We start from the raw sequence: 127,417 nt of genomic DNA on the forward strand, positions 1-127,417 counted from the left end.
ATGGTCTTAACAAACTATGAACCCACTGAACGTTTAAATTGGCCTATTTTAAAGAGTGTATAAAGTCAACCACAGCTTTAGGAGGATTACCACCACATAAGCTGACACAGAGAGTAGTTTATATTTTATGTTGATCAGAAACGAAACTAGGGCAGCCTTTACACTAATTCAGTTGTGCCTTTACAAAAGGAGTAGAGCTATAATATTAGAAATAATAACTGGGCCAGGGTACTAATATGAGTACATGTAGTATTGTAGCACTGTATCGATTCTGACACATAGATAATTTTATTCTGAGTTTGTTTAAATATTACAATAGTTTGTTTTACATTTGAGCTTTTTAGGGACTTATGTCCCTACAAGCCACTAGTTGATCAATATAAAGCCCAAAGTACACATGCACTTTTGTGAAAACTACAAGTCATACCCCCATAAACCATATACTTAAAATGTTCGTCATGACGAGAAAACTAGCGCAAAACTATCCATTATTTCATAAACTGTCCTTAAAGGTCGTAATTGGTTTCCAAGGAAACATAGGAAAGTTATAGAACGTCACCAAGTAGCAGAAATCGAGATTTTTTAAAAATATTATCGTTATCATCCTATATAAAAGAAGAACACCTACAATATGAAGATTCCCACAAACAATGAACAAGGATGTTATCGGAAGTGCTACTTTTTTGTAGGAAACACGGACTTAACTTTATGATGATTTGCAAAGGAAACCCCTCTAAGGCCGAATTAAACCGGTACGGCAAGGACATTATATATGTTTTCATAAAAGTCAAGTGATATTAAAATAACATGACTAAATCCAAGAAACCTTAACAAAACTTGCATTGAAGGATTCGCATTATTCACATTCAAGGGAAACAAAAACCCATCTGAACAACATTAGGGCCTTACAATTCTGCATATTTTCAGGTAAATATAACTTACGTTATAACAGTAACTAGCCAAATTAATGCCAATTGAGGCAAATAAAATTGTGACAGAGAGGCTATGCAGAAAATCAGGCAGTTCTTAAGTACCTATTGTAAACAAAATTGTATCTCTATAAAAAAATTACTGAAATTTGTAAACGTACTGGTGACAATGGGTAGTACCATGCTGACTACGTTATCATTGACGAAGATCAACATGGACTACCTAATGTGGCTATAAGTGGGAAATATTTGTAGAATACACTAAAAACCAGATCAGCTTTTGAAAAATGGTAAAATATTTACAAGAAATGTTTAGGCTATTATATGGAAATGTTAGGTACGTTCCATCTATGAGTTTAGTCTTTTAAAGTCATCGGAAATTATTACTTTTATTCGTTTTTAAATAAGTTAATAATTGTTTTTAAATAACTACTTTACTTCTTTGCAATAATTGCTCGATTTAGAGCAACATGTACACTAGTCGTTAATTATACTAGCACATTTTTGACGTGAGATAATAGCACGTTTGAAAAACAATGCTAATGACATCAATACACACAGTAGGAATTTATTCGATAAGAAAACTCCTTAAACGATCTATTTTTAGCCTTTAAATACCACCCTGTGTACGCCACTATCTGCCCTGTATTTTGCTCATTTTCTTTACGCTGCCTCTACCCTAATCACTAATTCAACTGAACAAAGTAAAAATATGTGTGTTATAACATTTTGGATCTATGGTATTGCGTTTTAAACCATAATAAAAGCTAAAATACAATTTAAGAGTGTTACTGAGAGAAAGTCACGCGACCCTGTAATTTTTCTACCTTTTTTCTATCCCACCAACACATCTTACGCTAGTTCTAGCCCGTAACAGTTGAACACAATATTTCAGGCAAGTCCTAGATCGTACTAAGAAATAATGTACAGACAAAACTCTAATTTTATTTATATAGAAGATGTCTCGTGTTCACATAATCTCTCAGTGAACTGATAATTTGTCACTTAGTAATGCTATCATACTTCATTTAAATATTGATATCAGTAAACCAAACTATGAACATCGGTTTTTATATGTAATTGTTTTGGCAGAGCTTTGCTACTAATAAAAAAAGAAGTTTCCCTACTTCTATTTATTTCAAACTAATTAATAAAACAAATAATAAATAAACATGCCTTTATTTATCAAGCCGTTCTCTCAAATTAGTTGAGACAAAGTTTGACATTAAACATTTCGAATCCTCCATGTTAAACTTGGTGTGTAATAATATCAAATGTTAATAAAAATATCTTATGGTACTCCTTATATAATACGTGAAGGTGATTTCTACGAAACACTACTCCTCCGTTAATAATGGATGGATTTTTAAAAACGATGTGTCAAAATGAATCGACATCATTCAGTTAGTCTATATAATTTTAAGTACTCGGACTCCTTTTACCATCAGCACAGAAAACATACTACTATCTGATTGGACCGTTAATACCCTCTAACATTGAACCAAAGTATGCCCAACTTTATGTATACGACGTAAACACAGCTGTTACTTACAGAATGGGCCACAATCCGTGAAATGCGAACAACTGCAGATGCCTGATCTAAGTGAATATATATTAATAGGCAAGCAGAAATCTATATATAAAGCCAAAAGTACCCATGAACTTTTGAGAAAACTACAAGTCACACCCCCATAAACCATAAACTTAAAATGTTCGTCATGACGAGAAAAACCTTGCGCAAAACTATCCATTATTTCATAAATCACCCTTTAAGGTCGTAATTACTTTCCTTATACATAATGTTAAAAAAAACCTCAGCTGTCCTTATTTGTATGTTATTCTTTCAATGTATTTCCTTATTAAAATCAGGTGTAATTATTTGTTTGTATTTCTGTATTCTGTTTTGTTTATTCAAGTTTAACTTAACCAATCAATAATTTTATTAATACTTATGAATTAAAACGGGGTGAAGCCCGTGGGTAACAGCTAGTATACTTTAAAACCTTTTTTCTCAGCTTATGTGCATCGCAGGGAAAATCTACGCATACTGTTAGAAAGATAGTTTCCTGTGGATGTGCAGAATGCCTTTATAAATTAAAATACAAAAATAAGCACAAAATTATAAGTGCTTCGCTCAATAATATAAATGGGGTATTTGCATTTTTGTGACGCTTAACATCACGCACACTGCGCCTCTGCGATGAAATCAAGCAGTAGTGAGTAGACACAGCAAAAAACCGCCAACCGGGCGCTCGAAGGCTTGTACAATAGGAAACAATGCCATTGTTTGCGCTTCCGTTGGTAACGCAACGTTGGTAGAGCTCGATATACTAGGAGCAGCACACTACTATAGCAGGGTTTATTGAAATCGTATTGGTGGATCTTTTGCAGTTAAACACTTTACCTGCTCTGGTTTTAAAAAATGCTAAATTTTTATAATTGTTTAGTAGTGATTTCTATATGTCCGCTATTTTACCAGTGTAAAGCAGATTAATCTATGATTTTATATAAGAAAAAATATCTGTTTGTTGAGAAGGCACGTTCTAACTTCAAAGGGATGTATATCCGTTTTTGATTTTTCCTTCGTCTTGTCGCGTCAGTTCATATCTTACATATGTACTTCTGTGCCAATGAATAACCCTCTATCATAGTTTTGAAAAATTGGTTGTGGGGTTACTGTTAAAGCTAAAATTCATTGACATGGGGGATGTCAGTTAGTTGTCTCAGCCTTATACATAGGCTACATAAAGTTGTCAATTAATCTCTCTACGTAATGTTAGGGGCTTACTCGTTTATATGGTCATGTGGCTTCTTTTGCAACAAATGATGCAAGTAAAATAGCAATGTGGCATTTCCAAAAAGCAAAATAAATACTGTAAATTGTTTGTTACGTAAATATTAATTTGTCTGTATACGTAACTAGCCAAATTAATGCCAATCTATCTATCAAATATGACAATATGTATAATTTTACACTACTTTTTAATGAAACAGTATGTATTTCTTGTAATTTCAAGAAATACATAATGGTAATTTGTAGAAAATTTTATTCTCTTTCAGAATATCACGCTCCACTTTGGTCGATTTCCTCGCCATTTCAAAGTTATTTGCAAAAACGTTAAGCAACCTCCAAATGTATAGTAGTGAGAAAATACTGAATTAAAGATGTTGTTCTTAAGCTTTGTACAATTAAATCTACAGTTCTACTGAACCGATTTTATTAATTAATAGGTCATTGGATAGCCTAATTTGTGAATACACTGTATTTGCAAATAATTATGAAAGTACTGTTGAGGTTGCAAGCAAGATCGTTTGGATATAAATCGATGATAAAGAACTCAATTTTTTGAACAATTTGTGTTGGTCGTGATTTAGCTGTGTGCTTTAATGAAATGGGAGTGGTATTTCAATGAAGGTTCTTAGGTCAAAACAAATAGAATAACGTAGTTAGAATAAATTAAATATATTTAAAACTAAATTCCATATCCAAGATATAATACAATTTATACTTTATGATTGAGCGATACAGTATCTTGAACTTAATTGATTAAAACTACCAATATCTCAAGTGAAAGCTTTTGAAGTATTTTAAGACCAAGACATATAAAATAACTTAAATAAAAATAGAGTTACGTATCATTGATTGCAGATAGGTAATTATCGTTGATTCGTGATTCAGCAGTGTGCTTTAGGTAGTCCGGTCTCAATAAACAATAGCTCAAATAAATCTGCGGTACGTCCTTAGTTGGCCAAAATTATGAAAATCGGTCGGGTAATAAAGATTTCAAAAAATTAAAAACACTTTGCAAAACTACAGATCAGGAAAATTTTTTTTACACTTTAATCATTAAAATTGGTCCAAAAATGAGGGAGGAGTTCTGTTTACAAAAAATCGGCTTAGCGTATTATATATAGACTAGGTGAAACCCGTCGAAATCGACGGTTACTTTCAGGGCTTACGCTAATTCATCTAACTGCGATAAATTGAGTGAAATTATACATATTTTGAGCATTTAGCATTGTTTGTATTTTAGAATATATATTTTAGGGATAAATTAAATGGTTTTTGTTGCTGATTAGCGCTAGTAAACACGAACAACCCCTTTCGTTAGTCTAATAACATTAAAAGGCTCTCTAAAAGTTTAAGTTCAGTTTCACTAAACTGAATGAATACATCAGTAGGTCTAATTGCCCGGTACCATATAGGGCGGAGTGGGACCGGAGGTAATTAGTAATTACAATGAGTAATTACAATGAGTAATTACAATTAGTTTTTTTTTTATGTAATGAGTTTTTTTTTTGTGTAATGCGTTTTTTTTTTCGTGCAATGAGTTTTTTTTTGTTTTTGTAATGAGTATTTACAATTAGTTTTTTTTTAAATGAGTATTTACAATTAGCTTTTTATCAGTAATGAGTAATTACAATTAGTTTTTTTTTTTTTAATAAGTATTTACAATTTGTTCTTTTGTAATGAGTACAGTAATTACAATTAGTTTTTTTTTTGTTATAAGTATTTACAATTTTTTCTTTTGTAATGAGTAATTACAATTAGTTTTTTTTTTATTCGACAATGTGTAATTACTAATTAATACACATGTTGTACGTGGCAGAGGGTACTTCTCCCCCTTCCTTAATTTTTTAAGTGTAATTATTCTTTACATCGTGAGAAATCATTGTGATGATACTTCCCACACACACTAATCCCATGTCTAGACTTCATCAATCTGTTGACACAGGGGGAAGGAACTAACTGGCGGAGGATATTCCTCCCCTTCCCTGTGTATGTGTGTGTGTGTGTGTGTGTGTGTGTGTGTGTGTGTGCGTGTGTGTGTGTGTGTGTGTGTGTGTGTGTGTGTGTGTGTGTGTGTGTGTGTGTGTGTGTGTGGGTGTGTTGGTGTGTGCGTGTGTGTGCTTGCGTGTGTGTTTCATAACACTGCCGCTTGGAGCGCTGGTGTAGGGGAGTAGCTACGGCGCTTCCACACTACAAGCATTCACAGACAACATGTTCTCCGACGAAGAACTCATCGCTGCCGCTGATGAAGCAGTGGCAAGACACCACGCCGAATTGGAGACCGCGGCGACTCAGCAGACGCATGGCGAGCGTAATTTATCCATCACGGATGAAGAGGTTATCGCAGGGGCGGACTGGCCCGCCGGCCCACCGCCCGGTGGGCCGATACGCCTTCCCAACATTCCAATATTTGCGCCCTCGTTAAAGGAAAAATTCATTAAAATTAAAAAAAAATGAGACGAGGCGTATTTCTAGAAAGCAAAGGGAAAAACTTAGAGTAAAAGTTTCAGCAGTGAATAGCAAAACATAAAGTCGGGTGTGAGACCGAATGGACACTGTCGACAAGCGAGAGCAAAGCAGCTCTTCTCTCTCGTACGTGTAGGCCTACTCCGAGTGGATGGCACTTTACTCTGAGGTCTGACCCAGGACTACTAACATACAGTATGTTAGTAGTCCTGGGTCTGAGCGACTTAAAAACAGCTGTCCTCTTCCCGCGTCATTTTACGCCAAACCCGAAAACAACTGCGCTGCATCGGCTGCATCCGACATCGGTCGGTGTCACGGTCACGGTGTCGTCTGTGGTAAACAACTAGTGAAGATCATTTATTATTATTTCATATTTGTTATAATATTTAATTATTGCTCACACTATAACTATTTCACTTTAAGTCACATTTAATTTTTATCAATGTCAACTCAACTCTCTTGTAAAATGGCGTTTGCCGTGTATGTAATAAATGAATAAATAAAGAGTGTGGGCTGCCAATTAATGTGTCTCTCTTTAGTGTCTGGTTTGTGTCTCTGTGTCGAAAACTTCAATTTATTTTTATATTCTTTACCTACACAGGATACATGAACGAAAGTAGTATTGTAGAATCACAACTTTTACAAAATTTAAGTTAGATTTAGTGACAGTGTATTTGTTAACTTAACCATTACACAGTAAAGGTTAAACAGTAAACAGTTACAGTATTTTACCGCCTATTAATTAATGATTTCAATATGCACTATGGCACTAATTTAGTCAACTTTCCTATTTTTACTTACAGATAGCCAGCCCAAAATACCTTCGTAGTTCTCTCTAGGCTATGGCTATAGTTTCCTTTTCGTTTGTAGAAATAGGTTAGGTAGGCCTACTTTAGGGTTACAGTTTTGACTTAATGTAATGCTAAAAAAGTTTAAGTCAATAAATTTGTTTTGTTCAAAGTGAAAGCATATTGTTTGTGTTAAAATAGTTTCATAGAAATCTAAAATATATAACTTCTGTTATTTACAGTGCCAAAAAATACAGCAGTTGCAGGTTCAGGTTGTAAACAGGAAGCACATGATTTATATTGTATGCATGCAGCCAAGTCATGCAAGGGAAAGTAGTGAAAATACACAAATATAAATAATACGAAAGATCCTAAGAAAATATTTTGTATTTTTATTTTTGTTAGGATTACTGTCAGAATAGCACCAAGTCGTGTGGGTAAATAGTCTAAATTTTGTAATCCAAACATTGGCCAAGTGTCAGTTATCAGATTTCAGATTTTCCACTGTTAATGTTTCTAGATTGCCTAAAAATGCGAGTTTACAGGTATAATTTTTAAAAAATTTCCCGGGGGAGGACCCCCGGACCCCCCTCTACTCGGGGGGGTAAACCATACCCCCCAGACCCCCCGGTTAGCGCCTTCAGGTTGGTCAAGGTTTACGCCCTAATAGAGTACCCAGTCCGCCCCTGGGTTATCGCGAGTGCTGACGTCATCGAAGCGAGGATTGAATTGGAGGATAATAACGTCGAGCAGGAGGAGGGGGAAGACCAACAGTACGTCATCAATGTGCTGTCGATGGAGGAGTTGCTCCAAATACATTTGGAGGCAACAACCGAACTAAATGAAGGATGGTTAGCTCAACCTAGGGATAACGAGGAGGAGGCTAGGTTGAGCAACCTACTAACCCTTATCCCCATGGTGGAAGAAATAATCGCATCTATACAGCGGAGAGAAGACACGGAGGAGTAGATTTAAGTAGTAATTAAAGTAGAATTAAGTTTTGTAAACTAATAATAATAAAAAATATATATATATAAAAAAAAAACAACAACAAAAAAACAACCAAAAAAAAACAACAAACAAACTAATAATTAGAACTATTCCATACAGTCTTGGCATAGCTAAGACAGTGATGCAATAGTGGCAGTCACCACAAGGAGAGAAGGGGTGTCCCCATCGTTCCTTCCCACACACACATTAATCACCCTGTCTAGACATCGTTAATCTGTTGAAACAGGTGGTGAGGGAAGGACGATGGGACACCACTTCTCTCCTAGTGAGAGGTTATTTCCGCATCACTGTGGATTCTGGACCAACAGTTTATTTTGTATGTTTGTTTGTTGTTTTTTTTTTGTTTTTTTTTTATTACTATTTATTTAATATTTTTTTTATTACTATTTATTTAATATTTTATTACAAAATCTTAAACTAACTATCTATTCAACCATCTCAGAAACTCTTCATCTGTCATCTTCATTATCATGCGGTTTTCTTCACGCTCCAGCTTTCTTCTGCGCTCTAGCTCAGCACTCATATATCGAAGATTCTGCTTGATGATCTCCAGTTGCTGAGCTTCACCCTCATCTCTAGGTTGACTCGAAGTGTTTGACCATCGTATGGTCCATTCCAACGACTCGTCATCCAAATGTTTATATTCCTCCGTGGTAAATTTTTCTTCTGCGGCCTTACAAGCAGAAACTAACTGTTCGTCAGATATGTCACTAGGGAAGTGAGACATGTTACTAGCCTGATGACGGAATGTCGAATGACCGTGTCTGTAAGAGCACTATGAGCCCCCCACTCTTTCCAACTGAGAAAGTAGTGGGAGTAGTGCTGCAATATCCCCCCCCCCCCTAGTGATATTTTTCACACACACATAATTATGTATGGAAGTGCAAGAGTGGTAATAAATATATCCATGAGTAAATTACAAAAAGCTAAACGAATCAATAATGATCTACGTTGGAATCTTTTTATTAAAAGTGCGATAGTACGTGCAAGAGTCACATTCTACGAGGAAAACTTTAATATCAACCAATGACAAAAATAGCGTACATATGACGAAAAATTATAAGAAAAATGTATTTTTTTCAAGTCCAATAGTTACTATATTTTACTTTGCGGACTATGAAGACAGAAGATGCTACTCACATTTAGATAGTATTCGTTTTAAACTAAGAATAAAACAGACTGAAACATTATTACGTAAACCTATTCTGCTAAGGTCACAACATATAAGAGAGTGTCAAAATTTAAACCACGAGTCATGTTTTGAAAAATTATTAAAATATTCTGTTGGCACACCTGCAGTAGCTTGCTCACCTCACCCCTAACTCATTGCATATCACGTCAGTCACAGTGTAGCAGCCGAACAGTGTGAGTATGAATCCCTCTTGCAGCATTGACGAATACATTCAATCATTTATGCAAGAGATAGACGGTATGACGGACAACGCAGTTCAACAGACTCCAATCACAAACAGTACAAGTAGTACGAAGAAAAGGAAGAGTCCCCCGGCTAAGACCAAGATGGAAAAGTCAGGATGGGTACCCAAGCCGCCAGCGGATTGTCCCATAGTATCATGGATGGATAAAGGTAATATGTACGCAGTGCAAAATCCAGCAAACAAAGGAAGTGTTTTATTGAAAATAGAAGTGTATGAAGGTGTCGACATGAAGTTCATGTGCGGTTTATATTTGGACAAAGACAAAACAGTACAAGAGAGTGTTAATGAAACAATTGAAAAGATCGAAAACATGTGGGTTGATAAAAAAACTGGTGCTCCAAAACTCACGGGATTAACTCAAACTGTTACACCATGCAAAAGTGACGAGCTAGATGTAAAACCGAAGAAACGTGTGGTACGTAAAAAGCAATAGACATGTTTATAGGAATTAATGAACACATGTGCCCATAAACTATCCACATATGACAACCAACTCTTTTTTCTAGACATTTGTTAGCACGTGTGTTAAAACAGCTGCGTTCATTATTATTCACCCCCACTCTCCCACCAACTAAAATGGCCGCTGATCGGAATAAAAAGCCCCAGTCTGTCTGAGACAAATGCCAGTCTGCTCCAGTTCATCAACACCTCACCACTAGCACCAGCACTGTCAGCTTCCACTACACACACACTATGAGCAACATTGCTGAGATGGACAACGTGATGACCACTGAGGCGGCTACACCGATGGACCTGAAGACTGCATTGAACACCTGCAAGAACAACTCGCCTACATACACCAGACTGACCGACTTGATTGATGAGGTTCCATACCTAATAACGATGATGGAGAGAGCGGTTACACCATTCGGCGAGACAATCATCGTCATCCTTGAGGCCCAGACGGGAGATGACTACTACCTGAGAGTCTATCTGCCGAGACGCTTCAATGATGTGGTGAGCAATGCCGACATCGATCGCTACAACAACGGTTTCGGAGATCGCCTTCGCTTGGTGAAACGCTCACCCAGGCCCGGCGCATCATTCACTCCGTTGGAATTTGTGTAAATATTGTAAAGCAAGAAAACATCAAGACGTAAATAAAAAAAAATGTATGTATATATATTCTTAAAATAACCTATGTAGATTTTGATAGTTTTTGTAAGTAATAAATTTTTGATTTATTTACAAACATAAACACATGACTAAAATGATTGACTTATACCCGAAGGTAATACTATAGTTAAAGCAATGAGTGATTGGTATCAGTAGTTAGTATGACTTTGAAGTGGTTACACCCATTCTCCGCCATTGTGGCGGGGCCTTCAGGTAGTGGTAAATCAGTGTTTGTCTCAAGGTTTATTGATAATATTTCAGAAATGTGTGACACATTATTCTCTAGCATATACTGGCATTATGGTAGCGGTGGTGGAGGAGGAGTTGGTAATTCATTAAACTCAAAAATAAAATACATTGAAGGTCTACCAAACATGGAAGACTTTGACGGTAATCAACCGATACTTGTGGTAATAGATGATATGATGCGAGAAACAAACAACATAGTGGTTGATTTATTTACAAAAGGTTGTCACCATAGGAATATTAGTGTGTTTTTTATAACTCAAAATATTTTCCACCAAGGACGTGGCCAGAGAGACATATCACTAAATGCGCATTACTTAGTATGTTTTAAGAATCCTAGAGATAGGGTGCAGATCAAGTGTTTAGCTAGACAAATCCATCCAGAAAACTCAAAGTTTATCGAGGAGGCATATACCGATGCAACAAGTAAACCACATGGCTACCTATTGATAGATCTGAAACAATCAACACCTGACGATATGCGAATACAGAGTAATATATTTCCAGATGATGATAATCATTTTGTGTATATGCCGAAACAAAATAGGAAAACAAAATAATTTAGTTATCATCATGTCGTGCTTGAGGAAGGACAGAGCGCTTCTCAAAGTGTTAATAGAGGCTACTCCAAAAGAGCGCAAAGGGCTATTAAAAGTGTGTAACTTGAGTACTATTCGTACAGTTTGTGAATGTATTTACAATGTGTTACGAGGTAACGTTCCTCTATCAGACAAGATAAAACAAAAATTGCGAAGACACAAGACTACTCTTCGTCGAATTGTAAAACGAGGTGAATGCTGGAATAAAAAACGCAAATATTTAGTACAAAAAGGAGGTGGAACTATTATCCCATTATTATTAAGTACTGTGTTGCAAGCAGTTGTACAATCAGCTTTAAATAACTAAAATTTGTATTAATCAGGTGACTCCTACGTCTACATACATATAAAGATTTGTCATTCTATTCTGAGACACCGTGCGTGAAGTTACACAGAGTTACACGATAATGGAGCATGCACGAAAAATGGTCATTGTTCCACAAGAGTTATTTGATCGTTTAAAATCGCCGGCTAATCAACAGTCACTTTCAACTGAACGTTCATACAAAAGTTTGGATGACGAAATGGAAGAGATAATGAATAATAAAAAACTCAATGATAGTGATAAATGGAAGTTGTACAGTCAAGTGTTACATCGTTTTTTAAACGTAGCGTCAAGTAATCGTGAACCAGTTAGTATCCCCATTGTGAACACCAAACTAGGTGATCAGATTAACGAGGCTGGTGAAAGAGACAGACAGTATGGGCAGCAAGAACATAACAAGCGACGTGTTTACCCTGGACAAATAGAGGAAATTGTTGAAACATTTTCAAAGACTTATAAAGATAGCGCTCGAAACTTATTGCGCTTCATAACACGCGACGACAGTTTGATTAGCTGGAATGATAATTTTGAAGTGATTATACAGGGTAACAAAATACCAGGATCCAATTTAGTCGATGTGACACATGCAATCGTACGAGTTCGAGCGGCACATTCATTACCGCCAGGATGGAACGAAATGTTGAGCGCATTGAAACTGATGAATGTCCCTAAAGAATATATACATAACAAACAAGCGTTGGACTATTTAACGTTTGATGAGGCAACAGATGAATCAGTATATGACTCGGTAGAAGAAACAATGGATGAGCCTGATGATGGGGCAAGAGGGGGGGGCAGCCGCGCTGTCAGTGACAGGGCGAAGGAGATATTTATTACCAGATCGTTTACAGTCTGCATATGTCAGGCGGGTGGGTCACGCTCCGTATCCACAAAGGCAAGTGGCTGATCACCGTGCAGTGAGAAGAGAGGTACTTCAAGATTCGATTGTGCAGTCACTCAACAATTGGGAACCGTACGAACCGTAAACAATGGAACAGTTGTATTATAATCCAAACGATCCTTCCTCGTATGGCGGCGTAGCTCCGTTAGTACGAGGAGCGAGAGAGAAACATATTTCCAAACGTAAAATAGTTGATTGGTTACAAACACAAGACACTTATACTTTGCATAAACCAGTCCGTAAACGATTTAAACGCAATCCTTATATGGTGTTTCGACCATATGAACTATGGCAGGCGGATTTAAACGATATGCGAGGATTGAGCAAATACAATGATGGTTTTAACTACTTGCTGTCAGTGATTGATGTGTTTAGTAAGCGTCTTTATGTTAGACCGTTAAAGAAGAAGGAAGGTGCTGAGGTGTCTACCGCTTTTGAGGATATTTTCAAAGAAGCTAATAAAACACCAACGTGCTTACAAACCGACAAAGGGAGTGAATTCACAGGTAGAAAGACCGTACGATTGTTTAAAAAATATAAAATTAAATATGTAACCACACAAAATCCTGATATCAAAAGCGGGGTGATCGAAAGAGTTAATAAGACCTTGAAGACTCGTATGTGGCGATACTTGACTCATAAAAACACTTATCGTTACATCAATGTGTTGGAAGAATTGGTGAATGCGTACAACAATAGTGTGCACAGGAGTTTGGGCAATAGACTACGCCCTGTAGACGTGGACGGTGGTGACAAACATGTCGTCTACAATGTATTAAAACATATGTTTAAAAGGATACCACGACGAGTGAAACCAAAACTAAAAGTAGGTGATACAGTTCGAATAGCCAGGGAGAAAGGGAGATTTAGCAAAGGCTACGAGACAAACTGGAGTAAAGAAGTGTTTTCGATACATCGAGTGAATGTGTTTACGCCACTACCTTTGTACACACTTACCGATCTCAATGGTGAAGAATTGAATGGACAGTTTTACGAAGAGGAAATACAAAAAGTTACATTACCCGACAATCACTTGTTTAAGATTGATAAAATAATAGAGACTAAAGGTCGAGGACACAGTAAGCGATACCTAGTGAAGTGGGAAGGTTACGGAGACGAGTTTAACTCTTGGGTAGCTGCGCACGATATACAGCATGTCTAGTAGTATCAGTCAATTTTTTATGACATTGCCCAGCAATAGTTCTATGAAATATTTCCCACAAAATACAGTGACCAGTTATACCACACACTTGTCCAAACACATCCAATTAGACGGCAAGTGGGAGTTGGCTTTGGTGGACATTCACTATCCTTGTTCATTTGTGGTGAATGAAAACAATGTTGATGACGAAACAATACGATTTCAGTATGATAGTTTACTAGCGAGATCGACGATCCGTGATACAGAACAGTTCGCTGTTAAAATTACAGGCGGATACTATAGGAATCTTGATGATCTATTGAATACAATAAACAAACATGAAGACATCCACGATTATATGGAATTTTCATACGACACGAGAATCAACAGAGTTAAACTCAGGATCATGAACGAAAACGTATCGAATGTGAGTCTGAGTGAGAAACTATCACAGCAGTTGGGTTTCGATTATGACGAGAAAAATATATTAAAACCCAATATTACCGAATTGATTGGTTCTAAAGCACCAAACCTCGCATTGGGTATTCCAGCGCACATTTATGTGTATTGCGACTTGATAGAGCCACAATTTATCGGCGACACTACAGCGCCATTATTGAATATAGTCAACATCAATATAGATACGTACAAGTACGGTTCGTACAATTCAGTGTCATTCACAAGTCCGCACTATGTACCCGTTATGAAATCCACATTTGAAACAGTGGAAATCGACTTGAGGGATCACACAGGGAAAAAACTGCCATTCATGTTTGGAACGTCGTACGTGAAACTTCATTTTAGGAGAGTGCAGCAGCAACAGCAGCAATAATGATAATCAATCTGAATGATCCCTATTTGGCATACTACCGACGGCAACAATTACAACAGACTGGCGGTGCTATCGATCGAGTATTTCACGGTGCACCATATCAGCGAGGACATGGAATCGGTAGTTTTCTGGGCGGTATGATTCGCACTATCGCGCCACTGATCAAGTCCGGAGCAAAATCGGTGGGACAAGAAGCGTTAAGATCCAGTGTTGGATTCCTAACCGATCTGGCAGGTGGTAAAATTACAGATCCAAAATCAGCCGCCAACTTACGACTTAGAGAGTTTACTGGATCGTTGAAACGTAAAGCTGACGAACAGATAGAACGTATTATGCTTAATGGCGGCGGAGGCGGCGACATTGGCGCGAGGAAACGACGCGTAACGCGTAAGAATAACGCGAAACGCGCAATGCGTGGCCGTGGCAGAAAGCCTGTTACACCACAGTCGTTGGCTAAACTTCTTAGGGTGCGGACGTCTACATCAAGAAGAAGAAGAAGAGTTGGAGGAGTGAAACACAAGAGACTAGTAGGGAGGATACGACGACGAGGAGGAGTAGAGCCAAGGAAGAAGGTGACTTTGCCGAAGAAACGTACTCGTCGCAGTAAAAATTCGAAGTCTATTGATATTTTTAGTTAGTTAAAGAAGGAGGAGAAAAAAATGTCGTTCCTACATCAAAAATCATGTGAGTGTGTCAAAACCGAGCTGGATTTATTCTCCTTACCACCTACGCAGACGAGTATTGAAAGTGGCAAATGGGTCCAGTACAAACCAATATCCACATTGACCGATGATGCGCCAATAGAGTTTGTAGTTCCGGGTAATGGTGATGAATACACTGACCTTTCACAAACAATGATACAATTGACCGCGTCTATTGTTAAATCTAACGGAACTGCGGTCACTACTGACGAAGAGGCGAAAACAGTTGGGCCGGTCAATAACTGGTTACACTCACTATTCAGTCAAGTTGATATGTTTATGAATCAAAAACTTGTTACTCCCCAAAACAACACATACGCATATCGAGCGTATGTTGAAACGTTAATGAACTATGGATACGATGCTAGAAAATCACATCTAACATGCAGTCTTTGGTACACTGACGATGGAATTGACATGAACGATTGTGCGGAAGAAAATGAAGGACTCAAAGCGAGACGGGAACTAACTAATAAAAGCCGTGAGATTGATATGCTCGGACATTTGCATGTGGATATTTGCAATCAGAATAAGTTCATGCTAAATGGCGTAGAGTTGAGATTTAAATTTATTCGATCAAAAGATGCTTTCTCCATTATGGCCAGTGCTGGTGAATTCAAGGTACATATTGTCGATATTAGTCTCTGGATTCGAAGATGCAAAATAAGTCCCACCGCACTGTTGGCGCACAGTAAAACACTCCAGACTGGTACGGCAAAATATCCAATCACACGAGTGGAGCTGAAAACATTCACACTACCCTCTGGAATACGTAACAAGACTTTGGACAATATGTTTCTCGGCCAAGTGCCGAAACGCGTCATAGTGGGAATGGTTACGAACGCCGCATACAATGGAGATTTTAAAAAGAATCCCTACAACTTCGAACATTTTAAAACAAACTTCTTTTGTCTATATGTTGACGGAGAACAAGTTCCATCAAAACCGTTACAGCCCCACTTTGAAAAATCAAAGGATAAATATGTTATGGCATATCATTCGATGTTCTCCGGTTCTGGTGTACATTTTAGCGATGCCGGCACTGTTATCAGTAGGGAAGATTTTGGTCAAGGATACTGCCTGATGGCATTCGACCTAACACCAGATTTATCTGCAAGTGACACTACACATTGGAATCTGGTGCGTAACGGTAGTGTTCGAATGGAACTCGGATTCGACGACGCGCTTACCGAAACTGTCAACTGTTTGGTTTATGCCGAGTTTGACAATGTTATCGAGATTGATCGACAGCGCAATGTAATTGTGGACTTTGGCGGTTAATCGATCAGTCTTCAATAAACATTCGTTTGAGATGGACCGTTTACGCAGAGCATTCAAGAAATTGAATATATCATCACCCATCATTGTGGACATTCAATGTTTCAAGGACAATCAAAATGAATATACACTGAAGGAAGTTTGCGTCTTGGAAGCCGACACCGGCGTACTACTTATGCATCATATTGCTAAACCACCTTACGATCGATCAGAGTTATCAGATGAAAAACTGAGGGAAAGCTACTGGCTCACAAAACACTGCCACGGACTACGATGGGAGTTCGGTGATATTGCGTACTACGAACTTTTTAACAAATTGACTGATTGTATATCAAAAAGACCGACGGTTTATGTCAAGGGATTGGAAAAGAAAGAATATTTAAAGCGTCATCATGTGATGGACTTTGTTACTACCAATGTAATCGATATCGGTGCAATTGGTTGCGAATCAATCACTTCAATCAATAATTTAATGTCAACAAACGTTTTACGATGTCGAAATCACAAGTCTACAAACAGTCGATGTGCGCTCACCAACTGTGTCGCAATACGTGGTTGGTTGCATTTGACAACAAATTTGGACGAATGTCTGGATACCAGCGGAGATGCGAGATCCTACTACTGTTCTTGTTTTAGCACCTCTACCAGTACAACAAAAACAGCATCTACTGCTACTATTGGTTATGATACTGTAGAATGAACACGCTACAGATTGAAAAATATCTAGCCACACTTCCTGTGCGCAATGTTGGAGTCTACGCTGCTGACAGAATCCCACGACGCATCTCACCACACACTGCAATAATTGTAAACACTGATCCACACAATGAAGGTGGGACTCACTGGGTGGCTTTCTATTTGAATCGAGAGGGGATGCTTGAATATTTTGATAGTTACGGCCAACCGCCATACTTACCACTATATCAAACATTCCTGCGACACAACGCTCATCATTACCTGTACAATCCATACCGACTTCAAGGTGATACGTCTTCAGTCTGCGCCCACTACTGTTTGGTTTTCCTGTATTGCAGCACACACTTCAGTATGAAGATGATGGATTTTGTTCAACTCTTTGATGAACACACTACTGATCGTAATGATAGAATCGTCAAAAGACTCTTTACTCAAATGCATCACAAGACAAACTAATCACTGTACTGTTGTAAATTATATATATTTTTAAATATATATATTTTTTATTACCAATAAACTTTTTCCTTTTGTCAAACAATATTTTCAGTTGTTATACTTTATTACCTGTGTTCATCATCATTATTATCATATTTTTAGTTTAAAGCGCATAGACTCTGATTATTTAAATGTGAAAACAAAATGATTTTTTCCCCTTTATTATTAAAATATTTCTGTTCAGAGTCTATGAATGCTGTTCAAAGTCTAATATTATACTATGAATGATAGGAAAATAATTACAATCAGAATTTGTGAAATAAATATATCTGTTTATTAACTAAAATACTATTTACAAATATATGCATACTTTTGAGGAGTCAGTGACTAGAAATATTTACACGTGACTTTGAAGTGGAAAAAATTAAAGAATTTATTTATCAAAACATCTTTGAATTGTATTCAAAATCTAATACTAATGAAGACTGTTCAATAAATAACTCTACCTAATATCACACTCATGCGGACCTTGGTCTACTAATCAATAATAATATATCAGTTATGATGGGGACAGAGGTTGTGGCGCAATTGGAGAGTATCGTATCCACTAAAGGGTCAGTGGCAGTAGTTAAGGTCCCTCAAGTATCTGTGGTACCCTTAATGGTGGTATTGCATAGTGTCCCCAAGGTAGCGTGTTGATACCATCTTCTGGCATTACGTATCGTTTGTCGTCAAACGGTGCCAGTGAGCGCTTCTTCACCACAACAGTGTATAAAATGTGGTGACGGCTTTGAAAACGTTGATTGTCTGTACTTTTAGTAGTTTTATTGTACAGACAATTCAAATAATCTTCTATGGTGAGATCACGCTTCACTACTGCTCTATTTACCCCTTTTGCTCTCTTCACAGGCGGCGGTATACAGTTGGCACCATCTCCGTTGTCTCCTTCAGGCGCACACGTTAAGATGCTATACGTGAAACAATACAGCTTCGACATCAGACCAATGAACATTTTAATGGCCACACCGGCAGCTTCGTCCTTAAACTTCCCCAGAACTCTAGCGTTTCCTCCGTCGTAACAAATGTGGTTCCGGGGATAGTTACTGGTGTCAAAGTCGTCCAAATGTTCTAACATGTCGCGGTATACGTTCTTAGTACGTATTGAATAATGGCAGCCATCGGTGTCCATGTAAATCATCGATATTCTATCGATTCCATACCTATCTACCATGTCATAATGGAAACCATACATCCACCTCTTACTGTGGTCCAGAATGCACATCCCTGCGTAGACGGGTTTGCTCAGTACTACCCGCACTTTTGACATATTCAGTATGGCAAGATTCTCATTTAACCAAATACGATCATTGAAATTAGCTTTTGCTACATACTTTGTATATGTTTTGCGGGATGATGCAATCTTTAAATCTTGATGTTTGCGCACATTCTGAAGACTCATACCGTAGACAGCGTTTACCATAAGTTTAAACATTTCTACCTCAAATTTATTTACAGCACGCTGTCTAAGTTCGGTATTCATAGTCACGTACGGTTTCAACCATGCCGACTGTTTAAAACGAATCACTCTGTGGATTCGAGTTACACGTAATCCATTCTCTATAGCTTGTTGTAGGTAGCGATAGTGAATTACATATTCCCTCTTATCCATCAGTGTGGCCATTAGTTTCTTCGATTTTCCTGCTCCACTATTGATAATTTCCTCCAACGAGTATGGGAGTTGGTTAATCGGCGCTTTGCATATCTCGGGACAGAATGGTAAATCCCTGTGTCGATCGTGCAGTGCTGGATCTCTGGGGTATTCTAGATCTACTTCCAGCACATATCCATATTCACCATCTGTTGGAATTCTTCCAATGTCCAAGTCGTCACATTCCTGACGTGATAACCACTCAAACTCGGAATGAGGGAGCAGTTCCGACATTGCCCACCCATAAAGGTTGTTTGCGTCATAATACATTATAAATGTATCGTCATCTCTTTCATCGCAATATTCACTTGATGCTGCTGCGTTCTGACCGTCTCGGTCATTGCCAATTGTTTCCATTCTGGTAAACTTATTGTTGGCAACAACGTGTCTAGTAACGCATTGGGTCAGTCCACCTCGAATACCCTTCTCAAAAAACAGATACATATCAATATCTTGTAGGGTATCAAGGATAACATCTGTCTTGAACATCATTACGTCCCAAGCATATGATGGTAGTGTCAAATAACGCGCTGGGTCCAATCCGTAATGTGTTAGACACATCTCTCGGAATCCCTCGAACACATCTGCTAATAGCAATACGTCAGTCGCCAAATAGATATCAGCATACTGTCCGAGGGTCGTACAGTCAAATTTCTCCCATACTCGCTGCGCATGCTCGTAATCCGCATCACTCACTCCTTCTCCAAATACACACTTTGGTGGAAGGACATCTTCTTCGAGCACCTCCATCGATGAAATGTACTCATACGGAAATACCCCTTTCCTCCTAAGCAGATCAAACTGTTCTTGATTGGGGTAGCGTGACTTTGTAATTTTTAATTTATCGGCCGGCAGGATTGATGCTAATGTCCCTAATGCTTTTGACATTAACCTATAGGAATCAACAAATTGTAGTTTGAGACCACCTTGCCGACCTGCTCCCGGATATTTAAATCGTTTGGAGAATGTGATATACTTTTCCTCCGTATTTGCGAGTACATTTATATTTCCTTTATCAACGGATAGCTCTCTGATGATAAAGTGAGCATCGTAATTGGATAAATTGTGGAGATAAATGTTGATAGTGTCCTGTTCCTTGTGGCGGATATTACAGGAACGGTGTGATGCTCCTCTGTAAGTATAGGGAGGAGAGTGTTCGTGATCTCTAACACGTGGGTCGAGTATTGTGAATTCTCGCTTGCATATGTAGCATACTGTTTGCTCGCGGAAAGAATCCTCTTCCACCTGTGTTAACCGTGGAGGGTCATTCGGCAGACGTTGCCCATACACTATATCACCAATCTTCTGTACGTCATCCCGTATCGATTTGATAAAGTGTTGGGCGGCATCTTCACCTCTGTACAAACGCAATTTGGAGAACGTCAAAGCTGTGTGATCATTGTCATCAGTATCACCATCACTTACATTTCTATTATCATCTCGAATGTAATAGGCGTATGCATATGGTACATGGACATTTCTGGCATTGTGCATTTCACCAGGTCGGTCTCGACGTGCTCCTCTTGCTAATGCGGGATCCCATACTGGCGGTGGAACAGTTGGCGGAGGATCGATTGTTTGTTCAGGCTCAAGAGGTACGAGTGCGCATTCAAAGTCAGCGTATATGGTGAATCGACTTCGTTGAGTGCGTTCGAAATTTTTAAAATGTATTGTTTTGTCTTCCGCAAGATCAGTTCTTAACGGAGCATTGTTAAAACAATATCGCTGATGCTCCAAAAGACGTTCCTCTCCTCTAAGACCTAACTTCGTTGGCCGATTATCGAAGTGTGCAAAACAGCGCTTACATATGTAAAGGCGATGTTCTCCTAGAGTCAGCTGGGATGAAACCAATCTCGTAAAGCTCTTGATCCAAACGTAGTGGGTAGTGACGTCGTTTGTTATAAGGAGTAGGTCAAAGTGATTGGCCAACTCACGATCTGCGACACGAAGAGGGTAGACAATGTGTTTGTCCGGGTCCATGAAATGATTCTTTTTCTTCTTATCCAGACCATACACATTAACACTAACACCTGGATTATTGCGCTCAAACGTGCGGATTTGGTTAAGACTTACAGGGAATATTAAGTCATTAAAGTTTAAATTTGCCCTTTCTCTAATTTCTGCTGTGAACATGTTAGGTGTTAGTTGACATTGACGATTATCAAAATATTTGGAAAGTATTGAATATTCAAAACAACGTTCATCCGCATCGTTTAGCACATTAACCGTTGCTTTTTTAATGGCGATATCATGCGGCAGTTGAATGAAAGAACTGCCTTTGAGCGGGCTATAGACATTTACACGGATTTGCATGTCCAAAACCCTTATAAAGCTCCAGCCAGATCCTTTCATTTCACATGTTTCCTTTTCTAATAATACATTTTGAATAAACTCTTGCACTAATTCGTCAATGTGAGACGATTGAAAAAAAGGCACATTTTTAGTTTTGAAAGATCGCCTGCATGTATCACCATGAACATTTACAAATTCACATTCTACAAATATATTACACTTAATAGCATGAGTGTGATTTAAAATAGTCCGCATGAGTGTGATTACCTTATCTCGAATGTCATTGAGGAACTCCAGCAGTGAGACGGTGTTTTCGGCAGGCTCGGATAAACAATAGGTTTTAAGTCGACCTTTGAACGCCGTCTCAATCTCCTCGAACCCTTGTGGAGCCAAATTGTCAGGAATTTCGTTCTGGTCATTAACATCATCCTCGTCACTAGTCGACTGAGGTGATGACAGACTGATGGATGGTGGGGCGGGTGAGGGCTCTACGATGTTGCTGGGCTCTGGCTGATTGATTAGTATCTCAAATCCGTTACCCCTGCAGCTGAAGCGAGTGTGTCTCCGTAATTTATCCTTCCTGGAGAATGTTCTCCCGCAACCGTCACATGTGTAGTCTGTATAAAAAGAAAATATATATATATTAATCCTAAAAATTCGGTGTGAGTAGTACTTAAACTTAAGCAAGATCCTTAAAGTTTATCTCAATTTATTAAATTACAGAGTTGTTGTTATTTCAGCGATTGAATTTTTATTGTTTTTAATAAAAATAAGATTCGTAAACTATAAAATAAGTTTCGTAAACTATAAAATATTTGTTTTGATATTGTTTTTACGTTTAAACCTAATTAACAACAACCGAGCATAGCCAGGGGTATAACCAACCCCACTGTACTTTCTAGTAAACAGAAAATAATAGTATACTAACACTTAATGAAAAAAATATTTTTACTTTAAACAAAAGAGTGTAATAATAAGGAATATACTATATACTATATTGTTTTGTTATTGTACAAGGAAAGTGACAAAAGATAAATATATTTTTCATATTTTGACTGTGAAATAGTAAAACGTATTGGTTTTGAAATAAAATGAAATATGATATATTGTTTTGTTATAGTACAAGGAAAGTGACAAAAAGATAAATATATATTTCATATTTTTACTGTGAAATAGTTGGTATTGAAATAAAATTAATGAATAAAGTATGTAATTACTACTAGTATTTTAACAATAGAGTTCAAAGATAATTCAATACTCTATTGCTATCATACTAAAGGTTATGTATCGAATTATATTGAATTAAAACGATTGTACAGTTTATTGGTGATTTTATTATTTAAAACGTACCTATAAGGTGTGGTACAGTGGGTTGGGTTATCATCGGACAGTCTGGGGCAGTCGATGGTCCTGGTCTTGGAATGTAGTCGGGGGCAGTCGATGGTCCTGGTCTTGGAATGTAGTCGGGGGCAGTCGATGGTCCTGGTCTTGGAATGTAGTCGGGGGCAGTCGATGGTCCTGGTCTTGGAATGTAGTCGGGGGCAGTCGATGGTCCTGGTCTTGGATTGAAGTCGGGGGCGCTGGATGGTACAAGCTGATTAGTTGTGACGGTAGTAGTAGTAACCATGTTCTGTCTAAACGCAGGATTCTCCGGTTGTGGTGGTTGTTGGCGATGTACGCTCAGCATATGACGTTTCAAATCGTCACTTCGTCCAAACGATGACCCGCAGACAGAACAGGCTACAGTTGTGCCGTGATGTACGACTCTAGTATGACGCATCAAATTGTCCTTCCGCGTAAATACCTTGTCGCAGAGTGCACAAGTGAGACTACGACGCACGGTGTTAATATTCATCATCATCTGAAACCCAAAACAAATAATTTTAAACTACATACTAAAAACCTTTGATGCAATATTTTAATGTTTTTTTTTTTTTCAAGCGAGAGAAATATTTTTAATATCATACACTTGAGGTAATGAATCTAATTAGTTTTTTTTTTATGTCAATCAATTCATATCAATTCACTACGATCAGAGCACTTCTGTTTAGTCAATTTCTTTTTGTAATATTGTTAATTTATTGGTTTTGAAATAAAATGAAATATGATATATTGTTTTGTTATAGTACAAGGAAAGTGACAAAAAGATAAATATATATTTCATATTTTTACTGTGAAATAGTTGGTATTGAAATAAAATTAATGAATAAAGTATGTAATTACTACTAGTATTTTAACAATAGAGTTCAAAGATAATTCAATACTCTATTGCTATCATACTAAAGGATAAATATATTGAAAGATAAAAATAAGTTTCGTAAACTATAAAATATTTGTTGTATTATGTACAACTATTAAAATTAATAAAATCTAAACTTTTTAATCCAAGTGCGATATTAAGTTATATATTTATCTCTTCTTCTTCCTAGTAAATTTAATTACCTGGAGTAATTCTAGTCACTTCTTTTTTACATTTGTTTAAATATGAAATACATAACAATAAATATAGATATAGTATACATAATGATATGTACTTACATTTTATGATTGAGAGTTTAAACCAAAATCTCGATACTGCTATGCACCTATCGACTGTAGAAGTGGGTTGGTGATTAGTCCGTCCGCACTACACGACTAATGGAAGCAGAATGATGTTTTAATGTAGGGCTGGGATTTGTTATTTGGAAGGAAGGGGATGAGAGGGGGATGATGGGGATGAGGGGGAGGGGATGAGAGCGGAGATCTCTCATCTTGGCGTCATTTCTCGTCCTACACTCCAGCAAACATCACGATGTCCTTTGGAAGTGATATTAATGACGAGCAGTTAATCGAGGCTTCTATCTCGGCGGAGGCTGAAGACAATGTCATCAAAGATATTGGTGAGATGACTCTAATCGAAGCCTGCATCGAGATTGAAGTACGATGGGAACAGTCGCTAATGAAGACAATGAGTATGTCGCAGTTGATGTCTGCAATGACTGATGTGGCCTTTGAATGGGAATTACGGACATATTGCGACACTCACACACAGGACACAGTACGGATGGCGTTGCAGCGATATGTAAACCTGGACGCAGAAATAAGAAGCCGAGGACTCCAATAGATTTAGTATTAGTAGAATTAAGTTAAATATAATATATTAAATGCTTGACTTCCTGGTTCCTCAATAATGTAAATTAATAAAAAAAAAAGAAAAAAAAACAAAAAAAAAAAAACAAACAAACAAACTAATAATTAGAACTATTCCATACTGTCTCAGCTTAGCTAAGACAGTGATGTAATAGTGTCTGCGATGAACCCTCTCTGTTGAGTCCAACGCACCCGCGTGTCTAGACGTCATAAATTATGTTGAAACATGTGGTGAGGGTGACGAAGGGAGAGCTTGTGGAGGTTCCCTTTCAATCTTTGTGAGAAGATCACAACGCTGGAGGGGAGGAGTATCCCCCGCCTGGGATTAGTGTGTGGGAAGCAACATCACGATGATTTCTCAAGATGTAAAGAATAATTACACTTAAAAAATTAAGGAAGGGGAGGAGTACCCTCTGCCACCTACAACATGTGTATTAATTGGTAATTACACATTGTCGAATAAAAAAAAAAACTAATTGCAATTATTTATAAAAAATTGTAATAACTCATTACAAAAAAAAAAACTAAATGAAATTACTCATTACAAAAAAAAAAAGAAAGAAAAAACTAATTGTAAATACTTAAAAAAAAAACTAATTGTAAATACTCATTAAAAAAAAACTAATTGTAAATACTCATTAAAAAAAACGGAAAAAAACTCATTACACAAAAAAAAAACTCATTACACAAAAAAAACTCATTACACACAAAAAAAAACTCATTACACAAAAAAAAAAACTAATTGTAATTACTCATTGTAATTACTAATTACCTCCGGTCCCACTCCGCCCTATATGGTACCGGGCAATTAGACCTACTTACATCGAAGTAACCCCTCTGAAAGTCTGCAGTATATTGCAGTTTTCCAGCTTAAATGACTTTCTAAATCATGCACATATTTCTAAACAAATATTGTAAAATGTTTTATCCAGTTGCTGTAAACCACTATTAATTTAACAAAATATGGACACGGCTCAAAAGGGCACCGCACCCTTCTGCACTTGTATTATTTTGTATTGTTTTACACAATCGAAGATTTTTCCAATAATTAAAAGCATGAAAATAATCTCATGAACCTATGATGACCTGTCTAGAATAATATGATAAAATATAGGGAATAGGTGTGAAAAAAGCAGACACCGACCCGTAAAATAGATATAAGATATTTCAATAAAAAATAATTATAAAAGTTATTGTGATAAAAGGGTTTTCCACTGATTCATAATGGAACTTCATATTGCAACACATGACATGATACAGAAGAAAATCAATAAATTTTAAAATCAGAAAATATCATTGCAAATACTTCTTTTGGACAATTCAATAACTCACAATAAGTGTGTGTTGTTTAAAATACAATTTTAAAATAAACAGCTGTTTTATTAAAAAATACTATCCACATGACCAAAATGTAAACAAATCTGTGGAGGGATCTTTAAAGGCTTCTGGGGCAGAGCCCTAAGGGATTTTGCTTAGTTTTTCTTTTGATAACTCATCTACAGACCAAGACCTTTCTTTGGACACCTCTACCAAGTTTCTATGCTCAGCCTTTCTCTCAAATTAGTGGAGACAAAGTTTCCAATTAAATATTAAGATTCCCCCATGTTAATCTTATGGGAGAAAACCCAACTTTGATGGAAGATCCTGCCCAAACTAATAAAGATATCAAAAACCTGAAGACACTTTGCAAAACAATAGATCAGGGAAATTTTTTTAACACTTTAATCATCAAAATCGGTCCAAAAATGAGGGAGGAGTTCTGTTTACAAAAATCGGCTTAGCGTATTATATATATAGATGATGATGATGATGTTTTGTTCTGCATCATCTGATGTTTTGCAATATAACGATCAATTACGAAATCTTTGGAAAATCTGAATACTACAATAACTCTTAAAATGATTTCTTATCGAATTATCTTATATCTATTGTACGTGTTGGTACAATAGATATAATTGTACTGAGATATAATTACCAGGATTACTATATATTTAGCTAAGTAAATTCCCTCACCTCATCACATCAGTAAGCCTCTCTATGAGTGATTTTGATCTTTTTAAACCATGGATCTTTCATATAACGTAACACACTAAAGAAATTTACACAGTTAGTTCTTGAGGGTGTAAAACTCTCTAGCCTCTACTCCTCTGTAGAGGTAAAAGAAACTTACGAAAACCTTGACCAAACAAAATTTACTTCAAAGGGGGGGAATGTAACTAGGGTAGAGTACTCACTAGGTGGAGGACCTCTAGGATCATAGAATAAGTGAACACCAGTTCCAGTATAATAATTATGATTTAATAAAAATAACTAAATGTGCACACATAAAATAAGTACATAAAATGAAGATAATTGTTATACAGTGATATTATAATAATTCAGAATAGAAAAATTATAAATAAAATTGAAATAATATAAACGAGGTGTTAGCCCGTCCTACGTACGGGAATTCAGTAGTCAGTTAAGTAAAACCGTGTACAATTCAGATCAGCTAGTTTACACAAAGACAAAGTTTCTTGCAGTTTTAATGAGAAAAATCATCTTGTAAACAAAATGTTGTGTGACCAAATATGTGTTTATTCCATCATAGGCCTATTTAAATCGGATAATTTTACAATAAAACAGCAATTCTGCAATTTTTACGATGTTAAAACCGTTGAAGTGAGATTTGCAGCCGTTTCGCACAGACGCACACTGATTATAAGTAGCCTACAGTAGAGAGAGTAATAGTCAAATGAGAAGTGTATAGACCTAGTCAACGATACCACCTTCCATAGCATACCTGCCTCTTCCGTAATTATTATCACCACAATACAACTACTATACACAATTTCCAGTACGTCTGAATAGAAACTACCTAAAATAAAACGATAATATCCAATAAAATTCACAGTACACATAATTTAACTTTGGTGTCCTAACATCAAAACTAATCGTCACACCTATCACTGCATTAATTGCTAAATAAATAAGCGTAAACAAAGAAAAGTAAAAACAATAACAGTTTGTTTTGAAACAGCTGTTTGGTTCAAATAACATCAATTGAAAAAAGAACTGGTCACATGTAGCAGGAATATAAAAAGTAAACACGCTAGTAAAGCTAATGACGAAATTGTCAATGATTACTATCCATACCGTTATCAGTTCTATCCTTGATAGTTACCCACCCTCATTGAATAAATGTACATCGTAATTAATTAATTTAAACTACAATATATTCATCGTTGAAATAAAAGTGATATTTTCACGTTTGGGGGCGCTGATATAGGCGCCCCAAACGTAACCACAACTGAACACGATTTCATAAAAGGATGGTTTGTCTAATTGCAGTATCCTAGGTCAATGTTGACGTTGTGTTCAATCTATGTCATCCATCTATTTATCTTTGTATAAAACCCGGCTGAGGTTGTGGTGGTAATTTAAAATCGTGATTCCTGATTATTCTTGATCTTCTTTTTATGACATCAATATTTCCGCGCCTAATCCAAACAAAGTTAAACCAGACAAACATTAATTGTAAACAAAAAGCGTAGCAAAAGTGCTTGAAAAGTGTAGCAGTAAAATAATTTGCATTTATCCTTTTTTATTAAGACTCGTGTACAGAGCCTCGATTTGTACGGTGGTTTAATTAATTTTTTTTTTAAACTGTGGTCTAATTATCTCTACTAATCTTACTTATTTACTATAATCAATGACAAAATAAGAGTAAATAAAATAACCTCATAATTCCATAGTTGATATTTAACCAGCTGTTAGTGAAAACAAATTATATTGCTCTTAAACAAATCGAAGATTACAAAGATTGCTTTTAAATATATTTTGAACATCCTAGTATCTTACTATGTATATTTAATTAATCTGTCATCCTCTTACAGAAGAATTGAACGTATCAATGATTAGCATTACACATAGTATAAATAAGTCAACCCTAAGTATGTCTTTACATTTTTATCCAAATGCTGAATTTGTGACACAAAAGCTGAATGTTTACAGCTGTTATGTTAAGCAAATTATTTTATGCCAAAAGCTAGTTTAGAATCTTAGCGTCGGCTGCTAGACTTTAAAAAAATTAAAACTTAATTTCTAAAAATCTGGGGCCCTAAACTAAAATTATAGCTTCGACATTCCCTAGTTCTCAAAATTATCTTACTTTCAACACAAAAATCATGAAAATCCGTCGAGTGGTTGATTCAGAATCGTGAAATAAAAAAAACACTGTTTCGTTTTAATATTATAGATTACTATTTACACCCTATTTTGTTTTTATACTCTGTTTCTTATATAAGGATATTTAAAGAAAATTTCCCTTAACACTGAAATTGTATTTAAAATTTCTTTATACAAATGATAAGAAATAACATATTTCCCTTGACACTTAAATGTTATTAGTTATATGAATCGTAAACACTTAAAACATTCTAAGCTAAATTAAACCCAATATTTACATACAAGTTAGTTCATCCCTCTGATAATATATATTAACTAAACATACATTTAAAATACGTGCTTACGTGGTTAACACCCTAATTTTCAATTATTTACTCATATTTGAAATTGTCTCTATTATTATATACACGTCTATATTAATAGTCTAACTAACAGGTTTATTTATTTGGATTCGTTTTGAATCCTGTTTTATTCAAACTTCAAAATTGCTCTTGTTTAGGTTGACCCCTTTTAGTTTAATTGAGGGTTGATGTTTATATGAATTTTAAAGTAACTCTACTTCTTCTGCCCTATTTTTATATATTTACTTTATCTTTCTTATAGTTGATTTATTTCATCCTACTAATCTATATATTAATTTGAAACTGTTTTTCTTTGTGACAGCTATTTTGAGAGAACGGCTGGGCATAGAAACTCGGTAGAGGTGTCTAAAGAAAGGTCTTGGTCTGTGTAGATGAGCCATCAAAAGAGAAACATGGTGAATTCCCTTGGGGCTCTGCCCCCATGGCCTTTAAATTCCCATCCCATGTTATTCTTATGGAGGAAAACGGGGTTTTTGTCAAAGCTAATTTGAGAGAACGGCTGGGCGTAGAAACTTGGTAACTTTGGTCTCTAAAGAAAGGTCTTGGTCTGTAGATGAGCCATCAAAAAAGGAAAGGGGTAAATTCCCTTGGGGCTCTGCCCCAGAAGCCTTTAAAGTTGCCTCTTCAGATTTGTTTACATTACGACCATATGCATAATTTTACACTACTTTTTAATGCAACAGCTGTTAATATTTAAATTCAGATTTTATGGAATTTGTCAAAATAAAGTACAGTATTTGCAATGGATTTTTCTGATTTTAAAATTGATTTTCTTCTGCATCGTTTCATGTTTTGCAATATAATGTTCTCTATTACCAAATCAGTGGAAAATCCTGATATCACAGTAACTTTAAAAATGATTTCTTATGGAGTTAACTTATATCTATTGTATGGGTTGGTTTCTGCCTTTTTTACCACTTCTTGGAGATTGTACGTAGGTGATATTCTTTGGCATATTGCATCTGTAGACGAAACTTGGGTTGGGGTAATTATTACAATGGAAAAGAGCGAGAAATCTTGGACAATTTGATATAGGCTAAAAATAAAACTGAATTAACACTGTGGCTACATTTCTTGAGCAATCATTTAAATAACCGATTTGCAAACAATGGAAACATAGAAAAAGTCATAGAACACAGCCAAGTAAAAGAAATAGAAATAATGTTTTATTTTACACTTAAACACTAAAAAAACAAGATCAACTTTTTGAAAAAAGATAAGATATTTACAAAAGATTTTGATTATATCTAACTGTTGTGTAGATCGTGAGTATTTCCATAATCTTTGAGTCGCCTGTAATGCTTCGCAATTGCTCGAATTCGAGCAACAGGTACACTAGTCATTATTAACTTTCATCCTCAGTAAATCATAATTGTTAGCACTGCATACTAAAGATGTATCATCAGCAAAAGCATATATCTTCGATTTTAAATCCATTGATAACATGTCATTAATATAAATTGTGAATAAAATTGTGCCAAGCACTCCCCCTTGAGGGACGCCAAGCCTTTGAGAACATACATCTGAGTAAACGTTTTTTATTTTAACCATCTGTTTTCTTTCATTAAAAAAAGTCTCAAACCACTTAAAACTATTGCCCTGAATTCCATATAACTTTAGTTTATGTAATAATATGTCTTGATTAACTAAGTCAAATGCCTTAGTAAAGTCAAGATAAACTCCTATTGTTGGTTTACGCTCATCAACATGATTAACTATCTCGCTTATATGTATTTCAACTGCTAGGTCAGTATTTTTACCTTTCATGAACCCAAATTGATTATTTGAAAATAAATTGTTATCTGAAAAATATTTAACTAATTGGCTTTTCACACAAGTTTCTGACAGCTTAGCAAAGGTATTTAAAAGTGAAATAGGTCGGTAATTATTAATTTGCAATGGATCAGCTGCCTTATATACTGGAACAATGAGTGCTGTTTTTAGACTAGAAGGAAAGTAACCCAGCTTTATAGATAAATTAAAAATGTGACGTAATATTGGGACAAAAATCTTAACATTTTCTTTTATAGTATTTATGGAAATACCATCAAAGCCAACAGACTGTTTATTTGGTTTGCTTAAGATTAAACTTTCTAATTCTACCTCAGTAATTTCAGATAAACGTAACCTTGAGCTGCACGCTAGACCGATATCCGGCATGGCGGGGAATCCCGGCCCATACAATTCTCTAATCAGCTTATCCGGCATACCAGTAAAATAGTTATTAAATGAGTCAGCAACAATTTTTTCTTTACCCTCAACCTGTACAATTTTATCATCTATATTAATCGATGTTAGTTCATTTTTTTACTTTCTCATAATCGATTTGCATATATTCCAATAAGACTTTGAGTCACCCTTTACTGCTTCAATTTTAGATGAGTAATAATTAATTTTTTCCCGTCTTTTCAAATTAGAACATTCTCTAGAGAGTTCTTTATATCTATTAAACAAATGTATGTCATAGTGCTTTTTCAATCGAGAGTGAAGTCTGTTTTTTTCATTTATCTTTTTAATTAGTGTGTCCGATATCCATGGAGTTCGATGCCTATTTTTACTGTTAATAGGCCTTAAAAAACTTGATTGCTCAATACATTTATTATAAATATCGTAAAAAACTGTTGGAGATTTATCAACATCCTCACAATCAAACACTGGCATCCAGCTCACTTCAGCCAACCTTCTTTTTAAAATTGAATGATCTACAGCCTTGACAAACTCCTCTTTCAAAGCACTATCACAACTTGTTACGCAATTTACATTAGCTCCAGCATGATCAGTAAAGTCATAGTTTTCTAAATTACTATGAAAAATTAAATTAGTCTTACTTCTGATGAATACATGGTCTAAACACTTTACCCAATTTTCTCTCCCCCAAGTTGGCTCATTTATAAACGACTCAAAACCAAATGAGTTCATTATACTTAAATAATCAGTTACACGTTATTTTGTTCTAAAATGCATAAATTTATATCTCCTAACATAATAGCTGTGTTTTTACAATTACTCAAAATACGTTGCAAATCATTGCGGAATAAAATAAAAATCATATTTATAGTTTCTATACAAAGCTATTAAGTCAATTTCAAAAGGTTTATCATTTATGGTAAAAACTAATGTCAGTTTAATTCATTCAACTTCACGTGACTGAAAGCGTTCACAATTTTCTTAAAAGTTAAATGATTAGAAATATAAATTACCACTCCACCATATGTATATAAGTCCACTATGTGTATAAGTTGAGACACGTTTGTAGAAAACACTAAAAAGGCAATCTTCTAAACAATTTTAAAATATTTACAGCTTTAATTATATACAAATGTTCATAACACAGTAAGTAATTACATTAGTTGCATAAGCTTTTACGTGAGTCTTTTTAATTTATTGAAAATTAAGTCTGTAATAACTCTTAAAATAGCTCCCGTAATACCGGTACTTGATAATTGCTTGATTTCTAGCAACGAGTACACAAGTTAAAAATTCAACAATGCATTAACATAACAAGCTCCCTTTCACGCTGCAAGACTAGTAAACGGCAGAAGTAAGGCAGAACGGCAGAACTGCGGTATTGGTTTACCATACACGCCTGCAACGATGCGCTGCAAACCGCGCGACGAGTAGCTAAATGAACCGTAGAGTAAGTGAGCCTTCTAATATTTGTAGAGGGTTCACTTACTCTACAGATCATTGTGCCAATGAACTGTAGAGTAAGTGAGCCGTCTTCTATTTGTGTAATAGTTATCATGAAATAGGCTCGTATAGTATACGAGCCTACTCCTGAAATTTATTTAAATTCAGTATTTTGGCTCGTATACTATACGAGCTTATTCCTGAATTATTCAAGAATTCATACGCTTGGCTCATAGGCACTATGATCTGTAGAGTAAGTGAACCCTCTTCATTTATTTGATATTTTTGATTGGCTCGTATAGTATACGAGCCTGTAGTGCAAGTGAACCTTCAATATTATTTACGAAGCTCGTATAGACTATGATTTGTAGAGTAAGTGAGCCATGTGTTTTAAGAATTACATATTTGGAGGCTCATTGTGTCAATGATTCGTAGAGTAAGTGAACCCTAACCCTCTGTTACTAGATCGATTGATAATGATAATAATAATAAAAAGACTTGAGGACTTACAAACTGAAAGGACTGGACTGACTGAACTGAAAGGTACCAATTAACCCAAAAATCATAATGTCAGTGTGGGAACTGGGGAGAAACAGACTGCCTAAACATAACCTCTAATACTATTTTTATTTTTAATGATGGTGATAAATACATTAATTATTCAAGTTAAATTGAACGAGAGAGTGATTTTTTCAGTTGATTGTCACCTAGTACCATGAACATTCTACCGAAGAAAAGGTAAAATATATATTAAACATTGTAGAGTAAAAGCTGACTGTAAATCCTTAAGATGTAAGTCCTTAAGGATTTACAGTCAACGGTATAAGTATACTATATATCCTAGGTACATATTATAAAGTCCAGTTAAAGAATACTGTGATAACAAGATAAGAATACTCTCTTATATTTAAAGAGTGTTACACTTCCATATCAGTTGGAACAAACAACGGAATGAAAATATCGATTGATATGTCGATTATTTGATATATCGTTTGGTTAGTTAGGTAAGGTTAACCTAAGCTAACTAACCAAACGATATATCGAAGTAAACAATCGAATGAAGCTCAGAATTGTTGACTAAGGTAACCTAATCCTCGGATCAGCTAATTATTTTCCTGCCTTTGCATTTATAACTGAATTGCCGTACAACAAGCTGCAACGCTAAACAAACCTTGGCATATTTTAGATAGTCTATTTAAATAAACAAACTTAATTGGTTGAATCGATTGTTACAATTGATACTCGTATAAGTCAATTTTGTAGGGAAATCGACAAGATATTAATTTGACAGATAAGTTAACTTACCTTACAAAAATATCCACACAACAAGATAAATAATTGGTACAACTCAGATAAATATTAAGTAGGATGTTGGGTAATCCAAACAAAACCTTTTATAAAAGAAAACATGAGTGTCAGTTTTGTAATTTTAAAATGCCAAAAATAACTAGGTGTACAATGCAGTTGTCTGCTTGCAATATTGAGCGGAGCCAGCATATTAATTCAATGTCAATGATATATTTGGTTCGCATAAATGTAATGCCTATTTACAGATTCTAAAGTCAATGGTACGTCCGGTTCACGTAGACGGATTGTTTACTTGTAGTATCCAAACTCAATGGTGCATGTAAATGAATAATCTACTTGCAGTATCCTAAATCAATTGTCCATTTATTTCGTTCATTTAGATAAAATGCCGAATTGCAGTATCCGAAGTCAATGGTTGGCTTAGGCCTACTTCTGCTTTACTTATATGGGATGTCTATGTGCAGTATTCAAAGTCAAATGATACGTCGGGTTCATGTCAAAGAATTGTCTAATTGCAGTATCGAAACTATGAGCAAAGATTACATATGCATGAGTGTTATATTTGGTTCACCTTAATGGAATTCCTATTTGTAGACTGCAAATAGGAATTGCAGTGCATATTCAAAGTCTACATTAATGGCACGTCTTGCTCACATAAAATACTGAAAAAGTTATTTACAGAATCCAAACGCAATATGGTGCATTCGCCTAATTCTGGCAAACCTTATGGTTATTCATTTTGTAGTAAATTATGCTCAATGCTATTAATCAAAAGCAGGAGTGTATGATAAGAGAAGTTAAAGTCAATGATATAAGAGCTTTGCTACGCTCTGCTCAATAATTTCTATATCCTGCAAATGAATCATGGTAAACCTATGCGATACCTGCATTATTAAAAGGCAATAACGATTATTATTTGAGATCGCAAGTTCGAATCTCCTCGGCGGCCTTAAAATTTTGCTTCTGATTTTGTTATAATATGATTTTCTCTTAACTTCACTGATCAGTTTTTTTTAGACATTTATAACTTAATTTTGTGATAAGAATGCATTTTTTATAAATACATTAACTTTTTGTGGTAATCATTTCCTAACAGCAAATAATTGAGATAGGCTAATCGATTTTTAAAATTATCAATTCGTTTTTAAGTATAGACATATAACTTAGGTCTAGTTTTATTTTAGCAGTTACAAGTAAGAAATATACCGTATTGTAACCACTTTCAAATTTTCCCTTTGGTGCAGTAAAATTTATCAATACGACTATAATGTAGACTAAAAAGAATAAGTGAAAACTTTAGGAATTGGTTTACTGGTACGTTTCATTACTTTTATAATAACATCAAAATAAGCAGTTTGCTTAACTTGAAACCTTATTTTTTCTAGTAGCTGAAACCTATATATTTTTCCAACTTAACTTGTTAAAAAGAACATAACGATTATACAATTAAATATAAACGTCATGATTTTAATCACTCAATATAGAACTGATTGTTAATCAATTCGTATTACATGCAATTAACTAATATACTCTTTAGTATTCATCACATATTTTTCTTTTGTACTGTATTTATAATGTGGTAGATTTGTTGACTAACATATGTCGAGGCTCTTGTTTACTTTTTAGTGTTGACTCGCAAATAATGTCATGGCAACCAATTAACCCATAAGGCCCATGTTAAATTTCTAAAAGTTTGCATTCATGTAGGGAAAATTCCTATGGTCCGATTTGTACCATTTCAGATTTATACCTTCCCATGGTTGGGTACTATGACTGTGTTAAATTTCGTGAAGATCGCTTCAGCCGTTCAGGAGGAGTATTTGTAAAACAAAAGCAGGAGTGTAGTATAAGAGCTTCGCTCGCTCCGCTCAAAAAATAAAATATTCTCTGTATTGGACCAGCAGCATTTTTACCATCAGTGGAGCATTATGAATAACTCAACACTCAATTCTTCTAATAAGAGACTAGTGTAGACAAAAGCTCATGTGGGGCTCTCAGCTTCCAGTCACCTAATCCATATAACTTACTTATATGTAGGCTTTTTATTTATTTAACTTATTAATTACACGGCAATGTCATTAAAAATATGACATAAAGTTATTTATAGAATGTCCTAATATCTTTAAAGTAACTCCCTGTTATCTTAACTCCTCAGAACCGAGACCTGTCTGAATTATGTTTTTTTTTTCTTTTAAACCGACGTCCCCAAAATTATATTACAAATTTTTCTTGCCTTTTATATAAGTTAAGCCAAAAATAATGATTTGGTAATTCATTATGAATGTGGTGGGAAACTAAATACACCCTATGGAGAATCACAACTACAGAAAAGTAAATGCATACAGCAGTGGCCCATACACAGTATTATACTGTACTTAAATGTTAAGAACAAACGTTCACAACAACTGCATAGAGTATGCACTGTGTGAACGTTACTAACGATACTTGTGCTCGCCACGAGAATCACTTGAAAAGTAACCGAAATTTTCTAGCTTACCTAAATTTGGGAGAGCATTGTGTTTAGACATATGATCACTGGTCTTAAACCATTCCTGCAAGAAAAGTTGTTTCAGTACCGTCCACTTCCTGCCGATCCAGTCGGTTAAACTGGTGTTCTGATAACAATTGCCAGGTTAAAGAAATGTCACTTCTGCCAAATGTAGTCCAGTTAAAAGGTGTCTGGATAAGAGGAAGTAAACTGCATAGCACAACATCTAATCAGACTTGTACTTAACAACGATTAATTTATGTGGCTTGCAGTTAAACTATAAGTCACAATGTTATTGGATTTTTCTTCTTTAGATGGCACGTCAGAACCAAAGAGAACATAGCAAGAGTTCGCAGGGACGAGGCAAAGGCTGCTGAGGAAGAAAAGGCTCGTGAGCAACGAGCTAAGCTTGCAGTAAGTCTTTTCATAGCCTTAAATATTGTACTTAAATTAGATAGGCTACTGTATTATAAATATAGATGAATTATACCAGTTCCCAGTAGATTTATAGTATATTCACTTATACCAACCTCACTCTTACATCATAATTTGAGAATTTTACTTATTTTTTTTATCTTGTAATTTTTTCCACGTTGTGTTCGGAAGAGCTGAAGGTGTTTATTATTTTCTTTGCTTTGAGTGAAAGTTAGATTATACATTTAGATTTTGGATTCTCCAGCTTAGAAAAGAAGTGTCTGTTAAATTTCGGTAAAGAATTTAGGCTATTTCTTACATTTTTGGTTGGCTTCTGAGAAATCCAAAATTTTCTTGATCAGATTAGAGTAGATTATAGCATACAACCAAAACACGCCAAGTTGAATACTTTAAGAGAAGGATAAACAGTTGAATGAATGAAATGATGTTACTGACTAAAATATGCTGGTTCTTTAGCCAGAAGCCCCATTAAAATCCCAATGATCAAGGACAGCTGGGTCAAGTAGTTTTGAACCATCAAAAAGATTATGACTTCTCAGGATCGAACTGGCAATTCTCTGATCACTAGACAAGCGTTGAGCTTTTAAAGAATTAATCTTAACTATTTAATTTTTGATTCTCCCTCCAGGTCCAAAATTGCAACTTAGTATTAAAATAATTACGGGTAATGATTTTCTTTAGTTTGTTTTAGATCATTTTTTTTTATTTAGGTAAACTCCCACCACCTACTTTTAATACTTTACTTTACTTTTCAATGAAATTTCGACCATACAAAGTACCGTAGGTATTTTAAACCAAGTATGAATCGAGATGAGTCTAGGATGAGTGGCGCGATCTTGTAGTCTTGTTAGTGACTAAGGCTGACATATTCCTACCCTGATAAAGGTTGTTGACAAGCTAATGGGAGTAAGTATGTGTCAGATTGCTGATACCGTTTATTTAAACTTAATATGATAAGAAAACATTCATAAAATATAACTTTGCTAGTTTTCTTATTTTTCTAGGTATGTTGCATAATTTAATCATAGCAATACAATAGGTAGTGTCAACATGTAAAACACTTATCAAAGAGTTATTCAATTTTAAATAGGTAAAAACGATATAAAAAAGTACCTTGAAAATTTTTGTATGTAATTTTCATTGTAGGAGCAAGAGGCACGAACTAATTTATTGAGAGCAAAGGCTCGTGCAGTTTACGATGGCCGAGACACTAAACCTGAAACCAGTCAGTCAAGTGAAACAAGCAGCAAAGGCGGACATATAAACTTCTTCCAAGAAATTGAAGACGGCCTTATAGCTTTCACTGGAACAAATAAAGAATATGAAAATGAGAAAAAAGAAGAGAAGGAAAAGTATGAAAAACAGATAGGTTACTTGACATATTTAGGCCAAGATACAGTAGAAGCTACAGGAAATATTTCATGGTGGAACAAAACCCCTGACAGACTTTTACCAGAAGCAGAGAAGAAGAAACTGGTAGATAAAGAAATGCATGTAAAATCCAAACAACTCATCGATCCTTTGAATAGTTTCAGAAGGTATCTTGGGATGTCTTCAGGACCAAAAAAAGAAATAGCACAAAAAGAAGTTACCCTAAAAAATAAATACACCTCACCGCTTAAAACTGAAATACAATCATCTAATAAGTTGAAAAGAAAAAGGGAAGATGAGGACAGTGAAAGTAAAAGGAATAAACACAAAAGAAAAAAATCTAAAAAGCATAAACGTTCCAAATCAAAAGAGAAAGCACACCGTAAGAAAAAACATAACAAACATTCATCCGACCATGAAAGTGACAGTAGTAACAATGAAGAATTGCCACAACAACCAAAATCTAACTTGGAAGAGCTAAGAGCTAAACGAATTCAGAGAGAGCAACAAGAAAAACTTAGAGCTGAAAGGGTTTTGGCAAAGTTGAGAGGCGAATCTCTACCTGAAGATAAACCACCTGAACCTGTTATACAACAGAAATACAGTTCTCAGTTCAATCCACATTTGGCTAAACAAAATTTTGAGCAAGAAAGAACTTATAGGAGGTAACAATGATTGTTTGGTTTTGATGTAAAAAAAGTGTATATTCTGTAAATACAATTAAATTAATTTAAAACGTCATGTAGTGTTTTTCTCTTAATTGTTGACTTACATCAAAGGTTTTATAAGGGTTATTCTTAGTTTTATTTTAATTTATTCTAACAACATTAATAGAACAAGGATCCAAATTAAACTCATTGATGGTAATAAAACAGGTTTATTATTATTTTGTAATATCACATTAAAACATTTTGGTCTCTTAGAAGTAAAGGTAAAACACTGCATTAACATAATTAAAGCTGTCACAACAAGCATTTGCTATAAATAAATGCATCCTTAAAGCTACATGGAGTATTTGATACAACCAAAGTTAAGGAACATATATCTAAAGTTATAACACTTTACAAACTATTTCCCTTGTGCATCTAAAAAGCACTCTTTTAACTTGCATTGTTAAAACAATAAAATTATGATAATTTATTGACTTTGGACTCTGTGAATGTTCCTTTGGTTTAGTTGAGGAAGCCGAAATCACACTTAACAGGGAGGCCTTAACTGGAAATAATAATAGCAAGAACATTACAGCTCTTAGGAAGAAAATCTATGATCTTAAACTTAAAGATCTGAAAATAAAATCATAAGGCTTGTCACACACTGCCTCCGGTCTGGTTTATTCTGATCCCGTGTTTTTTGCCGGATCCGGCAAATTTCCACACACTGCATCAGACGTTCCAGTCTAGGCTAGCAGTCCAGGCGAGGACAGCGGATACACTGTCAGTTGAAGAAGTGTTTAATCAAGAACTAGTTAGTTTTAACAAAATTTATTTCTGGCATGCCTGATCCGATTTCACCGGACCGTACACAGTGTGTGACGAGCGTAATGCAGAAATTCATAGAGCAAGCTATGTATCTTGCCTGGCTTCTTCAGCTCGTCCTTAAAGTTAGTTTGAGTTCTTAAATAACCTTTAGTACAATATCACCTAGTCCTAGTACCAAGCCCGCAATTTGCTTAAAATGCGTTGCCCAAAAGATACCTGCGCCCTCTTCTACCCTTACTTGTGAGGGAATTTTTGTCACCCTTGCTTATTTATTAAAGCAACCTTGACTGTCTTAGCATCATTTCGCTTTAAAATCAATTTTAAAAAATCCATTGCGAACCTTAAACTAAAAAGCCAATGAGGCCCTGCTCTACTCCCACATACTATGAAAACAGGACAATCAGAATCATCAAGATGCGATCCTTGATTATGTGATACTTAGTCTAATTTCACAGATGGACCTATTTACTCAGACATAACAGTTTTTAGCTTTGTCTCTGACAAAGTATTTTTTAGCTGGTAATTTTGTATGAACTCAACTCGTATAAATGAAAGAGTTGTTAATTCTTATCAATAATAAATCTTTTCTATTGTCTACATATTTTTGGACCCAAATTAGTTGTTTACTCACAGAGTCGGCAAAGTCAATATTTCTTGATATTGACCAAAGAACAATTCATCTACAATGTATAAAGTTAATAGTTGCTATTCTATTTGAGGATATTTAAAGGTTGCAAAATAAATTAATGAGAAATCATAAAACCAAATGTTTTGCTATGGCTTAGCACAGCAATTCCTATAGTTATATTTAAATTTGTTTTTGTACGATCAATAAAAATAAAGAGTACATTATTGAAAAAATAATTAAATTTAACTAATGGTACATCAAACGACAACTAAACAGGGTTTTACTACATTCAAACTAAATGTATTTGTGCTAATTTAGTCAAAGTTAATACTCAAACAGTTAATAAACTATGATAAATTAATAATGTGCGTAAAATTAAGTTTTACTTAATTTTAACAACGATTAAACTCTGTTAACATAGTATTTTATTTTTATTAATGTAAAAGTATTCACAACTATCAACTAAAGGTTCTAATACACTTTTTTAATCAGTATAAAAGTGTAACACTAAGTATTATTTCTTTTACATAAACACATCTAAATGGACAAAGAATATTACATTTACATGGTTTAGAATAAATAATGACTAATGAGCAGGAACCCTAGCACCTAAAGTGTTATTGGATGGAAATTGCAGGACTGATAGTATCAAAGCAAGGCTATTGATGTTCTGGCGTTGTTTTCTAAAATAGAAAGTTTAATATAGCATATTTAATTTCTTGTATGGAAGAAAGTATGTGCAGTACTCAATTTTCAACATATATATATTTATTTGTCACTACTGCCTCGGAATTTTTCATTACAGAAATTAGTGGTTTACGTACCTCAACATAAAAATCCCTAAGGTAACTTTGGTAAGTAAACCTCTTATTATTTACTTTTTTTGTTGTTAGTCTGTCAAAAAGCAAATTTATCAATGGTTAATTGATTCCTAAAAATGTTTTGAGTATTTAAAAACTTTTTTGTTTTATTAGCGAATTTCCCATATAGGGAATAAGCTATTACCGTAGTACTCACGGTAAGACCTGGACCCGGGACCGATTTTTTTTTTCGTTTTGAGGTCCCTAGAGGTCAAAAACACCATCCGTTTAAATTCATATATATATATATATTTATATATATATATATATATATATTTATATATATATATATATATGTGTCCGTTAGCGCGATAACTCGAGCAAAAATGATCCGATTTTGATGAAATTTGGTACAAACGTGTAAACCTACGTTTATTCGAACGAGTTCGCGAACCAGCATGATCGGACCATGGGAACGGGGGTTTATGGGGGCTGTTATGGGGTAAAAATGGGTTTTTCCCATTTTTGACCCAAAAAACATAAAATTTTGCAATTTCTTTTGAAACTATTTTGTAGAGCTTAAAAAAACAAATAATTTAGTATATTGAAGCGTTATAATGCGCCTAATGGTTACGGAGAAAATTCCAAAAAATTGTAAATTTAAAATTCCCATGTTATTCTTATGGAGAATAAGTAAACTGTTGTAGTTTGCTTGTTTATAAACATATTTTGCCCAAATTTGGAAAATGTTTTTATTTCTTACTAACTATTAACATTTTACATAAAAAACACTTTTACCCTCCCTGTTGCAGCAAACCTAAGTATGTTTTAAACTGATTCTATTTAAATAGGGAATAAATGTGATAATTTTAAGGAGACATTTTAGTGTAAATCCATTCAGGGAAATGGAAATTCGCTTAGTCTGCAGGTTTGCTGCGGCGGGGGTATTTTATATATAATATAACCGATGTTGTTAATTAGAATTATGATACTATAAATTTTATTATTGTTTTCTCTTCATCTCATAAATGTACTCATAATAAACCTGAGTGACATAAACTATACATATATACAATTTGAAATTTCTGGAAATAAACCATTGTTTCCTTAAAACTGTACGAAGATCCGTTATGCATGCAAGATTACTTTATTTAATTACCACATCAAATATGAATTAATTAAAATGTATAAGCATGTAAAATTCAAATTAAGGTTCAATGTAAGAACACAGTATAACGTGTTTGTATAAGTTTTCCCAACACGTCTTATCTATCGTTCAAAAAGGTAAAAAACGTAGAAAAATAATACAAACATTTGTCCACTTGGTATAGCTTGGATACTAAATGCAAAAGCCAAGAGGTATTTCTGTTTCTTGTCTGGTTGGTAGAATTTTTTAGGGTAACAAATAGTCTTTAAATTGCAAATTAAATTAAACTGTCTCGAGTTGTGTAATTTAAGTTGGTCTGCCTTCATGTGATCCAACTGTTAAGGCAACTAGTTTACCTCAAGAAGACTTCTTCGATCTTGTAGGTTACGAGTTTTGACAAGTCGTCTTCAGGCCAGTAGTACAGTATAATTTTCTCCACTAAAGTCAAAATTCAATTCTCGGCACATCCACAAAACTTTAATGGGTCTGAACCGCTTTTCCTTGAAAGCGTTTTAACTAATTTAGACTTCAATATTAAAATTGCCACTTGGGTAGACACGAGAAAAAAAAAGTTGCCTTTAGCAGCAATTGGATTCCATAAAATCGTGTTTTAAACCAATTTATTAGTATTTCAATTTATTTTGACAAGGTCTCTGAAAGGGAGTCAATTTAAAATGGACATTAATACATAGTGTGTAGTAAATATTAATAAATGGTGTGTTGCCAAAACTATTGTTTTATTTATACCAGACTGCAACAACGCCTTCAGATTGAAAGGTAGCTAGATTGGGAGCCTACTGTAGTTTCAATCTTTACACATTAAAAGCTAATCTGAAATGACAAATTACTGTAGTTCATAGCAATTTTTATGTCAAATAAATGTTTAAAATATGGAAAACTTAAAGAGAAAATACCATTTTTACTATAGCAAACTCTGTGAGGTCCTTATTGAACTATCTTATAAGTAAAAATTGGCTTCAGTTAATCCATGTAGATGGGATGTCTAATTTAATTTCCGAAATCGATGGTTGAAGTTAAAGGACCTTTCTGCGGGTTTTTTCACCAACCAGACAAGAAATTACAAGAACTGGATAATAAAAACTGTATAAAAATTTGTACAAGTTGGTTGAACAGTTTAGATGGAGGCAGGTAGTTTTACCTCCCGGGGTGTTTGTTGGTTTTCTACGACCCAGACAGACCCACTTGTGCCCTTTTGTAGGATGTGAATGAGTGCCTTGGCAACAGCTTCTACCCTGAAAACAAAAGACAACTTTAGAAGTCGATGATTTTGAACTGCTGAAAACACTGACAACCTGGTAGGTCAAAAAGATTAACAATCCAAGCTAACTTTTAAAAAACATTGTTGATCTTAGTTTTTTTAGTTGTGTTTTGTAATTACCATACATGATCTTGTTATAACAGTACTGATAATAGATAGTCCAATGAAAAAACAAACTGGGTCTAGAATCGATGCAATTCTAACAATCATTTTATCATATAAACTTAATTTCCAAGCAACGCACAACGCAACTACTTACGGTTGATGAACCCTGTTGTCGTAGTCTCGATGATAAGCGGCTTCGTAGTCGGGGAAGAGGAGACCTTTCTTAATTTCATCTGCATTGGATTCTGTCCGAGTGGCTCCAGGACATAGAGCCATCATCCTTACACCCGACAGACTCATGTGGAAAGGGTCCTGTGGAAATTATACCCATGCAATGTTCTCATATAACTTTACACAAAATAAACAATGAGTAAATTTATTTTATAAGTAAAATTAGTTACTTAAGGAATGGAATAATGGAACATACCTACCTAAAAGAGAATGGAGCTAGATACAAAATGGCGTTATATTTAGAGGTTTATTTACAGTAAATGAAAGTGTAATAATATTTTGTTAGGGATGAAGAGGAGTAGTTAAAGACAACAAGAGGGGGAGTATATTATTAACGTAGAAGAAGAAGGCGGAATTAAGATAGTAAACAAATTCACTAAGAATGCTAGAAGAGAGAATGTCAAAGAAAAAAGATGTGTGAGAAGGATATCTAGAAGAGGACAAATAGATGAGGGAATAGCAATGTGAAGAAGAGAGGGAAAAGCAATGTGGAGAATAGATGATAAAAGAGCGACATGAAGAAGAAAGGCAAGTGCAATGTGGAGAATAGAGGAGGGAAGATTGCAGATGGTAGAAGAGGGGCATTGAATTAGGAAATAGCTGGTCCAACATAGCTACAAAAATCATCTTCCTCCATTATGCCCTCACCCTACCATTCATGTTCAGTCTAAAACTTGCACTTAGGTGTTTTTACCTCTCTACTAACTAATGAATAATGTGGTTAAAACTTTATCATCAAGCATATTATCAGTGCTTCAAACCTGACTACCATTTTAACTGATTTATTGATTGGAAACATTTCGTTAACAAATTACAATAGAACTCAAAATAACACAGGTGACTTACACCAAGAGAGCGAGTGAAGCCTATGATGGCGTGTTTGGTGGCCGTGTAGATTGGCACACAAGCGCAAGGTTGGAGGCCAAGTGTGGACGCTGTGGTGATAACAGTCCCTCCTCGACCTCCGCGGTCCTTGCCAAGGAACCGCAACGCCAGCAATGTCCCTCGTATCACACCATTCTGTACGGTCAAAATAAATAAGTGTGCATTGTAATAAAATCCAAATTGATAAAGTCAATGGTTGAAATTTGTAAACTTGCTTTGAGACCCTTAAATCATCATACCAGTCACCATAGACAAAAACTGGTCATCATCAGAGCTCTCTAACTGTGTCGGATGATTAACGATGTTATAAATCTATCACCATAACATCGTTCATATCATAAATAAGGTTACTGACTTGTTTTGAGGTTTCAACCCCATTTTCAAATACTTTTCTTCTTGTCAAACATAAATTACTCAGCACTTGCCTTTGTCAAATTTTAATAGCTATTTACCTTACAAGTGTAGTAAGAGCGTTTTTACATCACGCAGGTGAATGTTGTGAAACGAGCGGAAGCGAGTTGCATAATTTACTGAAGTGATGTAAACACGCTCTTGCGTAACGTGTAACGTACAAGATTTTACCTGACCCGACAATATACAGGAGGTTACGAACAATATTTTTCATCATCCGTTTCACTCATCTTCTAACAGTAACGTTCATTTACAAACAAAAGCTAGGTTAGGAAAATTCTTCAAAACATAACAATAAAATTCAAGCGCACAGCTGATTTCTAGCGTTGAACGTTGTTGGCTCCATAGAGGTATATTTTTTAAGTTAAGCACTCAATGTTATTTAAATGGGTTTCATTACATCACCGAGTGAGTTTTTTTCAACTTTACATCACTCGAGAAGTAACGAAGTTATATACATCACGCTTGGGATAGGGAAGTTTAACATGGCGGGTTAGGTAAAATACTTTACAAATAGTACACACAGGAAGAAACATTTACTTTACAACATTTACAACACACGAGGCCGGCCATGTACAAAACCAGATTCATTATCTACATTTTGTAAAATTTTGGCAATCAGTACTTTTTGGTGTTTACCGAGGGGCGAGGACAAACGCACAGACAAAAGTCAAAAACCATCTCTTATTCATAATATTCTTCATAACCACAACCCTAAATGGTACAGTTTCTAATTGAAGAATATCTGATTTTGTTATCCATTGACCATCTGCCAAGTTAAAAGAAAACTTATAAATACTTATCAAAACTACAAAATAAACTTCTGTGCATCAAAACTCACTAAATTAACATCCACTTCTAGTTCCCAGAATCTGTCGTTGAAAATGCCAGCGTTGTTTATAACGATATCAAGGCCTCCGAAAGCTGATATGGTCTTCTGGAAGGATTCTAAGAAAATGCACAAAAGTATCAGTGAAATTCCTCAAAAAACGCTGATAACTCATCAATTTGATATCATTAAATTTTCTTAATATAATAAATGTAAGCCTGTTAAAAATACAATTTTACTAAGCGTATTTTCAGTTGTTTGCAAGGGTTTTATTCTAATAGTTCCAGCAAGAGGTTTCAGGTTTGTTGGGGGCATAAGGAAGAGGAAAAAAAGGATGGAGGGAGAGGGAGAAAATATCTCTCGGACCCATAGCATGTCACATGCAAACCACTGCTCTGGTTCTATTATGAAAAGAAATTTACATTTAGATACATACGAAGTAAAAAGAACAATTTTAATACATTAAAATATTTTAGTTTTAAATATTTTCTTTAGTTTTTTATCAGTGGGAAGCCCAGTGTCACTTTATTATTAACGTCATGTGGTTTAAGCTAATAATGCAGGTATAGTTCGGCCGCTTAGAAAACGACCTGCGCGCTAATGCTAAACCAATGCTGGAGGAGGTCGCTTTCTAAGCGGCCGAACTATAGTACATGATTCTGTAATGTTAAATTTGCTATTACACCTAAAATTAAGAGGGAAGATTCCTACCTTCGAATTGAGGATAGTCTGTGACATCACATTGACAAAAGAGTGCTTTTCCATGTCCATACTTTGTACACAATTGATCTGCCAACTTCTCCCCAACCTCAGCATTCAGATCACATATTGAAACCTGGAAATTGATGAAGAAATGAATAGGTACAGTAATTAATTTTTTATTTAGCTATTTATAAAAGTGATTAGGCTACATAGGAGTTTTATATGAAAATATAAAGTCATTGATGTACAGTTACTGTACCAGTACCCATATATGGTTTATAATTGTCATTATTGTATTTTTAACCTCTTAAATATGACATTCTATAATTATTTTAGTTTCCAGTTTTGATATGATAAAACCTAACAGCTATTTTATTTAAATGATATCTATACATATATGAAATTAGCTTTTTGTCTGTATATATTTTTGTTATTTTTACATTTTATACATTAAGGGAGCCGAAAAAAGTCTTATCTCAATTTCTGTTTGTCTGTCTGTCACGGCCCAGAAGGCATTTTACACGGCCTTCTCCTGAAAAACGACAACAAAACAGGTCGGTTTCATATTAATAACATTTGGAACTTCAGAGGCCAGTGGGGTGGAGCCCAATGGAGCCCTCGTTAAAAATTTGTACTAGTCCATATCTGTTATATTGGTTCAATTCCTACAACATTTCAGCTCAATTAATTATTCTTGTAGTTTTCCCGTGATAGACTAACTGATGGAATATAAAATATCAATACTTTCTAATTTTATAATATCGTACATAACATCATGAGATGGGGATACAATACTAACTAGAAAATTTATGTAATTTTTCTGTAATAAAATAAGCATTCAAAGTGTTTACTGTTTACGAATATATTTTGTAGTAAAACACAAGATATGCACCTAACAAACAAACCCCTGACTCACTCCACAGGCCTATTGATTTTAACCCGGTAACCTAAAAGCCCGCAATACAAACCAAAACGTTACTTCAAATAAACACAAAATCCGTAGATACCGAATGCTCATGCTCAAAGGTCTACTAGGCCCTATTTAGCTGTAAATATTATAGGTTAAATTCAGTCATGGAAAGCTTGATCGATTGGGGTAAATGAACGCGCCTACCTTGTTGTAGGCCTCCATACGAAGTTATAAAAACCCCTAGTACAGTCTCGTATATAAGTTTACCTTAGCTCCATGCCTGAGAAGTTCCTCGCAGTAAGCTCTTCCTATTCCGGCCGCAGCTCCTGTTATCAAAGCAACTTTCCCTTTCAAATCCATCCTTCAAGAAGAGCAACAAATGCTTTCTTCATCAACCCCGTCGCCACTCCCCGACTGATCGATGCGCAGGCGTCCAGGGTTGGCTACGTAAGGGAGGTTTTCCCTGCTTTGGGAAAATGTGGTCCCCTACAATGACAAATGTCAGCTTTCTCTCATTTGCGTCATGTAGTATTTTTTAGTAATTATGGCTAGGGAATCAATTGTGGCCAAGCCTAGTAATGTGTAATTTTTTGTTTAATTTTATTCAAGAAAAATAGTAAACAAATTTAGCACTAAAATATTTTTTATTTGGGAAACTCATTAAAACATCGTAGTCTCAATAATACAAGTAACTTAAACGTGAACTAAAAAAAAACACCAATCTAATGAACGTTCGCAAATAATATCATGATCCTAATGGGTTTAACAAAAAGGAATTCTGTTTTTGTATCTCATTTACGAATCCACTTATACTAAGAAACAATACTTTTTACAATTACTTATAGTACCTATATCATTTGCACTTTGAACTCCGATATTTTAGACTCTACATTTATTTGATAAGAGCCGATTTTGTAGGTCTAATAAAATAGGGTCTATAGTAGTAAGCTACTAACATTTAGCTTTATGACTTAGTAATTTTGTCTTGTAGATGTAAACCATTTTATTGTCAACGTAATCGGCAGTCATCGTTTTTATTCGTCACTTCATTTCATGAGTTGTTCCAAACAAACTGGTGTGCGCCAAAGTAAGGCTTTCTGTACTAAAATCTGTGCGTACAAGGAAGCCCACTTTGACGGAAGGTTTTCTGTACTATAATGGCTGTGCGTGCCAGGAGGCCAGGAAGCCCACTTTGACGGGTGTCCGTTAAAAAAAACATTTGTTGTAAACAGCCCCAATCAGCTGACACAGACGATCAATGGTTAAAAACATGTGTTTCTTGAGTTCCATTGTTGCATTGCTGTTAGTCTTGTTTCGTTATTTTCAACTTCCAACCTCACCATTATATTCCAACGTCACCATTCACAATGATTGCAAAATTCCATTTGTTACTGAAGAAGTTACGAGCTGCAGTAAAAAATACATCTCAAAGCTTGAGTATCACCCGAACCATTTGGCATTTGGCCCTCAACCTCCTAGACAACAGTCAACATGTCTACAGACTAAAAAGAGAAAATGTTTTAGACCTTCCGACTCAATTTGTACAACAGCTCTGAAATTTATTTTCTTTGTTTTTTTGTTAGTGCTAAAGCTGTTTAGCTGCTAACTCATGCATTCAAATTTTTATTTTATTGTTAAAAATGCCATAATATTTACTTATTTTAATGCAAAACAGATTGTTAATAAAACTGTTACAAAAAAAAAATTTCAACTGTTGGATTAGGTTAGGCTACGATCATCATTTATTTAGTTAGTTCTTTTGTTTTGGTTGGTAAGAAATGCTGATCATTTCATTTGTGGCTAGCGGCTAATGGAAATCAGCCTGATGCATGCTGCATTTTAAAGTAAGGTTTGAGGAATTCTATGAAGGAAAGTCTTTGAAAATGTTCACAGGAATTTGGGGGGACACTAAAATTCAATGAGAAGACTGGACGGGCTGTTTCAGTAAATACATGAAATAATCAATAAATAGTTTTTATGGCCCTGGAAGAAGACACAAGTACTAAAGTATTAAAGGGATATAGCTGTCACATATACTGTGTTGGCCTTGCAAAAAGTTCAGTGTTGAGGTGTTTAAAGTAGTTGTTTTCTTTTCCTATATCCAAGGGGGATTTTTCATTAAGGGTTTTTGCAGTAGATTGTATTTAGTTCATCTGTTTCTCTCCAACTTTTTTTACAGAGAAGATGTTTTTAATTCCCACAATAATCACTTACAGGCCAATTAAAACTCCCATGAGATATCACAATGAGACATAAAGTGTGATTTTTCTCAATGTTTTGATCAGTGGTGTTATCATAAAAATCATGGCATGGGATAAATGGAAGAATGAGGGAGGTGACAAGAAAGAGGTTTGATTGTGTCATACAATGGAAAATTTATAAAATTATTGTTTTAACTGTAAACATTCTATCTTGTTAGCTTTTTCATATTTAATTTGTTTCCTCATTTACATCAACACATTCAACGAGTTGTCACGTTAAATGGTTCTCAGTTGTGTTGTTTATTTTTTTGTATTTTCATGTGTTAATTTATTAAAAATATAATTTACTAAAACTGTTCAATGTAAGCCTATTTATTTGTGTTTTAACCATTTTTAGCTACATGCTTTTTAATTTTGGTTTAAAAGGTTCAAAATTAAAATTTATTTGTAAAATATACGAGTGGCGGATATCTAGGAACAAAGCATATTTTATTTCTAAATTTTATCGTAGTTTTTATCCCATAAAGCCATTTTCTGGAATTTGGCACATTACTTATGGGACACATGTATAATAAAAAATAATGTTTTTCATTGTTCATGGTAGAAATGGTAGACAAACGCTAGTGTGTTGTTTTGCTTAATTTAATCTGGACTGACAGAAACTAATACGAAATAAACTGTATTGATCCCACATAAAATATATTAAAATGTTTCAATTTAATTTTCCTCCAACACAATCGGATGAATGATCGCAGAGATATTAAAGTTCAAACTGGAGTTATCACAATATTTGTAATTCTCAACAGTAGGAACAAATTTCAACTAAATACAGCCCTAGTCTTAAGATCTTCATCACAATAAGTGTAATATTTAGCAGGAGGAAAGACAAAGACAACCAATAAAATGTATGAATAGAGAACATTTATTCATAAACATAAAATAAAACATCTTTGCATGTTTTGAGAGGAAAAAAAACAGGTTTATATTCTCTCATATAATTGCATAATCAGTACGCTATGAGATAAACCTAAGAAAATGTTAACAACATAAAATCTTTAAAACTAAACGTACTTATATCTCTAGAATAAACTGTTGTGCTACTTGACTGAAGGCAGCTGATAGAAATGAGAACATAAAAACATCAATAATCATCAGAATCAATATGAATCTAACAAGGTTTATGGAACCGCAAAGTATTTGTACACAACTTCTAATGATCATTTTGTACATACCGTACCCTAAGTTTTAAAACATGTGCATATACATTTTTTAAATAATTTTCAGAGCTGAAAAAGAAAGCCAAAATACTCCTTTAGCACACCATTAACGTTGACTTTAAATAGTGCAGACCTATTGGAAAATCTGAGGCGAGTTCTGATTCAGTTTCAATTCAGCTACTTTTATGAAAGTTTGAAAGTGTGCATACCGGTCTTGCAGAATTGAATTATCAATCAATTGAACTTGACTTCTAATTTAGACTTCTAGTTGTTGGTTCTGTCTCTTATTTTAGGGTAGTTTACTATTTTATACATTAGTTGAAATACTAGAAGGTGATCAATACTTTACATTAGATTGTTACATTAAGTCAAAAGTCAAAATAGTTAAATATAAAATTGTCTTCGGCTAGTCTATAACAATGATAATTTTCAAGGACATAATCTAAGCTATAAACTTAAATTAGACACATGTAATCAAAATAGTATTTAATGTTAGGTAAAAGACCGTTTATTTTGACAAATAAAGTAACTTCTACTTTATGATATCAATACATTTACACCGTTCAATACAATACACTTATTTTATTAATCTGTAAAAAACACAAACAATTACAACGACAACAATTTTTTATAATGAAAACTTGGCCCTACTTAAAAAAAATCAAATATTATTTGTTTAAATAGCTTTGTTTCATCTCAAGTATGTATTCTGATGCAAATAGAACTGTAGCTTGTTATTTTTTTTTTAAAGAAGATAATACTTTCTAGCTACTACAATTTGTGGTAGTAATTAAAAAAAACAAAATTCAGATCTTATCTCTAGAGTTGACTTTACACATTAAAACTCACTCACTAAAGTCTTAAATAGTCTAATACACACTCGATGCCATCTTCTGTTAACCTACGATCTTCAAACGTGAGGTGTTTTTATGTCTTCAATCCTCGTAAGTCTCTGCGTAGCATGGCCTGTAAGAAAAACATTTTATGATAATCTATATTGCTTTGAACTACACGAGCTAAAATGTGTATTAAAAAACATTTCATAGGTTGTAGTAGAAGTTTTCCAATACAGAAAAAAATCTTGTCAGAGAAATATTTTTTTCTACAGCTAAAAATGGAAGTCAGATTAAGTAAGCAAAATTTAAACAATCCCTGTGACATTAATTTTCATTCCATTAGTAGCACATCCATGATTATTTCTTTGTTGCGAGGCGAATTCAGCAAGGAATATGCCATATGTTGCCATATGTTGCACAGAGTCGATATGGCTCATTGGATAGTAGCCTATTACTCGCCTGGTAATCAGAATTTTGACTGTTCGATGCTGAAAATCACTAGCTTTTGATTGGTTTGAAACTTAACTTAGCCGTGATTGATTATTAGGCTTTTAAAAATTGTTTTCACTAAAAATACCTGCTTATCTTTTAGTCAGTTACAAACATATCATCTAATTCATTTAAAAACCTTAATAAAGATTAACCTTAAAATCCACACATTGGGGTGCCACAAACGTATAAATGAAATCTACAATCAGTTTACTTTGTTTGTGTCTAACAACTTAGTGCCTTAAATTGCATGCATGAATTGGGGTTTTCTATACAAAAATTATGTTGTATTTTATTTTAACTTTTAAAATGTTCTTACTGTAATGTCACTCAACGTTTGGAAACATCTGTTACGAATTTATGATCTGTGGAGTGCTTTTACAATAGAAAAATTTTACTATTGTCATTGACTTTGGATCCTGTAAAAAAATTAAACAACTGTGTAAAATCTAAAACATGTTAAGTTGTATGTTCATGTGCTGAAGGCATTAAAGGGCTTTGATGGTGATTCCATGTTTCTCTCAAAGTGTGTTGATGTACAATATTCTCTCTTATTTGAGGTTTAAGTTTAAGGCACACTTTGCTCTTTGCTTATCTTACCAGTGAGCAATAATTTGTGTAAAAGTGCAAATTTGTTTATCCAAAAGCCAATGGTTAAATCTAGGTAGAACAACTGTTATGTACCTTAAGCCACTAATATTACGCTGATTGCCACGTCTTGAGCTTAAAGGGACGAAACGTTTTGTCGCTGATCGTTCTCTCAGCTCTTTCCTATTAAAGTCCTTGGCCTGAAAATTAATGATAAACAGATTACTTTAAAAAAGCAAGCATAAATTGTGTTTACTTAACAAGAGTTTTGTTGCACTTTCGTAATCATCACTAACAGGACACACTGTTAGGTCCTATGCGGACCCACGACACAGGAGCCCCTAGTAGAGTAAACAAAAACCAGTATTTATATGTTGGAAAGGAAAGTTTAGAAGTTTATAAAAATTTCAGATTTGACTTGTAAAAGGTTACTTTGTATATTCATCAGATGGTGTATCTTGTTGTTTTGGCTTAGTGACGAATCACTACCAATGGCAACTAAAAAACTGTCATACAATTATCAGTTCTGTTGTTTGGGCTGCAGAAACAAAAACTGACTATTTAAACTTCATACACACACTTGAATATTTTAAGTAATTACAATCACCTTAAGATACAGAGGAAACATTCAATGGTACACTTAAGTCAAGTCTAGCATCTAGTCACTTGTGTCTAGTACAAATTCTATTGGTGGTCCCCTTCAGCAGTGTGAATCTAGATGCCAAAAACTAGATTCTGAAAATCAGCATGACTGACAATCTTGTTGCAAATAGTCCAAAATATTTAGTTTTGAGGAGCCAGTATGAAGTATGACTCCATCTCCAAGTTTCTCTTCATTGGGTCCAACCAAAAGCTCTAAAAACAAAAACTTACCTTATCAACCTTTTCCATGAACTTTTCAATGAGCTCTTGACAATCCAAATGTGCTTCAGGCTCCCAAGTGTCGTCTGCGGGTTTGTATCCCTTCCATCGGATGAGGAATTCCCGGGTGCCATCCCTTCTTGTGTGAACTTCAAGAATTTTTTCCACCTAAAATAGTAAAAGAAGTTAGGATTAATGGACACAAGTAATTTTTTTTTTAAGAGATGGACTCAAAATTAAAATACCCCCGCCGCAGCAAACCTGCAGACTAAGCGAATTTCCATTTGACTGATTGGATTTACACTGAAATGTCTACTTAAAATTATAACATTTATTCTTGATTTAAATAGAATTAGTTTAACAAGTACTTAGGTTTGCTGCATCAGGGAGGGTAAAACTGTTTTTTTTTTTGTAAAATTTGAATAGTTAGTAAAAAATAAAAACATTTTCCAAATTTGATCAAAATATGTTCACAAACAAGCAAACTACAACAGTTTACTTATTCTCCATAAGAATAACATGGGAATTTTAAATTTACAATTTTTTGGAATTTTCTCTGTGACCATTAGGCGCATAATAACACTTCAATATACTAAATTATTTGTTTTTTTAAGCTCTACAAAATGGTTTGGAAAGAAATTGCTAAATTTTAAGTTTTTTGGGTCAAAAATGGGAAAAACCTATTTTTACCCCATAAACCCCCCGTAAACCCCCGTTCCCATGGTCCGATCATGCTGGATCGCGAACTCGTTCGAATAAACGTACGTTTACACGTTTGTACCAAATTTCATCAAAATCGGATCATTTTTGCTTGAGTTATCGTGCTGACGGACACATATATATATATATAAATATATATATATATATATACGAATTTGAACGGATGGTGTTTTTAGCCTCTAGGGACCTCAAAACGAACAAAAAAATCGGTCCCGGGTCCAGGTCTTACCATGAGTACTACGGTAATAGCTTATTCCCTATATGGGAAATTCGCTAAAAGAATAAAATATTTAGGAGTAAAGTTTTACATTTTAAATTGATAAGCAATATCCTTAAAGGCAGACATGGTGTCTGCTAAACCTGGTTAAAAAATTCAAGGAGTTTTCCAGGAGAATTCAAGACAAATTCCTGAATTTTAAGAGCTACTATTGGAACCCGCTCAACAAATCGCAACCCGCTAATAATAATTTAATATTATTATTAATAATTATTGTTATTCGAATTTGAAACAAAACTTTTCCAAAGAAAAGTATTTTATACAGGTTCGAATATTTTATGATTTCAGAGACACAGATAATCGTCTCCCGCGATCGCGGCAATACCCGTAAGCATATCTTGCGGTTTCGGCGACACCGATAATTGTCTCCCACGATCGCGCCATTCCCCATGAGCATATCTTGCGGTTTCGGCGACACCGATAATCGTCTCCCGCGATCGCGGCAATACCCGTGAGCATATCTTGCGGTTTCGGCGACACCGATAATCCTCTCCCGCGATCGCGGCAATACCCGTGAGCATATCTTGCCATTTCGGCGTCACCGATAATCGTCTCCCAGGATCGTGGCAATACCCGTGAGCATATCTTGCGGTTTTGGCGACATCGATAATTGTCTCAAAACAAAAGCTGTAGTGTTTCGGTTAGCCGACGATTCCGATGACCGGGCTCCGGATTCCCGAAGGTTTGGGTGGATTCCTGGAGTTTTCCAGGACATTTCAAGGTAAGATAAAATTCCCGGAGGTGTCCCGGTTTACCCGAATTTCCCGGAGAGTAGACACCATTCAGGAATATAGGTTGGCCAAAAAGTCTAGGCCTGCATTTTGTTTAGTCTTAAACTTTTTTTGTATTGTATACTGATTTTATCTATAAACTGGACATTTGTTTAGTCTGCACATTTGTTGCGGCAGGGGTATTGTATTACAAGAACGTGGACTTACAGCTTCAAAGTAGCCTACAATCTACAGTAGACTCCCTCTTATCCGGACACCTTTAAACCGGACATCGGTTTAACCAGACTACACTCGGCGGAAATGACTTCTCTTTAACCGGACAATTTTTATCAGCACATCGGTTTAACCAGACTAGATCGGCAGGAAGTGGACGGTACTGAAACGACCGTTCTCGTGGGAAAGATTGGCGACCAGTGGTCACGTGTCTAAATACAATGCTCTCCTAAGTTTAAGTCAAATACGCATTTAAATGGTCCGTTTGAACGAGTTTTTGGGGACGTCGGTTTAATTGGAAAACCCATTATCAGGACTGGCCTCGATCCCGAAAAGTCCGTTATCAATCATGGAGAGAAGGACGCTACCTCGGTGCATATTTTAAAATTCAAATAGGCCTGCCGGTATGAGTGAAGGATGAATGTAGAATGGTGCGAGATCATCTGTGTTCCTGGCTTTAGTGGCTTTGTTACTGACTAAGATTAGCTGTTTCCTTAGCCACTGATTGTTTATTTATACCAATTATCAGGAACAGCTGGATCTAGTTTAAATTTTCAAACCATCAAAAAGCTACTGACATTTCTCATGAATGATTCTATTGACTAGTTGTGTACTTATTTAATTAAAAAAAGATTTAAGAAGTTGAAAGTTGTTTGGTTGACTTAATGATATACCATCCAAATCAGGAGTGTGTAAGCTAAACGGAAACCTATTGAGACCTAACTAATTTAGTGTTTATCTGAAAAGGAAACACTTGAAGAATTAGATGTATTGAATGGTGAAAAATATTAATGTCACAGAACTTACCTCATAATTCTTACCGTCTGTTACCGGTTCATCATCACTATCATCTTTTTTGGATTTCTTAGTTTTTGTTATTTCTTTTTCTTTCAAAGATTTTCTTTTTTTCCCTTTGGCATCATGACTCTTTTCTACATTGTTTTCAGCGACTTTTTCAACCTCTTTTGTAGATTTCCCTTTTTTCCCCTTTACTTTGCTTTCTTCTTTTTCTTCTGCTTCATTGAGTTCCTCTTCATCTGATTTTTCAGTACTAGCATCTTCATCATCTGATTTGGATTTTGATGGTTTACCTGATTTTTTTGTCTTCTTTGATGACTTCTTATCTACTTTCTTACTTTTGTTTTCATTAATCTTTTTGTCTTCTTCTTCCTCGTGAGGCTCTTCTTCTTCTTCTGCTTCATTGAGTTCCTCTTCATTTGATTTTTCAGTACCAGCATCTTCATCGTCTGTCTTGGATTTTGATGGTTTACCTGATTTTTTTGTCTTCTTTGATGTCTTCTTATCAACTTTCTTTCTTTTGTTTTCATTAATCTTTTTGTCTTCTTCTTCCTCATGAGGCTCATCATCAGAGTTTTCTTCGCCGAGGTGCTCTTTTTTGAAAGCATCTAATATTTCTTTGCAGGATTGTAATGCAGATTCATTTTCCCAAGTATCATTATCTTCTGTATAACCCTTCCATCTTACCAGGTATTGCCTTTTACCTTTGAAGATACGGGTATGAGTGATTTTCTCAACCTGTAAATATCATAAATTTAATTAGTCACAAATTAATGAATTGCTTCTTTAAAACAACATCTAAAACAACTCAGCACTTTTTTAGTGATTTTCCCATTCAAGGGAATAAGCTATCGCCGTACAGTTGGGTCTCATGGTATGACCTTGACCAGGGACTGATTTACTTTTTTTATGTCTCTAGAGGCCAAAAACACCACCCGTTAAATTTCATATATGTAGGCCTAAATATACATAAACAGTATATAGGCTATAGGTCCATTCAAGTTTACCACGATAACTCAAGTAAAAACTATCCGGTTTGATGAAATTCAGTGCAAACGTGTAAGCCTACGTTTATTTGAACGAGTTAGTGGACCAGCATTATCAGACTATGGGAACGGAGGATTACGGGGGTTTTATGATTGAAGTAAAATTATGTTTTTCCCATTTATGACCCTAAAAATTTACCCATTTACGGCCCAATTGAAGACTGAGAGAATCAAAACCGGAAGGGTAATATGTAGCCTATGTTACTTTAGCCTATAAAGAAAAAGTTACAAATAGATTGACATAAATCAACTAACTTAGTCCTAATTTAGTCAATTTTGATTGTTACCGGTACTTAAATTAACAGCATTATTATAACCCTAAGTAACTTAGACTTCGGATTGTAAGTTTGGGTCGTTTATTTGCGTTCCTCGTAGCTTCATCTTCACAGATTAGGCCTAACTTAATAGTTTATCTTAGTTATTACAACGTGTATTACAACTTGGGCTCATTCAAACTGTTGGTCATGCCAATATCTCGGTAATTATATCAACCTCCAAACCTCACCTGAAATTTAAATTTTTATTTTAAAATGTCTGAATTTTCACTTTTATTCCAAAAAATGGTTGTTGTTTTTCTCAGAAACGACCCGTTTAAGTAAGTTACCCGGAATATAGGAAATACCGGTAGGTACCCCGAAAACATATTTTTACCAAAAATGACATTGCGGGTACTTACTCAAATTATAACCAGTAGAGCGAGCTCAACAAGAATATCCAACAATTTTCAGGATCCGATGGATATTAAAGAGAGAAACAGCCTGAAAAGTGTCGGCGAAAAAAAAAAGAAATCTGCGTAAACCAATCATATGTGGGTATTCAAATTAACAGTAAAAACGAGTTAAACAAGAATTAGCAAGAATTTTCAAATCAAATGGATAAGTTATTAACGGAGATACAGCCGGAAAAGCGGCAGAAAATTGAGTTAGCGCCAAAATTACCAAAACTAGATTAAGTAAGGTTGAGTTGGGTTAGGTTAGGACAAGACAATTTACTGTAACTTATTGGTCTTAAGAGCAACATGGCACTCTGTGGCAACAGTCACGTCTGACACCCAGCTACAAAACGCTTCTGCTTTTCTTCACGTTTTTTATTTCCGCTGCCACTGCTATCATGAAAATTCTCTCACCCAGCTAAAACGGGACCAGATAGGCCTAGTGTGAGTTAGGCTATACATAAGAAATTACTTGCGTAATCTTAGCCTTTAGGCTGCTTACTTATAGATGCCTGTTTAAGTTACTTAGACCTATGAACATAACAAGACAATGTTTCCCAACTAAAATGCAGGCAAAACTTACTTATTCCTAACTTAAGAAAGGGACCTTAACTAAGAAATGAGCTCGAACCCTCTTACTAGAAATAGGCCTAAATTGCATTTGCTTTACTTACATCATAGTTTGTGTTATCATTTTCTTTATCAGTTGATTCGCCTGCTCCTTCACTGTCTGTTGAACTGTTTTCTTTTTGCTTTTTGGCTTCTTCCTTCTTTTTGTTTACCTCTTGTTTGGACTTTTTAGCTCTAGCCGATGTTCTAGCCATATCTATAGATCAACCAAAGCGTCACTCCTAAGTTTTACCAATAAGCTATTTCTAAGCCCTACCGTTCTTGTTTGGACCTGAGAAGTACACAATAATCCTTTATCGGATCGACAAAGTAAAACTAAGCGAAACCGGTATAAAACAAGATGAAGAGAAAGTAATTTGACGTATTAATCTTAATCTGAAACGTTCCAAGTTCCAACCAACAAGAATAACAACAACAACAACTAACTAATAAATAATAAAAACAAACCTTTCTTTGTGTGTGACCGTGACGCTTGTTGTCGTGTCGGTGTATCGGAGAAAAGAGGCGCCGTGTGGAATGAGTGGACGCCGTCGCCGAGGAACGCGGCGGAGACGGGAGAATACGAGAGAGAGAGAGAGAGAGAGAGAGAGAGAGAGAGAGAGAGAGAGAGAAAGCAAGAGAACAGAGAAAAAAAGAGACGACGCGCTGCGCCGCTGTAGAAGGCCAAGGCAACAATTAACTGTGTGCCAGAGGACGAGAGGAGATCAACAAACGAACAAACTTGAAAACAAATATTATAGATTTAAACCAGTTTTATAACAAACAGTAAAGCACGAAATAACTGCAATGTAAAACACCGAAAGATATACGGAAAACTTTAAGCTGTAGAAGCTCAACATCGCTGTATTCTAGATTTAATTTACACAAATCCATCACGGATACCAACTGGATTAAGATTCTGCGATAGAGATAGTAGGAAGGTAAGTCTACTTGCATTATTCAAATGCAATGGTAGTAACAAGACCAGGGTTTGTTTAGACTGTTCCCTTTCAAACCGTAAAAAATGCCGCTGGCGTAAAAATACACAAAAAATGTGTGGGATTTGAATCCGTGCCTCCAACATAGGAGCCCCGTGTCCCATGCTCTAATCACCGGTCCAGCCGCATTTTTTGGAAAAATCTGTCAATCTTTATACAACCATTGTCATTTTTTTACAACTGTCAAGAACTGTCAGTTAGTTTTTAAGACAATTATGCATTATTTGGTTTAATTTTAACACACTCATCTACAACCCCCTCGAACTATTTTGTACACAACCCCCTCGAACTATTTACTGTCCATGATGCAATCTTACATTTTTGTTCTTCTCACTCAATGTATCTCATAAATTTAGGATAAGTACAACCGGATCGTGCACTTTAATGTTCAGAACTAAGCTCGTGTATCAGTACGACCACCTAACGGTGCACTGACATAGCTGCTGCAGCCGTAGGCTACACTCCATACGGAGCTACCGTGTGCACATTATTTATAAGAACTGGCAAACAAATCTTCATTTATTTACAATTATTGCTCAATTTAAATGCGGGGTCCATCGATGTACCCGTTATGAAAGTACGGAGATGTTTAATGATTCACGTTACTAATAACACCAAATTAATGTAATTTTGATATGCAATATGACATCGCCTCTGCAGATTACGTAATATAATTTAATTGAAAATCAAACTAATGAGCAGTGGCAGTTCTAGGACCTAATGAATAGAGGGGCAATCAAGGGTTTTCGTTTCACACCCCCTAGAAAGGATCAATGGGTCCTCCCCCTGGGAAATTCGGTACTATAAAAGCTTAGCAGGTGACTTCAAAAGCAATTAACGTCCTTGACTGTGTCAAAAAAACATCCATTACGGGTTTATGATGAAAGGTATGTTTAAATGTATTTATCAAAGCAAGGGTGCTAGGGGAGGGAGACTTGGGCCCCTCTGTAGCCCCCCCTCCCTTGGAACCACCACTGCTAATGAGGACAGTGATTTAGTGAATTTTGTCACGGGTGTAGCCTGTGTGTAGCCTGATATGTATAAGATCATGTATAAGATAAGACATATATATATATATATATAGACATATATTCCCTTGATAAGATAACGACAGTACTCCGTTGAAACCAAGAAGCCGAATGAAATAACCAGCACAGAGCATATAATGCAATCTAGTCTTTTATAGTTATTGCGATCTATGCTGTATGCATAGTCTACTTTTCATAATTGATTCATTCAATGTTAGAAAAACTTAAAAAAAAATAGAAAAAATCGGTGATTTGAGTATTATTTTTAGTACTTGATTCTTTTAAGCCTGTCCTTTGACTCATGGCTGTTCTGTTCTAGGGTTCTAGCACGCCCGCCTTTAACTCTAGGCCGCGGCCTGTAGTAAAGGCGGCCGTGGTTCTAGGCCTAGGCTGTTACAAAACAGCACACGGAAGATTTCTCAGGTGCCGTTTGACCTCACTAACTGCTGACGCCACTTTGAGGGAACACCATTACCGCAACAATACGGTGTTGAGCCATCGGCCTCGGTGGTGTAGTGGATAGCGTGTCGGGCTGATAATCCGAGTGTACCGCGTTCGAATCCAGCTGGTAAGCACTAACTTTTTGTCAACATTTTTTTCATATCAGCAAGTTTGGTTGGTTTGGTTCATCGAACTATATAACACAACAAGTTGTTTTATATACTTCGATGGTTTGGTTAGGTTATGACAGTTTAATTTTATAATAAAAAAATTATAAAATTGAATTTTAAGCGTTTATAATTTTATTTTATGAACAAAAATATTTTTTAAATTAGTAAACCTTTATTCGATTTTTTCATTATCAGCACGTTTGGTTAGTTTGGTTAGGTTATGACAGTTCAATTATCTATGGTTCAATTTAATAATAGAAAAATTATAAAATTAATTAATTGTCTGTTTCTTCAGACGCAGCAGTTAGTGACGTCAAACGGCACCTGAGAAATCTTCCGTGTGCCCCACCGTAGACTGTTATGCCAAGTCTTGCCTGTTAGGGCTGTTAGGTTAGGCAGAAGAAAAAAGCCTGTCAAAAAACCTCCTGTAAACAAACTCTGCAGATGAAAAGAAAAGTAGACAACAAACAAACCCTGAACCTGAACCTAAACCTAAAATTAAAACAAAATAAATTGGAGGGATGGCAATGCCTGGGAAAAATATAGAATCTGGATTGATGCTTATTAATACATATAGTGACAGTGATAGTGAAGATGAGACTTCAATAACTGAAAACTGTTCAAATGTGTCAACTAACCTCATTCCTGTTAGTAAGAACCAGGATGCAAATAGGCAAGTAGACAATTTCGTCAAAATTTCTCTTTATTTTAACATCGTTCGTTAAGTAAGACTATGTATCAGAATCTGAATCTTGATTGCCATTGATCAATCATTTATTGAATTAGGCATAGTGGGTACAGTTTCTTAACTGGGCTACGCTAATATTGATTGAAACTAGGTATAGAATTGAAAATATTGATTAATAATTAATGTTTTAAAATATATCTATTATAAAATTAAACTATCATAACCTAACCTAACCAACCAAACTTGCTGATGGTGAAAAAATCGCATTAAGGTTTACTAATCGAATCGATAGTTTCAATCAATATTAGCGTAAGTTAGCCCAGTTAAGAAACTGCACCTGGCATAGTCAAATTAGGGCTAGATCTTAAAATAGGCCTAGATCAAACACACAAAATCACAGATTATGTAAAATACATAAAAAAGTGAGTGTAATGGTTGGTAGCTAAATAAGCTTAATCTAATGGCTAGATTAGAATAGTTGAATTCAAGAATTCATCAAGGGTATAAAATGGATACTGTCATAACCTAACCTAACTAAAGCAAACTTGCTGATGAAGAAATCGAATTAAGGTTTACTATTCAAATCGACAGTTTCAATCGATATTAGCAAAACTTAGCCTAGTAAAGAAACTACGCTATTAAAACATTATAAAGTGGGTGTGCACTTACTTAACCCTAGCAGTGGCCGATCGACTCCTGGTGACGATCTGACGTTGATGCTTAGAATGGCCAACGACTCCTTGTGACGATCTGGGCCAAAAATTTTTTAGCGGTAAAAAAAACACTTACAATCAACTCAGATGAGAATAATATATATACCATTCGAAAGATCACATTCTGAACTTTCATTTTATTACATAAACAAACTCTGTAGCAGGTATATAACAATGTCACGACGATTAGAAATCAAATGAATTTTCGACGCGGCACGACTTTTGCAGCCGACACTTGGGAACTAGCAAAACACGTCTTGTTTGGCATTACCCTGCTTGGGTAATTTTCGTCGTAGGATGTTGCGAGTGGTACCACTGGATAGCCATTGATTTTATCTTCATTGTGGTAGTAATATTTATAACGATATATTGATTGCACAACCGGTACGATTTTATGAAAACAGCTGTTTTCGAAATTTTTAACAAATGGCCAATCGACTCCAGGTGACGATGTGGAAAATACGAAATACATACAGTGTAATTTATTATTACTAGTCATATAGTATATCATTTTGAAGAGGAAGAAATTTAGATTCAGAGAGTGGCAGCCCTGCACTCAGGGTTAATTCTGTATGCTCGCATGTAGACGACGGAAGTAAGTCATTACTGCTACAGCTGTCTTGTGTATTCGCCATTGTTTGTTGTTGCCGTGAGTGTTCGCTCTGGTGTTATCTGCGATTTATTACTAATTACGTTATTAGTTCGTAGTGTTAGTGTTAGTGAAGTTTGTGTGTGTGTATAACAGTAATCTTCATGCATTTTATTATGCATAAATATTACTGAATTGTGTGAAATAGTGTTCATAAAAGGTTATATTTTGTTAGCATCATGTCCTAAAATGACGATTCTGACATTCAGAGATTGTTGTACGAGACGGACCTTAGTTCGCCATGCTATGCTATATAATGATATACCCAAGGTGTTATACATTTTTATAAAGGTAAATGAATACACTACAACATGTTTATAATGGTTTGGGGGTAAAAAATTTTGTAAAAAAGTTATAGCCTATACTAAATAGGCCTACTCCTGTATTTTGTTAGCATCATGTCCAAAAATGATTCTGACATTCAGAGGTGCTATATATGCTATATAATGATTTACCCAAGATGTTATACATTTTTATAAAGGTAAATGAATACACTACAACATGTTTATATTGGTTTGGGTGTAAACAATTTGGCAAAAAATTATATAAGCTACTAAATCCTGTACACTCCATTTTCTCGAAATGCGCAAAAAATTCAAAAAGGTCTCTCAAATTGATACACAATCATAGGTGAAAATAACTTTTTACCATCATACTTATGTCTTTTTTGGATTCCTTACTTCATTAGCTTTACAAATATGTAGGCTACATATCATCAGCCTACATAATGTTTCACAACACAAACAAACACTGTAGGCTATAGTTTACACTTATTTGCGGTTTTGCGGTTATTGTATTATTATGTCCCTATTACGTACCTACAAAAAAAATATGTCTAACATGTTATACATTTTTATGTAGGTAATTGAATACACTACAAGATTGTTATGTTGGTTTGAAGTAAAAAAATTTGGTACAAAAGTTGTATACTAAATACTGTGAATTTTTTTTCTCGAGAAATCGCTAAAATATAAAAACATTATTTTATCTACGTATGTTTATAGGTAAAAAATTATTTTTACCATAAACTTTATGACTTTTTTTTATTCCTTACTTCATTAGCTTTACAAACATGTATATATCATTATTAGTATACACATATATTATAGAACTTTTTACAACATAAACTAGCACGGTACGGTTTTCAATTTTTTCGGTTCTCCGTTTGTCATTATATTTCGCCCCAAAAACTTATAAAAAAAAATATTTTCCTAACATGTTATATATTTCTATGTAGGGAATTAGAATGTCTACAAAATGTATATAATGAATTTCCCATAAAAAATCCGTAGGAAAAAAAATACCGAGGCCGCTTTTGAAATTTCAAAAAAAAAATCAAATTTTTTTATTTTTTTCACCTTACCGATAAAATACACTGTCTAAATCATTATGATATTACTATTTCTAGATTCTCCTGTTCTTTCCGAACAAAATGAATATGAGGTTGGCTAGGTTTACTTGTACGGTTGAATTTTTACGAATTTTCAAAAAAAGGTCTGCAAAATCGCCAAAATGGGTTGGCCATTCCCCACTTCTAACATTGGCCACTGCTAGGGTTAACTGGTTGGGTCCGCGGAATTGGCTAACTCTGGAACTCGCTAACCCCATGTTAAATGCCCTATCTTCAAATTTGGTCGATGAGAGGAACTCGCTAACTTGTTCGGTTTCGGAATTGGCTAACTCCGGAACCCGCTAACCCGCTCTAGAGCCGGGTTAGCGAATTCCGTCCTCGTACGGAAGTCGCTAACTCGGTCCCTCGGCGGAACTCGCTAACTCCCAATCAGAAGCCTCGCGGGCCGTCCAATGGGAGCCAAGCACGAATATTTTTGGCCAGTGTTGCCGAAAGTGTAGTACCTATATCGTATCGGCACCATAATGTCGTATCCTACGCTTAATTAGGAGTAAGAGCAACGTAGTCGATAAAATAAATATATTTTGAAGTATGTTTAACCACAGAGAAGTTCTTATGATTATTAGGGTGGAAAATGCATTATAGTCTTAAGCATAGACTAACGAACACAAGTAAACTTTACATCCCATTGTAAACTTTGAAGCTCGTTTTTCGTGTCTAGTTCATGTCCGGTGACACTGATCGCTAGTGTCGACAAAATTGTGTTTCTATTATTTTATAGTTAACTTCATGATTTGTTCCTTACTGTTTGGTTATATAACTAGGGGACGTGTTATTAGTTGTGATTAGAACGTTTTATTTGGTTAAACGAGGTTTTAAATTACTGAAAACAAGAAACAATTGTAAACAAAACACGACCTCTAAAGACAGTGCACCGGACAGAACTAACAATACAACTGTCTTCAGATCATCCGTAAGGATGAGAAATGTACTAATATAAGGGAGTATGTTTTATATGTGGGTTTCTTACTTAAATAGTAGCTTATTGGTATGAAAAAGATAAAAATGCACATTTAATTTGGATCTATTACATGTTATGAAATATCTATTTTCGTAGTCCGCCATTTGTTTCTTTTATTCGAATAAATAGGTACCATTTTGTAAACTTCTGCAAATAAAATTTTTGAGTTCGTATTTTATATACTGGGCTTGTAGTAACCTTAAATCATAAATCATAATAAAATTTACACGTTAAACGTCATTACAGAATTACATTGTAGTGGTAATGTATTTTTAAATAGAGCTATTGAATTTAAATAAATATTTATCAATACATTATAAAGTGGTAGGCCTAATGTATTCATGGATTGCATTAAAAGTTAGTTAGTCTATGCATAAATACAACTTGTAAATTTCTTTTATCGTAGGCTATTAGTGTAGAACCCGGGTCATCCTCTTAATTTTGTTGAATTAATATTAATTTTACGTCTTTCAGTAGGCTTACTTTTTAAAAGTCTGGAGTTTTTTCCAGGCTGGTTCTATCTTATCCAAAAACAAAGCTATTGTCTATTGTGTAGCTCAGTACTGGGGAACGGTGAACCGAGCAATGGCTTGGTATAGTTTATATCGTTTGTGAAAGCAATATAAAGGAAACCCAACACTCAAATCAGGAAAATCCGTCAATTAGTTTATTAAGAATCGTGAATTAAAACAACCCTGTCACGTTTTATTATATGAATATTATATCTTCTCCTATTTTTTACTAGTGGTGCTTAGGTGTACAATCTAAAAACTGTTTTAAAACATGTAACATTATTGCTAAAAAATTCAACACATTTTAGAATTAGGCAACTATTTACTAGTAGGTCTACAATGCTTTGGTTCAAACTATTAGGCCTAGATAAAAAATTAGTCTATGTCATCATATTTGTACACGTAAGTTGGACGATTCAACGACGAACATTTAATTTAAAATCTATGAATTAATTATGAAAGTTACGATGGTTGATGACTGTATTAATTAATGGTTTGGTTTATTACGACATTACAATTAAATCTGTTTTCCGTGTTTAAGAACTTGCGTGTATTTTAGCTTAATTTCGTAGAGGTTTAATTATTTATTACCAATTAAACTAAATTTTGAATATTTTTCATATTCTATTTTTTTCTTTTATACTGATGGCATTTATATTTAAGATCGAAATCATAAACATTTAACTGGCCATTGTACAGTTTAATAAAAAAAACTTTTTCATGATTTTTTAATTGTCTTTTAATTACTTTGGGCTAGTTATCTGTTAAAAGTGGAATTAATAACATAAAACAATAACATTTACTGTATCTTTATAGACACTGACATTTTAGTGTACGATTATTTTGTCGTACAAGGTTGGCAACGCTCCGAGCAGTGGGCGCGACCGGGTTAGCGACTTCCAGAGTTAGCGAATTCCGCCGCGAGACAAAATCGAGTTAGCGGGTTCCGGAGTTAGCCAATTCCTGACTGAGACGGTTAGCCAGTTCCAGAGTTAGCCAGTTCCGCCACACGACCGAGTTAGCGAGTTCCTGAGTTAGCCAATTCCTACGTCTCAACTGGTTCAATTCCAAGCGAGATCGTTTCCAGACCCAGATGTGATTTATTGGGCTATGGATTAAGCCATCATTTCATCATTTCAAGTCATGCCATCATTTAACAAAAATTTTGAGGTTTGATACTGATAAGACCAGGGTTTGGACCGTTCTGTTTCAAAATGTAAAAAATACCATTGGTGTAGTCAACACACAAAACAAAACAAGTCGCTGAGTAAAAAAGTAAGTTACATTAGTTGGTGACATTTAATTTAGGCCTAAGCTCACTTATACTATAAACCTACAAAACATTGTTGTAGCATGTTGCATGTTAAGTTTTATGAATTTCCCAAGCTTATTCCACTTCTTTTCACCATACATGAGCCAATCACCATTCACCAATCAGCCTAAAATAGCCCATGTATCAAAGTGTTTATCACTGTTTTAAGACTTGATTAAATTAGCCTAATTAAGAGGAGGATTGTATACCCATGATTGTTTGTCACACAAGTCAAACAAAATAGTAGGTAACAATGTACAGCATGCGAGGTATGAAATTAAAATAACTTTAACATATAAACATCTTTGCTCACAGTCAGGATATGAACCAATCCCCTTGTTTCAATTGGATATTTGGTTCTCTTTTAGGATGTACTAAAGACAAATTTTATTTTTGAATACAGACTACCCTTACCTTCTACAATATCACAGCTTTATGAAAAAAGCAGTGTTCCGAATGAAAGTCCACAAGACAACCCTACTCTTCATGACGGAAGAATACGTTCCTTTCCTCACGAGCGAGGGAACTGGTCAACTTACGTGTTTGTGCCTTGTAAGTAAAATTCAAATAGGCTAGTTTTTTTAGGTAGGCTACAACAGACATTTGTTCAAAGTGTCCATTGTTGTGCTAAGATCCCATGGCTCTTTGAGAAGTTAGGGCTGTATATATTTTGTTCAAACAACCTGTACGCACCTCTTAAGTGTTTAAAGATTACACATACATTTCAAATGATACTTTTCATTTCTTTTCATTTCATTTCATTTATTTCAACGGTAATCACCATTTATACAATAATAATAAATACATTTATGATACAGGCAATAATTCAGTCTTATGAGTAACAATAATAACAAGCAGAATAGAACTAGAAATTGATAACAAAAAGGATATAACAAACAAGAAATTAAGATTAAGATTAGAGAGGCAGTGTAAAACAGAGATGATAAAGACGTGAAATAACAACCAACAATAAATACAAAACCGCAACAATAATGAATAACAGTGAATAAAAATATGAAATAGCAATAAACAGCATAAACAGATAATAAGCAGCAAGAAATGTAAAGTAACAATAGCAGAAACGTTTAAAAATAAACATTAAACTTGTTTAATTTTGTACTTTTTGTGGCCCATTAGTGGCACCACCAAGGTAAATTAACTTTTACATAATCTGGCTCAGCACAGAGCCGACCCGACTTCTGAAGGAGGCAGTTGATCCAGAGAAGAAATCTATGTGTGTAGCAATTTGACTCCCTAGTCGATGCAATCTGGACAGACTGCTGAGGTAGGCGAAAAGTGTCGGCTGAGAGCGACGCTGGAAGGAGGTTCTAGAACGTGTCCCTCTAGGTACAGCAAGGTCAATATCGACTGCTATTAACGTTCTAAATATATAGCTGTGTAGCTGTGTGGATATATAGATCTCGGTAGTACAGTAATGAGAAGTTTACAGGTTTGGTCCTGAGAAAAGTTCTAGAATCGTTTTGATGGCTCAAAACAAAACCCTGATGATCTTAGTCTGTAACAAGGATACAAATCTCAAAAAATCCTAAAAATCTAGGCCCTTGTGCTCTATGCTACACCCTTAGTCTGTAACAATGTGATTATCTCAATAATTTAACACTAATCCTACAACCCTTCAACCCAAAAATATGCCCTGGTGTGTAGGCCTTGTATTAATCTAATTCTTTTTTAAGAGAGGAGGGAATATGTGTTTACGCACACAGGAGCCTCCAGTATTGTGAGAATTGTGAATTGATCAGACTTCTCACTAAAAAATCCTGTACTTTGTTGGACACAGTCCAGGGATTGTTTGTCACATTTCTTCAAGTCAGGCCAACGCAAGACCTAACCCCTCAGGGCTCACCCAAACGGTCCGGACTACAACGTCCCCCACCCTCGACGATACAATCCACTTTTTGATCAGAATCACATTCTTGGTTTTACTCAGAGTACATGAGAGACCGGGTCGATTCATGTGTTGATGGTATGCATGACTCGGTTCAGTTTCTGCTGGGCCAGCTCAACGCCACTTGCAGCTATCAAAGCTGCAATGTTATCTGCATACCGAACGAATACAGTTTCATGAGGCATCTCGGACTTCAGGAGGCTGTTGTAGGCGTCGTTCCAGAAGTCTGGACCATTTATGGATCCTTGACCGACACAAACAGTGATAATTATCACCTGTGGGCTCAGTAAAGTCATAAATTAATTTAATGTAACATTGACATCGTAATCAAAGTTTAATTAATATAAAAATGTAAAGGTTGTTTGTTGATTTAGATGATCCTGGCGAAGGATTTGAAGAGTTAGTAGATGGCCTAACCTTGGTTGGTCAACAAGCTGGGATAGAACTGAAGACAATTCAAGAAACACATATTTCTCTCACTCGCACTGTTGTTCTGTTGCATCATTGGATTGAAAGCTTTGTCTCTTCGGTACGATTGGCAATTTCTCATTTTCCAAGGTAAAGTACCTATGAACTTTTTAGTTTATTAGTTTCCAAAAAAAAAGTATAGTTGGAAAATCAGAGTTAGCCTACCTATGCTTCGGAGTTATGGATTTACCAGAATTCCAAAAACAAATTGGCCTATTAAACTCCTACATTGACTGTTTCATGGCTTTATTATTCCACTCTATTTTATTTTAACACATGATTTTAACATAAGTTAATTTTTAATTTTAACAAGTAACGTTTTTAACCCTTTTCAATATTTATTGTGAAAGTTCAATGTACCATTTCAAACATGTCTAATATTGTGTGATGTAGGTTTGTTGAGGGCCTACCTACTGAAGTAACTCATGTCTTTTTGAAAAAAGTATCCCGTTAGAGTAAAACTAAAAAGTAAATAAGTTAGAGGGTAAATTTACCACACTCCAGCAGATTTCACCGTCCGTTTTCTTTAAATAACGATTTAAGGGTGGGCTCTACCTCAGCTCGGAAATCTCAGAACGATGTTCGAAGTGTCCGCCAGACTGCGCCGTGTCGGTTCAACCCAGTTGGAGGGGAAGGGGTGGGAGGAGCTAGGAGGTTCGCGAGTTGACTGCCGCTCCCCGCTAGGCAGTGCAGTGCCCTGCGGAGTAGTGATGTGACGAGTAGGGTACTTTCCTGACTCGAGTGACTCGACTCGCCAACTGCCGTGAACTCGAGTTACGAGTCGAGTCAGACTCGAGTGATAAGATATTTATAAGAAATTTTGATTCTATCGATCTCTTATGTACATCTTAAAAATGTTATAATCTTTGAGTAGAATCTTTTAAAGTAATCAGAATTATGACTGTTATTTGTTTTAAAATAACGCCTGTATATATAGCAATTACTCGAATTCGAGCAGCAGGGACACTAGTATGCGTAAAAACGGCGACGACGCAAAGATAGAATAGAATCAACCGAGAGGAGGGGAAATATCGATCGATGGCTGTGGTGGGAGAGCCGACGACGGGTTGAGCCGTTGGCCGCATGGCCGCGCCACTGCACGGCGCCTTGAAGAGCGCTTGCAAGCCTTTCGAGTCTGCGTGATTACATAGTTATCATTCAACTTTTTAGTAAACTAATTCCAGGTTCTTGTTTTTAAGAATCTATTGCACGTCTCCCGTTTTTTATTTTTTCTCTAAAAATTATTTTTATGTATTAAAACTCATGATAAAGAACGCCTCTTTTTACATTTTTCACCAACCTTTGAGCCCAAATTTTTTTAAATTATCAAAATTTTAAAAAACGGGAAACCTACAATAACATTTGACGGAAAATATGACACCAAGATCTTTTAAATCGGTTCACAATTGGGGCTACAATCAGGAAGAACTAAAACCCTTACATTTGCGCGCGCCAGACGGGTAGAGCGCACCCTTAATTTTCTGGTTTAAAAAGAGCACAGAAACCATTTGCTTACTGTGTGGTGATATAGTATTTTTCCAATTTATTACTTGATTAGGACCTGACCCCCTTCACCTCAAAACAGCTTTTTCTGCTTGGGACTGTTGATCGAAGCATGCCAAGACAATTTTTTCTAGAATCTGCCTCTGTGTGTAATTTCTTGACTTAACACCAGGTGTCAGGATGCTAGGTGTATGTTGACTTTCTCTTTTCATACCATCAATGACAGCATGGTTGATAACCTCGTTTTTGGACTCAACCCCATATCTGCAGATTTTTGGGTCTCTAGTGCTGCTTTGGACTTGTTAGTTCTATTTACCAGTAACTATGCAATAACAGAGTCAGTTCAAAAACAAGATTTCTGTTTTAAATCACAAAACATTTATCAATTTGTTTTTCAAGATAATTATAGGCCCTACTATAGAATTCTGCATTCATTTTCATAAAAAAAGAATGGAAAGTAAATAAAAGAAACATCTAATAACACTTAAAACATATATTTACGCTTATACTGTTACTCACAAGACGGTAAATATACCTACATAAAAGATGGTAAATGTTGATCGATTTCGATTGGACACTCCAATCATCATCACGTTTCTTTTATTTACTTTCCGTAAATTGAATAACACATACAATGCTGATCAAGAAGTTATTTAAAAAAAGAAAGATTATATTTTGTGACAAAGATTTTAGACTATGATGTTAGTTTGGATTATTAGTTGGATGACAAAAAAATACTAACGTTGGTAAGGTGTTGTTTTAGATTCACATTAATTTTGGGTCCACCCGCTGTTTACTGCAATGAAGAGCGCACCAGAACATTTTTAGGACTGAAAGTGGAATCTGGCTCCAAACATCTATGTGATATGGCTCATGCACTCGATGGCTGCTTGGCGGAATTCCGGTTACCTCCTTTCTATGAAGCAAGTAACTTACTATTTTTTTTAATTTTTTTATTAAGGAACTTTTTTTATTAGATTATGGAATTTTTTGGGATGTACACCTACAGAGATTAATGTGCCGCATTTAAAATTTATCCTGCTGTTGTAAACCTGCAGAATAAGGAATTGCCATTTGCCTGAATGGATATATACTAAAATATTTCCTTTAACTTGTCAGATTCAAATTACAATTCACATTTAACCCCTTATAAATAAAATAGGTCAGTAGCCTATCACTGGATCTTTGAAATCACACTTATTAAATAAATTAAAGGCAAGGGGCCAAAGTCCTACAGGAAATTACCTTCTTAATCATCATTCGTCCCTCCGCTAGATTATAAACTTAAGCATTGAAATGACACCTCAATTGTAAAAATCTGTTTCAATGAGGGGTGAAAAAGAGATGTTACCGAATTACTATATTACGTTACTAGTCCTGAAAATATGTGTTTACCGGACAAGTGTGTTCATTCCTGTGCGAGACGAAGTCGAGTATGGGATTACCATACGAGTCCGGTAAACACATTTTGGACGAGTACGTACGATATTTTACGCCATACTACTCTAAGCTAACTTAACAATAACAAATCTGTTAAAATCCTTATATATTCCCGACTAAAGGACTACGGTACCAATCACTATTCATAAACTCTAAGAGAGGTTATGTTTTTATAACCACTCATTGCCAAATATAATCAGCTGGTTGGTGTCCGGTAAAAACTCATTACAGTACAGTAGTACATAATGTATCACTATTTGATTAAGCTGGCGGCTAACAGATGTTTTCTGGACTAAATCCTAACTTACGTGGGAAGTTTGTTAAAACAGTGTAGTATGGCATAAAAAATTTTATTGTATCAATTATATAGATAGATTGGACATTTTCACCTTTTAAGAGAATAAATTTCCTAAAACCAATTTTTAAATTATTTGAAACTATAACATCCTTTTTTATTACCCCATGTTGCTATTTTGTGGACTCATTTAAATTTATCATGCTCTACATATTCATGCGAAATTTCACCAAAATGTGACCACAATCGAGTTATTGTGTTCAAGGACACTCATATAAAATTTGAAGGAATAGTGTTTTGATCTCTGGGGACATTAAATGAAAAAGTGAATCGGTCTTGGGTCTAGGTCATACCATACCCCCTGACAACAGTTACAGTAGAACCTTGATAGCAAGACTCTCATGGGATTATAAAATAAGTCTTGTTATCAAGGTTGACTTCTAATTGAGGTTTGCAATACCATGTGTTTAGAGGTAAAATAAATTCAAGGGGATTTGAAAAACACTTGTTATCAAGAGTGACTTGTTATCAAGGGTCTTCTTATCGAGGTTCCACTGTACTTTGTTCTGTAATGCTTCCGTAAACCTTGTTATTATGCTTAGTTTTCTGAAATACTCAGCAACGGCATAGGGGCTTTTAGGCCCGCAGTTTGCAAGAGACACCCTATGAGCCCGAGAGATAATTGTACAACCTCCCCTTCCATGTGAGTTTTTTCTCTACCTCACGCCCTTGGTCCAAGCCCACTGGGTCCACTTACTAAAACTGCCCTGCAGTTTTGTCCTAACTAAGTTTTGTATAGAATTGCATGTTAGAAATTTGTTTAAAGTTATTTTACAAACTAGGTTACCAATTTGATTGTGTTTCCATATTTTGTTGATTATTTACTTGTTTGGGCTGTTTATCGATATTCTGACTATTATAAAGTTGAACTGTGTTTTTTTACGTTATTAGCACTAACATCTAGATTTTGTCGGATTTTCTCAATTTTTTTTTATGTTCAATCTCGCCTGAAATGGAATCAGATTATGGATCTGAAGATGTAATTTATTTTGAAAATATTAAATTCACCATCACCAGCTACAACTGTCAAACAAAGAATTGATAAATGTTGTATAACTTATCATGTTGTACCTGTACTGAAGTTTTATTTTATTTATTTTCCGCCTTCTTTTACAGGACCCCCAGTTTCACATGAGTGTACTCTGGGTTGTCGGTGATGCTCAACACAAGTTGGAGTCAATTTTACCAAAGTTACAGGCTGAGTTTTCTCTTCATGTTGCAGAAAATCCCGATACATTCTGTTTAAGTGTTACTCAGTGTTTATGTAAGACTGGAAATAAATTGTTTACCTTTCCTATGGCACTGTTATGATTTTCTTGTTTTTTGTTTGTAAATAAACTAGATTATTTATAAGACTGGTCCATTTTTACCTGAGACTGTTATTAGGCTACATCCATGGTTATCATGGGTCTAAAATTTTGTACCAACCAATTATGGTAATCCTAAAACGGTTTAAATTACCTTGCACCAGCAATTTATCTTGAGTTAGTAATACCATTGACTATTGGATACAGAAGTTGTATCAATAGGCAAAGGTACCATAGACAAATATAATAAATATAGACTGTCAAAGGAAGGTCCTGCGATATTTGAGCGTATTCGGTATTCGATTCGCTCCCGTCGTTAGATCCTGACCTTATGCTAAGAGCGGGCGCTACAGCAGTGTGTACCGTAACTACACGGCACTTCTAGCGCTGGACGCCAGAACATATGCTAACCGCAGCACTGCTGTTAAGTCTTTATTTAATTATTTTTGTCTATGGTAGTTCCATGGATGGTTCATACTCCCTTAGTAGATTTGTCATCCTTATGGATCAGCTAAGGACAATTATAGTGTTGGTTCCTTCCTGTACCTCTACGGGCAGGTTTTTGTTTCTTGGTATTTCAGTTCAACCTTGTTTAGTCAAATAAAACGATCTAATCATAAACAATAGCTCGTCCCAGCATATACATATACATATATACATATATTTTTACAGCATGTAATACAGCAGTACATACACATTGCGTAAAATATAAAATAATTTGTCACACTAACTTTTGAAAAAGAAATGGTATAAAACTGCCATTTTGGAGACTTAGTTTAGACAAATTTTTCCCTGGTTGCCCCCCCCCCCCTCCCCCTTGTGACTGTTCTAGATCCGCCACTGGCTCGTCCCTTGGTTATCCAACCAAACAGTAAAGCATAAAACATAAAATTAACCAACCCTAATAAAATAATATATGAAACAAAATTTTGTCGACGCTAGCACTCAGTGTCACTAAAATGAACTAGACATGAAAAAGAAGCTTTAGATTTTACAAAGGGGTCTACTTGTGTATGGTAGTAGACTACTAAGCTTATAGTTTCCGACTGCTAGGGTCTACCTATAAGTGTAACAAAAAATCTAGCCATCTATATCCAAGTTGGGTAGATCATTCGGAACTATTGAAGAAGGTACAAAATGAAAATAAATTAAACATTTCTTTTAAAGTTACAACTACCAACATGGGTGACACAAAACAACTCAACCCTTTCAGCATAGATGCTTGCACGTATTGGCCACTTGGCCAGGTTTTAATGTTTTATTTCAGTTTATTTTTGTTTTGGATGGATGACTTGATTTTTTTACAACCTTTAGGCCTACAACAATTTATATTGCTGTATTCATTAAATAATAGAAATAGGGAGATGTAAAAGGTAGAAGACACAAGATTAATTTAAAAAAAATAATAATCTTCCATCAAAATGAAAAATAGTCACAAAAGTGTTAAAAGGATCATGTAAAATCATTCAAAATCATTTATATGGACAACGTTATTAATCTAAGTTACATATTATTTATATCATAAATTGGTTTTTTGTTACTTTGACTAATTGGTAAAGATCATTATAATAAACTCAGTTTTCAAAATTAATAAATATGATTAATATTTTACGCCACACTACATTATTTTGACGAACTCCCCACGCAAGGATTAAGTCCAGAAAACAGCTGTTTGCCGCCAGCTTATTCAAATGGGGTTTCATTGCGTACTACTCGTACTGTAATGAGTTTTACCGGACACCAATCAGCTGATCATAGTAAGTATTTAGTGTATTTAGTGAGTAGTAGTGTATTTAGGTGGCAATGAATGGTTAACAAAAACGTTATGACTAGTGATTTTTAATCCTTTAGTTGGTGGAAATATATAAGGATTTGTACAGATTTAGTAGTATGGCGTGAACTATCGAACTTAACTCGTCCAAAATTTGTGTACCGGACTCGTATGGTAATCCGAACGACCAACGACCACACTCGTTCGGTAAACACTTATTTTCAGGACTAGTAACGTAATATACTATTACCATAGACAAAAAGAAGCTATTACACAACCAATAATATCTGAGAGTTTAAGTAAACAAGGAATTTAGTCAACAGAAATACTAAAGAAAATCATATTCGCAGATTTACTGTTGAGTTCTTTATTCCATACTGTACTTTAAACGGCTAAATTAACAATTTAATTCTTTAAAATTATATAATGGTCTCCTTCACAGGCTAAAATTGAAGGGGGACAATAAGCTGATCAAAACCTTCTAGTTGATGTTTCACTTCATTTTATTGTTTATAAAACCTAAGCATTTGTTCACTAACATGGAACTTTGAGGATCAAGCAAGAATCTTGAAATTGAATCTTTCGAGGTATTTGATTTCATAAATGACTCAAGTGTACTGGCAGCATCAAATTTTCCTTCTTCCAACAATTTCCTTGAAGATTCATAAAGTTTTTTGTATTCTTCAGATTGAGGTGTATTATAAGAACTATAGTGTGAAACTGGCATAAATGCCTTCAATTTGTTAGTAACTTCCAAGCAGTTCTCAATGCCTGATTGTTTTCTGTAACCATCAGCTAACTGTATTCTAAATTTTGATGTACCAGTTGTTTTCTTTGTTACATGCAATTCAATGTTTGCGTAAAACAATTCAATCTGTCCACTTCCACCGAGTAAATGCAAAGATTCTAAACAAGTGTCTTTAGACACAATAATTATTTGAGAACAAGATAGGATTAAGAAACTATGTTGTTCATCAATTTGGATGTCCTTCCAGCACTCATTTTCCCATATTGCATACTTTTTTAAAGCCCATTTCTGCTGAACCTCCAAACTAGACATGTCAATGATTGGAACCTAGTTCTATAAAATTATCAATATTTTAACTTACTTCTGTTATTAATTAAAGTATACTACTATGTTACAGGGTTAAGTAGGTACTTATGTTGTTAGCAACAGGTCAATAAAAATACCCTTGAAGCACTGCTCAATCAATAACACTAAAGGATTTGGTCAGCTCAAGTTTCAACTGTGCAAAATGGTATGATTATATTATTATTCTATTCCAACTCCAACAATGGAGTTATTGATAGCCATCAGCTGGAACTGGAAGTGACAACTTCTACGTGCTGACTCTGATCAAACAAAAAAAAAGAATATTTACAGATTAAACCATTGATTATAGGATACTCGAGGGACAATGCTACTACAAAAGTAATTATTCTTAATCTAAGATTATACAATGATATTACTGTGTAGCAAATTTGTTTAAAGAATTTCCGATATTTTACATTTACATATTTCATGGATATTTAAGTTATCGCAAGTGTTTTTATAGTACAGCTGAAAAGTATTTAACCACTATTTAACCGATGCAGGGCCTTTTTTAGCAAACTTGGAGGTCGAGGAATTCGAAAAGCAGACGAATTTAACCCCAATGTTTTTTCGTGTTTTCTGAGTTTTCATTTTAGAATCATCACAAGGATAAAGAGTTTAACGAGGAATAATTTCACTTTTCAATTTAAGACACTTTGAAGAACGCGAAGAAAACTATTCTAGGATTAGGGAAACTCAAGAAATTTTAATTTCTAGATTAACGTAAACCAGTCTTAATTTTAAAGTATACAGTATCATCAAACCTTCTCAAGATGCTCTCTTCCCTAAGAAGGCTTGTATTGAATCCTGTAAGTTTTCTTCTAATTAAATACATAACTTATTTTGTTTGTTATGCTGTACTTACCTACTAATTTACTGGGGATACTATTGTCAGCATAGGCCCTTACTGTACTTTTATTTTAAACCTTAAATTCGCCAGAATTGTTTACTAGACCTGAGTACCTAGTTAGGCCTACTGGATTTAAGATTGGATTAAATACTCTAGTAGACTTAAATTTAACCAACTATCAATATTAAATTAGCCTATTTCAAATTTTGTTTGATGTAGGCCTAAGCCATAAAAATGTAGGTACCTAGGTCCATTGTTACGTAACATCCTGTGTGGGGTAAAAAGTCTCCTGGTTATCGTTATCGCTGACTTGTTATTAGATATCCCTTTACATAACTAGCACCTACACATATAGCAACATAACATTAGCTACATATAGCATTACGCAACCTAGACTTCGAAATTGGATTGAAAATAAGACAACTGAAAGTAAGTTACCCAGGGGCTGGAAGCACTCACTGGGATGAGCTTTTTAAAGTTAGGCCTTAACTTAGTTACACTCTCTCATATTAAAAATGTAACTTACCTTGAAAAATTCACCCTGCGTGTTTATTCTAGTTTCAAATACTGTACTTCCATATTCCTTATCGTTTCATGTCAAAATGCCAACTGGTAATCTTAACTGATGTAAATTATCACTTAAAGGGTGTGGCTGCACTTTACTTTAGGTCCTACACTCATTCAAATAAAAATATCGATTAATCGATTGTTTCATTCGATATATCGTTTGGTTAGTTAGGTTAGGCTAACCTTACCTAACTAACCAAACGATATATCGAATGAAACAATCGATTAATCGGTATATCGATCGATATTTTCATTCGAATGAGTGTAGGACCTAAAGTAAAGTGCAGCCAAGGGTGTTCTTTGTAAGGTAAGTAGGCCTACAGTAAGTTAGGCATTAGGGATTTCGTAAAATGTTGCCTCAATCATCAGAAAGTTTGGCTACTGCCTGGAGTCAAAGGGTGGACTTTAGAACTAGGAATAACTTAGCTTGTACTATTTATGAAGGGATAAAATTTAATTCATCCATGTTGATAAATTTGTATAACTTAGCTCAAAATTATTCCAACTATTTTTTTACGCAGAGGATACTCGTCCGGTAACCGACGGGGATTAGGCATCCGTCAGTTACTGTCATAACCTAACCTAACCTAACCAACTAAACTTGCTGATAATGAAAAACCCAAATGAAGGTAAAATTCTGTTCATAAAATAAAATTATAAATGCAAAAAATTCTAACAAAAGATGTAAGAAATGGCATTCAAAGCAAAATCTTTGACAAAAAGTTAAAGTTACCGACGGGATTCGAACTAGGGACCTCTTGCATGTCAGCCGAGCACTCTATCCACTACACCACGAACACCAACTGGCTGTAATTCGTATCGTTGTGGAAATGGTGTTTCGGGGCCCCACAACCCGTTGACGTCACTGCCGGACACCTAATCCACGTCCGGTTACCGGACGCATATCCTCTGTGATTTTTTTAAGTATCAGTAGCCAATGCCATTTTTGTTATCTATGTTAAATGATGTTTCTGTAACTAACACATTCCTAGACTAGCCTATATGTTTGTTTAATCCACTTTTCATTTCAGATATCTGCAGTAAGAACCCTGCAAACTAGTGCTGTTAGTAGACATGATGCTCTGTTTGTGGTAAGGATCATGTTACTTTAGGGCGTGTAGACCTACCAGTAGTTTAATAATGATTATGAAAGATATTAATAAGCTATGACACTCTAAGAATTGGTTTTTCAGATAAACCTGTAATAATCGCGCCTTAAAAACATTAATGACCTTGCATGTCACAATTATTGTGCCTAGGTAACATCTGGAATTTCGTCTTATGTAACCTTGCCGTATTTTGCACAAATGAAGTACTTTTATTGGCTTGTTTTGGTCTAATTACCCACTCCTTTCCTATAAAATAAGACTGTATTGCTGTATAATCTTCGAGTATTCAAACTGCAGAAAAAGGCAGTGATGATAATTTGCTAATTTCGGAGGAGAGACTCTTGTAGAAATGCTTTCAGGGAGTTGGGATTGCTCACTGTACCCAGCCTAAATTGTAGATGCAACCATGTACTGTAATTGTAAGTATGAATGCTCACCAGTGCAGGGCAGATAGATCCATACTTAGTGACTAGGGGCAGAGACTACTGGAACTCAATTATGTAGAAGTGTGGTACAGTAGACTCCCTCTTACCTGGACTCCTCGGGACCGAGGCCAGTCCGGATAACGGTTTTTCCGGTTAAGCCGACGTTCCCAATAAATCGTTTACGGTGATATTTGACTTAAATTTAGGAGAGCATTGTATTAAGACATGTGATCACTGGTCTCAAATCTTTCCCACGAGAACAGTTGTTTCAGTACCGCCCACTTCCTGCCGATCTAGTCCGGTTAAACCAATGTGCTGATAAAAATTGTCCGGTTAAAGAGATGTCATTTCCGTCGAGTGTAGTCCGGTTAAACCGATGTCCGGTTAAAAGGTGTCCGGATAAGAGGGAGTCTACTGTATATGAGTTTTTGTTTTCGCAGATTCCCAAAAAACTCCCTGATGCAACAAACAAGCTTTAAAAAAAAACTTATTGTTGCTAAAATGCCCTTTGGTGTTTAACTTTCTGTACTCTGTTGACCATTCCATATCTAAATCCTAGGAAATATCACAAAAATAATTCAGACACTGATGTTAAACAAAACTACTGCGTGTCAAATTTTATCAAAGCAATTTAAACCTGACAAAATATAATAATTAACATGTATAACTTAGTGTTTTCACAAAACGTTACCGGTATTTGATGTTTGAAAGACTATACAATGTACAATAAACAAATTTTTACTATGTTTACATTATTATTACGGAAAGTCTGTTAGATTCTAGACTAAGTTGGGCTTAAATAAGTTATGTCAAATAGTAAGTTATATTTTTGTAAGACCCAAATTGTCTAAATTTATGCAATAGAATTGCGCAACAAATGGTCAGCACATTAAGTAGTATACAGTGTTTTAGACAACCTATACTAACTTACCATGTATATTTGACATTAACACAGTGTTATATAGCGATATGAAAACTACTGTTGTTGAATCATGTAATCATAAACAATCACTTTTTTAAGCTGTATTTTTTAATTCCAGCACCGAGACTCGGATGATAACAATCCAGATGTCAAGTTTGATTTCACTCCGGATAACATGAAGGTAAACTTTTCGTTGTTGTGTGTGTATTGTTACTTTTAGCCTATGATTAAAATGAAACAAGGTAAAAACAAACTACTAAGTATATTTTTCTTAATCATCTTAGTATACACTGCAATGTAAAACAAAATTATTAAATTTGTATTATATAATTTTTTAATAGCTTATAGGCCTAAATTATTGTATTTCATGTTACAATATTTTGTACCTGTCTCGATGTAGTATGAGTGATATAATTCTATGTTCAGAATCAGAATTTGATACAGTTTTATGAGAATATCCAAACTGAAGAAGTCCTACACAAGGACTGAAATCTCCCTAGTGAACGTTATATTCTTTTTTTCCTTGAAACATATTGCTGTGGATGTGTTGTCACAATGCTATGACTGTGCAGAGAGTGGAGGCTATCATGAGTATCTACCCCGAGGGCCACAAGCGTGCAGCCGTGATTCCTCTACTGGACCTGGCGCAGCGCCAGCACGGGTGGCTGCCCATCTCCGCTATGCACAGAGTCGCAGACATACTCAGCATGCCCAAGATGCGGGTGTACGAGGTGGCTACGTTCTACACCATGTTTATGAGGTAAGCCTTGCAAAATCGTCTTGTGGTTTATTTTATGGTACCTTGTCAAGTCGATTGTTTTATCTTTGATTTTTGGACACTAAAGTGGACATCCCACCAATATAAACCAACTGAAATGAATTTTCTTATTTAAATAGAAAATAGTCAAATGAGCCACTAACAGATTGTGCTGTTGTTGAAATTCTATTTTTACCTTTAGTCTAGTGTAATGTGATGATTGACGTGTCATAAAAGATCCTATAGTTGCAGATGTTGTCCTTTCAGTTTGCATTGGTCAACAAGTCTTACACAGTCACAGTCTTACAAGTCTTAGTACAGGGCAGAAAAAACTAATTGTCATCCAGGCCCGTATTTCCCTGATGGCAGTTGCCGGGGGCCTCAATTGGGGCCTCAAATATTTCTTCTTTGTAAATTTATTTCACCAATAATCTTTTTTGCCGTGATCACGGGAGTTGTTGAAATCTGAGTGATCTCAAAAGATCTTCGCTATTTCTCTGTTAACGTAGTAGTTGTCACCATTCATCCGTCATCGCGGAAGAAGTCCTAGATTGTATCGCGACCACGGGAGAAAATGATGATGTCTACACGGCCATGGGAAATGAACTTGATTTTGCCTCGATCGCACCAGGGTTTTTAGCGTGGAAGACATTACCATGATACCTATCAGGTCACAAGCATTAGATCAAGGATATGTGGGTTTACTGAGATTAAATTTCAATATTTTTCATTCCTAGATTCTAGCAATTTAACGTTCATGAAGTATCATTTGTGTGGTGTTGACAGGAAGCCTATTGGGAAGTATCACGTACAGATCTGCACCACTACTCCGTGTTGGCTGCGAGGCTCTGACGACATTCTCAACTGTATCAAGAGCAAGCTTAACATTGAGGTAACGTGAAATAATGTTATTTTGTCTTTAAACATCATTGTACAGTAAACCCTTGCTAAACCCAACTATTTTAGGTACCATATCATCTAGATTAATGCAAATTATTATTATTATTACCATTTGAGATGGGGACGCTACCTATGTGCATATTTTAACCCAAATATGAGTGAAAGATGCGTGTAGAATTGAATTTGATGCCTTGTGTAGCTTTGTTACTGAATAAAATCAGCTGTTTCATTAGTCAGGACCATTTATTGAAAGCCCAATGATCAATTTAATACTGTTAATACTGTTCAGTGAAATGGTGACCATACAAAGTAGGTATTTTAAGCCAAGTATGAATGGAGATGAGTGTAGGATGAGTGGCGCGATCTTGTAATCTTGTTAGTGACTAAGGCCGACATTCCTTAGACACAGCTGTTAATTAATAGCCCATACAGCTAATGGCAACTAAGGGACCCACAGTTTATAGTGGAACCCGAACCACATTTTTGCCTTGGTATTTACGGACAGCTGGGTCCTGTTTTGAACAATCAAAAAGCTACACACTTTTCTCAAGATCGAACCGGTGACCTTTTGAGGTGAGCACTATAACCGCTGAGCTAACCCAGCTATCAAATGAATCCAGACCAAATTAAATAATCTTCATATAATGACTTTGGCGAGTGTAGCTGGCTTACCTAAATGGGACAGAGTCTACTCTGGCACGAGAGAAACGCTTTGGTATGCCACGTAATTAGTGAAATAACTTTTCTTGTACCACAGTGACAATCGCACCCCACTGAACACTACCAGAATGTGTAATTACATTGTCACATTACTGATCTTATTGTTTTCTGTTCACTGGCAGCATGAGTCTCGTGAGGGTGTGGGGAAGTTGTGTTAATAATATTACTGGAAACATCTTGTTTGTTGCAAGCTGCGTCAACTCTACTCCCCCACGTGAGCCGTGACCCTTATAAAAGTGCAAAAGTGGTTATAATTTTACTTATTTCTGAAACTTTATACCTTTTCTAGATGGAACAACATAACTACTGCTGGACACCAGTTAAGTTTACCATGGAGTGTTTTCTCTGTTCCTTACTTCTCTGTACATCAGCTTACTCTGTCAAGATACAGCAGAACCCCTCATATCCAAACTCGGGATAACCGACTCCTCGGGATATCCGACCTAGTGTCTGCAGTCTACTTAACGCCGAGCGCGATCGGTTAACCGAAAGGCTGGAGACTGCACTTTACACTCACAGAGGTTGTCGTGGTCGCGGTAGACGATTACAGATGTAGCGTAGACTGCAGGCTATGCTCCTCCCGATATCCGACCTTGCCCTGGTCCCGTCATGGTCGGATATGAGGGGTTCTACTGTAGTACCCATTCAACTACATTCATTTTCATTTTGAGGCTACATTTAAAAATTGGAATGGGGATGTCAATGTATCATCCGAGGTGTCGGCTTTCCACATTTCCATCTCTTAAACTGTGTAAAACACTACTAAGCCTCTTGGATCTAATGTGACAAACTGTTTCAATGTAGGTTGGAGGGACAACTAAGGACAACTTGTTCACGCTGTCAGAGGTGGAATGTTTGGGAGCCTGTGTCAACGCTCCAATGGTCCAGATCAATGATGACTACTACGTGAGTAATCTATCGTAAAACTTGATGTAGTTCTATTGGGGTTTTCTTGAACCATCGTTGGATAATTGAGTAGTTGAAGTAACTGTTAAACCTTTTAAGCCCGAAAAGACCATGTATCCTCCATCTAAAATTGCATATCCAAACCTAACGAGTCTGAAAACTTAGGCTAAAGTGAACAAAAACAGTTGGAAGTTGCATCATGCATAATTCTGGAGTTAGTTGGATCTTAAAACTGCTACACTTGAGCTTAGGGCGTAAGGTGGGTCCGCACATACGGCAATTTTTGCACATACGGAAGGGTGTTTGCCTGCTTGTCATTTAGCGAATATCAACTTATATTTAGGAAAAGCTAAACCTTCAATTAATCCACACAGAGAAATTTGCAAGATTTTAAAAATCTAATTTGTTTGAGCAAGATTGACTTTGCTCCAAGACTTAAAACAAGATAATAAAAAAAATTTTAAATTATGATTGTCACACTATTTCTACACTAAAACCTTGTTTATTCGGTATTCATTTATCCGCAAAGGTTCGGCTTTCACCTAAATAAAAACTTAAATTAAAGCAAAATTAACATGTAAAGAATTGATTAAATAAGAAAGCCTTCGCAAAAGAAACGCAACAAACAACGCGCTCTTGTATTGCAAGTATTGCAGAGACTTTCTGAAGGCGTTTTTTAACTGTGTACATCTCAAAAATCGGTTTATATGGTAATTTGTAATTAATTTATCAGTTATGACCCTAGTTCCATCTATACAGGACAAACAAGGTTTTACTGTTTATAATATTATTATCACTGAGATCAGAAGTAACACCGTACAAGCTACTACAATTCTTTCGTCTCTTATAGACTTTTTTGTTGTGATACAGTTGTGGTGGTACAGTTTTACATTAAAGATGTCTTATTTTCATTGTATTTTTTTCTTATTTTAGATTTGCTTGATGATTTGTTCTTATTGTAAACTTTTTTTTGTTTGACAGGAGGATTTAAGTGTCAAGGACACTGAAGAAATCTTGGATGATCTGAAAGCTGGAAAGAAACCTAAACCTGGACCAAGGTAGTATATATTTGTATTATATTTTATTACATTTCTACTGGAAAGTTGCTTTTTGCTTTTTCAGTGTATTGAAAGAAATTACAATTTCTGAATTTTAAGTTTAAAAGAACGCCCAAAGCATCTCCTGATTTTTCCAATTTAGTTTTTCATTTCGAAGTGCTACCATTCAACATTACTTGTTTGAAATATCCTTAATGTACAATTAGAGCTGGTTTGCATAAGGTGAATGTTTAAAAAAAGTTTGCAAACAAATAGAAATAAGCAAAATTACATTCACACTGTCATTGTGTTCTACCTAGGGTTGTCATATGGTAATTTGTAAAAAAAGAGGAGATTTTAGCTGGCGGACCCCACTATAGTTAGTAAAAGTTTACGGGCTAGCAAAATTGTATACCTACATAGCACAAATAAATATTATAACAGAAACGGTATGGGTCATAGACATAAACAAATTATGTCACTGGCCAGAAAGTAAACACGTTTTCATTAATATTAAAATGGAACTGTCAAAAAACGCCCAAACCAGTTATTACGGCTGTTAGTAGGCCTATTAATATTTGGGCCAGTGACGTCATTTGTTTATGTTTATTAATCCATACCGTTTCTGGTCAATATTCAAATATGGTACGCGAAAGCATCAAATTTGCATCTTGGTTGTCACATCTCACAAAAAATAACGAATAACGTAAACGACCGCTCTTTGCTAGACTCGATTTGGCTCTGGTAGTGAACAGGAATGCCTTCGGATTTCAGACTGAGATCTGAATGAACAATAAGTGGCCGATAAATTAACTGACTTGTGGGGCTTTACTGTTTACTAAGTATGTTTCTGCATTACTAACATTCCTAACCTTGTATAACTAGAAAAAATTATTTAGTAATTATTCCAACTTCCTAAGATCTCATCGCACATGGTCAATCTATCTAAGAAAGGTCTTCCCAGAGGCCGTTGTCCTATTGGTTGCCTTGTCAATACTCTTTTTATCATCTGGTCTTCTTGGTGACCACGAATTTCGGATCCTGGTATCTCCCTCTACTTTATATCAGTACACTTCACCCTTGTGTTGTACAATATTCGCAGTTAGTCTGGGCGTGCGGACCCTTATGTACTAACCGTCTCCTACGCCAAAGCCATGATGACAACGCTGAGGCACTGAACAACCCCAGAGAGCCGTGTGGGCCAGATGTTTTTGGAAATGAGCAATGAACACTCCCCTCTACACCCCCCACCCTAGCACGGCCGCGCGCCCAGACTAGCTGCGACTACTGTACCAGCTCAACCCTTGCTAAACTTCATTCCATCCACGCACGGGTCCATAGTCTATGTGGACTGGACAGGTAAATCAGGGTGGCTAGTGACCTGGAAAACCTGGAAATGTCAGGGAATATTAAATATCTGGAAAAGTCAGGGAAAATTGTAAAATGTTTAAAACAATTTTAATAATTGTTAGGAAAGGTCGATCTGGTGAGAGTATGTATGCCGTGTGGGTGAAAACTAAAAAATATGTCTGTACAAATAAATTTTGTATTTTTGTACAAATTAATATAAGCTATCCTGTATCTATAGATTTTATGTATTTTTTTGAAATATAAGATATTCTTCAGATAAAGATTAGTCCTTTTGAAGAATTGGTTAGGATTAAGATAGTAATTTTGAATTTGTCAATCTGGGAAAGTTTAAAAAAATCATGGAATTGTCAGGGAAAAGTCAGGGAATTTTTCAATGTGATTTCACTAGCCACCCTGTAAAATGCAATCTGGACCTTGCAATCGTTAGGCAAGCACTTTTACCACTTGCCATGCAATCTTTCCTTTTACACCAAACTCTGTTCTCATTTGGTTTTCCAAATAATCATGCTATTCCTCATACAATAGTTGTTGTATAGTCAAACTAGTCGTGACGTGTTGATGTTTTGTTCCAGAAATGGCAGGTTTGCAGCCGAGCCGATCGGTCAACTGACCTCACTGAAGGGAGAACCCCCAGGTCCGGGCTTCGGAGTGCGATCCGACCTATAAACTCTAGATCCAACAAATCAATAGTTTAAATTTGTAACACTAAATGTAAATAAAATGTTAATGAACTGTTCAACCTGTGTTTATGAAAAGGTAAATGTTCCCCGACTTAAGATTTGTTGACTAGAACTTGTTATATTTTTTTTAATTTTGTGTTTTTAATATCATTGGCATATTTTTCTTTGTGGGAGGTTTGAACACTGATGAACACATACAATCTAATGTGGACCTTATTTTCACAATGTGGTGGTTTGAAGGGATGTTTCCCCACCACTTTTTTCTGCTTAATGTTCATGCTTTCTGTTGCAGCTGATTAACTTTTTTACAAATCTCAGCTGTTGAGCTTTTAATGGTAAGGTCAAGATGTGGAGGGGATAGATTTCTTTCCCTAAAACTGCCTAAGTTTTGTGAACGGAGTATAGATTAGGCAATGACAAATGGGCATGTGTGTCAGAATCTAACCTGTTTTTCATTACACCAGCAACCTCATGAATTTCACCGAGCTTCATAACTTTAGCTTAGTTAGGAAAAAAATTTGTAACTTTGTATCCAACTCATTTTTTAGAAACATTAGCTGAAAATAAAAAATATAACTTTTGAACAAGATAGTGGAGAGTAACCATTCTTACTTGATTATAAATTAGGTGATAATAAAATACTTTGAGAATAAGAAACATTGAGATGGAAATATGTTTTGTTGTTGTTGTTTTTTTTTTTTTTTTTTTTTTTTTTGCTGTTGGCATAATAAGAATAAGAAGCTTAGCTTACTGACTATTAATTGTCTTGCCTGTAAAGGGAAATTAACACTTGAAGGAACACACATTCACACTTGTTCTGTTGACTAACAAGACGGTAAATACATATACCAGATAAAGTGGTGTGATCGATTTTGGATATAGACCTGAATCATCCGCCTTATTGGTCTGGTGATGATTGGAGTGTCTTATCGAAATTGATCACCACCTATCATCTTGTATATGTATTTACCATATTGTTAGTCAACAGTACAAGGTGTAAATATATGTTTTGAGTGCATATTAGACGTATTTCTATTTACTCTCTGTAATTTGGAAATCTATGCTCAATATTAAGTAAAAAGTAGTTTCTTACATTTAAAGAAGCAACTAATCAATTTTAGGGGTACCTAAAAACCATAACAACCATAGATACTAACTTTTATTTTGACACGGCAGAAAATTATTAACATTACGGTAAAGATTAAAAGTCAATGCTTCTGACTACTTTTAAAGGGTGCGCCACAAAAACCTGACGGTTTCTGTTTTGTAATAAGTCAGCTGTTATACTAGCTAGAGACCTCATTGTTGTAGTGAACGATTGCTTATGTTATGCCATTTTTAGGTTCTGTTTGGTAAAACATCACGTCGTCAAAAGAAAGTTACTGTCTAGTGTGGTGTTGCACTGTTTGGAGTCATCGGACCATATGTTTTTGAGGATGAAAATGGGAACACCCCCCTGTCACTGTGAACTCGGAACGCTATTTGGAAATACTTAGGGGGTTTTTGGTTCCACAACTGCGGATGTTATGAGGGATAGACATGACTAACACGTGATTTCAACAGGACGGCGCAACTTGTCATACAGCCAATTACCTATTCAATGTCAGTTTTGCGTGAACTCTTTGCCGGTAAAGTGATCTCTTGGTTTGGTGATGTGCTGTGGTCAGCTCGAACCCCAGACTTACTTTTGTGTGACTGTTGGCTGTGGGGATACTTAAAAAGCAAAATGTTTGTTTCGAAATTTCAAACCATCCCTGAACTCAAGCAGTGTATCAGGGAAGAGATTGCTTCTATTCATCAGGCGAAGGTGACTGCAAATATGCAAAAAATGGAAAGCCTGTGTTTAGGAGAAGGCGATATAAACTGAGTGATATAATTTTTCATAAATGAAAATGGCATAGTAGTGTGTACAATATAACGTTATTTAATACATGAAATTGTAGTTTGTTCTTGAGTTATTCAGTACTAGCTGTACCCGCGGGCTTTGCCCCGTTTAACTTCATATGTGAGCTCGTTCGCATGGCTCGATCACGTCCTGGTTGAAGTTCGTTCGCTACGCTCACTCACCTTTAGGTTGGAGCTCGTTCGCTGCGCTCACACGTCCTGGTTGAAATTAGTTTGCTACGCTCACTCACCTTTACGGTTGAAGCTCGTTCGCTGCGCTCACTTGCCTTCAGGTTAGCTCGCTCGCTACGCTACCTCGCCTCCGGGTTGAAGTTCGTTCGCTACGCTCACTCACCTTTTGGTTTCAAATTAGCTGTTGTCAAATATTTTAAAAAAATAATAGTGCTGCACTCTGTTGGTAATCCTTGTAACTTTAATGCTATTGAACATCATATAACAGAACCAACTTGTTTAATTGAAACAGCTGTTAAGATTCATTAATTCCATTTAAATATGAGTACTCATAAGGTTAACATGGGAAACTCCAGAGCCACTGGGGTGGAGCCCGAGAGTCTGATCAGAATAAAAACCACTTAGTTTTCCTATTTAATGCCTAAAGAATCAGTGTACCAAATTTCAGCCTCCTATGTAAGTGGGAAGTGGGAGAATTAGTGATGGAGTCAGTCAGTCAGTGAGGGCTTTGCCTTTTATATATATAGATTACAAATCCTTCCATCTTCAGTTTCTTCACTCACAATAAATCATTAGCAAAACTAAGTCACGTGTTATAAACTTTAGATATGTTGTTGTGCCTTATCAATACAGTCTTTTGAAATATTAAAGAAACTATATAATACTATAAAAATTGTTAACAAATAATTTAGACAGCAGACAGAACTAATATGATTATCAAAGCATCGAGGACTAAAAAATGTAATAGCAAATCCAGTATATGTTTCATTGCATCTCTGATTCTACTCTACAGAAATATCAGCGAACATAATGTACAAACCAGTTCTTTTAATCAGTTCCATCGTCCATTGCCTTAAAATTTTCACACTTTACACTTACCATTAAGTAAACATAGTAACAGATATTTTATTGATTTTAGAAACAAAAGAACACTGTGAACTGCTTAGTTTTATGATATTTTCCTTGGTTTAATTTAATCAGTGGTGTGGCAAAACACAAATAATAAATTTATCAAATAAAGTAAATGTGAACTGAAAGCTATGTTAAGATAAAATAAGAGTACTTTGTATTACCATTTGATAATTAAACATAGTTACACATATACAACAGATTTTAGAACACAAAAATCAATGATGTACAATTTAGTTATTGATGATATTCTTTAATCTAATTTAAGCATAGGTTTAGCAAAACACAATAAGTAAATTTACCTAAATATACATATAAAAAACAATGTGATATGCAAGTTATGTTAAGTTAATCTAACACATGTTAAGCAGTTCAAATTTATTTAAAATAGCCTCCAAATTCATACAAAACATCTATACATTGTAATTTCACACTGTTTCCATGAAAACATATCAATAACATTATTTTCATAACTTTGACGCTTTAAAAAAATCCAAAGCAGAGCCGGAGTTGATAAAGCAACGGTTATAGAATCTAATTTTTATAATCATTGACAGTTTTAGAATAAATAATCCATGATAAAACGTTAGATTAAAACAAACCTACCTCATAGTTATGGAAAATATTATATTTAACCTCTTGGTATCAGCTGTTTGAAATTGTGAAATATACAATTTAGCAGTTCTTCTTGTTTACATTGAAATGTCAAAGCAAATGTAAACAAACATTATTAGTGTTCTAATCGCAGCCATGGAGACCAATCAATATTTACTTTTAAAATCCTCATCTCAGAACTTTTAAAGCCAAGGTCAGTATCGAAATGTGAATAGTCCTATAATGGTAATTGGTATGGTAGTTATTTTTTGGTAAAATTTAATCCTAGTTGGTTCAGTAGTTTTTGCACCTATTATTAACACACATACAGACAGACACCATTAGATTTTTATATAATAGTATAGATTAAAAACTGGCGCACCCTTTAGTTGCACTATAGCAAGAATATCAAAAGATGATTTTATTTATAGGAAATAATTAGTGGAATACTGTACCAATACTGTATGATGAAAATTGTCTCTTTTTAGGTCTCAGGAAACTTATATTCTAGAAATGAGGCACTGTCTACAAGCAAATACACAAAACTGTGAATCTCAAATCCAAGCAAATTAATTAACCTACATTGGAACAGAGATACTTATGTATTTTTTTTTCTATGAGTGGAGGGAGATTTCTTGTGTATAGCTTTGTTGAGGGACCAGCTGTGTATTTTAATCTGAGAGTGACTTTTGGCACTTTGTTTCTGCAAAAAAAAACAGCTGTTTCCTTCAGGTGTTATTTGAGATTTGCCATGTGGCCATACCCTCTTAGCAGTTGATGGGTATGGACGTTTCTACATACGGCTGGAAGTGTGTCAGTCCAATGGACGATTACGATTTTGGACAGACTGACTGAGACTGACACACTTCCAGCCATATGTAGAAAAGAGTTGTCCTTTGCAAGGTGATCGAATGACCATTTTAATTGTGCATAAAGAGTGTAAAAAAGTCCAGCATTAATTTAATTTGTCTATTAAACATGACTATAATTATAATAGATTCCCTTTATTCTAAAACCTCAAAGTATGAAAAGAAAGGTAACTTGAATTTAAACAGGCTAGTTTTACTAGCGAATTTCCCTATAGTGAAATAGCTATTATCATTTTCAATCAAGAATCAAGAATGTTTATTCATTGTAAAGCGCTATGTACATCACATGCAATGGATTAACGTCATTAAACTAACAGTAGCCTAAAGTTTAAGGAGCAAAAAATATGAAACAAGTGCAGTATGTCATGCAAAATATCACAGTCATCTTAAAAATAAAATACTGTAGGTTACCACAGGTGGCACGTTCAGCAAACCTAGGTACTTGTTAAACCTAATGTTATTTAAATAGATTTCAATGAAAATCAAATAATGGTAAATGGGAATTCGCTTAGTCTACAGGTTTCTGCAGCGGGGGTATTTTCGTTGCCATTGAAACCAACCAATAAAATTAAAAAAATATTCTCTAAGCCAAGCCTTGATGCAGGGCAATAAGGAATTTCAAAATCGGAAATAAGACAAAATTTAGAACTCTTCTTAGATGATTATTGGTAATGCAGTAAAATCGATGACTGGTACTACAAGTTTCAGTTTATCCAAAATAAAAGTTTTGTAATATTTACGGGATACACACAGTTTCTGTCTGCAAATTATGCACTTTACACGGAAACTATTTATCTCTACTCCATTCCTCGAAGAGGACTCGGAATTTGAGATCTCAGCAAGTCTGTGTATTGCTCTCGGCGCGGCGCAGGTCCGCCATGTTGGCCGTTATCGTCACATTGCAGACGTTCAGCGGCCGTTATCGAGCGGCTTGCGGTGTTGTTGCGCGGGAAACATGGCAACGCTGTGTTGCTAGCGGCAACACCGCCGTCCGCCGTGTCGTTGCTGTATTGATTGCTACAGCTCGCTGCTGTCCCTTTACTGCTCCGTGGTTGTGGTTGGCTTGGCGCTGTACAGCTCGACTACAGGCAGCGGGCGAGTCCATTCGCTGCCATGTTGGCTGCTTATTGATCGTGGTTTTTACTGCGACTACATTTCACAGAATGGGACGCATACTTTCTTTACAATAAAGTTAATCACTATAAAATTATATTATATAGGTAATAATTTTATGGGCGGTAAAAAATCCTTGAAAATTGCTGATTTGATTTGAAATTATAAAATACATTGCGTTCTTAACCCAAAATTAATGTAGGCATACAAGGTGTTTCGGAAATTAGTAATAACAAGGAAGATATGGGGCAAACAGAGTTTTGGTCGCCATCTTGGATACCGCACTTCCGGTTAAAATTTCGCGTTGGCAACAGGCAGATTCGTACTCAGCAGGGTTGAAATACCCTAAAAACGTTGTTTCCCCAATTGTTACATGAAATGCTTCTTGCACTTTATAGAGAGGGATTTTTTTAATTTTGGGCCTGGTCTAAAAAGGATGGTTAGTCTAATTGCAGTATCCTAGGTCAATGATGACGTGTTCAATCTGTCATTCATCTGTGTATATCTTTGGATAACACCCGTCTGAGGTTGTAGTGGTAATTTAAAATCGTATTCCTGGATTCTTGATCTCCATCTTTATGACATCAATATTTCCGGGCCTTCCAAACAAAGTTCAAGCATTCAAAAACATTGATTGTTAACAAAAAGCTGCTAAGATGAATTAAAACATGTAAAAATTGTGATTTTCCTACCCTTTCCAAAAAAGTTGTACGGTAAAACAGAGCCTCGACTTGTACACATCGATCGTGTTACTTATCTCGGTGGTCTACTAATCTTACTTATTTCCTATAATCAATGACAAAATAAGAGTAAATAATATAACCTCATATTTCCATAGTTTATATTTAACCAGCTGTTAGTTAAAACATATTATATTGCTCTAAAACAAATCGAAGATTACAACATTGCTTTAAAAAATAATTTGAACATCCTAGTATTTTACTATGTATATTAAATTCATCCTCTTACAGAAGAATTGAACGTATTAATGATTAGCATTACACATAGTATAAATAAGTCAACCCTAAGTATGTCTTTACATTTTTATCCAAATGCTGAATTTGTGACCCAAAAGCTGAATGTTTACAGCTGTTATGTTAAGCAAATTATTTTATACCAAAGGTTGTTTAGAATCTTAGCGTCGGCTGCTAGACTTTTTAAAAATTAAAACCTAATTTCTAAAAAACTGGGACCCTAAACTAAAATTATGGCTTCGACATTCCCTAGTTCTCAAAATTATCTTTCTTTCAACACAAAAATCATGAAAATCCGTCAAGTGGTTGATTCAGAATCGTGAAATAAAAAAACACTGTTTCGTTTTAATATTATAGATAATACTGCTGTTAATTCAAGTTATTTTGAAAATACAGTATTTGGTTTGTAATAATTAAGCCAATTATAACCAACTAGCAACAGTGCCCGTTTTAAATACAACGGTTTCTAGTAAAATAATGGTTATGAAATCCATACACCACTTTACTCACTAATATTAAGCACATAACATTAGAATCACACATTTAACATAAGGAACACACTTTAAACATAAATGCAAATTGTTTACAACAACATTTAATCAAAGAGAAATTTAATTAATTAGACAACAATATAACAATAAGCTGTTGAATTATTAACAGATGTTTCGTATGATTAGATTATGCATACTGGTAAACCAATTATTGCTATCTATAAAAATAATTGGTTTTTCTTTTCCGAGTCGGGTTAGCTCTTCTACCCGACCGATTTTCATAATTTTGGCCTTAAACTAACGGTATGGACGTAACGCAGATTTGCCATCAAGCATCGGCATTCATTTTGACGTATATTTCGAGCTATGCACAAACTGCCTCCCAATACATTTCTTATGGGAGTTTTGGTTTTTTTCGAGTTCAATGTTTCGCAGCGGGGATGGTTAAAGGAGGGCTATTCTACTCTACCTGCCCGATTTTCATAATTTTGGTCTTAAAATAAAGCTATGCAAGCACATATTTGTCATCAAGCATCATCATTAATTTATCTAATGTATTACTCGACGAGAGAATTTTTTTCTCTTCAATTAAAGATGTATTCCAGCAGTTCTAATTACATTATACATTTTGGTCTAAAAACCTTAAGTGAAATACCAGCTTTCATTTGAGCTATTGATTATTAAAATCGGACTACCTAAAGCACACTGCTGAATCACGAATCAACGATAAATACAATCGTTTTAGTACCTATCTGCAATCAATGATACGTAACTCTATTTTTATTCAAGTTATTTTATTTATGCCTTGGTCTTAAAATACTTCAAAGGCTTTCACTTGAGATATTGATAGTTTTAATCAGTTAAGTTCAAGATACTGTATCGCTCAATCAGAAAATATAAATTTGATTATATCTTGGATATGGAATTTAGTTTTAGATAATTTACTTAATTCTAATTACGTTATTCTATTTGTTTTGACCTAAAAACCTTCATTGAAATACTAGCTTCCATTTCATTAAAGCACGCAGCTAGTCACGACCAACACAAATTGTTCAAAAAATGGAGTTAATTATCATCGATTTATAGCCAATAAACGATCTTTTTGCAACCTCAACAGTACTTTCATAATTATTTGCAAATCTTCACAAATTAGGCTACCCAATGACCTATTTATTAATAAAATCGGTTCAGTAGAACTGTAGATTTAATAGTACAAAGTTTAACAACATCTATACTGTATATTTTCTCACTACTATAAACCTGGAGGTTGCTTAACGTTTTTGCAAATAACTTTGAAACGGCGAGGAAATCGACCAAAGTGGAAGGTGATATTCTGAAAGAGAATAAGATTTCCTACAAATTACTATTATGAATTGCCTGAATATACTCAATAAAGACAGCCAAAAGTTGGCTACAAATATAAAATTGAAAATATAAACCTGGAATAAAAGGAGTTTTAAATGTATTATTTTTATTTTTTTACCTGAAATACCAAATAAAATCAAACTTTCATAATTATTTGCAAATCTACACAAATTAGGCTTTAAAACGACAGTAGTGGTGAACTACCGGTATGACCCCACTTTAGGCACGTTTTTCCCATGTTATTCTTATGGGGATCATTTTTTAGCCACCAAATCCAAAAATCCTGATCTTCGCCTGTACACCCCAATATAAATGTTCAATACCATTGTATAACTTCATTACTATTTCAAATCCACATGCATTCACAAGTATATTCTCAAAATCATCAACTTGACAGTGCGAGGTTTGCACGTGCTCCCAGCTCACAGCGCGCTCCCTTGGACATCCTTAGTGGAAATCCATGAATTCTGACTACTTGGGAACCCAAGCCATTTGACATACAATAAATCACCCTTCCTCCTAATTACCTTTTCTATTAAATACATGTCTTTATATTTGGTCTTTAACAACTCCTCTGTATAGAAGCCTCCCCTGATTATATTGCCATTTTCATCTTTCAAGATATAAGTCACAGGCTTTGTATTCTTAACTTCTGCTATTGTAAATAGCTCACCTGTCCAATTTGGGGTATAACCTTTACTAAAAACATGTTTATACTTGGAAATTCTCACGCTATCACCCACCTTATATCTTGGCTTCTTAACTTGCACTACTTTAGAAGTCAACCTCTCATGCACATATTTACTATTCTTAATATTCACTTGGTTAGGCGTTAGGCTTCATTCCTATAGATCTATGCACCTTATTATTATATTTTCGAATTAACTTTGGAAGTAAATCCAACCATTTATAACTCCCCTGAGCACTAAATTCCCTATATAACCAATTCTTTAAAGTTCTCTGAAACCTCTCCACAATTGCAGCCTTAGTTGTAGAAAATGTGTGATAGTGATTAATATTTAAGTTTTTCATTAGTTTGCTAAAATATTGATTAAAAAATTCTTTTCCATTGTCAGATTGAATGTTTTTAACCCCCTTTGGTAGAATGGTTTTAATGGCTTCTGTAACCACCAACCCTGTCTTATTCTTTAGCGGAGCAGCATAAGCTTTTTTAGAAAATGTATCTATTAAAGTTAAAATATATTTATTGCCAGAATTTTCTCTAGCATAGTTTTGCATATCAATTAAATCTATTTGTAAGGTTTCGTTTATACCTAATACTTTAAAAGATCTTCTAATTAAATTCTTTCTTGCAGGCTTATGAAGTTCGTATGCAATTTCATTCATTTTTTATAACATCACTCTTTCCTTGTACTGTAAATATATTACCGTTAGCCCCAATCAATAGATTATCTTCCATTCTTTTGAATACATAGTTTTCTGGTAAATAAGGTCTATTATCTATATACTTAAATCCACTCAAAGATGTAGGGTCGGCAACTAATAAATCAGGATTGTATTCCATCAAATTAAATTTTCTTCCTGCATATACAAATTTTGATCCATCATAATACATAGCTTGTGACATTAAACAAATATCATCTAAATATTCCCCCTTTGGCAGATTCCTTATAAATTGTTTTTTGGCATCCCAACATTTTTCTTTTTTATCAAAAGTTATAGTCTGTTCTTTTGTAACACAGTCAGTGTCATCAACGGCGGGTTTTACACGTACTAACCTTTTATTATTAAAATCCCAATAGCCTGCTTCCATTTTTGGAACTTGTGAAACATTCACAGCATCTTTACTATCTGTACCTTCCATCAAATTGCTAAGTTTCCGTTTCTTAGCATTCCAAACACCATTCTCAGATTCTAAACATTCATAATTATTATCGTCTTGTACAAATTTACCATCTTCTTTTCGTATTAAAGTCTGTTGTAAAGTGGGCACATCATTTAAACTTTCACCCTTTTCCACATTAGTAATTTTCTGTTTCTTAGCATTCCAAACACCATTCTCTGATTCTAAAAATTCATAATTATTATTGTCTTGTACAAATGTACCACCGTCTTTACGTATTAAAGTCTGTTGTAAAGTGGGCACATCATCTAAACTTTCACCCTTTTTCACATTAGTAATTTTCTGTTTTTTAGCATTCCAATTTTTATTCTTAGATTCTAAAAACTCATATTTAGTTTTACGTTGTAAAAAGACATCACCTTTTCTAGTTAATGTCTGTCCCAAAGTTGATACATCATCTACAATCTCCCCATCTTTAACATTACCAATTTTACGGTTTAAACAATTCCAACTATCGTCTTTTAAATTTAAAGTAGGTTCATGACTAGCCCTGGGTTCTGCAGGCTTATTATATGGATTATATAAACGATAAAATTTATCTATAAACATATTTTTATTTAATAAATAATACCACTTTCTCTCAATTCCTCAATAATGGAATCTATTTCATTATCCACTCCTGAGTTACCGGCTTGGCGACTTAGCCAAAGAAGTCTTAACCTATCTACAAGCTCATTAGGATCATCCCAATAAATATAGTCTATTTTATTACCAGTCACTTGTCTCAAACCTTCACCAACAGATTTAAATAGAGGTTTAATTATATTAAGATATTTAGTATGTCTATTACTTGAAATTGGTGCACCATCTTTGTAACTCTTTAAATGCCCATTTGTAGCTTCCAAAATTTCTTTATAATTTTGCAAATCAGCCGGAGTATAATCCTCAGGTTCTTTTAAAGTTAACAACTGCCACAAGCCTTTTGTCCCCTTGTAAGTTTTATTTGCAACTGTAACATCATCATTGGCAATATCAACTTCCTTATTTCCAATAAAAAATGTATTTGCTTCTCGTCTAATACCATATGTAGTGTCTGTCATACTACTTTTACTGAGGTAATTTCCTAAATAGTCTGATGCTAAAAGACCAAAATCTAATTTCTGTGGAGTGGATTGTTGTATTGGTTGTAATCTTGGTATCATTGATATTCTAGATGGAGTCATTGGGAGTATCTCCATTTGAGGCCTCTCTGTTTTACCAATAGATGTGATTTTCTTTAATTCTTGTAATGGCTCTATTAAAGGTTGGAATGTTTGGAACCTCTCTTCAGCCTCTAGAAACTTGCCACGTTTTAAAGCTCTATATTTCTCTCGTATTTGATTTGCAGAGTCAACCAATTCTTGTTGAATGTTTTTCATCTTTTATTTAAATTTTATTTATCTCATTTGACAAAGGATTGTACTCAAACACTTTATCATGTATTATCAAACAATATGCAGATGTATTTGCTGGTACATTTTCTGCAGTTTCAATCTCTAATTTAATATCAACAATTCCTTCCTTCACTGTTTCGTTCTGTCTAGAACAATCTATTACAATTAGTGGATATTTCTTCATAAACTCAGCCCTACTAATCATAGGATCTGGGATAGTATTGTAGTAAGTCTCTCTAAACCTCATAAACATCTCATAAGCTTTAGAGACATCGCCATTTTCAAAATCGAGATTTAAATCACTATAAGGATAATATTCAGAGTTTAGAAATACTTTGAGATTTTTTAACTTACAGTGATCAAATTCATCAGTTCTTTTTCGTGCACTATTATCCCTAGCTGTTTGAAAACCAAATATAATATACCTAGGCTTCTCCAAACTTGAAGATGTCTTTACTGACCATGTATGTCTTGTAGTATTGGGATATGATGGAAGTTCATGCAACTCTAAACTTCTAAATGCAATTTGCAAATTTTTATTTTGCAATAACATCTTTTGTAATTGTAACTTCTCCCCATCTGATGGTGTCACATGTGGCATCACCCATTGAATTGAGTTAAGTGTAATTTTGGGAATCATATCAGCAGTGCCACTGGCTGGAGCACTAGCAGTTGTTAATATACAATTCAAATCATTTTTGGATCTTTTCAACACCAATTCTTGTTTGACATTTACTAATACCTTATTAAAATCCTCAAATACACCCATTAACAGCTCTAATGGCAAACATGTACTAAACTTACCACCTTTATGGAACTCTTTTAAATTTGTGTCAGAATCAAATGCCACATTTGACAATTTAGTAGTTTTATTGTAAGAGCTCAATATTTTCATAAGACTAGAAATTCCTGGGTTTCTTACAATGTCTATTTCTTTACCTGCATACTTCGTATCTAATTTCATCAAATAAGAACGCAAATGCATTATTTATAAAATGACCTTTATCATGATTTTCAATTTCTCCCTTAATATACAGATAACTCCTACATGGAAGAGTTAGCAAATCTTGATTATTAATACATATTCGAATTTCATCAGAATTATTTATTGCCAAAGTGTTGTGGGGAACATAGGAGTGATTTGTAATTTCAACCACACTATCGTCGAATTGGGATTTCCCTGTAACATCTAGAAAATCTTCCATTTTTATTAATAGAAAATTTTAACTTTAGTCCTATTGACTTAAGGAACCTAGCATTTTGTACACTTATAGATAGCTGCCCACTCTTATAAATTCTCATATCTTTTTTATATGACAAGTAATTGTAGTTTCTTCTCCGTTAAAGTCAATTGCCTTGTCGTGCTGATCGGCAAATGTAATACTGACAACATCTAAACTTCTCTTATTTACAGGAAAATATATAATATTTCTTGGAACTTCAATAATTTTGTAGCCGGGAGGAGCTTCTGGATAAAAGCTATGTATGGAGTAGTGGCGAACCCACAAAGATAAGTCACTTGGGGCGTTTTTCCCCATAAGAATAACATGGGGATCATTTTTTAGCCACTTTTTCAAAAATCCTGATCTTTGCCTGTACACCCCTATATAAATGTTCAATACCATTGTACAACTTCATTACTATTTTAAATCCACATCTATTCACATGTATATTCTCAAAATCGAGCGAGGTTTGTACGCGAACTCGGACGCGCTCCCGGCTCATACTTCTCTTCCCCATTGGCAGCTCATGTGGTGCAAAAATTGGGTATATGTATCTAGAAATATAAAAAAATCGCTTATATCTTTAAAATAATAAGAGATATATCAAAAATAATGCCTACCCATTCAAGTTTCAGATTTGATTATATAAACCCACATCTGACCCTATAAACCCAGATCTGGTTATATCAAGCCAGATCTGTCCATATATAATCTCAGATCTGGCCTATAAACCCCGAACTACCCATATATAATCTCAGATCTGGCCCTATATACCCAGATCTGGTTATATCAAGCCGGATCTGGCCATATATAATTCCAGATCTGGCTCTATATACCCAGATCTGGCTTTATAAACCCAGATCTGGCCATATATAATTCCAGATCTGGCCCTATATACCCAGATCTGTCCATATATAATTCCAGATCTGGCCCTATATACCCAGATCTGGCCCTATATACCCAGATCTGGCCATATATAATTCCAGATCTGGCCCTATATACCCAGATCTGGCCATATATAATTCCAGATCTGGCCCTATATACCCAGATCTGGCCATATATAATTCCAGATCTGGCCCTATATACCCAGATCTGGCCCTATATACCCAGATCTGGCCATATATAATTCCAGATCTGGCCCTATATACCCAGATCTGGCCATATATAATTCCAGATCTGACCCTATATACCCAGATCTGGCCCTATATACCCAGATCTGGCCATATATAATTCCAGATCTGGCCCTATATACCCAGATCTGGCCATATATAATTCCAGATCTGACCCTATATACCCAGATCTGGCTATATCAGGCCAGATATGGCAAAGTCCAGATCTGGCCGTATAAACCCAGATCTAGCCAATTTTACAAATTAGACGCTGTGTATAAGTATAAAAGGAGCGAGTTGAGTGGTTCCTTTCTTCAGTCATCGTCGCGCGGCCCACCCACCATGACCATCTCTTGGTAAGTTTAGCATGTAAACAATAGTTTAATTTGTATTACAATTTTTAATATTTTATTTTAAATTATAAAATTTATAAAATTCTTAATTTATAAAATTTAATTGTAAAATTTTTAATTTATAAAATTTAATTTTCTAAATTTAATTTTTCAAAATTAGATTTTTAAAATTACGTTTTCAAAATTATATTTTCAAAATTAATTTTCCAAAATTAAATTTTATAAATTAAAATTTTTACAATTAAATTTTATAAATTAAACTTTTTACAATTAGATTTTTAAAATTACATTTTCCAAATTATATTTTCAAAATTAATTTTCCAAAATTAAATTTTATAAATTAAAATTCGTAAAATTAAATTTTATAAATTAAAAATTTTACAATTAAATTTTATAAATTAAAATTTGTCAAATTAAATTTTATAAATTAAAATTTGTCAAATTAAATTTTATAAATTAAAATTTGTCAAATTAAATTTTATAAATTAAAATTTGTCAAATTAAATTTTATAAATTAAAATTTGTCAAATTAAATTTTATAAATTATTATTTGTCGAATTAAATTTTATAAATTAAAATTTGTAAAATAAATTTTGTAAATTAATATTTCAAAATAAAATTTTCTAAATTAAAATTTTGAAAATTAAATTTTATTAAAAAAAATTTGTAAAATTAAATGTTCAAAATTGAAATTTCTAAAATTAAATTTTATAAATTAAAATTTGTAAAATTAGGTTTTATAAATTAAAACTTCTAAAATTAAATTTTATAAATTAAAATTTCATAATACAATTTTCTAAATTAAAATTTCTAAAATAAAATTTTATAAGTTAAAACTTCTAAAATTAATTGTTCTAAATTAAAACTTCTAAAATTAGTTTTTCCAAATTAAAATTTCTAAAATTAAATTTTATGAATTAACATTTCTAAAATTTCTAATTTTATGTTAAATATTGTTAAAAATATCTTAAATTCTAGTAAAAAATTTTGAAAATTTCACAATTTCTGGATTAAAATTTTTAAATTTTCCAAAAGTCTATATATAGAGGTGGCATTAGCCCAAGACCTCATTCTTAAACATGAAACCGTCATGTCAACAGTGCTCCGTGTCGTTCTCCACCAAAAGTAACTTGATTCGGCACTACAAGTTGAAACACCAAATGATGGTGAAACTGTGCAAAGTTTGTAATTTAATCTGTAATAATAACATGGCTCTAATATCGCATTTATTACAAAATCACAAGACTTGTAATTTTTGTAAAAAAAATGTTGTTGGACATTTTAGGAGACACGTAAGTTCTTGCAACAATTGCCCATACACAATGATAAAATTTGTTGGTGAATCGATTAAAGCTGAACTTAAAAATACTCTTCAGTCTTGTCCTCTTCCGATAAAATGGACTTTAGTAAGGAGAATTAAATTTATAAAATATTCAATGGATCAAAATGGGCAATTAGTTAATGAAAAAGAATGTATTGCAGATTTTAGAAGTCTTACTACCTTAACTATTGAGAAAAGAGGTTTAATACACCAAATTGAAAATGCACTTTTAAAGATTGATGCTTCCATACACAAATACCAAGCCCAAGGTAGTGGATGGATATATGACCATACTAAGTATTGGCAGTTGCACGTTTACAAGTATAAGCCCTTAACTCCAAAGTCGCATATTCCCACACCAAAAACTATTCAATCGAAACATGCAGTTTTAAATATAAAAAATGCTGATAATAAATGCTTCCTTTGGTCAATTTTAGCAGCTTTACATCCAAGGAATTGTATCAATGAAAATGCTGAAAGGGTCTCCAATTATGTATGCCATGAAAGTCAGTTAAATATGACAAACATAAAGTATCCCGTAAAAATATCTGATATAGATAAATTTGAAAGACAAAATAATATAAGTGTTAATGTATTTGGGGTTGAAGACCAGAAATGCATATATCCATTAAGAACAACCAAACTAAACTGTGATACTCATGTAGATTTATTATTATTACAACAAGGTCGTAAATCACATTACTGTTTAATTCGTGATTTTAATAAGTTAATGTTGAGATGTACAAAAGATGACCATAAGAAGTATTTTTGTAAGTTGTGTTTGCAACATTTTTACACTAATGATATATTAGAACGTCACACAACATATTGTAAAAACTTTGATGCCCAACGAGTGGAAATGTCTAAACAAGATACATTACAATTTAAAAACTATAAATATCAACTTAAAGCCCCATTTGTGATTTATGCAGATTTTGAATGTTTTATAAACTCGAACAAGCATACTCCATCTGGATTTGCATTCGTTGTAGTGAGAGATTCTAAGATTATTTCTGAAGAGTTATATAGTGGTGCAAATGTTATGGACGTGTTTTTCAAAAGGTTATTTGAGACTTATGACTTCATTAAACGTCAAATGTCGATATATATTCCTCTTGTAATGACTCCAGAGCAAGAGGCATCTTTCCAAAACTCAACACATTGTCACATTTGTGAAAAGCCCCTATATTTTGATAGGGTGAGAGATCATTGTCATTCAAATGGCCACTACCGTGGAGCTGCCCACAATGATTGTAATATAAACGATAAAGTAACAAAGAAAATCCCAGTATTCTTCCATAACTTAAAAAATTACGATGGTCATTTAATAATGCAACACTTGGGAAAGTTTAATAAACATAAATTAAATTGTATAGCTAAAGATATGGAAAAATATATATCATTCTCTGTTGATGATTTAGTATTTTTGGATTCCTATAACTTTCTGTCCCTTCCATTATACAAACTAGCTTCCAATTTAAATAAATTTAGATTCATAGAAAATCCACTACTACAACGTAAAGGCGTATTTCCCTATGAATACATGACGGGACCAGATAAGTTTGCAGAGTCTCTACCGCCAATTGAATCATTCTATAGCACTCTAACTAAAGAACATATCTCTTCCAATGAATACGAACATGCTAAAAATGTATGGACCCATTTTAATATAAATAATTTACAAGAATATCATGATTTATATCTTAAAACAGATGTATTGCTACTGGCTGATGTGTTTGAGACATTTAGAGACCTGTGTTTAAAAGATTACAAACTTGACCCTGTACATATGTATTCACTTCCTGGACTTACATGGGAGGCCTGTCTTAGAATGACAGGAATAAAATTACAATTATTCAAAGATATTGACATGCATTTGTTCATAGAAAGTGCGATTCGAGGAGGAGTCAGTATGATTTCTACACGTTACGCTAAAGCCAATAATAGATATATGGGTGAACACTATGACCCCAATCAAGAGAGTGTGTATTTAATATATTTAGACTGTAACTCGCTATACTCAACAGCGATGTGTGAGCCGCTACCTATGGATGGATTTTGTTGGTCGAATGAGATAGACTACAAATATAATCAAAATGATGAGTTTGGATACATTTTAGAAGTTGATTTAAAATATGATAAAAGCTTACATGATTTACATAATGACTATCCATTAGCACCAGAGAAAATGAATGGCAAATTAATGCCAAATTTAAATGACAAAACTAAATATATTTTACATTATAAAGCATTACAAAAATATGAAGAATTGGGTTTGATTGTAACAAAATACCATAGAATTTTAAAATTTAGACAGTCTAAATGGCTTGCGCCCTATATAAATTTTAATATTGAAAAACGAAAATGTGCTAAAACTGATTTCGAAAAAGACTTTTATAAATTGTTAAATAATAGTCTCTTTGGTCGAACAATCATGAATCAACGCAAGTTTCGTGATATATATCTCAAGGATGAGTCACTATTAACAAAATATGTCACTAATCCAAGGTTTGATTGTAGTAAAAAGTTTGATAACAATTTACATGCCATACATTTAAATAAATTAGTTGTAAAGTTTAATAAACCAATATATTTAGGAATGACCATTTTGGATATTAGTAAAGTAATAATGTATGATTTCCACTATAATTATATGTCAAAATTTAAGAATAAAAGATTTCTAATGACAGATACAGATTCTTTAATGTATGCTATAGTTACAGAGGACCTTTACAAGGAATTAGAATGTGACTTACACTATTTTGATACCTCTGGATATAGTAAAGACCATTTCTTATACTCTGATAAAAATAAAAAAGTCACTGGAAAGTTTAAAGATGAATTAGGTGGTCATATTATGTATGAATATTGTGGTTTAAGACCAAAGTTATATTCTTACATTCCTCTAAAATGGTTATATGAAGAAGACAAGCAAGCTTTAGAGGTCAAAAAAGCTAAAGGAGCTGATGGTGCTACAGTTAAACATCTCCTCAGACATAAACATTATTTAAACTGTCTTGCAACTGGGCAAGATTACTATGAGAATGTGACAAGAATTAAATCTACAAATCATCACCTTCAAACTTTGACCATGAATAAGAAAGTACTATCGTTTGACGATGACAAGAGGTTTATTCTAGAAGATGGCATCAACACCCTTGCTCTTGGTCATTATAAAATTGATCAAACATAAATCTATATTTGCCATTATTCTTTGACCTTTCTTTGTCTATTACGAAAAAGCCATATTTAGTTTTATCCCAACATTGGTGGCAGAGATTTCTAAATTGGTTAAATGAAAAATCATTACCAACATGATTGTTATATACATGTTTTAAATTTAAATCATCTTGTTTAAATAATATTAGGAAATTTACATTATCACGTAAATGTTTGTGTACTTTGCTGTAAGATTGACACAAGTAAAAACAGTTAATATTTTTATGTCGACCCATTGAGAAAAATTGTGTAATATTTGGACTATTTATATCATCAAATACAACAATTGACTGTGATTTTACATCATTTGGTGTGATTTCACAGTCAGTAAACGTGTGTAATTTCACTTCGTCACACAAACTAAATATTTCAATTATTTTTTTATATTTTTCTTGTTCTAAAGATTTAGATATTAAATATAAGTTTGTAAATTTTAATCCTTCCTTTCTTACAATTAAATTGTAAATTACAACCGTCTTCCCACTTCCACTTGGACCACAAATAACACATCGAATATTAGTAGGAAATAGACCCAACTTCTTTGGTATTTTTTCCTTAGTATGTACTATTTTAAATTTATGTTTTTGTTGAATAAAAGACATTTTTTATATAATAAAAATGGTAAAAAATGATAATAAGAAAACATGTAAAAAGGGCAAAGGTTTATTCCTAAAGCCCTATAGGGGTCGAGGGTTATTGAATACTCTTATAAATAACCTTCCATTTCCACTTCACATACCATCATATCGGTACTGTGGACCTGGGACGAATGTACGTGAGAATTTAGCCAAAAATGTACCTCCAAAAAATAAACTAGACTCTTATTGTAAAGAGCATGACATATTCTACATGAATAATCCCGATACTGCTGCTCGGAACAAAGCAGACATGAGATTAGCAGACTTAGCTTGGACTAGAGTAACGGCCAAGGACGCAAGTCTTGCTGAAAGAGCTGCTGCTTATGCCGTGACAAATTTGATGAAGGCAAAAGCAAAAATGGGAATGGGATTAAAATTTAATAAAAAAGATGGACAACTACCAGCTGTTAGAGGCCGCAAAAGACGTGCCTCACTTCAGGGGGGTGTACCTAAAAAACGAGCTAAAAAATCTAAAACCAAGAGTAAAAGAGTGCGGAATAGTTAATTTAGACAGTTCATCTGGCACACATTGGACAGCATATCGTAAAAATAAAGATATTGTAATTTATTTTGACCCATTTGGAATCCAACCTCCAAAAGAAGTAATTAAATATTTTGAGGGATATAAAATATTCTATACAACTGATCAAATACAGGATTTAAATAGTTCTATTTGTGGAATTTTATGTTTATCATTCATAAAAAATTTTTGTTTATAAAAATGGATTCATTTACTATAACATTTTCGGGTACAGAGTCAGAGCTAAAGTCAGTGTTCTTTCCTCCCATAGAATTAAATGATGATTATGTAATTGGATTAGTAGATTTTCAAAGTTATAATTCTATATTTAATGTTAAAAAACCTCTAAATACTTTAACATATTACAAAGTAGAGAAAATGACATTACCAAAAGGAGAGATCTCTGTCGATGATTTAAACCAGTTATTAAATGGTAAACTTAAAGTTATAATAGATAAAAATGGAGAAGCATTAATTAATACCAAATCCAAACTTTTATTTAAAGGGCTTATTCCAAAATTAAATCAACTTAAGGGCAACAAATTAACTATTAGAGAAGGTGATGATGTTTTCTATTATGACCACAATGCTCCAGTTACAATAGAAATTTCTGAAGGAACATATGAGGTGGTTGAGCTTGCAAAGGAAATTCAAAAGCAAATCCCAGACTTTTTCCTTACAGCTAATAATAAAACTATGAAAGCGACACTACTTTCTAGCCACGTGTTTGATTTTACAAAAACATGTTTAGGGTCTGTTTTATTGGGATTTAAAGGTGTTTCTACTCCTGGTGTTCAGTTTGAATCTACAAATAAAATAAACATTAATAATGTAAATGTGATTAGAGTAAAATGTAATATTGCAAACGGGTCCTATTTAAACGGAAACAAATCACACACCATACATAGCTTTTATCCAGAAGCTCCTCCTGGCTACAAAATTATCGAAGTTCCAAGAAATATTATATATTTTCCTGTAAATAAGAGAAGTTTAGATGTTGTCAGTATTACATTTGCCGATCAACACGACAAGGCAATTGACTTTAACGGAGAAGAAACTACAATTACTTGTCATATAAAAAAGATATGAGAATTTATAAGAATTTATCTATAAGTGTACAAAATGCTAGGTTCCTAAAATCAATAGGACTAAAGTTAAAATTTTCTATTAATAAAAATGGAAGATTTTCTAGATGTTACAGGGAAATCCCAATTCGACGATAGTGTGGTTAAAATTACAAATCACTCCTATGTTCCCCACAATACTTTAGCAATAAATAATTCTGATGAAATTCGAATATGTATTAATAATCAAGATTTGCTAACTCTACCATGTAGGAGTTATCTGTATATTAAGGGAGAAATTGAAAATCATGATAAAGGTCATTTTATAAATAATGCATTTGCTTTCTTATTTGATGAAATTAGATACGAAGTTGCAGGTAAAGAAATAGACATTGTAAGAAACCCAGGAATTTCTAGTCTTATGAAAATATTGAGCTCTTACAATAAAACTACTAAATTGTCAAATGTAGCATTTGATTCTGACACGAATTTAAAAGAGTTCCATAAAGGTGGCAAGTTTAGTACTTGTTTGCCATTAGAGCTGTTAATGGGTGTATTTGAGGATTTTAATAAGGTATTAGTAAATGTCAAACAAGAATTGGTGTTGAAAAGATCCAAAAATGATTTGAATTGTATATTAACAACCACTAGTGCTCCAGCCAGTGGCACTGCTGATACGATTCCCAAAATTACACTTAACTCAGTTCAATGGGTAATGCCACACGTGATACCATCAGATGGAGAGAAGTTACAATTACAAAAGATGTTATTGCAAAATAAAAATTTGCAAATTGCATTTAGAAGTTTAGAGTTACATGAACTTCCATCATATCCCAATACCACAAGACATACATGGTCAGTAAAGACGTCTTCAAGTTTAGAGAAGCCTAGATATATTATATTTGGTTTCCAAACAGCTAGGGATAATAGTGCACGAAAAAGAACTGATGAATTTGATCACTGTAAATTAAAAAATCTCAAAGTATTTTTAAACTCTGAATATTATCCTTATAGTGATTTAAATCTCGACTTTGAAAATGGAGATGTCTCTAAAGCTTATGAGATGTTTATGAGGTTTAGAGAGACTTACTATAATACTATCCCAGATCCTATGATTAGTAGGGCTGAGTTTATGAAGAAATATCCACTAATTGTAATAGACTGTTCTAGACAGAACGAAACTGTGAAGGAAGGAATTGTTGATATTAAATTAGAGATTGAAACTGCAGAAAATGTACCAGCAAATACATCTGCATATTGTTTGATAATACATGATAAAGTGTTTGAGTACAATCCTTTGTCAAATGAGATAAATAAAATGTAAATAAAAGATGAAAAACATTCAACAAGAATTGGTTGACTCTGCAAATCAAATACGAGAAAAATATAGAGCTTTAAAACGTGGCAGGTTTCTAGAGGCTGAAGAGAGGTTTCAAACATTCCAACCTTTAATAGAGCCATTACAAGAATTAAAAAAAATCACATCTATTGGTAAAACAGAGAGGCCTCAAATGGAGATACTCCCAATGACTCCATCTAGAATATCAATGATACCAAGATTACAGCAATCCACTCCACAGAAATTAGATTTTGGTCTTTTAGCATCAGACTATTTAGGAAATTACCTCAGTAAAAGTAGTATGACAGACACTACATATGGTATTAGACGAGAAGCAAATAAATTTTTTATTGGAAATAAGGAAGTTGATATTGCCAATGATGATGTTACAGTTGCAAATAAAACCTACAAGGGGACAAAAGGTTTGTGGCAGTTGTTAACTTTAAAAGAACCTGAGAACTATACTCAAGCTGATTTGCAAAATTATAAAGAGATTTTGGAAGCTACAAATGGACATTTAAAGAGTTACAAAGATGGTGCACCAATTTCAAGTAATAGACATACTAAATATCTTAATATAATTAAACCTCTTTTTAAATCTGTTGGTGAAGGTTTGAGACAAGTGACTGGTAATAAAATAGACTATATTTATTGGGATGATCCTAATGAGCTTGTAGATAGGTTAAGACTTCTTTGGCTAAGTCGCCAAGCCGGTAACTCAGGAGTGGATAATGAAATAGATTCCATTATTGAGGAATTGAGAGAAAGTGGAATTATTTATTAAATAAAAATATGTTTATAGATAAATTTTATCGTTTATATAATCCATATAATAAGCCTGCAGAACCCAGGGCTAGTAGTGAACCTACTTTAAATTTACAAGACGATAGTTGGAATGGGTTAAACCGTAAAATTGGTAATGTTAAAGATGGGGAGTTTGTAGATGATGTATCAACTTTGAGACAGACATTAACTAGAAAAGGTGATGTCTTTTTACAAGGTAAAACTAAATATGAGTTTTTAGAATCTAAGAATAAAAATTGGAATGCTAAAAAACAGAAAATTACTAATGTGGAAAAGGGTGAAAGTTTAGATGATGTGCCCACTTTACAACAGACTTTAATACGAACAGATGGTGGTAAATTTGTACAAGACAATAATAATTATGAATTTTTAGAATCAGAGAATGGTGTTTGGAATGCTAAGAAACGGAAAATTACTAATGTAGAAAAGGGTGAAAGTTTAAATGATGTGCCCACTTTACAACAGACTTTAATACGAAAAGAAGATGGTAAATTTGTACAAGATGATAATAATTATGAATTTTTAGAATCAGAGAATGGTGTTTGGAATGCTAAGAAACAGAAACTTAGCAATTTGATAGAAGGTACAGATAGTAAAGATGCTGTGAATGTTTCACAAGTTCCAAAAATGGAAGCAGGCTATTGGAGTTTTTATAATAAAAGGTTAGTACGTGTTAAACCTGCCATTGATGAAACTGACTGTGTTATAAAAGAACAGACTATAACTTTTGATAGAAAAGAAAAATGTTGGGATGCCAAAAAACAATTTATAAGGAATCTACCAGAGGGGGAACATTTGGATGATATTTGTCTAATGTCACAAGCTATGTATTACGATGGATCAAAATTTGTGTATGGAGAAAAAAATTTTAATTTGATGGAATACAATCCTGATTTATTAGTTGCTGACCCCACATCTTTGAGTGGATTTAAGTATATAGATAATAGACCATATATACCAGAAAACTATGTATTTAAAAGAATGGAAGATAATCTATTGATTGGGGCTAATGGTGATGTATTTAGAGTTACAGGAAAGGATGATGTTATAAAAAATGAATAAAATTGCATACGAACTTCATAAGCCTGCAAGAAAGAATTTCATTAGAAGGTCTTTTAAAGTATTGGGTATAAACGAAACCATACAAATAGATTTAATTGATATGCAAAACTATGCTAGAGAAAATTCTGGCAATAAATATATTTTAACTTTAATAGATACATTTTCTAAAAAAGCTTATGCTGCTCCACTAAAGAATAAGACAGGGTTAGTGGTTACAGAAGCCATTAAAACCATTCTACCAAAGGGGGTTAAAAACATTCAATCCGACAATGGAAAAGAATTTTTCAATCAATATTTTAGCAAACTAATGAAAAAATTAAATATTAATCACTATCACACATTTTCTACAACTAAGGCTGCAATTGTAGAGAGGTTTCAGAGAACTTTAAAGAATTGGCTATATAGGGAATTTAGTGCTCAGGGGAGTTATAAATGGTTGGATTTACTTCCAAAGTTAATTCGAAAATATAATAATAAGGTGCATAGATCTATAGGAATGAAGCCTAACCAAGTGAGTATTAAGAACAGTAAATATGTGCATGAGAGGTTGACTTCTAAAGTAGTGCAAGTTAAAAAGCCAAGATATAAGGTAGGTGATAGTGTGAGGATTTCCAAGTATAAACATGTTTTTAGTAAAGGTTATACTCCAAATTGGACAGGGGAACTATTTACAATAGCAGAAGTAAAGAATACAAAGCCTGTGACTTATATCTTGAAAGATGAAAATGGTAATATAATCAGGGGAGGCTTCTATACAGAGGAGTTGTTAAAGACCAAGTATAAAGACATGTATTTGATAGAGAAGGTTATTAGGAGAAAGGGTGATTTATTGTATGTCAAATGGCTTGGATTCCCAAGTAGCCAGAACTCATGGATTTCCACTAAGGATGTCCAAGGGAGCGCGCCATGAGCCGGGAGCGCGCCCGAGTTCGCGTACAAACCTCGCACTGTCAAGTTGATGATTTTGAGAATATACATGTGAATGCATGTGGATTTGAAATAGTAATGAAGTTTTACAATGGTATTGAACATTTATATAGGGGATATAGGTCGAGATCAGGATTTTTAGAATTGGTGGCCAAAAAATGATCCCCATGTTATTCTTATGGGGAAAAACGCCCCAAGTGACTTATCTTTGTGGGTTCGCCACTACTGTATGGTGTGTGATTTGTTGCCATTTAAATAGGACCCATTTGCAATATTACATTTTACTCTAATCACATTTACATTATTAATGTTTATTTTATTTGTAGATTCAAACTGAACACCAGGAGTAGAAACACCTTTAAATCCCAATAAAACAGACCCTAAACATGGTTTTGTAAAATCAAACACGTGGCTAGAAAGTAGTGTAGCTTTCATAGTTTTATTATTAGCTGTAAGGAAAAAGTCTGGGATTTGCTTTTGAATTTCCTTTGCAAGCTCAACCACCTCATATGTTCCTTCAGAAATTTCTATTGTAACTGGAGCATTGTGGTCATAATAGAAAACATCATCACCTTCTCTAATGGTTAATTTGTTGCCCTTAAGTTGATTTAATTTTGGAATAAGCCCTTTAAATAAAAGTTTGGATTTAGTATTAATTAATGCTTCTCCATTTTTATCTATTATAACTTTAAGTTTTCCATTTAATAACTGGTTTAAATCATCGACAGAGATCTCTCCTTTTGGTAATGTCATTTTCTCTACTTTGTAATATGTTAAAGTATTTAGAGGTTTTTTAACATTAAATATAGAATTATAACTTTGAAAATCTACTAATCCAATTACATAATCATCATTTAATTCTATGGGAGGAAAGAACACTGACTTTAGCTCTGACTCTGTACCCGAAAACGTTATAGTAAATGAATCCATTTTTATAAACAAAAATTTTTTATGAATGATAAACATAAAATTCCACAAATAGAACTATTTAAATCTTGTATTTGATCAGTTGTATAGAATATTTTATGTCCCTCAAAATATTTAATTACTTCTTTTGGAGGTTGGATTCCAAATGGGTCAAAATAAATTACAATATCTTTATTTTTACGATATGCTGTCCAATGTGTGCCAGATGAACTATCTAAATTAACTATTCCGCACTCTTTTACTCTTGGTGTTAGATTTTTTAGCTCGCTTTTTAGGTACACTCCCCTGAAGTGAGGCACGTCTTTTGCGGCCTCTAACAGCTGGTAGTTGTCCATCTTTTTTATTAAATTTTAATCCCATTCCCATTTTTGCTTTAGCCTTCATAAAATTTGTCACTGCATAAGCAGCGGCTTTTTCAGCAAGACTTGCGTCCTTGGCCGTTACTCTAGTCCAAGCTAAGTCTGCTAATCTCATGTCTGCTTTGTTCCGAGCAGCAGTATCAGGATTATTCATGTAGAATATGTCATGCTCTTTACAATAAGAGTCTAGTTTATTTTTTGGAGGTACATTTTTAGCTAAATTCTCACGTACATTCGTCCCAGGTCCACAGTATTGATATGATGGTATGTGAAGTGGAAATGGAAGGTTATTTATAAGAGTATTCAATAACCCTCGACCCCTGTAAGGCTTTAGGAATAAACCTTTGCCCTTTTTACATGTTTTCTTATTATCATTTTTTACCATTTTTATTATATAAAAAATGTCTTTTATTCAACAAAAACATAAATTTAAAATATCACATACTAAGGAGTATATACCAAAGAAGTTGGGTCTATTTCCTACCAATATTCGATGTGTTATTTGTGGTCCAAGTGGAAGTGGGAAGACGGTTGTAATTTACAATTTAATTGTAAGAAAGGAAGGATTAAAATTTACAAACTTATATTTAATATCTTAATCTTTAGAACAAGAAAAATATAAAAAAATAATTGAAATATTTAGTTTGTGTGATGAAGTGAAATTACACACGTTTACTGACTGTGAAATCACACCAAATGATGTAAAATCACAGTCAGTTGTTGTATTTGATGACATAAATAGTCAAAATATTACACAATTTTTCTCAATGGGTCGACATAAAAATATTAACTGTTTTTACTTGTGTCAATCTTACAGCAAAGTACACAAACATTTACGTGATAATGTAAATTTCCTAATATTATTCAAACAAGATGATTTAAATTTAAAACATGTATATAACAATCATGTTGGTAATGACTTTTCATTTAACCAATTTAGAAATCTCTGCCACCAATGTTGGGATAAAACTAAATATGGCTTTTTTGTAATAGACAAAGAAAGGTCAAAGAATAATGGCAAATATAGATTTATGTTTGATCAATTTTATAATGACCAAGAGCAAGGAAGTTGATGCCATCTTCTAGAATAAACCTCTTGCCATCGTCAAAGGATAGTACTTTCTTGTTCATGGTCAAGGTTTGAAGATGATGATTTGTAGATTTAATTCTTGTCACATTCTCATAGTAATCTTGCCCAGTTGCAAGACAGTTTAAATAATGTTGATGTCTAAGGAGATGTTTAACTGTAGCACTATCAGCTCCTTTAGCTTTTTTGACCTCTAAAGCTTGCTTGTCTTCTTCATATAACCATTTTAGAGGAATGTAAGAGTATAACTTTGGTCTTAAACCACAATATTCATACATAATATGACCATCTAATTCGTCTTTAAACTTTCCAGTGACTTTTTTATTTTTATCAGAGTATAAGAAATGGTCTTTACTATATCCAGAGGTATCAAAATAGTGTAAGTCACATTCTATTTCCTTGTAAAAGTCCTCTGTAACTATAGCATACATTAAAGAATCTGTATCTGTCATTAGAAATCTTTTATTCTTAAATTTTGACATATAATTATAGTGGAAATCATACATTATTACTTTACTAATATCCAAAATGGTCATTCCCAAATATATTGGTTTATTAAACTTTACAACTAATTTATTTAAATGTATAGCATGTAAATTGTTATCAAACTTTTTGCTACAGTCAAACCTTGGATTAGTGACATATTTTGTTAATAGTGACTCATCCTTGAGATGTATGTCACGAAACTTTCGTTGATTCATAATTGTTCGACCAAAGAGACTATTATTTAATAATTTGTAAAAGTCTTTTTCAAAATCATTTTTAGCCCATTTTCGTTTTTCAATATTAAAATTAATATAGGGCGCAAGCCATTTTGATTGTCTAAATTTTAAAATTCTGTGGTATTTTGTAACAATCAAACCCAATTCCTCATATTTTTGTAATGCTTTGTAATGTAAAATATATTTAGTTTTGTCATTTAAATTAGGTATTAATTTGCCATTTATTTTCTCTGGTGCTAATGGATAGTCATTATGTAAATCATGTAAGCTTTTATCATATTTTAAATCAACTTCTAAAATGTATCCAAACTCATCATTTTGATTATTTTTGTATATTTTGTAGTCTATCTCATTAGTCCAACGAAATCCATCCACAGGTAGTGGCTCACACATAGCTGTAGAGTATAGCGAGTTACAATCTAAATATATTAAATACACACTCTCTTGATTGGGGTCATAGTGTTCGCCCATATATCTATTATTGGCTTTAGCGTAACGTGTAGAAATCATACTGACTCCTCCTCTAATCGCACTTTCTATGAACAAATGCATGTCAATATCTTGAAATAGTTGTAATTTTATACCAGTCATTCTAAGACAGGCCTCCCACGTAAGTCCAGGAAGTGAATACATATGTACGGGGTCAAGTTTGTAATCTTTTAAACACAGGTCTCTAAATGTCTCAAAGACATCAGCCAGTAGCAATACGTCTGTTTTAAGATATAAATCATGATATTCTTGTAAATTATTTATATTAAAATGTGTCCAGACATTTTTAGCATGTTCATATTCATTGGGAGAGATATGTTCTTTAGTTAGAGTACTGTAAAATGCTTCTATAGGAGGGAGATACTCTGCAAACTTATCTGGTCCCGTCATATATTCATAGGGAAATACACCTTTGCGTTGTAGTAGTGGATTTTGTATGAATCTAAATGTGTTTAAATTGGAAGCCAATTTATATAATGGAAGGGACAGAAAGTTATAGGAATCTAAAAATACTAAATCATCAACTGAGAATGATATATATCTTTCCATATCTTTGGCTATGCAATTTAATTTACAATTATTAAATTTTCCTAAGTGTTGCATTATTAAATGACCATCGTAATTTTTTAAGTTATGGAAGAATACTGGGATTTTCTTTGTTACTTTATAGTTTAAATTACAATCATTGTGGGCACCTCCACGGTATTGCCCAGAGGAATGGCAATGATCTCTCACCCTATCAAAATATAGGGGTTTTTCACAAATGTGACAATGTGTTGAGTTTTGGAAAGATGCCTCTTGCTCTGGAGTTATTACAAGGGGAATATATATCGACATTTGACTTTTAATGAAGTCATAAGTCTCAAACAACCTTTTGAAAAACACATCCATAACATTTGCACCACTATACAACTCTTCAGATATTATCTTAGAATCTCTTACTACAACAAATGCAAATCCAGATGGAGTATGGTTGTTAGAGTTTATAAAGCATTCAAAATCTGCATAAATCACAAATGGGGCTTTAAGTTGATATTTATAATTTTTAAATTGTAATGTATCTTGTTTAGACATTTCCACTCGTTGGGCATCAAAGTTTTTACAATATGTTGCATGACGTTCCAATATATCATTAGTGTAAAAATGTTGTAAACAAAATTTGCAAAAATGCTTCTTATGGTCATCTTTTGTAGAGTGGAACATTAACATATTAAAATCACGAATTAAACAGTAATGTGATTTACGACCTTCTTGTAATAATAATAAATCTATGTGAGTATTTCTATTTAGTTTGGTTGTTCTTAATGGATATACACATTTCTGGTCTTCAACTCCAAATACATTAACACTTATATTATTCTGTCTTTCGAATTTATCTATATCAGATATTTTTACGGGATATTTTATATTTGTCATATTTAACTGACTTACGTAGGGTACATAGTTAGAGACCCTTTCAGCATGATCATTAGCATTCCTTGGATATAAAGCTGCTAAAATTGACCAAAGAAAGCATTTATTATCCAAATTTTTTATATTTAAAACTGCTTTTGTCAATTTAATACTCTCTGGTGTGGGAATGTATGATTTTGGAGTTAAGGGCTTATACTTGTAAACATGTAACTGCCAATATTTAGTATGGTCATAAATCCATCCACTGCCTTGGGCTTGATATTTGTGTATAGATGCATCAATCTTTAAAAGAGCATTGTCAATTTGAGGCTTTAAATCTCTCTTCTCAATAGTTAAGGTGGTAATGCTTCTAAAATCTGCAATACATTCTTTCTCATTAACTAATTTTCCATTTTGATCCACAGAATATTTTATAAATTTGATTCTCCTTACTAAAGTCCATTTTATCGGCAGAGGACAAGAGTGAAGAGTATTTTTAAGTTTAGTTTTAATCGATTCACCAACAAATTTAATCATTGTATATGGACATTTGTTGCAAGAATGTACATGTCTTTTAAAATGACCAACAACATTTCTTTTACAGAAACTACAAGTCTTGTGAGTTATTAATATATGAGATTTTAGAGCTATGTTACTATCACAGATTAAATTACAAACTTTACACAGTTTTACCTTGATTTGATGTATCAAATTGTAGTGGCGAATTAGGTTACTTTTGGTGGAGAATAACACAGAGCAGTGTTGACATGTAGCCTTCATTTTATATATGTAACAAAAAACTAGGTTGGCATCTTCTATATAGTTGAAATTACATTTTAACAATTTCAATTAGTGAGAAATAATAATTTAAATCAGAATTTTAAATGTTAATATTCAAAACAATTTTATACAATAAGATTTTATAATTGCAATTTTCAAAATCAAAACTAGATCAAAAATTAAATTTGTTAAATAAAAAATACTTTTTAGCAATTCAGAATGTTGAGTCTACATTTATACAGTGTGTGCTATAGAGAAAACTACCTATGTTACCTGTGTTACCTTAATGAGTGAAATTCAGCTAATTGTATAAAAATCAGGACTTGTTATATTTTAACATAGTGGAAGTTATACAAAAATGACAAAGTGTCATGAGAGAAAAATAATATAAGTTTTAAAGAAAAATCCTGTAAAATTTTTTCTAAGTTCAAAAATAAGGATTTTAATGTTTAAGTTTCACTGCCATAGTAACTGTTGAGAAATACTCTTTAGTATAAATTACATTTTGACAATTTCAATTAATGAGAAATAATAGTTTAAATCAGAATTCTAAATTTCAATATTCAAAACAATTTTATACAATAAGATTTGACAATTGCAATTTTCAAAATCAAAACTAAATCTTAAAGGTTAAATTTGTTAAATAAAAGAATACTTTTTAGCAATTCAGAATGCTGAGTGGAGCGACACAGAGCAGTGTTCATGTAGTCTTCATTTTATATATGTAACTAAAAACTAGGTTGGCATCTTCTATATAGTTGAAATTACATTTTAACAATTTCAATTAGTAAGAAATAATAATTTAAATCAGAATTTTAAATGTTAATATTCAAAACAATTTTATACAATAAGATTTTATAATTGCAATTTTCAAAATCAAAACTAAATCAAAAATTAAATTTGTTAAATAAAAATACTTTTTAGCAATTCAGAATGCTGAGTCTACATTTATACATCGTGTGCTATAGAGAAAACTACCTATGTTACCTGTGTTACCTTAATGAGTGAAATTCAGCTAATTGTATAGAAATCAGGACTTGTTATATTTTAACATAGTGGAAGTTATACAAAAATGACAAAGTGTCATTAGAGAAAAATAATGTTTTAAAAATAATAATAAAAATAATAAAATAATAATAATAAAATAATAAGTTTTAAAGAAAAATCCTGTACAATTTTTCTAAGTTCAAAAATTAGGACTTTAATGTTTAAGTTTCACTGTCACAAGTCTTTTGAAAAATACTCTCTCTAAGTTTCAAATAATAAATACACAGACAGGCAGTCACCTAACTAAGTCATTTCCGCACGAGCAAGCGAGGAAGTGTCCATACCACTGCAATTAATTATACAGACAGACCAGTCTCAGACATTCTATTCGCTACCGAGACAGGGGCGTGGCAGTGTAGGATGTCTAGACAGGTCCACGGTGCCGACGCCTTCCACTAGCCCAGCCCCGCATGTGAAAAAAAACTTACCAGAGGAGAGAGATCAAAATGGCTGCGCTGGCTGCGACGGAAGGGGACTGACTGAAGGAACCGGTTTTCCCCGCCTTTTTTTATAATTCCCAGCAAGTGAATTCTGTACAATTCATAAAATAATTTTTAACAATTGCAGTGTATTTGTAAAATTTATTTTAACAATTTCTGGAGAAAATTAAAATATGAAAGTACAAATTTAATTTGACACCTGTCACCTGTCATCACATCAATCACTGTCAATACGTCCGACGCCGCGCGCCTGTCTAGACATCTGGCGCCACTCATTCCCGCGCCGCATTCTCTCTCTCTCTCACTCCCACGCCACGTTCTCTCTCTTTCAATACCCCCCTCTCGACATTGAATGGAACAACCTGAGACTGGTCTGTCTCACTGTCTGTATAATTAATTGCAGTGGTATGGACGCTTCCTCGCTTGACACTGCTAATGGCGAGAGGACCGGTCGCGCTCCCGGCCACAGGCGCGTCCAAGTTTGCATGCAAACCTCGCACTGTCAAGTTGATGATTTTGAGAATATACTTGTGAATGCATGTGGATTTGAAATAGTAATGAAGTTATACAATGGTATTGAACATTTATATTGGGGTGTACAGGCGAAGATCAGGATTTTTGGATTTGGTGGCTAAAAAATGATCCCCATAAGAATAACATGGGAAAAACGTGCCTAAAGTGGGGTCATACCGGTAGTTCACCACTACTAACGACCCATTAATTAACAAAATCGGTCCGGTAGAAGTCTAGATTTAGTTGTACAAAGTTTAACAAAAATATATCTAATTCAGTATTTTCTCACCACTATAAATTTGGAGATCACTTAGATTATTGCCAATATCTTTTAAATGGAGGGGAAATCGACCAAAGTGAATGTGATATTCTGAAAGGGAATAAAATTTACTACAAATAACTACTATGCAATTCAATTCTTGACAATACTTAATAAAGGCAGCCAAAAGCTGGCTACAAATAGAATCTTGAAAACAGAAACTTGAAAACCCCAGTTTTTAATGTATTTTTGTTATTTTTAACTTTTCACCACAAATGCAAATTTACATGGGTTAGGCTTTCTAATGGCCCATTAATTAACAAAATCGGTCCAGTAGAAGTCTAGATTTAGTTGTACAAAGTTTAACAAAAATATCCCTAACTCAATATTTTCTCATTACTATAAATTAGGAAGTTGCTTAGCTTTTTTGCAAATAAATTTTAAATGGTGAGGAAATCGACCAAAGTGGGAGGTAATATTCTGAAAGAGAATGAAAATTCCTACAAATTGATACCATGCACTTCTTGGAAATATTCAAAAATGGCAGCTAAAAGTCGCGCCAAAATAAAAAGTATGAAAACACCGTTTCCAATGTATTTCTTATGGAAAACACGTTTTCTTTAATTTATCACCATAAATCATAACAAAAACAAACTTTCATAATATTTGCAAATCTACACGACGTAAGCTTTCCAACAACCCATTAATTAATAAAATCGGTCCAGTAGAACTCTAGATTTAGTTGTACAAAGATTTTTAAAACTGAATTATATATATAATAGATTATTGGTTGTAATCATATTTATCGTAAGTTTTATGTTTTACTGGAATTGCATTGTGAATACAGAAAGTGAAAGTGTGTATTTTTGTACCAGAATTTGGAAAGTCAGTCCTTAGTGGTAATAATCATGACGATAACGAATTTTGGAAAACTGCAAATTTCTTTTGAAATTAAAGAACATCTAGCCTTTACAAATCTACATGATATACAGGATCGTTTCAGAAATTTTGTTCTTTTGTTTGTGCCAATCATACCAACTTATTTAAAAGAATTTGGAAAGTTAAGCACTCATGTCATTTATAATGAATCAGCGGTAAAAAAATATTGAACATTTTCAGATTTGTTTTTAAATTAGATAACATTGTTAGCCAAAAAGAATGTTCAGGGCGTTGTGATACTCAAATATTATATCCATTAGAGTTAAAAGCAAATGAAAGTACTGGATATATTGGTTAATTATAATTACTAGTAAACACGTTTGCAAAGAAGTAATGTAGTTATGTAAACAAATAAAAGTCATCATAATTTCCTATGAGTTTAAAAGACTTTGGATTGAAAATAAATAACAGCAATTAAATTATACAGCTGATCAAAATGTAAACAACTAAGTTCTCCATAAGGATAACATGGGAACTTTCAAAGCCACTGGGGCAGAGCCCAAGGGACTTTTTCAAAAATGTAAGGCCAGTTTGCAAATCTACGCGACACGCGAGACGTCAATGGATAAAATGGTTAAGAAATGGCGGAGGAGTTCAACCGACAAAGTTTCATGTAGCGTATTAATTATATAGATTTGTGAGCTTAATGTTTATTGCATTTATAGTTTAAACGAATTTCTATCCAGTAGGTAATTTGAAAAGGAAATCACGTTAATAGTAATTTTAATGTTAATAGTAATTTTATAATCTATAACAAGAGTAGTAGATATATAATCCTCCATCTTAACTACTACTTACACTACTTGTACTTGCAGTGCCCGAGAAACAAAGTATGAAGGCGGGGACACACTTGTCATACACCCTTCCGATCCTACTACGATCCGATTTGCGGGATTCCAGAGGGATCGGTGCGGGATCGGAGGGGGTGAGCACACATCTCATACACGCTTCCGACCCGTCTCCGATTTCTTCCACCAGGTCGATCAACACTCGCCAGTCTGATTTGTAAATTACGTGCAGAAGGTGATAAACATGTTCAAAAACTTCGAACTTCGCGATTTAGCCATGATGGCGGTTTGTCTAGATGAAGAGGAAGAAAGTCAGACATCTCTGGAGGGCAGTGGAAAACGGAGAATTTGGGTCCATTCTGCATGGAAGGAAAGATCCACAGAAGGAGAGTTTTCTACGATCATGCCTTGGACACATGTCATCTCTTGGACACGAGACAAAATTTTACCATTATTTTCGAATGTCGAAGTCGACGTTCAACCAGTTGGAGCTCAAACTTAGAGAAAAAATAACCAAAATAATAAAAATAACAAAATAAAAATTTGTACAAGAAACTAGTCTAGAAACAACCCGTCCTGCATCCGACAAACGAATAGACTGCAGTGCCGGTGCGTGATCGGAGGCAAAATCGGAGTAGGATCGGAGTATGACGTGACGCGTGTCGGAGATGTGTAAACACCCGCTTTCAAAGTTATGTACCATTCCCTTCTCCGACAGTCGTGCCACAGTATGATCGGAGTCGGATCGGAAGGGTGTATGACAAGTGTGTCCCCGCCTTGAAACGAAGACTTGTACGGTGTACGCTGCCGACCTTGTCTGGCTCGCCAGCGTTCAGTGTCTGGGCCGACATGTGGCTGTCCTTGTCTCTGTGACCGAGTGTACTGGGCCACTAAACCAGGTGTATATTTTGTTGCAATATGTAGGTGACCTACTGCAACCAGATAAAATTAGGTGACCAACTTGCGAAGTCAGGGTAAACCCCTTAGTGTGGATTGGGTATAAATGCATGTAGAGAAGAATATGCAGTCAGTCACATCATGTCGCGGTTTGCAGTACTATTTAAATACGACAATGAAGAGGACACGATTGCAGCGTTGAGAGATCTACGAGCCCGCCACACGGTTAAGGAGTCGAGATCATACAAGATCACCGAGGTGGTCTCTAATTATACTCCAGGTTAGTAAATAAACAAAATTATGATATAGAGTATTTATTGAAAAATCTGAACATTAGGGGACCTTCCGGTCTTCCCGGTACATTTAACTTTGTACCCGCCAGCTGCGATCGTGTCTATCTCAGCTTGAGTCAGGTTCAAAGCGAAGCGTTTTGGTAGAAACACAATGTGTGGCGTCCTGTCAAATATTATGTCTAGAAGCACACTCGTGCCGTACTCCCGGTGAGAATGTAGCCTCGCACCAGTGATTGGATAACCAGCTGGATCGATCAAATCTGATATAGCTGCCCTCGGTGGACCTCTGCTTACTTCCAAATTGTTCAATTTTGACTTGAAGTCTGACATTGTACTGTAAATAAAAACCACAATAGTGTTAGTTGATGTATCTACAGACTGGGTTTATATAATTCAGGACAACGGGTAATACTTTGTGACGGTCAGTTGGATTGTCTAATGTGATATATTGTAAAGTTATACACAAGTAGTAAAGTAGTTGTGTTTACAAATTGTACCTGTTCAAGTAGAGAACATAACTACTGTATAGTCAAGATAATCGTATGGGGTGTGCTAGCATATGGTAGTAAAATACATTATGTATAACTTGTACGAACAACTGTTAGATTTATGTAAAACAAATATAGATTTTAAAGAGTATTATACTATGTTGATCAAAAAATTTGATCTTAACTAAAAAGTCAGTATTTACTTTAACGAATGTTATAGGGATTTATAAAATTGAATGTTGATAATAAATACACGAGTCCCCTTAAAGTATGTATAATTGTTAGCAGGTTCATGTACACATGTTTAAAGTAAATTCAAAATGTATTTAATACACCACTTTGTATGTCAATAAAACAAATATATTACTAAAAATACGTTTGTGTAGTGAATGCAAATAATGAAATTATTGGATCCCGTTGACTAATATAATCAATCTACGAGTGTCTCTGAAGTATGTACTTTTGTTAGGAGTATGGTTCACGTATACAAAGTCAATCTGAAACGTATTTGTTTATAACACATTGTCGATAAAACAAATATATCTTTACTAAACTTTTGATATATTAAACGGTTTTTAACGGAACGTCAATAGTTGATAGTGCCAATACAATAAATATATGAATCCCTATGTATAAACGAGTACTGATTAGTAGTATGGAAATTATAGGAAATAAAACCAGACTCAGAAATACAACACTTGCATAAACACAAGGGTAATTTATGAAACAATGGACGGTTTGGTGCAAGGTTTCTTGTTATGACAATTAATTTCAAGTGTACGGTTTATGAGTGAGTGACTTTTAGTTATCTTAAAAGCTTATGGGGAGTGTGGTTACAAACTACTAAGCTTATCAAGTGTAACGACAACAGGCAACTTAAAAATATACACTAGCCAAGTGCAACAGAGTCTACATAGCCAGTCAGAGTAAGTTGTATAAACATATTTATATATTTCAGCGGGATTGATGGCGGCAGTGATACGCTGTGAGACGACCCGGCGATACGAGGTGAGGTGGAACTCGGCAAAAAAAGAAAACCTACAGCGGTCGTAAGCGGCATTCCAGCTGTGCGACGGAGATTTACGCCTCCGCCGGCACCACGGACGGTGATCAGTCTCGAGTCTTTGGGATGTCCACCACTTTCTAGTGACATCTTATCTCCAGAAGTAACTCATAAAGATCTGTTAAATATGTGCAGGGCTTAAGATCAAAATATATGTTTCTTACTCAATTTTGCCTTTAAATACACTACCCCTTATTGACAATCAGCAGACCAATTCCAGCTCTCTTGCAACTGTAAACTCACCTTATAATATTCATTTAGGCTTGGCCTATTCTATAAATGTTTAAAGTTAATAAGTTGACAAAGATATATGAATTACAAAAGGTGTTTTATTTAAACAAATGAACAATTAACATGCAATGAGAAAAGGCTTGACGTTACAATGAAAGGATTGACAATGGTGTGTGGGGTTGAAATTAAATTGAAATAAAAGATAAATTTGAATAATAACTTGAAGGTTCAAATAATTTAGATGTGATATATCTCAGGGTAGGGTGTCGTGCTGGCTTGAATGCTAATAATGAATAAATTTGATAGTGTCCAAATAGGCCTAATTAAGGTGTCAAACTTACACAATCTCAACAATGGAAAATGTAATTTTGGTGTTGTCCAAAAGGTAAGTCCAATTATCACAAAATTTAAAAGAGTTTAAAGAAAAGTTTATACTTAATTTTGAAGATAATGATTGAGTTGAGTCCTCTTGAGGTTTGGTTTAGGCTACTGTGATATAACTTGAAACTGGTCTTCTTGATGAATGAATTTGATTTATGTAAAATTTTGACTCCTTCTTCTAAAAATTTCAACTTCTCAAATGGCTTCCTTCTCTCTCAATCTCAATGTTCACATCACTCATTGTTGAACACATGGGATCACTTTCACTGCTTCTTAAATTTTGATTCCTTAAGGACTAATTTTGAAATGATATTATATGAAATTTTGATGTATTGCAATTCTCTTACATATTTAATAAATAATTAGGTTGTGGGCTTTGTAAAAAAACATATAGGCTATGGAATGAATATTATTAATGATTAATTGAACATATTAATGAAATTATATAAATTAAGAAAATGAATATTAGGGCAGCCTTTCTGAGGAGTGATTATTATATAGGTGTATGAATAAAAGTTAACATTTAAAAAAAAACTTAATATTAAATAATGAATGAAATGAAATGAAATATTACACAACATGTCTCACAAAAAGGAACTCGCCTTTTCGAATCCCCTTGACACTACGTTTTACTTCTCCAACTACGAAGATCGGAGGTGTAGACTACCAGCTTATTGGACCGATATCGTTTCAGACAAAGGATTCTTCAAGTTGAGTCGGTTTTACACCAATCGCTTTTACTCAAAATACAACATGTTAACCAATGTTCTCTCAATGATCATTCTATGTGCTTTATAAATACTTTTAAACATTAATTTGTGTGATCACTCTACTACTAGCAATAAAGTAAGTTTTAGCGAA

At 34.3% G+C, this 127,417-nt stretch overlaps 7 protein-coding genes across 7 annotated transcripts; 4 read left to right on the forward strand and 3 right to left on the reverse strand.

Moving 5' to 3' along the window:
• The first annotated feature begins 15,240 nt into the window (after positions 1-15,240).
• LOC129003406 (uncharacterized protein F54H12.2-like) lies at positions 15,241-16,563 on the forward strand. Its single transcript, XM_054431698.1, has one exon. The coding sequence runs from the start codon at positions 15,241-15,243 to the stop codon at positions 16,561-16,563; it is 1,323 nt and encodes a 440-aa protein (XP_054287673.1).
• Positions 16,564-18,319: 1,756 nt separating this feature from the next.
• On the reverse strand, positions 18,320-21,532 carry LOC129003407 (uncharacterized). The gene has a single exon (XM_054431699.1). It carries the CDS (start codon positions 21,530-21,532, stop codon positions 18,320-18,322), a length of 3,213 nt encoding a protein of 1,070 aa, XP_054287674.1.
• A 12,046-nt stretch (positions 21,533-33,578) lies between these two features.
• Positions 33,579-39,316, forward strand: LOC129003026 (leukocyte receptor cluster member 1). The gene is made up of 3 exons (XM_054431225.1): positions 33,579-33,717; positions 37,090-37,189; positions 38,357-39,316. The coding sequence occupies exons 1-3, from the start codon at positions 33,695-33,697 to the stop codon at positions 39,248-39,250; spliced, it is 1,017 nt and encodes a 338-aa protein (XP_054287200.1). The 5' UTR covers positions 33,579-33,694; the 3' UTR covers positions 39,251-39,316.
• Positions 39,317-42,487: 3,171 nt separating this feature from the next.
• LOC129002746 (15-hydroxyprostaglandin dehydrogenase [NAD(+)]-like) lies at positions 42,488-48,387 on the reverse strand. Its single transcript, XM_054430776.1, has 6 exons — positions 48,254-48,387; positions 47,086-47,209; positions 46,387-46,493; positions 45,096-45,269; positions 44,173-44,330; positions 42,488-43,887 (listed from the first exon to the last, which is right to left on the reverse strand). The coding sequence occupies exons 1-6, from the start codon at positions 48,344-48,346 to the stop codon at positions 43,770-43,772; spliced, it is 774 nt and encodes a 257-aa protein (XP_054286751.1). The 5' UTR covers positions 48,347-48,387; the 3' UTR covers positions 42,488-43,769.
• A 2,699-nt stretch (positions 48,388-51,086) lies between these two features.
• LOC129004057 (M-phase phosphoprotein 8-like) lies at positions 51,087-59,835 on the reverse strand. The gene is made up of 6 exons (XM_054432436.1): positions 59,753-59,835; positions 59,350-59,501; positions 56,927-57,655; positions 54,191-54,346; positions 53,414-53,517; positions 51,087-52,370 (listed from the first exon to the last, which is right to left on the reverse strand). Exons 2-6 carry the CDS (start codon positions 59,497-59,499, stop codon positions 52,340-52,342), a joined length of 1,170 nt encoding a protein of 389 aa, XP_054288411.1. The 5' UTR covers positions 59,500-59,501; positions 59,753-59,835; the 3' UTR covers positions 51,087-52,339.
• A 2,541-nt stretch (positions 59,836-62,376) lies between these two features.
• LOC129003055 (U6 snRNA phosphodiesterase 1) lies at positions 62,377-75,182 on the forward strand. Its single transcript, XM_054431266.1, has 5 exons — positions 62,377-62,594; positions 68,571-68,719; positions 70,448-70,631; positions 72,808-72,967; positions 74,956-75,182. The coding sequence occupies exons 1-5, from the start codon at positions 62,443-62,445 to the stop codon at positions 75,148-75,150; spliced, it is 840 nt and encodes a 279-aa protein (XP_054287241.1). The 5' UTR covers positions 62,377-62,442; the 3' UTR covers positions 75,151-75,182.
• Positions 75,183-78,580: 3,398 nt separating this feature from the next.
• Positions 78,581-88,313, forward strand: LOC129002595 (NADH dehydrogenase [ubiquinone] flavoprotein 2, mitochondrial). Its single transcript, XM_054430521.1, has 8 exons — positions 78,581-78,819; positions 80,459-80,518; positions 82,002-82,064; positions 82,456-82,643; positions 83,427-83,532; positions 85,065-85,166; positions 86,148-86,224; positions 88,147-88,313. The coding sequence occupies exons 1-8, from the start codon at positions 78,784-78,786 to the stop codon at positions 88,238-88,240; spliced, it is 726 nt and encodes a 241-aa protein (XP_054286496.1). The 5' UTR covers positions 78,581-78,783; the 3' UTR covers positions 88,241-88,313.
• The last annotated feature ends 39,104 nt before the right edge of the window (positions 88,314-127,417 follow it).

Source organism: Macrosteles quadrilineatus, unplaced genomic scaffold (genome assembly GCF_028750875.1).
Source record: "Macrosteles quadrilineatus isolate MER2022 unplaced genomic scaffold, UCM_ALF_1.0 Scaffold_9__3_contigs__length_116548681, whole genome shotgun sequence".
Lineage (NCBI taxonomy): Eukaryota > Metazoa > Arthropoda > Insecta > Hemiptera > Cicadellidae > Macrosteles > Macrosteles quadrilineatus.

Coding starts and splice junctions, on each gene's coding strand:
- LOC129003406 (XM_054431698.1), top strand. CDS start 15,241: ATGTCGTTCCTACATCAAAAATCATGTGAGTGTGTCAAAACCGAGCTG.
- LOC129003407 (XM_054431699.1), bottom strand. CDS start 21,532: ATGTTCACAGCAGAAATTAGAGAAAGGGCAAATTTAAACTTTAATGAC.
- LOC129003026 (XM_054431225.1), top strand. CDS start 33,695: ATGAACATTCTACCGAAGAAAAG. Junction 33,718..37,089: donor AACATTCTACCGAAGAAAAG/GTAAAATATATA, acceptor TTTCTTCTTTAG/ATGGCACGTCAGAACCAAAG. Junction 37,190..38,356: donor AGCAACGAGCTAAGCTTGCA/GTAAGTCTTTTC, acceptor TTTTCATTGTAG/GAGCAAGAGGCACGAACTAA.
- LOC129002746 (XM_054430776.1), bottom strand. CDS start 48,346: ATGGATTTGAAAGGGAAAGTTGCTTTGATAACAGGAGCTGCGGCCGGA. Junction 44,331..45,095: donor GCTTCACTCGCTCTCTTGGT/GTAAGTCACCTG, acceptor TAATTTCCACAG/GACCCTTTCCACATGAGTCT. Junction 43,888..44,172: donor GACAACAGGGTTCATCAACC/GTAAGTAGTTGC, acceptor TTTTGTTTTCAG/GGTAGAAGCTGTTGCCAAGG.
- LOC129004057 (XM_054432436.1), bottom strand. CDS start 59,499: ATGGCTAGAACATCGGCTAGAGCTAAAAAGTCCAAACAAGAGGTAAAC. Junction 57,656..59,349: donor ATGATAACACAAACTATGAT/GTAAGTAAAGCA, acceptor TGATATTTACAG/GTTGAGAAAATCACTCATAC. Junction 52,371..53,413: donor CGTAATATTAGTGGCTTAAG/GTACATAACAGT, acceptor TTTTTCTTACAG/GCCATGCTACGCAGAGACTT.
- LOC129003055 (XM_054431266.1), top strand. CDS start 62,443: ATGGCAATGCCTGGGAAAAATATAGAATCTGGATTGATGCTTATTAAT. Junction 70,632..72,807: donor GCAATTTCTCATTTTCCAAG/GTAAAGTACCTA, acceptor GTGTTGTTTTAG/ATTCACATTAATTTTGGGTC. Junction 72,968..74,955: donor GGTTACCTCCTTTCTATGAA/GCAAGTAACTTA, acceptor CTTCTTTTACAG/GACCCCCAGTTTCACATGAG.
- LOC129002595 (XM_054430521.1), top strand. CDS start 78,784: ATGCTCTCTTCCCTAAGAAGGCTTGTATTGAATCCT. Junction 78,820..80,458: donor GAAGGCTTGTATTGAATCCT/GTAAGTTTTCTT, acceptor TTTTCATTTCAG/ATATCTGCAGTAAGAACCCT. Junction 86,225..88,146: donor AAACCTAAACCTGGACCAAG/GTAGTATATATT, acceptor GTTTTGTTCCAG/AAATGGCAGGTTTGCAGCCG.